The following is a 124,038-nucleotide window of genomic DNA, read 5'->3' as shown; positions in this document are numbered from 1 at the left end:
GGGGGGGAAGAGAAGGGAGTAGAAGATGCATAAGATGCCAACATTGAAGGAATCCAGAGCTCTCTGAGGGTTGTAGGGCTGGAGGAACTTATAGAGATAAGGAGGGGGTGAGGCCATGGTGACTGATGCGGGGAATAGAAGAGTCACACACAGGTATTGTAAGACGTTGATCTGAAGGTACATTGGGAGAAGTCTGGGGGACAAAGAACTCCCATCTGTTCCCACTGTCCCTCTCCCCTCAGGGTGATGTGCATTTCCATGGTCATAAGGCACACAAACCAGTCCATCCTGAATGTATTCTTCACTTCGAGAAAGGGTACATTGAAACTACAATTAAAACCCCTCCCTCCAACAGGCAGGCTGTCACAGATTTCAGCTATCATTCTTTAGTGTCATGCTATGGGATTGTTACGCAGAAGTCAAAGCAGGATCACACAAGAATTAGAAGTATGTCAATATTTTCCTGCTTTAAAATGATCAAAGACAATGAATTGTTGCTCCAGAATGCTACCGGGGCTCCAAGGGTTAAATTATGAGGAGAGCATATAACACTAGACTTGCAGTCCCTGGAATGTAGAAGGTTTAAGGGGTGATTTGAGGTTTTTAGGATTTTTAAAGGAATTGAAAGAGAAACTTATTCAGTTAGTGGGGGGAGTCTGAGACAAGGGGTAATAACCTTAAAATCAGAGCCAGGCCATTCAGGAGAGAAATTAGGAAACTTCTTCACACAAAGGGTGGTAGAAGTGTGGAACTCTCTTCCACAAAAGCAGTAGATGCTAGCTCAATTAAAAATCTTAAATCTGAGAGCGATAGATTTTTGCTAGCCAAGGGTATTAAGGGATATGGAGCCAATGCGTGTGGATGGAGTTAGGGTACAGATCAGCCATTTTTTCATTGAATGGCAGGAGGGGCTGAATGGACTACTCATGTTCCTATGTTATTAAACACTGACATCCTTCACGTGCAGTCTCATCAGCAACTCCCAGCACAAGGATAAAATTGGTACGATAGATCAAAGCACCGTGGTTACTTCCACACTTCTTCCCTCCCCTTTGAAGGCACTGATTCCTGCAGTGGGAAGTGTTTCACTGGTGCTAGCAGTACTTCAGCACATATTGGTCGGTGGCAGGGGCGGGGGGGAATTCCCGTCGGAGGCTTCCTTCGGACAAACACCTCCAACTGAAAAGTTTTTGCGAAAATACCTGGTGGTCCCGCAGGCGCCTTCGATTCCGGTCGGAGGCCTTCATTCGATGCGCAGCGTACAGAGAGATGACTTACCTGTATGTACGAAAATGTTGGAATCACGTAGGCTTGAGCCACCAATCACTGTCTAGTATTCTCATTGATAATAAATGGAACTCTGTTTTTATGAGTTCCCATTACTAACAATGAGAAAACCCTCCTAAAACAAGAAACACAACATAATAAATTAAAAAACACCTTATATTTAAAATTAATTGAAATTAAAGTTAAATAAATGTTTTAGAAAAAAAAAGTATTTTTTGGAATTTTTTTTAATATGTTTTAATAGGGTTTAAAATAAACTTACTTTAATAGACAGGGTTTTTAACATAAAATGTATGATTACATTTAATTTCTATGTGTTTTAAAACTCTTATGCTGGTAAAAGTAAGCTATGCACCTGCTTTTATCAGGCGTAAAAGTTTGAAGGACATTCACTGGCAAGAGATGGGAAAATAGCCAAATCTCTCCTGCGTGAATGTCCTTCTCCTGGGGGTGTGGAGGATCTGTCAAGAGAAATCATGACAGATCGGAAAAGCTGGTTTTCAGCGCATGCACATTGCGCCCCAAATACTGTCTTTTGCGAGGCCTCACCAGGTCCGTGCGCACTTCATACTGCCGGAATTTTTGGCACACCCTTTCATGACAGATGAGCCTGAACAGCAAGTTTTGGCAAGATCCAGTCCTCATAACATTGCAACGTATGTCAGCATGAAGTCAGAGCTGGAACCCTAGCTGATTTCTAACCCCCTCTCCTCATTCCACCCCGTCACATCCATAGCCCCCCGGCTCAAATGAAATGCAACATCCCAACTGCTACCTGAAGAGTGAGCAGCTGGTGTTTCACCAGACCCAGGATTTTGGTCTTTCCAGCTTAGTGCTGCACTAGCTGTTACATTCAGAGCAACTGCAGGCCCACAGTCCCACTTTCTACATCAGCCCTGGTGTCCTCGAGAATGGACATCCCTGAGTTAGTACAAACATGGCCCACAGCACATGTTGCTGGAGACTCAACCCACAAGGACTAGTTCAAAACTAGCCCAAACTTATGTCTTAAGAACTTTGATGAAGAACTTGGCTGTAAAAATACTTCACTATCATATTATGTTTGTTTCATTGCTCTGTAGTTTCTTTTTATTCAACCTGATAGTCTGCATTGTCAAATGTCATTGATACACGTTTGGATGACTGGTTTCAATGTTCTTTATTGTGGAATCGAGAGTGGCGAAGGGAGTACGAGAGCGAATGCAGGGGAGCTTCTTGTCAATTTTCAGGCAAATGGATCTAACAAGTCATTAAAAGTGCTGCTCCATTGTATATGTTCTTATGTTCCTATCAACTGCTTCCTGGTTCCAGCTGCCCCATCTCCTTGTGATTCTTCCTCACCTTTATTCAATTCTTCCTCGTCTAATATCTCTTGTTGCTGTACCTCCTCCAGCTCCAATCCTTTTTGCATTTATTGGTTGTGCAGAATGCAGCAAACTATAATGATATGACCCACTTTTTGTGGACCAAATTGTAGGGAGCATCAAGAGTGATCTTAGCTTGGAAATACCAATAGTGTGCTCTATTATGTTTCCATGACGCTGATTGAACCGGAGCTGCTCAGGCATGGTGTGGTTGTAGAGGGGTGTGAGGAGTCTTATCTCCCAGCAGCCATCCTGACATTCCTGGATAGGTGGAAATGTGTTTGTGTAGGGGGGGGGAAGAGGGGTCGATGAGGGTTGCAGGTTGAAGGTGTTGCTGGCACACACTTGCGTTATGCTTCTGCGGTTTATCATGCACCAGTTGAACACTGATGGAATGGAAGCCCTTCCTGTTCACATAAGCTCCTGGCTCATCTTCTGGTCGATTATCCTCTGGACAGGAGGGATGGCGGCCACTTTTGCAAATCCCAGAGTGCTCTCATTCTGGCAGTTGCTAAACATTGATCAGGTAAAGTACTGGTTTGTTCTGGCAAGGAGGACCTTGGTGGCCTGATTGATGCAGTGTACACTGCAGACTAGATGATATGGGTGATGCCCTTTGTAGCAGCCTGGAAGGAGCCTGAGGTGAAAAATCTGTGCCTGATGCTTTGTCTGTTCGATTGCATGCTTCGTGTAGGACGGGAATTTTGAATCAACAAAAGACAAGTGGGCCACTGACTGGCAAATTCTGGCACTGAATCCACCACTATTTCCCTTGCCTCGGTCAACGTGGGCTCACTGCTGCTACTTATCAGCCAGCAGCTTCCTAGTTCTTTGCAGCCAGTTAAATCAGCTTATTCAAATTTCCTGTAGCCCAGGCAGCGGCCATCATAAGGGTTCCTAGAATGCAGGAAATTTGAATGAACTGATTTAACTGAGGAATAAACAGGATGGCAGTGTCATGTTCCCAGCATCAAGCCCACCCAACCCAAGTTTCTGCCTGTGGCCACAGATAGTGGGCAGCCTGGGGCCTGGAGCTGGTGCTGGGTGCACTGAACTGGTTCTTGGGACCAGCCTAGATCTCAGAATGGGGACTGAAAGGCTTTAACTTTACCCCTTTATTGGAATGGGTGTACACTCTTCCCTTGGAACAGTGCAAGCAATGTATGTCTTCGGGGATGAGGGAGGGAGATAATTGAAAAGAAAGACTTGCATTTATATAACGCCTTTCATCACCACCGGACATCTCAAAGCGCTTTACAGCCAATAAATTCCTTTTAGAGTGTAGTCACTGTTGTAATGTGGGAAATGCGACAGCCAACTTGTGCACAGCAAGCTCCCACAAACAGCAATGTGTTAATAATCAGATAATGTGCTTTTGTTATGTTGATTGAGGGGTAAATATTGTCGAGGACACCAAGGTTAACTCCCCTGCTCTTCTTCAAAATAGTGCCATGGGATCTTTTACGTCCACCTGAGAGTGCAGACATCAGTTTAACGTCTCATCCAAATGACACAAGGAGCAAAATGTCAGTGTGTGTAAATTAAAGACCATCAATATCAGAGTCAGATCGTGAAACCAGAACTTGGCAGGATCAGAGGAAGTCCTGAGAGAGAATTGAAATGAGCTAGAAACATTTCCACACAGCACTCAAAGCAGAAATGAGAGAACAATAAACCATCATTAATTTATTTATACTGAGAAATTTACCCTAAAGAGTAGATAAGTCAAAATATCTCATGTCATTGGCTGCCCTCATTTCATTTTACCATTTGTACAGGGTTTTCTTAAATTATCAAGTCTGTATAGGGAGTTGCAAGCTGACTGCCTTCATCTATAGGATTTGAGTTTCAACCCAGCTCAGGATAAGTAGAATGAACATCTCTTCTCTTTGCCACTGTAACTTATCCTTGAAATGGTTTTGGGGTAGTCTGAATAAATTTTACAAGCACAAGTATACATTGTAAAGCTGTCCAAAAAGCATTGAATTATTATTAAATTCAGTATTTAACTCCTCTGTACTTTATCTGATGTGGGAGTGTTTTACACTGCACTGTGGGGATGGGGACAAGTTGGTGGAAATTTTCCATTTTTCACTGTTGGTATTTCATGATGGAATAAGAATAGCAAATTGGAAACATACAAAAACTTGGCTGTCTTGAAACAAGGGCCTATTATCTCAAATAAAGTGTGATATATGTTACAGACTAATGCGATTGGGGGTTGTGGTTCTGATGAGATGATGTAATGTGACAGCAACGCTCTATCGTAACCACTTGTAATCTTGTAGAATCCTCTTAACCCCCACCCCCAACATTTTTTTACAATCTTCTCCAGAGCTACCATTTTTTTCTTCGATGTTACAACAGAGATTAAAAATCAGCCCCAGGGAAACATGAATAGAATTTACAACCATTTCTTGGTAAAGTCTGATGTGAAAATGGTCTATTCAAAGAGTTTTATTTACCCTGTGTTAAAATAGAGTCTCCTTATGAATTTCCTCAGTGTTCACATCCACTCTCTCCTCATCAGGGGGTTTGGGCTTTGGGCAGAAGGGGATGTATCTCCTCCAGACGCCAGTGCAGCACTTTGTGCCAATACCGAAAGGTAAATCATAGCAGCCACTGTCATTTGTTCCTCTGTCGTCATCCTCAAGGATAGCTTCCTTCCATGTGATTATTCCTCGTTCTTTCTCTGTACCTGAAAAATAATCAGTAATCACTCCTGACACGCGGTCTCTGCATGTGGATGAATTGTCTTATCATCTCTTTGAAATGTCACCCATCTACTGCCGGGTTTACACACTTCGCAGTGACTGCATTGCACAAAGTAAATCATTGAATGCAACGCATTTTGGGACATCCTCAGAGAGGTAATAAAGCACTGCATAAATGTGCGTTCTTTCTCTTCTTTGGAATGGTACCTAGGGTTTCCAATCCTACTGGATTGCACAGGAGTCTCCCGGAGTGGATCGCCCGGGCATTGCTGGAAGCAGCATGGGAGGTCTTTGCGCTTTAAATTTTATGCCGCAGTAGCACCACCCCCCTGCTCCATGATGTCACCCAATCCGTGAAGACAACCCTTCCACTCTGTGACATCACAGCCCCCCTGCTCTTTCATGTCACCCCCTACGCTGTGAAATCACTCCCGCTCCATGATGTCACCACTATCTCCGTTTTGTAATGTCACCCCCTACACCATGACGTCATCACCACCCTCCCCCCACCCCCCATTCTGACATCACCCCCAACCCTCCTCCCCCCCCCTGCAGCCACTGTGCGCCTGGACTGGCTGGTGTGCCAGGAACGTTCTGTAGTCAAACAGGAGTCAGGTGGGAGTCGGGGGAGAGGGGTGGGTGCTTGTAAGGCAGGAGTGTGAGAGTGAGACTGGTGAATGGAGGGGTCAGGGGAAAGAGAGAGGAATGGAGAGTGGGAATGTGGGTTGGGAGATGTGAATTGGGTCAGGGGAGAGAGGAAGGAAGGGGAGAAATGGAATTGGGGAAGAGGAGCATTGGAAACTGAGAATTGGGTCAGAGGATGAAAGGGGATGGGAGATGGGGGAATGGAATAGGGGCTCGTGGGTGGGGCGGGGGGAGAAAGGGAGACTGGGCAATGGAGTGTCAGGAGAGATTGGTATAAATGTTTGGGGGAGAGAGGGGGAATGATGCCTCTAAGCAGACAGAATGAATGGAGGACAGGGGATGGGGGTCAGGGAAGAGAGGAAGACTGAGGACTATTAGACCATGAGATGCTTCACCATAAGTAGCTATTGAGGTAGAGACTAGAGCATCTAGGCTGACACTCCAGTGCAGTACTGAGGGAGTGCTGCACCGTCGGAGTTGCCGTCTTTCAGATGAGACGTTAAACTGAAGCCCTGTCTGCTATCTCAGGTGGGTGTAAAAGATCCTATGGCATTATTTCGAAGAAGAGCAGGGTAGTTATCCTGGTGCCCTGGCCAATATTTATCCCTCAACCAACATCACTAAAAGATTATCTGGTCATTATCACATTGCTGTTTGTGGGAGCTTGCTGTGCGCAAATTGGCTGCCACATTTCCTGCAATACAATAATGACTACACTTCAAAAGTACTTAATTGGCTGTAAAATGCTTTGGGCTGTCCGGTGGTTGTGACAGGCGCTATATAAATGTAAGTCTTTTTTTATTGTTGGATCTCTGATTATGAAATGGCAGGATATCAGTACTGCACCTGCTTTTATTTAAACCAGGAATATTACTGCTTGGACATTCGGTTATATACCAGGAATGGAACCGAGAATCGGGTGGAGCGTATAGCAGGACGGCTGATGTGATGCCACCTGTTTTGTGTCTCCGTCATGTCCAATTCCGCGCGCCCCCCCCCTCCCCCCCCGATTTTAGCATCATGTGTCTAACAGTGTTACAAGACAATTCATTGCTTACAAAATAGCAGGATGGTAGGAGGTGAAGGAAGCTTACCTGGTATAGTGTTATCCAGAAAAAATCCCCAGAATCCCCCAACAAACATACTGGTGGTTAAAAGGACACGGATGACTTGATCTAGTGGAAGTACTCCTGGGAAGCAGAACATTTGTTCAATTTCCTGTCAATGTTACAATTTTCATTGAACCCTGACTGAGAACAAGTAGAATTACTGTAGATTCTAGACTGTATACAACCACAATGTTAAAATTCCACATTGCTTTGGTATTGACAGGAAAAGTGTTGGAGAAGATACAGAGAGGCAAGAGACAGGATTCTGCTTTGCACTTGACCACAAGATAGCCACATGGTCGAGCTATCAGAGGGACGAGTGAAGCCAATGAAGCCAAGTGCCTCTTAAGTCTGTGGTTAAGAATTGGTAATAATTCCACCCGAATGGCAAAGTGCTAAGAGCACTCAAATTTCTTCAGTTGATCAGTTTGCATATTTATTCATAGATCTAGGTGCAGATTTGGGCAGGTGTATATTTGTAATAAGAGGAACGTTTCCTTACCTGTTTGGATAGCAGACGGGTGCTTATTCATCCAGTTGGGTATAACCATTCCAGAAAACATGGAAAATCCAAAAATAAAGATATTTCTTGAAGAATTCATATCAACAAACTGAAAGGGAATAAATATAAAAACAATCAGAAAGAGAAAATGGGAACAGGTTACTTGGCCCTTCACATCTGCGCTGTTCAATAGATATTCATAATATGCAGTTGTGAATTTGCCCTGACATTTAATCACCACAAATATGGTGAACAATTATAGGGAAAACTTCAAATGAAGAGAAAACTCTTGTCTTCCCTGCCCATACATGTAATGGAGCAGAAATATCAAGACATCAATGTAATAAGCATTACTTAACATACAGCTTTGTGATCTATAGGCCTAGAAATTCGGCTGCACAGCACCCATTTTCCAGGTGCTAAACGGCCTAAACCTCCAATATAGTGGGCAGGAATTGTACGATTATGCGTCAGAAGTGCACTGCCCGCCACATTGGTAAAGGCCAAATGGCATGCAGTGCCCATACCTGAAACAGGTGTTAGGCACTTTGCTTATGCAAATAAGGGGTCTAACTCCTGTCTGATTGTAAGATTGCTTTGCCCTGAGGCAGCTGGCAGGAAAACTAGGTTTGCATGCAGCCTAACAGGCAGTCCTTAAAGGCATTGCCTGGTAGGTCTCAACCAACAAGATAAGATTTTAAAACATACTAGCTTGAATGGGAAGCAAGAGAGCTCCTCTAGACCCCACATTCAAAGTACACGGGCTGCTCTCTGCAAACCTCCCCCCCCCGCCCCCCCACCACCGACCCGATCGTCACCGCTACCTCCTCCCCTCCCTCAATCGCTGTCACTCCTCCGACTTTCCTGCCCTGTCTGCAGCTCGTCCGCATGATGGAAATTAGGTTTGAGGCCCAATATCGGGTGCATTTCAGATCTCACTATTCAGGCGTGACCAAATTTCTAGGCCAATGGATCTAAATGTGCTCTTGTAAAACACAGTGGGGTAGAATTTGCAGATGGAGGCTTCCCGCGGGCAGATGCCTCTGACCTGCAAAAAATGTACGAACTTACCTAGTGGTCCGGGAGGTTCGGCGACTTGCAGTTCTGGGCCTCTAATCATAGGTCTGCGTAGAGGCCCACGTATCCCAGGAGCACAGGCAGTTTGCAAGTGCCCCTGGTGTCACGTGATGATGAGTTCTGTTTTTACGGAGCTGCTATAAGTTTGAATGGGAATACCCAAAAAAATTCACAAACACATGAAATAAATTTTAAAAACTCGTTACATATTTAAAATTAATTAAAATAACATTTAATTAAATATTTTAATATATTTTTTAAAACTTTTTTTAATGTTTTAATTGGGCTAAAAATAAACTTACCTTAATGGACAGGGATTTTAATATATAAATGAGTGAAAAAATATATTTTTCTATTATTTTAAACTCTTCTGCTGGTAAAAGCAGGCCTTACAGCACTTCACAGACAATTAATACTTTTGAAGTTTAGTCACTGTTGTAATGTAGGATTGTCTTAAAAACCCATCGAGTTTACTAATGTCTTAAAAACCTATCAGGTACACTAATGTCCTTTAGAGAAGGAAATCTGCTCTCTGTGACTCCAGGCTCCAGCAATGTGGTTGACTCTTAACTGCCCTCTGAAATGGCCTAGCAAGCCAACAGTTGTATTCAAGAAGGTGGCTTATCATCACCTTTGAGGGTAATTAGGGATGGGCAATAAATGCCGGCCTTGTCAGCAACGCCCACATTCCGTGAATGAATTTAAAAAAATACATAGTAGCCAATTTTCAGGCAACCATCACCAGATTTGGTTGGATGACATGAAGCATTATTGAGCCAAAACTGCTCACTACTCCAGGATCATCCTGGAAAGCAAAGATAACTTTTGGCTTCTTTTTTCTACTACCAATTTGCCAAGTGGACTACTGTGGTAATACAACTGCTGATGTATAATAATAAAAGGGCCATGTGACCAGGTCACCTAAATAATTCGGCTAAACCCATTGTTGTACCCAAGTCTGATGGTAAGGTACGGTTGTGTGGTGATTATAAAGTAACCGTAAACCAAGATCTAGAAGGTAATCTTTCCAATACATTGCCAAATGTAGAAGATTTGTTCGCAATGCTGACTGACAGGTGATCAGATCTTCTCAAAGTTGGATCTTACAAATGCCTACTTACAACTTGAACTAGATGAGGAATCCAAGTCATGCTTGACTATAAATATTCATTTAGGCCTATATCAATTTAATAGGCTATCATTTAGAGTGTCTTCCGCCCCAGTCATATTCCAAGGGGTGATGAACCAGATTTTGCAAGGCATTGGAGGGATAGTATGTTATTTAGAAGACATTTCAGCACCAAACAGGCAAATCCATAATAACATATTGCATGAAGTGCTCAAATAACTAGAGAAGCACAGGGTACGAGTGACTTCTCACAAGTGTGAGTTATTTCAAAACTCAGTGGAGCACTTAGGGCACAGAGTAAACAAAGATGGTTTACATCCAACCAAGGGAAAGCTGGATGCAATCAGAAATGCACCCACTCCTAAAAATGTCACTAAACTTAGATCATTTTGGGGGCTTTTGAACTATTATGGAAAGTTTCTACCAAATTTGGCTACAGTGTGACATCCACTGACTGAACTATTGAAAAAACAGGTCCATTGGAAGTGGTCAGAGAAATGTGACGCAGGATTCAAGAAGTTTAAAAGCCAGTTGGCAGAGAGTACCACGTTAGTTCACTATGACGTATCTAAGAAGCTCAAGCTAGCGTGTGACGCCTCCCCGACCTGTGAGAAAACAGCATTGTAGGAGCGCTAGCCACTGCAGGGAGCGGTGAGAGCTGACTCAGGAGTGCGACCACTTCTAGAAGGGCGACTGGACTGACGTCACTGGAGCCCAGGCAGCCCATTAGAGCGGTGTCCAAGCCCGGGAGGGGGCTGAGATCCAGGCCTAGCAGGTCTGGAAGTCAAGCCCAGCGAGGGGCAGCGTTCGAGTGCAGCAAGGGGCGGTGGTCGAGCCCAGCGAGGGGCGGAGGTCAAGCCCAGCGGGGGCTGAGATCCAGGCCTAGCAGGTGTGGAAGACAAGCTCAGCGAGAGGCGCGTTCGAGTCATAGAAACATAGAAACATGGAAAATAGGTGCAGGAGTGGGCCATTCAGCCCTTCGAGCCTGCACCACCATTCAATGAGTTCATGGCTGAACATGCAACTTCAGTACCCCATTCCTGCTTTCTCGCCATACCCCTTGATCCCCCTAGTAGTAAGGACTTCATCTAACTCCTTTTTGAATATATTTAGTGAATTGGCCTCAACAACTTTCTGTGGCAGAGAATTCCACAGGTTCACCACTCTCTGGGTGAAGAAGTCTCTCCTCATCTCGGTCCTAAATGGCTTACCCCCCATCCTTAGACAGTGACCCCTGGTTCTGGACTTCCCCAACATTAATAAGAACATAAGAATATAAGAACATAAGAATTAGGTTCAGGAGTAGGCCATCTAGCCCCTCGAGCCTGCTCCGCCATTCAACAAGATCATGGCTGATCTGGCCGTGGACTCAGCTCCACTTACCCGCCCGCTCCCCATAACCCTTAATTCCCTTATTGGTTAAAAATCTATCTATCTGTGATTTGAATACATTCAATGAGCTAGCCTCAACAGCTTCCTTGGGCAGAGAATTCCACAGATTCACAACCCTCTGGGAGAAGAGTCCAGCGAGGGGTGAAGGTACAGCCCAGCGAGGGACAGCGTTCAAGCCCAGCGAGGGGCTAAGATCCGGGCCTAGTAGGTATGGAGGTCATGCCCAGCGAGGGGCGGAGGTCGAGCCCAGCGAGGGGCGGAGGTCGAGCCCAGCGAGGGGCAGCGTTCGAGTCCAGCGAGGGGGGGAGGTCGAGCCCAGCGAGGGGCTAAGATCCGGGCCTAGCAGGTATGGAGGTCATGCCCAGCGAGGGGCGGAGGTCGAGCCCAGCGAGGGGCGGAGGTCGAGCCCAGCGAGGAGCGGCGCAGCATTTAATATCGGCGGGGTCATGGCCCAGGAGCAGCGCAGCATTTAACAGCAGCGGGTTCGGTGCTCAGGGGAGGCGCAACAGAGCTTGGTCTCCGTAGTCTTGGTCAAACCTCGCCACTGGACCAAGACCTAGCTCTGTCAAGCCCGTATGGTGGCTGGTGTGCAACGGTCACCACACGTTAAAAAAATCCACGCACAGACATCTTCCACCTTTTAAGATGTAACTCATTGTAACACCTGCGAGCCCATCTTTTTTTGGTGTGAAGAGCATCATCCTCATCACGAGGGACTGCCAATACTACTATGGAGTTGGAGCAGTGATCTCCCATGTACTAGTCAGTGGGGAGGAGAGACCAATTGCTTTTGCTTCACGTACTCTCAGTGCCGGTGAGCGTAATTATGCGCAGATCGAAAGGGAAGCTTTGGCATTGATTTTTGGGGTCAAGAAGTTCCACAAATTCTTGTATGGTCGTAAGTTTACCCTCGTTACTGACCATAAGCCCCTGACAGCAATCCTCCATCCAAAGTTCCCAGTTCCAACTTTAGTTGCAACCCAAATGCAGAGATTTGCTTTGATTTTATCAGCATACAGGTGCAACCTCCCAAATCCGGAGTTCCAAAAACCGTAATGTTCCGAAATCTGGACATCTCGCTGATCAGTGGAGGTGTCATCTGAAATCCAGAAATATATTCTGAAATCCGGACAATTTTTTTAACGGTGCCTCTCTATATAATCAGTCCACACCGATATAGCCAAATTCCTCTCTATCAAATGAAACTCACTTCAACTCAACTAGAACTCTACAAATAATGTACAATTACTGTCCCCATTTTCCCCCCACCACCCCAAATCTTTTTCCATCCTCCTAAAAAGAAAGAACGATTTGCATTTATATTGCGGCTTTCACGATCTCAAGACGTCTAAAAGTACTGATCTTTCCTGAAGCATGGTTCTAGAGGTGTTGAGGAGCTGGTCATTGGCCAGAAACACATGATACTGTCACTAGAAGTGAGACGGTAGTCCACCTATTTTTAACCTAATCTAGAGGTGTTTCAACTGGTCAGTCCCCTACACAAAAAAAGGAACTTGACTCGATAATCTCAGGGCAGAAGTGCCCATCAGTGAAGTTTGCATGCAAGCACAAATTGCACTCCTTTGGGCTGGAAATTCGTTTTTTGGTGATAGCAGTATTTTTTTTGGCATTTTTCACCAAAAATACCGCTAATCACTCCGCTATTTTTTAAAGGCCTAAGTTTCAGTAGAAAATGCGCCCAGCAGTAAAAATCAGTGTTGCACGAGGACTTGCGGCGGAAACCGCGGCCCTCACCAACTTTAGTCCGAGGCCGATTATCGCTGTGAGAGAGGCCTTGGGAGGCTGGAAAACACAAAAAACAGCAAAAAATAAATATCATAAAACATTTACAAGACACTTAACTACTGAATCGCTGAAAAAGAATTAAAAAATAAAAACTTTAACTTACCTTTTTTGCAGGTCTTCACACTTACCGCTGCCTATTGGGGCTGCAACACAGGTTTTTCTTGGGCGGATTTTTTCCGCCCAGAATACAGGTGTGCCAAAAGTCAAAATTAAAGTGAAAGTGCTGTTTCCAGTTTTGCATGCCAGCGGACCACTTTAAAAACCGCTGTATTTAAAAACCGCTGGCGCAAGACTTCGGCAAAACTAGCAGTTCACCGTTTTTCGCCAAAAATGGCGAAATATCGGCAAAGAAAACGGTGCAAGTTTGGTGAATTTCCAGCCCATAGTATCGATCATAAGTATCCATTGTTAATGCAAAATCAATCTTTCTCCTTCCCAACCCTTCCCACTTCAACCTTTTTATTGCCTCATACTTGGCCCAGGGGTTTCCAGATTCAGGACATCGGATTTCTGTTCCAAAATCCGGGAAAAAATGAAATGGCCTCAGTGGGGAGGTTTGTGGATTTCGGAGGTTGTACCATATATGTTTGACATCGAGTACAGACGATTTAGCTTATCACAGTAATGCTGATGCTATGTCTAGGTTGCCATCCCCATCACAAGTTACACCCAATAAGAAAGAAGTGTTCTATTTTTCATACATTGATGAGCTGCCAGTCACAGCTGAAGAGATTGGTAGAGCAACCAAATGTGACAAAGGTGTATGATTACATTGCAAATGACTGGCCAAACCAGGTATCAGAGAAATATATTCATCCATACTTTGTTCATTGGAATGAATTATCAGTGGATAAAGATTGTATCTTGTGGGGTGCAAGAGTAATTATTCCAAAATAGTTATTCCAAATTAGTTATTCCAAATAAGTTCAGGTCCAAATTATTAGGAGATCTTCATGGCCAGCACCTGGGAATATGCTTGACCAAGAGTTTTGCACGAGTTACTTATGGTGGCCAGGTAGAGATAAAGAGAGAGAGTACATTGTTAGTCAGTGTACAACATGTCAATCGGTAAGCAAGAAACTACCATCAGTACCATTACAGCCATGGAAATGGCCTCCCAGGGTGTGGCAAAGGTTACATATAGATTTTGCTGAGCTAGAAGGACAACAATTGTTAATTGTGATTGATAGCCATTCGAAGTGGGTAGAGGTGTTTCCGATGCGAAACACTAGAGAATTTTCAAAGATTTTTTTCTTCCTTTGGTCTCCCAGAAGAAATTGTTTCTGCTAATGGGCCACAATTTTGTTCAGAAGAATTTGCACAGTTCATGAGCAGAAACCATGTGAAACATACCCAAGGTTCCACTGCACCACCCTGCTTCAAATGGTGCAGCAGAGCACAAGGTACAATTTGTAAAACGTGCCCTCATCAAGAATCCAAAGAAATGGCAGTTATCGTTGGACCACAAATTGGCAAATTTTCTAATTACTTATCATAATACTCCTCATACAATTATTGGTAGAACACCAGCCATGAACCAGATTCTCGTTCTTAAAGCCAAACTTGACAGTGGCAGAGAAACACTGAAGACAGAAAGAGAATCATGATAGAGGTAGAGTAAGAGAGAGAAGTGTGATATTGAATCAGGTTAGAGTGAAGAACCATCACTATAAATGGTTAAAGTGGTTACCAGGAAGAGTAGTGAAGATATGTGGTCCTTGCACATATTTGATCAAGATGTTTGATCATGGAAAGATTAGGTTTGTTCAGATTGATCATATTTTACCTACAAATGTGGAAAAAGTTGAAAGTTGAAATGATTTGATTATTTCTGATGAGTCTGATAGTCTTGTTACAAGTAGAGTGCCGGTAGCAAATTCTACATCAGATGTACTAGAAACAAGTTCAGGAGAAAGTCAGAATTTAAATCTGAGTCCGAGTCAGACAGACAAACAGTCTGAAGTTGTAGAGAGTCAAAATGTAGATCAAAGGCTTCCCTTGGAGAAAAATTCTCCTCGGGATCAGCATAGAATGAGGCTAAGTTTGACACCATGTTTGGAAAGTTCTGTTCAAGAGCGAAGATATCCTCTTCGAAGCAGAAAACAAGTGGTTAAGTTTGATTTGTAAATATGGCAAATAAATCCATCTCTTTTGTTGTGTATAACCATGCAAGTTATGTATGATGATTATTTTGTTATGATTACTTCTTCATTAAGGAGGAAGGAGTGTAATATAGCTCCACCTAGTGGACTACTGCTGCACCCAATGGCCTATTGTGGTAATGCAACTGCAGATGTATAATAATAAAAGGGTCATGTGATCCGGTCACCTGGCAAGTTTTCTACAGAGCCATCTTGTAGTCTGTGTGTTTATGATGCCGTAAAGAAGATATTATTGTGTTCATACTCTTATTTATTTGTTACAGCTCACTAGACGGGCATTAGGACCCTGTGGGAACTATTCACAGTTGCTGTACTCATGCTGATTCATGTCGGTTTGGGACTCCATTTTGGGTTGTATAAAAGTACAGTTAATTTAAGTTACTTTTCTCCTGGCTCAGTTTGTCAGTTATTTATGCGTACACAACATCTATCACACATTTGTCTCCTTAAACCCCTCGCCACCATCATCTCCAACAAGCGTGAGGAACTTACAGACTTCTTTGCCTCCCCTTTCCCTTTCCCACCAAGCCACACCTTCCCCAAGGTTGCCCTTTACCTTTGTCCTGAGCCTGTGTCTTTCTCTAGTTTATCTCATATCTCAGGTTATGCCCTTTCATTTTGTCCAGGAGACCCACCTCATAGAATAGAATCACAGAATCTTGCAGCTCAGAAGGTCATGCCTCTTTGGAAGAGCTGTCCAATTTAGTCCCACACCCCATATTTTCACCCATAACCCTGCAAATTAGTTCTCTTCAATTGCCTTTTGAAAGTTCCTTTGGAATCTGCTTCCACCAATCTTTCAGGTAGTGGTTCCAGATCTTAGCAATCCTCTGTGAAAAAATGTCTTCCCACTTTACATCTAGTTCTTTTGCCAGTTATTTTATATAAGAACATAAGAAATAGGAACAGGAGTAGGCCATACGGCCCCTTGAGCCTGTTCTGCCATTCAATAAGATCATGGCTGATCTGATCATGGACTCAGCTCCACTTCCCCACCCGCTCCCCATAACCCTTTATCGTTTAAGAAACTGTCTATTTCTGTCTTAAATTCAATGTCCCACCTTCCACAGCTCTCTGAGGCAGCAAATTCCACAGATTTACAACCCTGAGAAGAAATTTCTCCTCATTTCTGTTTTAAACGAGCGGCCCACTATTCTAAGATCATGCCCTCTAGTTCTAGTCTCCCCCATCAGTGGAAACATCCTCTCTGCATCCACCTTGTCAAACCCCTCATAATCTTATATGTTTCGATAAGATCATCTCTCATTCTTCTGAATTCCAATGAGTAGAGGCCCAACCTACTCAACCTTTCCTCATAAGTCAACCCCCTCATCCCCGGAATCAACCTAGTGAACCTTCTCTGAACTGCCTCCAAAGCAAGTATATCCTTTCGTAAATATGGAAACCAAAACTGCACGCAGTATTCCAGGTGTGGCCTCACCAATACCTATGACCATTGGTTACCGACCCACTTATTAGAGGAAACAGTTTCGCCCTACTTGCTCTATCAAAACCCCTCATTATTTTGAATGCCTCCATTAAGTCTGCCCTTAATTTTCTTGGCTCTAAGGATAACAATCCCAGCTTCTCCAATCTCTCCACATAACTGAAGTCCCTCATCCCTGGTATCATCCCGGTAAACCTCCTATGCACCCTCTCCAAGGCCTTGACATCTTTCCTAAAGTGTGGTGCCTAGAATTGTACACAATACTCTAGCTGAGGCCAAACCAAAGATTTGTAATGGATTTGCACGACTTCCTTGTTTTTGTATTCAATTGTATTTATAAAGCCAAGTATCCCATACGCTTTCTTAATATCTTAACGGCAACTTGCCCTGCCATCATCAAGGATTTGTGAATATGCACCCCTAGGTCCCTCGTCTCTTGCAACTCCCTCAAAATTGTACCATTTATATTATACATAGAAAATAGGTGCAGGAGTAGGCCATTCGGCCCTTTGAGCCTGCACCACCATTCAAAAAGATCATGGCTGATCATTTACCTCAGTACCCCTTTCTTGCTTTCTCTCCATACCCCTTGATCCCTTTAGCCGTAAGGGCCATATCTAACTCCCTCTTGAATATATCCAATAAACTGGGATCAACAACTCTCTGTGGCAGTGAATTCCACAGTTTAACAAATCTCTGAGTGAAGAAGTTTCTACTCACCTCAGTCCTAAATGGCCTACCCCTTATCCTAAGACTATCCCGTCAAAATCATATACGTTTCTATGAGATCCCCTCTCATCCTTCTAAACTCCAGTGTATAAAGACCCAGTTGATCCAGTCTCTCCTCATATAGGTCAGTCCTGCCATCCCAGGAATCAGTCTGGTGAACCTTCGCTGCACTCCCTCAATAGCAAGAACCTCCTTCCTCAGATTAGGAGACCAAAACTGAACACAATATTCCAGGTGAGGTCTCATCAAGGCCCTGTACAACTGCAGTAAGACCTCCTTGCTCCTATACTCAAATCCCCTAGCTATGAAGGCCAACATGCCATTTGCCTTCTTCACCGCCTGCTCTACCTGCATGCCAACTTTCAATGACTGATGAACCATGACGCCCAGGTCTCGTTGCACCTCCCCTTTTCCTAATCTGCCACCATTCAGATAATATTCTGCCTTCATGTTTTTGCCACCAAAGTGGATAACCTCACATTTATCCACATTATACTGCATCTGCCATGCATTTGCCCACTCACCTAACCTGTCCAAATCACCCTGCAGCCTCTTAGCATCCTCCTCACAGCTCACACCACCACCCAGTTTAGTGTCATCTGCAAACTTGGAGATATTACACTCAATTCCTTCATCTAAATCATTAATATATATTGTAAAGTACTGGTGTCCCAGCACTGAGCCCTGCGGCACTCCACTAGCCACTGCCTCCTAGTCCAAAAAAGACCCCTTTATCCCAACTCTCTGCTTCCTGTCTGCCAACCAATTCTCTATCCACACCAGTACATTACCCCCAATACCATGTGCTTTGATTTTGCTTAACAATCTCTTATGTGGGACCTTGTCAAAGGCCTTTTGAAAGTCCAAATACACCACATCCAATGGTTCTCCCATGTACACTCTACTGGTTACATCCTCAAAAAATGCCAGAAGATTTGTCAAGCATGATTTCTCTTTCATAAATCCATGCTGACTTGGACCGATCCTGTCACTGCTTTTCAAATGCGCTGCTATTTCATCCTTAATAATTGATTCCAACATTTTCCCCACTACTGATGTCAGGCTAACCGGTCTACAATTACCCGTTTTCTCTCTTCCTCCTTTTTAAAAAAGTGCTGTTACATTAGCTACCCTACAGTCCAAAGGAACTGATCCAGAGTTGCTAGACTGTTGGAAAGTGATCACCAATGCATCCACTATTTCTAGGGCCACTTCCTTAAGTACTCTGGGATGCAGACTATCAGGCCCCGGGGATTTATCGGCCTTCAATCCCATCAATTTCCCCAACACAATTTCCCGCCGAATAAAGATATCCTTCAGTTCCTCCTTCTCAGTAGACCCTCGGTCCCCTAGTACATCCGGAAGGTTATTTGTGTCTTCCTTCGTGAAGACAGAACCAAAGTCTTTGTTCAATTGGTCTGCCATTTCTTTGTTCCCCATTATAAATTCATCTGAGTCCGACTGCAAGGGACCTACGTTTGTCTTCACTAATCTTTTTCTCTTCACATATCTAGAGAAGCTTTTGCAGTCAGTTTTTATGTTCCCGGCAAGCTTGCTCTCTTACTCTATTTTCCCCCTCCTAATTAAACCCTTTGTCCTCCTCTGCTGAATTCTAAATTTCTCCCAGTCCTCAGGTTTGCTGCTTTTTCTGGCCAATGTATATGCCTCTTCCTTGTATCTAACGCTATCCTTAATTTCCCTTGTTAGCCACAGTTGAGCCACCTTCCCCGTTTTATTTTTACTCCAGACAGGGATGTACAATTGTTGAAGTTCATCCATGTGATCCTTAAATGTTTGCCATTGCCTATTCACCGTCAATCCTTTAAGTATCATTTGCCAGTCTGTTCTAGCCAATTCACGCCTCATGCCGTCGAAGTTAGCTTTCCTTAAGTTCAGAACCCTAGTTTCTGAATTAACTGTGTCACTCTCCATCTTAATAAAGAATTTTACCATATTATGGTCACTCTTCCCCAAGGGGCCTCGCACAACAAGATTGCTAATTAGTCCCTTCTCATTACACATCACCCAGTCTAGGATGGCCAGTCCTCTAGTTGGTTCCTCGACATATGGGTCAAGAAAACCATCCCTAATACATTCCAGGAAATCCTCCTCCACCGCATCGCTACCAGTTTGGTTAGCCTAATCTATATGTAAATTAAAGTCGTCCATGATAACTGCTGTACCTTTATTGCACACATCCCTTATTTTTTGTTTGATGCTGTCCCCAACCTCACTACTACTGTTTGGTGGCCTGTACACAACTCCCACCAGCGTTTTCTGCCCTTTGGTATTCCGTAGCTCCACCCATACCGATTCCACTTCATCCAAGCCAATGTCCTTCCTTACTATTGCATTAATTTCCTCTTTAACCAGCAACGCCACCCCGCCTCCGTTTCCTTTCTGTCTATCCTTCCTAAATGTTGAATACCCCTGGATGTTGAGTTCCCAGCCTTGGTCACCCTGGAGCCATGTCTCTGTGATGCCAATTACATCATATCCGTTAACTGATCTCTGCGCAGTTAATTCGTCCACCTTATTCCGAATACTCCTCGCATTGAGGCACAGAGCCTTCAGGCTTGTCTTTTTAACACACTTTGCCCCTTTAGAATTTTGCTGTAATGTGGCCCTTTTTGTTTTTTGCCTTGGGTTTCTCTGCCCTCCACTTTTACTATTCTCCTTTCTATCTTTTGCCTCTGTCTCCCTTTTATTTCCCTCTGCCTCCATGCATAGGTTCCCATCCCCCTGCCATATTAGTTTAACTCCTCCCTAACAGCACTAGCAAACATTACCCCTAGGACACTGGTTCCGGTCCTGCCCAGGTGCAGACTGTCCGGTTTGTACTGGTCCCACCTCCCCCAGAACTGGTTCCAATGCCCCAAAAATTTGAATCCCTCCCTCCTGCACCACTCCTCAAGCCACGTATTCATCTGAGCTAGCCTGCAATTCCTACTGTGACTAGCACGTGGCACTGGTAGCAATCTTGAGATTACTACTTTTGAGGTCCTACTTTTTAATTTAGCTCCTAGCTCCCTAAATTCGTCTTGTAGGACCTCATCCCGTTTTTTACCTATATCGTTGGTACCTATATGCACCATGACAACCGACTGTTCACCCTCCCCTTTCAGAATGTCCTGCACCCGCTCCGAGACATCCTTGACCCTTGAACCAGGGAGGCAACATACCATCCTGGAGTCTCGGTTGCGGCCGCAGAAACGCCTATCTGTTCCCCTTACAATTGAATGCCCTATCACTATCACTCTCCCACTCTTTTTCCTGCCCTCCTGTGCAGCAGAGCCACCCACAGTGCCATGAACTTGGCTGCTCCTGCTGCCTTCCCCTGATGAGTCATCCCCCTCAACAGTACCCAAAGCGGTGTATCTGTTTTGCAGGGGGATGACCACAGGGGATCCCTGCACTACCTTCCTTGCAGTGCACTTCCTGTTGGTCACCCATTCCCTATCTGGCTGTGTACCCTTTACCTGCGGTGTGACCAACTCGCTAAACGTGCTATTCGCGTCATTCTCAGCATCGTGGATGCTCCAGAGTTGATCCACCCACAGCTCCAGTGCCGCAATGAGGTCTGTCAGGATCTGCAGGCGGATGCACTTCCCACACATGTAGTCGTCAGGGACACCGGAAGCGTCCCTGAGTTCCCACATAGTACAGGAGGAGCATAACATGTGTCCGAGCTCTCCTGCCATGACTTAACCCTTGGATTAACTTAATTGGGCAACAACAATGTTAAAAGGTTGCTTACTGATAAAGAAAGAAAAAGAAAAACTACTTACCAATCACCAGCCAATCACTTACACCCTTGGCTGTGCCGTCACCTTTCGATTTCTTTCTACTTCTTTCTTGCCTTCTCCCTGTAGCTGCACCCGCTGGCCTCCGACTCACCATGAACTCCCGAGCCTCAGCGACACGTTAGGCCTTTTTATCGGTCTCTCCGACGCACCTCCCGAGCCTCTCCGACTCACCATGAACTCCCGAGCCTCAGCGACACGTTAGGCCTTTTTATCGGTCTCTCCGACGCACCTCCCGAGCCTCTCCGACTCACCACATACTGCCTCCATATTGTTTCTCCCAAAGTGCATCACTTCACACTTATCTGCCTTAAATTGCATCTACCATGTGTCTGCCCATTTCACCAGTCTATCTATGTCCCCTGAAATCTGCTACTATCCTCATTATTTACTACATTGCGATATATTGCATCATCCACAAACTTCAAAATTGTACTCCTATATCCAAGTCCAGGTCACTTATATATAAAACAAGAAAAGCAATGGTCCAAATACCGACCCCTGGGGGACCCATTTTATACTGACGTTAAGCTGACTAGCTTGTAATTGCCAGGTGTATCCCTCTCCCATTTTCTGAATAGGACATGACATTTGAAATCCTCCAGTCCTTTGGCACCGCTCTCATATCTAAGGATATTTGAAAGATTATGGTCAGAGCTTCTGTCAGCTTCCCTCAGCAATCTAGGACGCATCCCACCTGGACTGGGTGACTTGTTAATGTTAAGTGATGCCAACCTATTTAGCACCATGTTATAAAAACCCCTCTGGTTCACTAATGTCCTTTAGGTAAGAAAATCTGCCGTCCTTACCTGGTCTGGCCTATATGTGACTCCAGACCCATAGCAATGTGGTTGACTGTCCTCTGAAATGGCCTAGCTAGGCATTCAATTTGCTAAACGACTAAAACAAAGTATAATAAGAATGAAAAAAACGGATGGACCACCCAGCACTGACCTAGTGTTCTCCTCACTAACATCTGGGGACTTGTGCCAAAATTGGGAGAGCTGACCCACAGACTAGTCAAGCAACAACCTGACCTCACAGAATCATACCTTTCAGCCAATGTCCCAGATTCTTCCATCACCATCACTATTCCTATGTCCTGTCCCACTAGCAGGACAGACTCACCAAAGGTGGCGGAACAATGGTATATAGTCGGGAGGGAGTGGCCCTGAGATTCCTCGACATTGACTCCGGACCCCATGAAGTTGCATGGCATCAGGTCAAGCATGGGCAAGGAAACCTCTTGTTGATTACAACCTACCGCCCACCCTCAGCTGATGAATCAGTACTCCTCCATGTTGGAAGAAGCACTGAAGGTAGCAAGGGCACAGAATGTACGCTGGGTGGGGGGCTTCAAAGTCCATCACCAAGGGTAGCTCAGTGGTACCACGACTGACCGAGCTGGCCAAGTCCTAAAGGAAATAGCTGCCAGATTGGGCTTGTGGCAGGTGGTGACAGGATCAACAAAGGGAAAAACCAACTTGACCTCATCCTCACCAATCTACCTATCACAGATGCATCTGTCCATGACAGCATTGGTAAGAGCGACCACCATACAGTCCTTGTGGAGATGAAGTCACTGAGGACACCCTCCATCGTGTTGTGTGGCACAACCACCATGCAAAATGAGATAGATTCAGAACAGCTCTCGCAGCTCAAAACTGGGCCTCAATGAGGCGCTGTGGGCCATCAGCAGCAGCAGAATTGTATTCTACCACAATCTGTAACCTCATGGCCCGGCATATACATTACTCTACCATTACCATCAAACCAGGGGACCAAGCCTGGTTTAATGAGGAGTGTAAAAGAGCATGCTAGGAACAGCACCAAGCATACCTAAAAATGAAGTGCCAACCTCAGTAAGCTAAAACACAGGACTACATGCTTGGTAAACAGTGGAAGCAACATGCTATAGACAGAGCTTAGCAATTCCACAACCAACGGATCAGATCAAAACTCTGCAGTCCTGCCACCAATTGTGAATGGTGGTGGACAATTAAACAACTAATGGGAGGGTGAAGCCCCATGAACATTCCCATCTTCAATGATGGCGGAGCCCAGCACGTGAGTGCAAAAGAAAAGGCTGAAGCATTTTCAACCATTTTTGGTCAGAAGTGCTGAATGGATGATCCATATCGGCCTCCTCCTGACGTCCCCACTATCACAGAAGCCAGTCTTCAGCCAATTCGATTCACTCCACGTGGTATCAAGAAATGGCTGAGCGCATCGGATACAGCTAGGGTTAGGGGCCCTGACAACATCCCGTCTGAAGACTTGTGCTCCAGAACTAGCCACGTCTCTAGCCAAGCTGCTCCAGTACAGCTATGGCACTGGCATCTATCTGACCAGGTGGAAAATTGCCCAGGTATGTACTGTCCCCAAAAAGGACAGATCCAATCCGGCCAATTACTGCCCCATCAGCCTACTCTCAATCATCAGGGGTCATTGAGAGAGCTATCAAGTGGCATTTACTCACCAATAATCTGCTCACTGATGCTCGGTTTGGGTTCCACCAGGACCACTTGGCTCCAGACATCATTACACTTGGTCCAAACATGGAAAAAAGAGCTGAATTCCAGAGGTGAGATGAGAGTGACTGCCCTTGACATCAAGGCTGCATTTCATTTATCTCCATTTCAAACACTTAGGCCACAAAATTTGGCTCTGTAGCGCCCATTGTTTGGGCATTACGGGTACTGTTTTGGTTCCAAAATGGCATCCGTGGCGTGCACGCACACTTCTGCTGCGAGCTGTGCTGGACGCCATCTTGGGTAGGGCATTAGCATGGGTGAAGGAAGTATGCAAAGTAGGCAGATTGTGACATCAATCAGCGTGCAATGCTGATTTGAGGCCAGCACTGCTATTTTGGAGCTCAACGCTCCCACCCACGCAATTTAAAGAACTATTTGCAGGTTAGTTTCTACTGGCTGTAGCTGAGTTTGTAGAAGTGTTTGGAGGTTCGTACAGTTATTTAAAGCTGCTAAATTCCACAGGGAGTGGTGTGGCAGCTGCTGAAGGACTTTGTCCATTTATTCCGACTCTCTGCTTCTTGCCTGATAGAGAACTGGTTGGCAGACAAGAAGCAGAGAGTCGGAATAAACGGGTCCTTTTCAGAATGGCAGGCAGTGACCAGTGCGGTGCCGCAGGGGTCAGTGCTGGGACCCCAGCTATTTACAATATACATCAATGATTTAGACGAAGGAATTGAGAGTAATATCTCCAAGTTTGCAGATGACACTAAGCTGGGTGGCGGTGTGAGCTGTGAGGAGGATGCTAAGAGGCTGCAGGGTGACTTGGACAGGTTAGGTGAGTGGGCAAATGCATGGCAGATGCAGTATAATGTGGATAAATGTGAGGTTATCCACTTTGGGGGCAAAAACAGGAAGACAGGATATTATCTGAATGGTGACAGATAAGGAAAAGGGGAGGTGTAACGAGACCTGGATGTCATGGTACATCAGTCACTGAAGGTTGGCATGCAGGTACAGCAGGCGATGAAGAAGGCAAATGGCATGTTGGCCTTCATAGCTAGAGGATTTGAGTATAGGAGCAGGGAGGTCTTACTGCAGTTGTACAGAGCCTTGGTGAGGCCACACCTGGAATATTGTGTTCAGTTTTGGTCTCCTAATCTGAGGAAGAATGTTCTTGCTATTGAGGGAATACAGTGAAGGTTCACCAGATTGATTCCTGGGATGGCAGGACTGACATATGAGGAGAGACTGGATCAACTGGGCTTGTATCCACTGGCGTTTAGAAGAATGAGAGGGGATCTCATAGAAACATATAAAATTCTGACGGGATTGGACAGGTTAGAGGCAGGAAAAATGTTCCCGTTGCTGGGGAGTTCCAGAACCAGGGGTCACAGTCTAAGAATAACGGGTAAGCCATTTAGGGCCGAGATGAGGAGAAACTTTTTTACTCAGAAAGTGGTTAACCTGTGGAATTCTCTGCCGCAGAAAGTTGTTGAGGCCAGTTCATTAGATATATTCAAAAGGGAGTTAGATATGGCCCTTACAGCCAAAGGCGTTAAGGGGTATGGAGAGAAAGCAGGAAAGGGGTACTGAGGTTGAATGATCAGCTATGATCTTATTGAATGGCGGTGCAGGCTCGAAGGACCGAATGGCCTGATCCTGCACCTAATTTCTATGTTTCTATGTTTCAAGGATTCTGCACAGACCACCTGTTCCCAGACATGGGTACAGTAGTTTGTATCCCCCTTGGCCTGCAGCATGGCAGGGAAAATAAGTAGAGGCGATAGAGAGCAAGACAAGCTGATGGACGAGGGAGGATGGGGAGAAGGACTCTCAGCAGGAGGCCATATCTGCCCAGAGTGTTCAGGGAGCAATTCTCCGACCTGAACCGCAGCAAGGAACAATGTGTCAGATGTCTGCGCTTCACCAAAGATGTCCTCATTGAAATCTGCCACTTGATGCAGCCACAACCTCAGAGCAGGGCAAGGACCGCTTTGCCAGTATTTGTGAAGGTCATGGTGACCATGAATTTTCATGCGTTAGGCTCCTTCCAGGCTGGAGCAGGAGATATTTGCAACATCTCCCATTTTGCTGTGAATTGTTGCATAAGAGAGGTAACTGAGGCTCTGTATTCCAAGAGAGTTGAATACATTTCCTTCATTGTAACCAGAGAGCAGTAGGTGGAGCGAGCACATGGTTTTGCTCGGATTGCAGGCTGCCCCATGTTGCAGGGTGCCTTCAACTGCATGTCACTAGGTATGTGGTGTGCCGGGCTGCACCATCGCGGCATGGACCCCGCAGAAAAAATAACAGAAGGCCAGCTTCCGGAAGGAAGAACTGGTCAGTCACCCGAGAGGATAAAATGGCACCGTGCACCGTCCCTTTAAATTTTGCCCCGTGACAGAGTGCAGCCCGGTTTGCGACCTGTGAGGCTGGTGCTGACATCGCCCGCTGTGGCCTTACGGGGTGCTGCCCAATTTCCACCACGGGGCAAAAACGGATTTCTGCGCATGGCGATGATGTCACGCCAGAGGCATAGCAGCCCGGAGCACTACCAGTTGTGTGCCTTTACTAACTCCCATGCAACTTCATGGGAGCTGGTCACGCCTACCATCACCACCGACCCCCCCACTCTGGGTGAGAAATTGTTTGCGCAGGGACGCTAACAGGGTGTCACGATCCATGTGAATTTCTTCCCCATAGAGTTGTTTGGTGAATTGGAAAAACTGAAGGAAATTGGCACAGCATCAACATACCTGCAAATTTGAAATTCCGACGGCTGTAATGACTCCAAACATCACCATCAACATTCCGCCAATTACTGGCTGTGGGATGGTGCTGAAAATTGCTCCAATCTTTACAAATATCCCCATGAGGAGCAATAGAATTCCACAGGTGATTATAACTGTGCGGCTCCCCACCTAAAATCAAACAGAGAGAGAGAGTATAACATTTCCATTTTCTACACCAGCCATTCTTTCCTGAGTAAGGCGGCCAATTTACTGTCAATTAGTTGTGAGTTTTGTGCAGTGGTCTTATTGCACATTATGAACTGGGTTGAAACTGCTCCAAACTCATTTTATTTAGGAGTTTTACTGGGGCTGAAGATCTTCATCCCACTGGGTTGTAACCCACTGTGCCACAGCGTCTCCCATGCAATTCACTCTTTACCCTGGAAAAACTGGATTGAATGCCAATGCTGATTAGGATAGTATTGGGAGAGAGCAGATGCAGGCCTCCTGTGGCCTGTGAAAGGTCGGGAGAAGTTCATGTTACTATAATTACAATTGGATGCTGATGGAATGGGCCTCATTTTCTAGCTGCAAAGTTTTCTTATGTTGGCCAGAGACAGTTGCCTGGTGCACCTAAAACTGAAATAGATACAGTAGAAGCAGTGCCTTCACACTGGACATTAGAGTGCTGATCTAATATCTCCTTCTTTGGCTTGGTGTCAATTGTTTTCCCCTTACATCTCTGTGAAGCACCTTGGGACCTTTTTTCTACGTCAATAGTGCTATACAAATGCAAGTTGTTGCTGTGCTTAGTTTTTTAAGTCACTTTAATGGTGGGTTCCTGACAAAGCCCCTGGACACGGCGTTCCCGGGCAGAACCATGCCATGATGAAGAGATACTGAGCAGAATCAAGAAAGCAGTTAGCCTCCTGGACTATACCTTCTACCTTCAACCAGTTGATTTCAGGAGTGTCAATGCTACATAATCGAGATGAATTCAGGTTCAAGTCTGATTTTACTCCATTCCTGTTTTGAGCTACATCAAATGCTAAGTGTAGAAGAGGGGAATTTCCCAGCCCTGGCCAGTTGTTTGATGCCTCCTGTACAAGAAGCCTGGGAGCAGGCTACACGTCCGTGTTCTCTGTTCCACGAGTCAGGTCAGGGGGTAAAAACACAAAATCCTCAAAATAAATACAGTACCTTTTTAAGGAACAATTTCTCAGTTCTGCAGATAATATCTTTTACAGACAAACAATCATTAGTAAGCTGCTGAGCTGGGTAAAGCCAGTAATTATACATCACCAGGATGAAAGCACAGTGTACTAGCACTGTAATGAGCTGCATTATGGTTCATTATGGATTCATACCTAATTCCCCACTGTTTGATTAAGAATCTACGGTTGACAATGCGTGACACCGCTGGGGTTGAAAATAGTAAGAGGGAAGACCAGGCAAATCAGGAGTTAATGAGTAGCTGGTCCAACACTTATGTTTTAAAAAAAGATGAGTTACACAATACTGTAGTCCTTGAAAAAAACTGAGTTAAAGTGGGAAATGCCTCTCCATATATTCAAGTCTAGAACTGATTTTCTAGAGAGTTAACGTTGCTGAGTGTAAAAGAAGAATTTGGCACAAGAAAGGAAACCAAGCTTTTGGGATACAGCTTTGGCGAGAAAGCGAGAGAGAGAAATTCAATGCATTTGTGCCTCCCATTAGAGCCCCTGGAGCAGACAGGGCAGGCACGCGCTGACAACGACTCCTGCCATATTGGGCCCAGGGATCGTGATACCATCGCTGTGTGCATCGCCCCGTTAGCACCCCAGCCCCAAAATTCACTTTTGCCCCCTGCAACAGCGCTGGGCAAAACACCGGGAGCTGCAGGAGGCGCAGATCAGGCGGCAGGACACGACTGGGGCTAAAATTAAAGGCGAGGTGGCCGATGGAAAATTAAAAAAAACACTTACCTTGTTTTTCTCTGTTTTCTTCGAGGGTCCTGGCCTCGATCGCTCAGTCCGGCTCTCTGCTCGAGTCCGCTGGGCTGATAGCATGGCACCACCACTCCTTGATGGTCCAGGAAGGTCCCTTTTTAATTCGCAGAGCCTGCAGCGTGGGCCTTTCCCTGTAAGTGAGGGAAGGAAGGACCCCTTGGATGCGGTAGTGCTGCTTGGCCCAGTGTGCAGCTGCTGAGGCGTCCATCCCGTTAGTGCTTCAAGAAGGAAGTGGAGCGCTTGATTTAGCTCTCCAGCTCCTTCCAGGGGTGGTAACCCAAATTCTTTGAGGGGGGCGGAAACTTCAGCACCTGGCACTAACTTTCACGCCTCCCAATTGTTACCGCCTCCAAATGGGGCGATAATGAATTTCACCCCCAAAGAAAGTTAAGAAGTGGTTGGTATTTGCCAGAGATACAAAGGTATTGGCCTGAAAACCCCTAGGTTCAGCCCCACAATGTAGCTCTGAGGAGCAGGGCTTCCATCTGCTGGCCATACGTACCCCAACCCCAACCAAATCCCACGGTCAGGGATATTTGCGTAAAATGGGTGCGTGTGCCAGTCGTGGCACAGTCAGAGTCCCTGCTAGGTGGGGGAATAAGGAAATTAGCAGCAGAGGGCAGGCGCTGGAGCAGAGTGCTGACAAGAGCAGGTGAAGATGCTTTTTGCTTAAGAAGAAAGCTGTCCCGTTTCCTAAAGGAAACAGGTTCTGTGAGAAAACTGGCCGTACAAAATGTAGTGCGGGCCACTTCTGCCAGGATGAGGCCCTTGCAGGTGATGTACTTTTGTCATCAGGAAACGGGCTGGACACAAGATTGCCCACCTTCGACCTCTCAGGAAACCTTTGCGGAGTCCAAAGGCATGGAAAACTGGCATAACTGAGCTGCAGCCCTGCCTGCCCCAATTGAGCTCAGGATCCACCAGAAAAGTCACAGATTTTCAGGACTTACATCTCTGACGAGGTAGCAAATTTGCAAAGGGTATGGAGCAGATTAAGATACAAGTGATTCAACCACTAGGCTGCCAGATTACTGGATGTTGCAAACACTGAAGGAACTTGCTTAATGTAGAGTGGCACCATCAGTAGTAGAGTGGAGAGGGTTGGATGAGTGAAGATCGTCACTGATATAAAGAAGGAACAACATTGCAAGAGGACGGAGCATTGTGGAATCTCTGAGCTAATGGAAAATCAGTTTGAGGATGAGCCATCAACTACAGCACAGATAGAGCAATTTAAAAGGGAACAAGTTAGTATTGACACTCCTTCCAGATGAAACAGCGATTTACTTGTATTTCTTTCAATTTAGTATACTGCTCATGATGCGCCCCTCTACACTGGGGAGACCAAATACTGAGTGGGTGATCGCTTCGTTGAACACCTCCTTTCAGTCCGCAAGTGTCACCCTGAGCTTCCGGTCACTTGCTGTTTTAATTCTCCATCTCACTCCCACTCTGATCTCTCCGTTCTCAGCCCCCTACACTGTTCAAATAAAGCTCAACGTAAGCTCGAGGAACTGCACCTCATCTTTTGATTAGGAATTTTACAACCTCAACACTGAATTCGACAATTTCACATCATTACCAATGCTCCCATTTTTTTGGACAGCAGGTGCTGTTGATGATTCTGCTTTTGCCATTTACCCCTCCTCCAGACCCATCTTTTGTTTCTTTGCTTGTCCCATTACCATCTCCTTTTGCCTCGCACCATCATCCCTTTTGTCATTTAATCTCTCCTGCCTTCCACCCCATAACAGACCTTCCATTTTATTCTCTGGTCCACTCACCCCTTTCCCTGCCTCTATTTTTGCTTAAAACCAGTTACATCTCTAACCTTTTCTAGTTCTGATGAATGGTCATTGACCTAAAACGTTAACTGTTTTTCTCTCTCCACAGATGCTGCCTGACCTGCTGAGTATTTCCTGCATTTTCTGTATCTAGTATTAATGACTTTGGTAGGAGATAATTTGTTGGTAACTTGTTGTAATTGTGCATGGTGCCAGACCCTGTCAAAGGCTGACAACCCGTTACCCAGCTGAGTTCTTCCATCTTAGGTGTCACGTGGAAGTGTGGAAGGGAAAGCTGCAGTCGCTGGTTATGTTCGTGCATTTGCTCCCAGCTGATTATGGAGCAGCACAATGGGTATAGTTAGTGATGAAAACATACGAATAGTGAATACAGTGATTACCTTTCAAATAATATTAAAATAAATATAAACCTCTTTTTTAATTATTTACAGATTGTTAACAGACATATTTGAGGGAACCTGTCTTCCATTTGTGTCTTCAGTTTATACCTTTGTGATACCCAGAGCACCAACATTCTCGCTGTAAGAGGTGGTCCCATTGCCTGTGCCCCATGCTCCAGCGAGGAGACAACCGATTCCTTCAATGCCAATCCCTCGATTAATGGCTTCTTTTGGAGGAGGAGGAGCACCACAGAGTCGAGCACAGGCATGATAGTCTCCGACAGACTCAATCATTGAAGAGATCACTCCAGCCAGAATCCCAAAAATACCAGCAAGGCTGACTGTTGGTAATCCCCACTGCCCTGAGCACAGAAAGACAAAGTCTTATTACATATTACATTCTCCAGTATTGGACGGTGTGACATTTCACTGTGTCATCTCACAGTCTGTGATAGTAAGTACATTGTTGTGTAACAGTGCGAGATACTAAAGCCCGATTTTAGCTTGAGACGGTAGTTGTGTGGACGGCAAACTGTCCCGACCTCGGTAGTGTGAGGCCTGGGAGACTTTAACTCCCGGGCTTGATCTGCATAGTCTCAGTCTCCCATCCCAAACCGGCGGGAAAGGGCAGCTGGCTGACAGGCGGGAGCAGAAAGTCAGGTGACAGAAGGCCTCTGCCGATGACTGAAGCAATGGTGCCTGGCACTCAGATAAGGCACCAGAGAAGGGTTTGGGAGTCCTAAACCTTCCTTGTGGAGCCCGGAACAGAACTCATGTTTGTCCTGACCCCACAAGGAAAGTAAATAAAAGTAAAATGATTTAGCTTTATGAATCTCTTTTAGCCATGAATCCTCTTCCTGCTAAGTCAGTCTGGCAGGAAAGCCTTAACAGCTTGCCCATGCAGGCCATTGGATAAAATAGCAGTCGACCCAAGTGACATCATTGGTGCTCGATCTGCATATTTAAAGAAGGACCTTGCCGGTTTTCAGAAGAGCAGGTTAAAATCTGAACCTTTGAGGAGGGAGCGGCTCCTTGGTGGGTAAGTCTCACGGGTGACCTTAACTGCCGCCCAGTTTCTGCAAGGCTTAAGCCTCTGGTGTTATATGCGGGATTACTAAGCGATATTATAGCCTGACAGTTGAGTCAGGTGATTCAGTGCATGGTAGGGTACCATGTGATATTACAGATTGTGGTGTTATAGTCTGTGATATTAGTCTCAGCAGCAGGACGACTCAAACAGGAAAGTCTCATCTTCAGGACACTTCAACAAATCCGCTTTTCAAAGGACAAACTTTTGGGACTTTTCATGATTTAAAAAAATAGTTTTATTTAACTAGTTAATTACAATCACAGGCAATAGTTGGAAGGAGTTATTGATCCCAACAGCTTAGTGAGCTGAATGAATATTGTTGGAGGAACTGGCGAAGGTATGTCACTGACCCCAACAGTGTGAGGAGCTGAATGAAGAAGGAGTTACTTAGTCTGAGAGTATGAAGGAACTAAATAATGATATCAGGGCAGTTGTGAGGGATGATATTGGCTCCAATGAACAAAATGTTGAATCATTGTGGGTGGAGATTAGAGATAGTAAGGGGAAAAAGTCACTGATCGGCGTAGTTTATAGGCCCCCAAATAATAACTTCATGGTGGGGCGGGCAATAATCAAGGGAATAATGGAGGCATGTGAAAAAGGAACAGCAGTAGTTATGGGGGATTTTAACCTACATATCGATTGGTCAAATCAAATCGCAGGGGGTAACATGGAGGAGGAATTCATAGAATGCATATGGGATTGTTTCTTAGAACAGTATGTAACAGAGCCTACAAGGGAGCAAGCCATTTTGGATCTGGTCCTGTGTAACGAGACAGGAAAAATAAACGATCTCCTCGTAAAAGATCCTCTCGGAATGAGTGATCACAATATGGTTGAATTTGTAATACAGATTGAGGATGAGGAAGTTGTGTCAGAAACGAGAGTACTATGCTTAAACAAAGGGGACTACAGTGGGATGAGGGCAGAGTTGGCTAAAGTAGACTGGAAACAAGGACTAAACGGTGGCACAATTGAGGAACAGTGGAGGACTTTTAAGGAGCTCTTTCATAATGCGCGACAAAAATATATTCCAGTGAAAAAGAAGGGCGGCAAGAGAAGAGATAACCAGCCGTGGATAACCAAGGAAATAAAGGAAAGTATCAAATCAAAGACCAATGCATATAAGGTGGCCAAGGTTAGTGGGAAACTAGAGGATTGGGAAGATTTTAAGCAACAGCAAAGAATGACTAAAAAAGCAATAAAGAAAGGGAAGATAGATTACGAAGGTAAACTTGCGCAAAACATAAAAACAGATAGTAAAAACTTTTACAGATATATAAAACGGAAAAGAGTGACTAAAGTAAATGTTGGTCCCTTAGAAGATGAAAAGGGGGATTTAATAATGGGAAATGTGGAAATGGCTGAGACCTTAAACAACTATTTTGCTTCCGTCTTCACAGTGGAAGACACAAAAACCATGCCAAAAATTGCTGGTCATAGGAATGTGAGAAGGGAGGACCTTGAGATGATCACTATCACTAGGGAGGTAGTGCTGGACAGACTAATGGGATTGAAGGTAGACAAGTCCCCTGGTCCTGATGAAATGCATCCCAGGGTATTAAAAGAGATGGTGGAAGTTATAGCAGATGCATTCGTTATAATCTACCAAAATTCTCTGGACTCTGGGGAGGTACCAGCGGATTGGAGAGCAGCTAATGTAACGCCTGTTTAAAAAAGGGGGCAGACAAAAGGCAGGTAACTATAGGCCGGTTAGTTTAACATCTGTAGTGGGGAAAATGCTTGAAACTATCATTAAGGAAGAAATAGCGGGACATCTGGATAGGAATAGTGCAATCAAGCAGACGCAGCATGAATTCATGAAAGGGAAATCATGTTTAACTAACTTTCTGGAATTCTTTGAGGATATAACGAGCATGGTGGATAGAGGTGTACCGATGGATGTGGTGTATTTAGATTTCCAAAAGGCATTCGATAAGGTGCCACACAAAAGGTTACTGCAGAAGATAAAGGTACGCGGAGTCAGAGGAAATGTATCAGCATGGATAGAAAATTGGCTGGCGAACAGAAAGCAGAGAGTCGGGGTAAATGGGTCCTTTTCCGGTTGGAAATCAGTGGTTAGTGGTGTGCCACAGGGATCAGTGCTGGGACCACAACTGTTTACAATATACATAGATGACCTAGAGGAGGGGACAGAGTGTAGTGCAACAAAATTTGCAGATGACACTAAGATTAGTGGGAAAGCGGGTTGTGTAGAGGACTCAGAGAGGCTGCAAGGAGATTCGGATAGGTTAAGCAAATGGGCTAAGGTTTGGCAGATGGAATACAATGTCGGAAAGTGTGAGGTCATCCACCTTGGGAAAAAAAACAGTAAAAGGGAATATTATTTGAATGGGGAGAAATTACAACATGTTGTGGTGCAGAGGGACCTGGGGGTCCTTGTGCATGAATCCCAAAAGGTTAGTTTGCAGGTGCAGCAGGTAATCAGGAAGGCAAATGGAATGTTGGCCTTCATTGCGAAAGGGATGGAGTACAAAAGCAGGGAGGTCTTGCTGCAACTGTATAAGGTATTGGTAAGGCCGCACCTGGAGTACTGCGTGCAGTTTTGGTCACCTTACTTAAGGAAGGATATACTAGCTTTGGAAGGGGTACAGAGACGATTCACTAGGCTGATTCGAGAAATGAGGGGGTTAACTTATGATGATAGATTGAGTAGACTGGGTCTTTACTCCTTGGAGTTCAGAAGGATGAGGGGTGATCTTATAGAAACATTTAAAATCATGAAAGGGATAGACAAGATAGAGGCAGAGAGGTTGTTTCCATTGGTGGGGGAGACTAGAACTAGGGGGCACAGCCTCAAAATACGGAGAAGCCAATTTAAAACCGAGTTGAGAAAGAATTTCTTCTCCCAGAGGGTTGTGAATCTGTGGAATTCTCTGCCCAAGGAAGCAGTTGAGGCTGGCTCATTGAATGTTTTCAAGTCAAAGATAGATAGATTTTTAAGCAATAAGGAAATTAAGGGTTACGGGGAGAGGGCGGGTAAGTGGAGCTGAGTCCACGACCAGATCAGCCATGATCTTATTGAATGGCGGAGCAGGCTCGAGGGGCTAGATGGCCTACTCCTGTTCCTAATTCTTATGTTCTTATGTTCTTAAATTAACAACATTTGGCTGGGAGGAGTTACTGAGGCTGACAGGAGCATTAGCTTGCATGGCTGAAGTTACACAATTCTTGTTTTGTTGCTGATGTTAATTCAGCTCGTTGACCCGGTCAGGCTAAGTAACTGTGCTTACCAATAATCTCATAAGCACGCGCTATTTAAAAATTTAGTTCTTTCCTTTGTAAGGAAGGAAAACATTTGTGAAAACCTGAACATAGTTGAAGATGGTATTGTAAAATAATGCTACATCTTAGATTTCTAAAAAGAAAATGGAGTCTGTCAAAATCCAACCTTTTTTCCCCACTCCCTGCATCTGGCTGCAGTGTGTACCATCTATAAGATGCACTGCAGCAGGTCACAAAGGCTTCTTTGGCAGCACCTCCCAAACCCACAACCTCCACCATCTAGAAGGGCAGCAAGCACATGGGAACAGCACCACCTCCAGGTTCCCCTCCAAGTCACACACCAGCCTGACTTGGAAATGTATCGCTGTTCTCTCATCATCACTGGCTTAAAATTCTGGAACCCCCTCCCTAACAGCATCATGAGAGTACCTTCACCACACGGACTGTAGCGGCTCAAGAAGAAGGCAGCCCACCATGACCTCCTCAACGGCAACTAAGAATGGGCAATAAATGCTCGCGATGCCCATATCCCAAGAATGAAACAAAGAATAAGTATTGTAGAAACATGAATAACAGTACAACATTTTACTTACCAGGGTATGGGATACGAAACCAATCAGCACGCCTGATAACGTCACTCTTTATATCTGTTCTTGCATGATATCCATAAGAATCAGGATCATCAGGAAAGATGTTAAAATACGTCAGTAGAAGACAAATGGTCCATGAAACGACAATCCCAAGAAGCACCTGCATATAAAATAAAATAAAAACACATACTTAGAATTCTCAGGCTGTTTTGAAATAGTTGCAAACCCCTGATTACTGGCAAACAGACAGTGGCCAGAGAACCAGCCCTCTCTAACTCTCCATGACAAGTTCTCACCACTGTCACTTGACAATATGTGCTGGGAACCTAAGAACAAGAAGAGGAAAATCAACCCATTACAATTTGGGGTTTGGATTTTCAACCAGCAATTTTACATTTTGGTTCACAGGAAAGAGATAGGCCTCGAAATTGGATCGCATGCAAATCGGAGTTCGATCCAGACACATCACATGCTGCCCGCACCTAAAGACTCCACTGGCAGGGCCCACGACAGGTTAGTCCGCCGGTCTTCGTACAGTGCCGGTGAGGTTTGGGTGCCAGTCAGGGCCCCCCACCCCGGAGGCAGCTCGCTGGTCGCGGGGTGGTTGCTGGGAAGGTAGCTCCAGGGGTAAGTCCAGGAATGGTGTCAATCGGGGTGCGGGGTGGGGGTTTGGGGGTGAGCACGGGCCAGCAGTGGCCCACAGTTTTAATATGGAGCCAAGATGAGCACTCCTGCTCCTACTGGCTCTACAGTCTGGTAAGTAAAATGTTTGACAGTGTCAGCTGTGGCTCAGTGGGTAGCACTCTGGCCTCTGCATCAGAAGGTTGTGGGTTCAAGTCCCACTCCAGTGCAGTACGGAGGTGCTGCCTTTCGGATGAGACATTAAACTGAAGCCTTGTTTGCTCTCTCAGGTGGCGTAAAAGATCCCATGGCACTATTTCAAAGACAAACAGGGGTATTATCCCTGGTGTCCTGGCCAATATTTATTCCTCAATCAACATCACCAAAACAGATTATCTGATCATTATCACATTGCTGATTGTGGGAGTTTGCTGTGTGCACATTGGCTGCTGTGTTTCCTACATTACAACAGTGACTATACTCCAAAAGTACTTCATTGGCTGTAGAAGCGCTTTGAGATGTCTGGTGGTCGTGAAAGGTGCTATATAAGTCTTTCTTTTAGCAGGCAGCCTCCAGCAGCTTCTTTAAAGACCGTTGGTTTGGATTCTTTTCACCTGACAAAACTGACTGCATAGCATATGCTGCAGTTAGTAAGGAAACATTTTTGCAAAGGTGCCTGGAATAGCCATTAGACCCCTAATTTTCACAGGCAATGGTTCTAATGGCAGTTTCAGGCAGGTGCCTGGGCACAAAGCGTTTTAACCAATATGTCATGCAGCGCATACCTGTTGTGGATTGAGCGTGCACATCACACCCCATATTGGACCTTCCATCGCCTGCTTTGTGCCTGAAAAACGTGCTCTGCACAATCTAATTTCTAGACCACAGTTTCTATAAACAGACCAATTTTCTTTTGAACAACAACCTATGTCTTCTGAGTAACATGCATGAGAAAATGGACTACAAATTGGTTTGCTCCCGGAAATGGGTGCGGGGATCGTGATACGTGATTAACCTGTGCCCGTTTGAAAAACTGCAGGCAGCATGCGAACTTCATGCTGCCTGCTCATTTCCATGATTGTGGCGTTCAGCCCAGCACTGAATGTGCTGCTGAGTGGCTGAACGCTCAGCAGGGGACTCAAGTTCTTGCGAGGCTAGCTCCAATTAAATCTAGCCTCCACGTCTTAAAGACAGTCTGCACATCTTAAAGGAGAGGTGCATTCTGCCTGCAGTAGACCTTCGAACTAGCTGGGAAAGACAGTGGAAAAGAACAATTAATGATGGCACAACAGGAGAGAGAGGATGCACCAAGTTTCTCCGATGCAGCATTGGCAGCCCTGGTGTAGGAGGTCAATAGTAGGAGACAGATCCTCTGTCCACAGGGGTCCAGGAAGCCCTCCAGACAACAGAGCAAAATGCAGTGGGAGCAGATAGCCACTGTGGTGAATGCTGGCAGTATAATCCCGAGGACCTGGGCTCAATGTCATTGCACAGAGCATGGAGCCCATGCTTTCCAGCATGGAAAGGGTGGGCAGATCCATTAGCGCACTTGTGGACCCAACCATTAAACAACGTCTGATGGCTGATGTCTCAGCTTCCACTGAAGCTCGAGCACAAGCCATCCAATGTCTGAGGAAGCTCAGACTTCCGTCATGCAAGGTCAGACTGCTCCTATCGTGGATGGGTTTACCAGTGTTCAAAGGGCTTGCAGGGTATCACAGCAGTCCAGCAATCTGTGCTCCAACAGATGGCTAGGAATGCTGAGGTGCCGCCCCGTGGGAGTGGCAGTGGCTCCGTGGAGCGCGAACCTGCTGTCTTCTCTCAGGATGACAGCATTCGTCCTCCACTACTACCACTCCGCCAGTGTGCCTGCTGTTGCCTGTCAGCCAGTCAGCCCAGACTGCTGCGGCCCATGCTGAAATGGTGCAGTCTAAAGCCAGACCTACTAACCCCAGAGCTCTCGAAGTCATCCTACAAGGCCATCTGCAGTGTCCCCGATGGAAAGTCAGCAATCTTCCACCAGCCATGCTGCAGCCACTGGGCTAGCACTGTGTGGGAGCACTAGGACAGACAACGGCACATGGAAGACAGGCACTAAGGGAATGCACAAGGGTGATTAGCTATTTTGTTATGTAATGTTGGATGCATTGATGGATACATTTGGATTGAAATGTTTCTTTTGAGGTGGCTTTTATTTCAGCATTGTGGCCAAGAGAACGCTGTGCTGGTCAGTAACAGAGGGAACGTAAAGTGTGGGACAGATCCCGGCAGCAAAAGGCTGTCTGGGTTGCCTCCTCCCAACTGCTTCCTCCTCTTCTTTATCCTCCTCATTTGTCATGTATCTTACATTATTATATATAACTGTATCCTAACATGCTATACATGACTGTAATAACATATGACCTGTAACCACCAGCATACCTTACCACCAGGGGTGCACTTGCAAGAGATAGGTATATAAGGACAGGTCTCAGGCAAGTGCAGCATTCCAGAGCTGTGAAATAAAGGTGCAGGTCCAGAGTGACCTTGACTTCACTACATGCCTCGTGTGACTCTGTACTGAGGGGACAGGACTTTACAGTGGCGACAAGTTACGGGATTACAGAATCCACAGAATGGCGAACAACGGATCAGATGAAAAGCACAATGCGGGAGACAATTGGGAGGACTTTATAGAAAGGCTCCAGCAAAGCTTTGTAACCAAAAACTGGTTAGGCGACGATAAGGCAGACAAGAGAAGAGCCCATCTCTTGACCAGCTGTGGCTCGAAAACATACACTTTAATGAAGGATCTGTTGGCACCCGAGAAACCAGCAAGCAAGTCGTTTGAAGAATTGAGCACACTGGTAAGAGACCACCTGAAGCCAGCGAGCAGCCTACACATGGCCAGACACAGGTTCTACAACTACAGACACTGTGTGGGCCAGAGCATACCCGACTTCGTGGCGGAACTTCGGAGGTTGGCTAGTTTATGTGAGTTCTCTGATGAACTGAGGAGAGAATTGCTGAGAGACTTTTTCATTGAAGGAATAGGCCACGCAGGCATATTCCAAAAGCTCATAGAGACCAAGAACCTGACCTTAGAGGCAGCAGCACTGGTTGCACAGACATTCTTGGTAGGGGAAGAAGAAACGAGGTTGATTTACAATGCAGGTACGACAACTAACAAAATATCGGAACAAGAAGTTCACAGCACTAAACAAGCTGCTACCCCCACACACAGACAAAACCAGGAAAACAGGCTCTCGACAGCATGCAGAAGCCATCAAGGGCCACAGGAATGGCCGTTCACACCTCATCAACCCACAATGCGAGCAATCAACTACAAACTGAGAGAAGCTCAAGAGAGATCAGCCAGACGCAGCTCATTCTTTGGGAACACTTTGAACAATGGAACAGGTCTGTGCTGGAGGTGTGGGGGTGGGCACTCGTCAAGGGGATGTCGATTTCAGCAGGCTGTTTGCAGAAATTGTGAATATACAGGGCATTTGGCCCACATGTGCAAAGAAATGACAGCTTGGCTGGTATACGAATCGGATGGGTCGGAAAGTGGACCAGAAGATGGTGGGGACAGTACCCGGGACACCGATGTACAGCGGGTCAACATGATCAATGGCCGCTGCTCCTACAACAGGACGCCTCCTATAATGATGAGGGTCCTACTCCATGTCAACATGGAGCTGGATACGGGAATGAGTCAATCTCTCATGGGCGCTCAACAATTTGAACAACTATGGCTGCATAAAAGAGACAGACCAAAACTCACAAGGGTCGACACCAGACTAAGGACCTATACCAAAGAAATCGTACCAGTCCTCGGCAGCGCCATGCTCTCTGTCACACACAAAGGGACTTCCTCTGTGGATTGTCCCCGGAGACCCCCCAGCACTGCTGGGGAGAAGCTGGCTGGCAAAACTAAACTGGAAATGGGATGATAGCCATGCCATGTCATTAGAGGAACGGACCTCCTGCTCAACAGTTATAAAGCAATTTGAACATCTCTTTCAGCCAGGTGTGGGCACTTTCAAAGGGGTTAAAGTCAAAATCTACATCACACAGCATGCTAGACCGGTCCATCACAAGGCCAGAGCTGTACCCTATGTGATGAGGGAAAAAATTGAACACGAACTAGACAGGCTTCTGCGGGAAGGCATTATATCACCTGTGGAATTTAGCGACTGGGCAAGTCCCATCGTCCCAGTCATGAAGCCTGATGGATCTGTACAAATCTGTGGGGACTACAAATCTGCCATAAACAGAGTCTTCCTACAGGACCAGTACCCACTGCCCAGAGCGGAGGACTTATTTGCCACATTGGCTGGAGGTAAACTTTTCTCAAAATTAGACCTCACATCTGCGTATATGACGCAAGAATTGACCGAGGAATCCAAGCTACTCACCACCATCAACACACATCGAGGCCTTTTCATGTACAATCGATGCCCGTTCGGCAGCTGCCATATTCCAGCGCAACATGGAGAGTCTGCTCAAGTCCATCCCGGGGACGGTTGTATTTCAAGACGACATACTTATCACGGGCAGGTAAGTACTAAAGCGGTTGGATCGGGTAGGCCTACGAGTCAAGAAATCCAAGTGCCTGTTTCTCGCACCCGAGGTTGCATTTTTGGGCAGAAGGATTGCCGCTGATGGAATCCGCCCAACAGAGTCCAAAACAGAAGCAATTCGCCTGGCAGCCAGACCCCGGAATGTCTCAGAACTGCGTGCCTTTCTCGGGCTACTCAATTACTTTGGGAACTTTATGCAGAACTTAAGCACGCTGCTGGAGCCTCTCCACATGCTACTCAGGAAGAGGTGCGATTGGTTTTGGGTGGACGTCCAGGAACGCGCCTTCAATAAGGCACGCAACCTTCTGTGTTCCAACAGTGTTTTGACTTTCTTTGACCCAGGTAAAAAGCTAGTTCTCACATGCGATGTGTCAGCGTATGGGGTCGGGTGCGTTTTGCAACATGTCAATAGTGCGGGCAAATTACAACCCATAGCTTATGCCTCCAGGTCATTTTCACGGGCGAAGCACGGGTACGGAATGGTAGAGAAGGAGGCGCTCGCGTGCGTGTGCGGTGTCAAAAAGATGCACCAATACCTTTTCGGGGCCAAGTTCACATTAGAAACCGACCACAAGCCCCTCACGTCCCTCCTATCCGAGAGCAAGGCAATAAGCGCCAACGCCTCGGCGAGAATTCAATGGTGGGCACTCATGTTGGCGTCCTACGACTATACCATAAGGCACAGACCAGGCACAGACAACTGTGCCGACACACTCAGCGGGCTACCCCTGGCGACCACGGAAGGGTCTGACGAACAGGACTGTGAGATAGTCATGGCAATCAATGCCTTTGAGTCCACAGGTTCGCCCATGATGGCTTGCCAAATCAGAGCCTGGACGGCCAGCGACACCGCGTTATCCTTAGTAAAAAGATGTGTCCTAACCAGTGACTGGGCAGAGGCTCGCGATGCCTGCCCCGAGGAATTAAAACCCTTTCACAGGCGCATGCATGAGCTATCACTACAAGCAGACTGCCTGATGTTGGGCAGCCGAGTAGTCATGCCTCTGCGAGGCAGAGAGGCATTTGTCCGGGAGCTCCACCATGAGCACCCAGGGATCGTTCTCATGCAGGCCATAGCAAGATCTCACATCTGGTGGCCTGGTATTGACGCGGACTTGGAGCTCTGCGTCCGAAGGTGCACCATTTGTGCCCAACTCAGCAATGCTCCCAGGGAGGCTCCACTGAGCCCCTTCCCTGGCCTACTAAACCGTGGTCGCAGGTGCACGTAGACTATGTGGGCCCATTCATGGGCAAAATGTTCCTCGTAGTTGTAGATGCATTTTCAAAATGGATCGAATGCACCATTTTAAACTCGAGCACAACCTCCACCACTGTGGAGAGCCTCGCAACCATGTTTGCAACGCACGGAATCCCTGACATATTGTTCAGTGACAATGGTCCGTGCTTCACCAGCGCAGAATTCCAAGACTTTATAATTGACCACGGCATAAATCACGTCAAGACGGCATCGTTCAAGCCGGCCTCCAACGGCCAGGCGGAGAGAGCAGTGCAAATCATTAAACAAGGCATGCTTAAAATCCAAGGTCCCATGCTGCAGGGTCGCCTGTCGCGACTGCTGCTGGCATACAGATCTTGTCCGCACTCACTGACTGGGATCCCCCCCGCGCAACTGTTGATGAAAAGGACTTTAAAAACAAGGCTCTCATTGATCCTCCCAGACATGCACGAAATCGTTGAGGCAAAGCGCCGTAAGCTGACTGAGTACCATGACAGAAATTCGAGGGGGAGATGGAATGTGATAGGGGACAAAGTGTTTGTACTAAACTAAGGCAGCGGTCCCAAATGGCTTGCAGGGACAGTAACGGGCAAGGAAGGAAACAGGCTACTGGTAGTACAAATGGACAATGGCAAAACCTGTCGGAGGCATGTAGACCAAGTCAAAAGCAGACTTACCAACAACACTGCGGAACCAGAGGCAGACTACAATGTGGAACTCGCACCACACCTGGTGGACAGACAGAGGGAACAACCTGAGGAAAGGGCAATCCCAACAGACAGCCCAGGCGAGTCAACAACAATCACACCAATTGAAACAGACAGCCCAGGCGAGATACCAGCAACCACACCCAAAGAAAAACAGACACCAAGGCAAACAACTGAACCACAACTCAGACGCTCCACGCGAGAGCTTGGACCACCTGAGAGACTGAACCTATAAAGACAATAAGACCTTGGGGGAGGGTGATGTCATGTATCTTACATTATTATATATAACTGTATCCTAACGTGCTATACATGACTGTAATAAGATATGACCTGTAACCACCAGCAATCCTTACCTCCAGGGGTGCACTTGCAAGAGACAGGTATATAAGGACAGGTCTCAGGCAAGTGCAGCATTCCAGAGCTGTGAAATAAAGGTGCAGGTCCAGAGTGACCTTGACTTCACTACATGCCTCGTGTGAACCTGTACTGAGGGGTCAGGACTTTACATCATTCTCCTCAGCTGGTCGCCGTACGCCTGGTAGCAAGGGCTGTGCCCTCATGGGGGCCAGGTTGTGGAGCAGGCTGCAGACCATGACGAATTTTGAGACGCACTCTGGTGACTGCTGCAGAGCTCCTTCAGAGCAGCCCAGGCAGTGGAAGCATTGTTCAACGACCCCAATGGTCTGCTGTATCAGGTTCCATGTGGCAGCATTGCTCTCATGCTGCCCACGTGCGGTTGAGTTGCGGAGCGGAGTAATGAGCCAGGTGGTTAGCGGATAGCCCTTGTCGCCAAGTAGCCACCCTCTGGTTTGTCTTGGTGGCTCAAAGATTGAGGGAACAGCAGACTGGCTCAAAATAAAAGCATCAATACTACTGCCAGGATACCGGGCATTCACTATTATGTGCTGACCATGGGCACACACCAACTGCACCTTCAGCGAGTGATAACCTTTGTAGTTGCAGTAAGTCTCAGCATTTATATGTGACGCCCTGCACCATGGGGTTGCCCGCTATCCTGGCAAAGTCATGTACATGCTCTGCCTGCTTCTCTCTGGTCAGAGAGAAGACATGAACTCCCCTGACCTGGCATAAAAAGCGTCACCTCTCTCATGCAGCAGTGGACGACAAAATGGGAGCTAATAAAAATGTTGCCTGCTCCAGCCTGGAAAAATCCTGATGCGAAGAAATTCAGGGCCACGGCCACCTTCACAGCTTCTGGTAGTGCTGTCCCAGCCCAGGAGTGAGCCGAGGAGTCTGGTTGCAAGAAGTGGCAGATTTCTGTGAGCACCTCCTTTGTAAAGCGTAGATGTCTCAACACTGCTCCTGGCTCAGGCTGAGGTAAGAGAATTGCTCTTAGAAGATCTTTGGTGGATAAGGACTCCTGCTGAGAGCCCTTCGCCCCCTCCTCCCTCTGTGAGCAGCTTAGCCTCTATTTTGCTGCCTCTGCTCCATCTCCCTGCCAAGCTGCAGACCAAAGGGGGATAACAACAACAGTACCTGTGACAGGGAGCAAGTAGTCTGACCAGAACCCTTGAAGTCAGAAGTAAGGCCTTCTCCACTTGCAGTACCACTCCCTGTCATCTTACCAACTTTAAACAACTCTGAAAAGTTCCTAACACTTCCACAAACATACACAGAGCTGGTAGAAATTAATCAGCAACTCACCTGAAAGTGGTTGCTGATTCCTTTAAATATCGCTGGTAGGGGGTCCTTGAAGCTGCTGATCAAATGTTCAGCTGTGCGAGGTTAAGACAGGGTGTTAGTTCGAGTGTTGAGGGCGAAAATGGCAGCGCTGGCATCAAATCAGTGCTGCACGCTGATTGACAGCACAATCTGCCTACTCTACATACTTCTGATGCATGATCCCAGCAGATTGGAAAACTGCAAATGTAACGCCCATATTTAAAAAAGCAGGAAACTATAGACCAATAGCCTAACATCTGTCGTTGGGAAAATGTTGGAGTCCATTATTAAGGAAGCAGTAGCAGGACATTTGGAAAAGCATAATTCAATCAAGCAGAGTCAGCATGGTTTTATGAAAGGGAAATCATGTTTGACAAATTTGCTGGAGTTCTTTGAGGATGTAACGAGCAGGGTGGATAAGAGGGAAACCAGTGGATATGGTGTATTTGGATTTCCAGAAGGCATTCGATAAGGTGCCACATAAAAGGTTACTGCACAAGATAAAAGTTCACGGGGTTGGGGTAATATATTAGCATGGATAGAGGATTGGCTAACTACAGAAAACAGAGAGTCGGGATGAATGGGTCATTTTCCAATTGGCAAACAGTGACTAGTGGGGTGCCGCAGGGATCGGTGCTGGGGCCTCAACTATTTACAATCTATATTAATGACTTGGATGAAGGAACCGAGTGTAATATAGCCGAGTTTGCTGATGCTACAAAGATGGGTGGGAAAGCAAATTGTGACAAGGACACAAAAAATCTGCAAAAGGATATAGACAAGTTAAGTGAGTGGGCAAAAATTTGGTAGATGGAGTATAATGTAGGCAAATGTGAGGTAATCCACTTTGGCAGAAATAATAGAAAAGCAAATTATAATTTAAATGGAGAAAAATTGCCAAGTGCTGCAGTACAGAGGGACATGAGGGTCCCTGTGCATGAAACACAAAAAGTTAGTATGCAGGTACAGCAAGTAATCAGGAAGGCAAATGAAATGTTGGCCTTTATTGCAAGGGGGATAAAGTATAAAAGCAGATAAGTCCTGCTGCAACTGTACAGGGTATTGGTGAGGCCACATCTAGAGTACTGCGTGCAGTTTTGGTCTCTGTATTTCAGGAAGGGTACACTGTACTTGCATTGGAGGCTGTTCAGAGAAGGTTTGCTAGATTGATTCCAGAGATGAGGGGGTTGACTTATGAAGATAGGTTGTGTAGGTTGGGCCTATACACAGAAGAATGAGAGGTAATCTTATCAAAACATATAAGATAATGAGGGGGCTCGACAAGGTGGATGCAGAGAGGATATTTCCGTTCATAGGGGAAACTAAAACTAGGGGACATAGTCTCAGAGTAAGGGGCCGCCCATTTAAAACTGAGATGAAGAGGAATTTCTTCCCTCAGAGGGTTGTAAATCTATGGAATTCTCTGCCCCAGAGAGCTGTGGAGGCTGAGCTATTGAATATATTTAAGGCAGAGATAGACAGATTTTTGAGCGATAAGGAAGTAAAGGCTTATGGGAAGCGGGTAGGGAAGTGGAGCTGAGTCCATGATCAGATCAGCCATGATCTTATTGAATGGCGGAGCAGGCTCGAGGGGGCAAATGACCTACTCCTGCTCCTATTCCTTGTGCTCTTATGTTCTTATGATCCTAGTGCCGATGCTAATGCCCTCACCAAGGTGGCGTCTGGAACGGCCTGCATCAGAAGTGTCTATACCATTTTTGACTCAAAGCGGCATCCGTAGTGCCCAAACAATAGGTGCTACACAATTGAATTTGTAGCCCTTAACTACAGTATATCATGCCAGAAACCATGTGGAATATACTGCAGTTAAGGAGTCATTTATAATCCATTTCACACTGCCCATACATTGTACTTCAAAAGACAGTAACTACTATACTGTTCATCATCATCATCATAGGCAGTCCCTCGGAATCGAGGAAAACTTGCTTCACTCCGGAGTTCTTTGGTGGCTGAGCAGTCCAATACGAGAGCCACAGACTCTGTCACAGGTGGGACAGATAGTCGTTGAAGGAAGGGGTGGGTGGGACTGGTTTGTCGCACGCTCTTTCCGCTGCCTGCGCTTGATTTCTGCATGCTCTCGGCGTTGTGACTCAAGTTGCTCAGTGCCCTCTCAGATGCACTTCCTCTACTTAGGGCGGTCTTGGGCAAGGGACTCCCAGGTGGCAGTGAAGATGTCGTACTTTATCAAGGAGGCTTTGAGGGTGTCCTTGTAGCGTTTCCACTGCCCACCTTTGGCTCCTTTGCCATGAAGGAGCTTCGAATGGAGCACTTGCTTTGGAAGTCTCGTGTCTGGCCTGCGAACTATGTGGTCTGCCCAGCGGAGCTGATCGAGTGTGGTCAGTGCTTCAACGCTGGGGATGTTGGCCTGGATGAGGACGCTGATGTTGATGCGCCTGTCCTCCCAGGGGATTTATAGGATCTTGCGGAGACATTGTTGGTGATATTTCTCCAGCAACCTGAGGTGTCTACTGTATATGGTCCATGTCTCTGAGCCATACAGGAGGGCGGGTATTACTGCAGCCCTGTAGACCATGAGCTTGGTGGCAATTTTGAGGGCCTGGTCTTCAAACACTCTTTTCCTCAGGCGGCCGAAGGCTGCACTGGCGCACTGGAGGCGGTGTTGGATCTCGTCGTCGATGCCTGCTCTTGTTGATAGGAGGCTCCCGAGATATGGGAAGTGGTCCATGGTGTCCAGGGCCACGCCGTGGATAGTGATGACTGGGGGGGCAGTGCTTTGCGGTGAGGAAAGGCTGGTGGAGGACCTTTGTCTTACGGATGTTTAGAGTAAGGCCCATGCTTTCGTATGCCTCAGTAAATACATCGACTATGTCCTGAAGTTCAGCCTCTATGTGCGCAGACGCAGGCGTCGTCCGCGTACTGTAGCTCGACGACAGAGGTTGGGGTGGTCTTGGATCTGACCTGGAGACGGCGCAGGTTGAACAGGTTCCCACTGGTTCGGTAGTCTATTTCCACTCCAGCGGGGAGCTTGTTGACTGTGAGGTGGAGCATGGCGGCGAGAAAGATTGGGAAGAGGGTTGGGGCGATGACGCAGCCCTGTTTGACCCCGGTCCGGACGTGGATTGGGTCTGCGGTGGATCTGTTGGTAAGGATCACGGCCTGCATGCTGTCGTGGAGCAGGTGGAGGATGGTGACGAACTTTTGGGGGCATCCAAAACGGAGGAGGACGTTCCATAGACACTCGTGGTTGACAGTGTCAAAGGCCTTTGTAAGGTCGAAGAAGGCCATGTATAAGGGCTGGTGCTGTTCCCTGCATTTTCCCTGTAGCTGTCGCGCTGCAAAAATCATGTCCGTTGTGCCCCGTAGGGGACGAAATCCGCACTGTGACTTCGGGAGGAGCTTCTCGGCCACGGGAAGAAGACGGTTAGAGTATTACAGTCAGCCTAAAACTTACTGATTTATTTACACATAAGATATTACACAGACACAGCAAACACAGCAAGAAACCTGCAGTACAATACTTGACTTACACGATATATAAAACAATTTCAAAACAAGAGTCCAAATCTTTATAATTCTCTGATGGAAAATTACATGTGACAAAACTCCACCAAGCCCATCTCAGGTGATCTACATACCACAGGGTAGACCAGGAATTATATTGGCTATGCTTTCATTGAAGTAAAGGCATTAAAATCTGTTTGCTACAAAAGCAAAATACTGCGGATGCTGGAATCTGAAATACAAACAGAAAATGCTGGAAATACTCAGCAGTTCAGGCAGCATCTGTGGAGAGAGAAACAGAGTTAATGTTTCAGGTTGATGACCCTTCGTCAGAACTGGAAAACGTTAGAGATGTAACAGGTTTTTAAGCAAGTGTAGGCACAGGGAAAAAGGGGAAGGGAGGAGAGGAAAGAACCAAAGGGAAGGTCTGTGATAGGATGGAAGGCAGAAGAGATTAAGTGACAAAAGGAATGATGGTGCAAGGCAAAAGGAGATGATAATTGGACATGAAGAAACAAAAGATTAGGGTGTTAATGGAAATGGCAGAATCATCAACAGTTGCTGTGGGAGAGAAAAACAAAGAAAAAAAGGAAAACAAATAGGGGCAGAGGTTATGGTTTGAAATTGTTGAACTCGTGTTCAGTCCAGAAGGCTGTAAAGTACCTAAACGAAAGATAAGGTGCTGTTCCTCGAGCTTGCGTTGAGCTTCACTGGAACAGTGTCAAGGGCGAGGACGGAGAGGTCAGAGTGGGAGTGGAGCGGAGAATTAAAGTGACAGGCGACCGGAAGCTCGGGGTCACACTTGCAGACTGAACGGAGGTGGTGGGCAAAGTGATCGCCCAATCTGCGTTTGATCTCCCCAATGTAGAGAAGACCACGTCATGAGCAGCGAATGCAGTATACTAAATTGAAAGAAGTACAAGTAAATCGCTGTTTCACCGGGAAGGGAGGAGGTAAAAGGACAGGTGTTGCCTCTCCTGCGCTTGCACGGGAAGGTGCCGTAGGAAGGGGAGGCGGTGCTGGGGTGACTGTGGAATGGACCAGTGTGTCGCGGAGAGAACGGTCCCTTCGGAATGCTGAGAGGGGGGAGGGGAAGATGTGTTTGGTGGTGGGATCACACTTGAGGTGGCGGAAATGGCGGACTATGATCCACTGAACGAAGAGGCTGGTGGGGGTGAAAGGTGAGGCCAAGGGGAACCGTTTCATGGTTTTGTGAGAGAGGGGAAGGGGTGAGAGCAGAAGTGCGGGAAATAGAATGGACACGATCGAGGGTCATGTCAACCACAGTAGAGGGGAATCCTTGGTTGAGGAAAAAGGAAGACATATTGGAAGCACTAGTGTGGAAGGTGTCGTTGTCAGAACAGATGCGACGGAGATGGAGAAACTGGGAGAAAGGAATAGAGTCCTTACAGAAAGAGGGAGGAAGTGTAGTCCAGGTAGTTGTGGGAGTCAGTGGGTTTATAGTGAATGTTTGTCATTAGCCTATCCCTAGAAATGGAGACAGAGAAATCGAGGAAGGGAAGGGAAGGGAAGAGTTAGAGATGGACCATGTGAAGGTGAGGGAAGGGTGGAAATTGGATGCAAAATGAATGAAATTTTCTCGTTCAGGGCAAGAGCAGGAAACGGCACCAATACAGTCATCAATATACCGGAAAAAGAGATGGAGGATGGGATCTCCACAAGGTAGAGGTCGGTTCATCAAACAACAACAGCGCCACCCTTATCAGCAGGTTTACTGACAGGTTGGGGTTGGATCTGACAGAGCGGGGAATGCTACAAGTTCAGAGGAAGGTAGGTTGGAGTGAGGGGAGCAGAGAAATTGAGACGGCCGATGTCACGCCGGCAGTTCACAATGAAAAGATCGAGAGAGAGTAAGAGGCCAGAGGGAGTGGTCCAGGTAGAGCGACAATTCTGAAAACGGGAGAGGGGGGGGGGGGGGGGAAGGGGAGGGGTAGACTCCTGGCCAAAGAGGTGGGAAAGGAAGGTGACGGAAAAAGAGCTCAGTGTCATGGCGAGCTCGAAATTCATTGAGGGGATGAAGCTCAGCCCTTTGCTGAGGACTGATCGCTCAGGGTCAGATGAGAAATTCAGAGAGGATAGTGAAAACACGGCAGGGGGTGAGATTGGAAGAAGGGATGGGATCAGAGGAAAGTGAAGGAGAAGATGGCTCTGGAGGGCGTTGGTGTCCAAGAGTTATTGAAGCTTACGATCCTTGACGCCTGAAAGGAAGGGATAACGTTTTTTGTGAAAGCGCCGGATGAGGCGAAGGATGAAATGGAACTGCGGACCAGGACAGCTTAGAGATAGAGTGAGTCGGTGCCGCTGAAGAGAGAGGTCGAGAGCGTGCATGTAGTGGTGCCTGGCGTTGAGCGTGGATCCCAGGATAGAAACATAGAAAATAGGTGCAGGAGCAAGCCATTCGGCCCTTCGAGCCTGCACCACCATTCAATATGATCATGGCCGATCATGCAACTTCAGTACCCCACTCCTGCCTTCTCTCCATACCCCCTGATCCCTTAAGCTGAAAGGGCCACATCTAACTCCCTTTTGAATATATCCAAGAACTGGACTCAACAACTTTCTGTTGTAGAGAATTCAACAGGTTCACAATTCTCGGTGAAAAAGTTTCTCCTCATCTTGGTCCTATATGGCTTACCCCTTATCCTTAGACTGTGACCCCTGGTTCTGGACTTCCCCAACATCGGGAACATTCTTCCTGCATCTAACCTGTCCAATCCCGTCAGAATGTTATATGTTTCTATGAGATCCTCTCTCATTCTTCTAAATTCCAGTGAATATAAGCCTAGTCGATCCAGTCTTTCTTCATATGTCAGTCCTGCCATCCCAGGAATCAGTCTGGTGAACCTTCGCTGCACTCCCTCAATATGTGGTGAGAGCAGTGGTTTGAGGAACGCTGAACTTCTCAGAGATATCTGTAATCCTGGGTGGATCCAGACCATGAAGTTGGAATATCGGTTGGAATCCACGTGGATTAAGTTGGAGTCGGAATCAGTTGCTGAGGAAAGAGATGTGGCTGTGAAAGCGAGTTTTGATAGATACTTGATCAAACAGGAGAAGGGAAGCAGAAAGCAATGAAGATGAACAAGGTAAAAAAGACAAACGGAAATCCCACCTGAGGGAAGAACAGAACTTCTTCAAGTTGAGCATTCCTAGAAGAGAAGTGGCTGTGAATTAACCACTAAATCAAAAGCAAAATACTGCGGATGCTGGAATCTGAAATAAAAACAGAAAAAGCTGGAAATACTCAGCAGGGCAGGCAGCATCTGTGGAGAGAGAAACTGAGTTAACATTTCAAGTCAATGACCCTTCATCAGAACTGGAAAAAGTTAGAGATTAAAATCTGTTTGTTGTTGACACTGGCTGACCATTAAAATCCCATTTTGTCCAGCTTTATGAATAGCTATCACTGCTTTCCACAATATATCCAAACTCCACTTACAACAAAGCTCCGTTGAAAGGTCATCGACCTGAAACGTTAACTTTGTTTCTCTCTCCACAGATACTGCCTGGCCTGCTGAGTAGTTCCAGCGTTTTCTGTTTCCCTTGATGCTTCGGTCATCTTTCTGTAAGCTTGGAGACTTTCACACTTGCCAGTAATTGTCTGATTGTCAAAAATTGAAGTCGAGGGCCTCGGAATTGTGATCAGCGCCAGGGCAGAAGTCAAGCAAATCATCCAACAGGTAATAGAATTTGGGGTAGAGCCTGGTTCTGCCCTGATGCTACCCGGCATAAGAAGCCCAAGAAATTGTGGGGGTGAGTGGTGAGTCCCGTGTCTGCCCACCCGATGTGTTTCTGGGGAGTTCCCAGTCTACTCTGGGAATTCTTCAGTTATGTCCCTTGTGCCAAATGGAACTCTTGTTTAGCTTAGAGCTGGTGAGTGTTCAGTTGGGAGCTTAGTAAAGGTCCCAGAACTGCACGGGGGAGAGGAAATCATTCCAAAAATAGCTGTCTTTGGAGAATGTAAAAAATGTAACCAAGGTTCCTCTTCAGATTTCCCGGGTCTCAGGTCTGCTGTCGGAGTGACATAACGCTGCTCTGATTTTCCCGGCTGCTGTTAAGGTGAGCATCTCTGGTGTGCACTCCAGGTGCAGGCAGCTTGTCCGAGTATTTAAATGAGTCCATGCCCACAAATTGCGAAAGTGTCCGAGTCTTTATCAATAAGCGGCCGGGTATTCTGCTTCCCCAGACATCATCTAACAGAACAGGACTCCTGGAATTTCGGGGTCTCGATATAAGATATCAATTGCCCTTGAAAGGACTAATATTTTGATGAGCACCTAGAACCATTGTTCTGCTTCTTGTCTGATTTACACATTAAATCGGCAGACCTGCGTTTTGCAGACACCCTGGCCCGATATTTACCTGGCTGTGCTTTTGGAGCGGGGCGGGGGCGGAGTTATGGACAGGAAACCTGGCACTATGGGCTTCCCAAATGTCCTGCAGTTTTTACATTTTATATCCCTGCCTGCCGCAGAAAGACGCAACGGAGCAAAAAAGCAGATATGGAGGCAAAGAGAAAATACGGGGGGGGTGGGGGGGAGATCTAGTTTGCTGGAGAGAGATCGATGGGGGGAGGCGGGGGGCGGATGGTGATCAGAGGGAAAAGGTGATCGGGGGGGGAGAGGGTGGTCGGGGGGAGAGGGGGAGGTGGGAGATGGTGATCGAGGGGAGAGGGTGGTCGGGGGGAGATGGTGATCGAGGGGAGATGGTGGTCGGGGGGAGAGGGTGATCGAGGGGAGATGGTGGTCGGGGGGAGAGGGTGATCGAGGGGAGATGGTGGTCGGGGGGAGATGGTGATCGAGGGGAGAGGGTGGTCGGGGGGAGATGGTGATCGAGGGGAGATGGTGGTCGGGGGGAGATGGTGATCGAGGGGAGATGGTGGTCGGGGGGAGATGGTGGTCGGGGGGAAATGGTGATCGAGGGGAGAGGGTGGTCGGGGGGAGATGGTGATCGAGGGGAGAGGGTGGTCGGGGGGAGAGGGTGATCGAGGGGAGAGGGTGGTCGGGGGGAGAGGGTGATCGAGGGGAGAGGGTGGTCGGGGGGAGAGGGTGGTGGTCGGAGGGAGATGGTGATCGAGGGGAGAGGGTGGTCGGGGGGAGATGGTGGTCGGGGGGAGAGGGTGGTCGGGGGGAGAGGGTGGTCGGGGGGAGATGGTGGTCGGGGGAAGATGGTGGTCGGGGGAGATGGTGGTCGGGGGGAGAGGGTGGTCGGGGGGAGATGGTGATCGAGGGGAGAAGGTGGTCGGGGGGAGAGGGTGGTGGTCGGGGGGAGAGGGTGATCGAGGGGAGATGGTGGTCGGGGGGAGATGGTGATCGAGGGGAGAGGGTGATCGAGGGGAGAGGGTGGTCGGGGGGAGAGGGTGATCGAGGGGAGATGGTGGTCGGGGGGAGAGGGTGGTCAGAGGGAGAGGGTGATCGAGGGGAGAGGGGGAGGTGGGAGATGGTGGTCGGGGGGAGAGGGGGAGGTGGGAGATGGTGGTCGAAGGGAGATGGTGATCGAGGGGAGATGGTGGTCGGGGGGAGAGGGGGAGGTGGGAGATGGTGATCGGGGGGAGATGGTGGTCGAGGGGAGATGGTGGTCGAGGAGAGATGGTGATCGAGGGGAGATGGTGATCGAGGGGAGATGGTGGTCGGGGGGAGAGGGTGGTCGAGGGGAGATGGTGATCGAGGGGAGATGGTGGTCGGGGGGAGAGGGTGGTCGAGGGGAGATGGTGGTCGAGGGGAGAGGGTGGTCGGGGGGAGAGGGTGGTCGGGGGGAGAGGGTGGTCGGGGGGAAATGGTGGTCAGGGGGAGATGGTGATCGGGGGGAGAGGGTGGTCGGGGAGAGATGGTGATCGAGGGGAAATGGTGGTCAGGGGGAGAGGGTGGTTGGGGGGAGAGGGTGGTCAATGGGAAGTGATCGATGGGAGATGGTGGTCAGGGGGAGAGGGTGGTTGGGGGGAGAGGGTGATCGAGGGGAAATGGTGGTCAGGGGGAGAGGGTGGTTGGGGGGAGAGGGTGGTCGATGGGAGGTGATCGATGGGAGATGGTGGTTGGGGGAGTTGGTGGTTGGGGGGAGGGGGAGATGGTGATCGAGGGGAGGGGGAGATGGTGATCGAGGGGAGATGGTGGTCGGGGGGAGATGGTGTTCGGGGGGAGGGGGAGATGGTGATCGAGGGGAGGGGGAGATGGTGATCGAGGGGAGGGGGAGATGGTGATCGAGGGGAGATGGTGGTCGGGGGGAGATGGTGTTCGGGGGGAGGGGGAGATGGTGATCGAGGGGAGATGGTGGTCGGGGGGAGATGGTGATCGAGGGGAAATGTTGGTCGGGGGGAGAGGGTGGTCATGGGGAGATGGTGGTCGGGGGGACGGGGGAGGTGGGAGATGGTGGTCAGGGGGAGAGGGGGAGGTGGGAGATGGTGGTCGAGGGGAGATGGTGGTCGGGGGGAGAGGGTGATCGGGGGGAGATGGTGGTCGGGGGGAGATGGTGGTCAGGGGGAGAGGGTGGTCGGGGGGAGATGGTGGTCAGGGGGAGAGGGTGATCGAGGGGAGAGGGGAGGTGGGAGATGGTGGTTGGGGGGAGAGGGTGATCGAGGGGAGAGGGGAGGTGGGAGATGGTGGTTGGGGGGAGATGGTGGTCGGGGGGAGATGGTGGTCGGGGGGAGATGGTGGTCGGGGGAGATGGTGGTCGGGGGGAGAGGGTGATCGAGGGGAATGGTGATCGAGGGGAGAGGGGGAGTTGGGAGATGGTGGTCGAAGGGAGATGGTGGTCGGGGGGAGATGGTGGTCGGGGGGAGATGGTGATCGAGGGGAGATGGTGGTCGGGGGGAGATGGTGATCGAGGGGAAATGGTGGTCGGGGGGAGAGGGGGAGGTGGGAGATGGTGATCGGGGGGAGATGGTGGTCGAGGGGAAATGGTGGTCGGGGGAGAGGGGGAGGTGGGAGATGGTGATCGAGGGGAGATGGTGGTCGAGGGGAAATGGTGGTCGGGGGGAGATGGTGATCGGGGGGAGATGGTGATCGAGGGGAGATGGTGGTCGAGGGGAAATGGTGGTCGGGGGGAGAGGGGGAGGTGGGAGATGGTGATCGGGGGGAGATGGTGATCGAGGGGAGAGGGTGATCGAGGGGAGAGGGTGGTCGGGGGGAGAGGGTGATGGTCGGGGGGAGATGGTGATCGAGGGGAGAGGGTGGTCGGGGGGAGATGGTGATCGAGGGGAGAGGGTGATCGGGGGGAGAGGGTGATCGGGGGAAAATGATGGTCGGGGGGAGAGGGGGAGGTGGGAGATGGTGATCGGGGGGAGATGGTGATCGAGGGGAGAGGGTGATCGAGGGGAGAGGGTGGTCGGGGGGAGAGGGTGATGGTCGGGGGGAGATGGTGATCGAGGGGAGAGGGTGGTCGGGGGGAGAGGGTGATCGAGGGGAGAGGGTGGTCGGGGGGAGAGGGTGGTGGTCGGGGGGAGATGGTGATCGAGGGGAGAGGGTGGTCGGGGGGAGATGGTGATCGAGGGGAGATGGTGGTCGGGGGGAGAGGGGGAGGTGGGAGATGGTGGTCGGGGCGGAGATGGTGGTCGGGGGGAGATGGTGGTCGGGGGAGATGGTGGTCGGGGGGAGATGGTGGTCGGGGGGAGATGGTGGTCGGGGGGAGATGGTGATCGAGGGGAGATGGTGGTCGAGGGGAAATGGTGGTCGGGGGGAGAGGGGGAGGTGGGAGATGGTGATCGGGGGGAGATGGTGATCGAGGGGAGAGGGTGATCGAGGGGAGAGGGTGGTCGGGGGGAGAGGGTGATGGTCGGGGGGAGATGGTGATCGAGGGGAGAGGGTGGTCGGGGGGAGATGGTGATCGAGGGGAGAGGGTGGTCGGGGGGAGAGGGGGAGGTGGGAGATGGTGATCGGGGGGAGATGGTGATCGAGGGGAGAGGGTGATCGAGGGGAGAGGGTGGTCGGGGGGAGAGGGTGGTGGTCGGGGGGAGATGGTGATCGAGGGGAGAGGGTGGTCGGGGGGAGATGGTGATCGAGGGGAGAGGGTGGTCGGGGGGAGATGGTGATCGGGGGGAAATGGTGATCGGGGGGAAATGGTGATCGAGGGGAGAGGGTGATCGAGGGGAGAGGGTGATCGGGGGGAGAGGGAGAGGTGGGAGATGGTGGTCGGGGGAAGATGGTGGTCGGGGGGAGAGGGTGATCGAGGGGAGAGGGTGATCGAGGGAGAGGGTGATCGAGGGGAGAGGGTGGTGGTCGGGGGGAGAGGGAGAGGTGGGAGATGGTGGTCGGGGGAAGATGGTGGTCGGGGGGAGATGGTGGTCGGGGGGAGAGGGTGATCGAGGGGAGATGGTGGTCGGGGGGAGAGGGAGGTCGGAGGGAGAGGGTGATCGAGGGGAGAGGGGGAGGTGGGAGATGGTGGTTGGGGGGAGATGGTGGTCGGGGGAGAGGATGATCGAGGGGAGATGGTGGTCGGGGGAGATGGTGGTCGGGGGGAGATGGTGGTCGGGGGGAGATGGTGGTCGGGGGGAGAGGGGGAGGTGGGAGATGGTGGTCGAAGGGAGATGGTGATCGAGGGGAGATGGTGATCGAGGGGAGATGGTGGTCGGGGGGAGAGGGGGAGGTGGGAGATGGTGATCGGGGGGAGATGGTGATCGAGGGGAGATGGTGATTGGGGGGAGATGGTAGTCGGGGGAGATGGTGATCGGGGGGAGATGGTGGTCGGGGGGAGATGGTGATCGAGGGGAGATGGTGGTCGGGGGGAGAGGGGGAGGTGGGAGATGGTGATCGGGGGGAGATGGTGACCGAGGGGAGATGGTGATCGGGGGGAGATGGTGATCGAGGGGAGATGGTGATCGAGGGGAGATGGTGATCGGGGGGAGATGGTGGTCGGGGGGAGAGGGGGAGGTGGGAGATGGTGATCGAGGGGAAATGGTGGTCGGGGGGAGAGGGGGAGGTGGGAGATGGTGATCGAGGGGAAATGGTGGTCGGGGGGAGATGGTGATAGGGGGGAGATGGTGGTCGGGGCGAGGTGGGAGATGGTGGTCGGGGAAGATGGTGATCGAGGGAAGATGGTGATCGAGGGGAGATGGTGGTCGGGGGGAGAGGGTGGTCGGGGGGAGAGGGTGGTCGAGGGGAGATGGTGGTCGAGGGGAGATGGTGGTCGAGGGGAGATGGTGGTCGGGGGGAGAGGGTGGTCGGGGGGAGATGGTGGTCGAGGGGAGAGGGTGGTCGGGGGGAGAGGGTGGTCGGGGGGAGAGGGTGGTCGGGGGGAGAGGGTGGTCGGAGGGAAATGGTGGTCAGGGGGAGATGGTGATCGGGGGGAGAGGGTGGTCGGGGAGAGATGGTGATCGAGGGGAAATGGTGGTCAGGGGGAGAGGGTGGTTGGGGGGAAGAGGGTGGTCGATGGGAGGTGATCGATGGGAGATGGTGGTCGGGGGAGTTGGTGGTTGGGGGAGAGGGGGAGGTGGGAGATGGTGGTCGGGGGAGATGGTGGTCGATGGGAGATGTTAGTCGGGGGGAGAGGGTGGTCATGGGGAGATGGTGGTCGGGGGGAGATGGTGATCGAGGGGAGATGGTGGTCGGGGGGAGATGGTGTTCGGGGGGAGGGGGAGATGGTGATCGAGGGGAGATGGTGGTCGGGGGGAGATGGTGATCGAGGGGAAATGTTGGTCGGGGGGAGAGGGTGGTCATGGGCAGATGGTGGTCGGGGGGACGGGGGAGATGGTGGTCGGGAGAGATGGTGATCGAGGGGAGATGGTGGTCGGGGGGAGATGGTGGTCGAGGGGAGATGGTGATCAGGGGGAAATGTTGGTCGGGGGGAGAGGGGGAGGTGGGAGATGGTGGTCAGGGGGAGAGGGGGAGGTGGGAGATGGTGGTCGGGGGGAGGGGGAAGGTGGGAGATGGTGGTCGAGGGGAGATGGTGGTCGGGGGGAGAGGGTGATCGGGGGGAGATGGTGGTCGAGGGGAGATGGTGGTCGGGGGGAGATGGTGGTCGGGGGGAGAGGATGGTCGGGGGGAGATGGTGGTCGGGGGGAGATGGTGGTCGGGGGAGATGGTGGTCGGGGGGAGAGGGTGATCGAGGGGAGATGGTGGTCGAGGGGAGATGGTGGTCGGGGGGAGATGGTGGTCGGGGGGAGAAGGTGATCGAGGGGAGAGGGGGAGGTGGGAGATGGTGATCGAGGGGAAATGGTGGTCGGGGGGAGATGGTGGTCGGGGGGAGATGGTGATCGAGGGGAGATGGTGATCGAGGGGAGATGGTGATCGGGGGGAGATGGTGGTCGGGGGGAGAGGGGGAGGTGGGAGATGGTGATCGAGGGGAAATGGTGGTCGGGGGGAGAGGGGGAGGTGGGAGATGGTGATCGAGGGGAAATGGTGGTCGGGGGGAGATGGTGATAGGGGGGAGATGGTGGTCGGGGCGAGGTGGGAGATGGTGGTCGGGGAAGATGGTGATCGAGGGAAGATGGTGATCGAGGGGAGATGGTGGTCGGGGGGAGAGGGTGGTCGGGGGGAGAGGGTGGTCGAGGGGAGATGGTGGTCGAGGGGAGATGGTGGTCGAGGGGAGATGGTGGTCGGGGGGAGAGGGTGGTCGGGGGGAGATGGTGGTCGAGGGGAGAGGGTGGTCGGGGGGAGAGGGTGGTCGGGGGGAGAGGGTGGTCGGGGGGAGAGGGTGGTCGGAGGGAAATGGTGGTCAGGGGGAGATGGTGATCGGGGGGAGAGGGTGGTCGGGGAGAGATGGTGATCGAGGGGAAATGGTGGTCAGGGGGAGAGGGTGGTTGGGGGGAAGAGGGTGGTCGATGGGAGGTGATCGATGGGAGATGGTGGTCGGGGGAGTTGGTGGTTGGGGGAGAGGGGGAGGTGGGAGATGGTGGTCGGGGGAGATGGTGGTCGATGGGAGATGTTAGTCGGGGGGAGAGGGTGGTCATGGGGAGATGGTGGTCGGGGGGAGATGGTGATCGAGGGGAGATGGTGGTCGGGGGGAGATGGTGTTCGGGGGGAGGGGGAGATGGTGATCGAGGGGAGATGGTGGTCGGGGGGAGATGGTGATCGAGGGGAAATGTTGGTCGGGGGGAGAGGGTGGTCATGGGCAGATGGTGGTCGGGGGGACGGGGGAGATGGTGGTCGGGAGAGATGGTGATCGAGGGGAGATGGTGGTCGGGGGGAGATGGTGGTCGAGGGGAGATGGTGATCAGGGGGAAATGTTGGTCGGGGGGAGAGGGGGAGGTGGGAGATGGTGGTCAGGGGGAGAGGGGGAGGTGGGAGATGGTGGTCGGGGGGAGGGGGAAGGTGGGAGATGGTGGTCGAGGGGAGATGGTGGTCGGGGGGAGAGGGTGATCGGGGGGAGATGGTGGTCGAGGGGAGATGGTGGTCGGGGGGAGATGGTGGTCGGGGGGAGAGGATGGTCGGGGGGAGATGGTGGTCGGGGGGAGATGGTGGTCGGGGGAGATGGTGGTCGGGGGGAGAGGGTGATCGAGGGGAGATGGTGGTCGAGGGGAGATGGTGGTCGGGGGGAGATGGTGGTCGGGGGGAGAAGGTGATCGAGGGGAGAGGGGGAGGTGGGAGATGGTGATCGAGGGGAAATGGTGGTCGGGGGGAGATGGTGATAGGGGGGAGATGGTGGTCGGGGGGAGGTGGGAGATGGTGATCGAGGGAAGATGGTGATCGAGGGAAGATGGTGATCGAGGGGAGATGGTGGTCGGGGGGAGAGGGTGGTCGGGGGGAGAGGGTGGTCGAGGGGAGATGGTGGTCGAGGGGAGATGGTGGTCGGGGGGAGAGGGTGGTCGGGGGGAGATGGTGGTCGAGGGGAGAGGGTGGTCGGGGGGAGAGGGTGGTCGGGGGGAGAGGGTGGTCGGGGGGAGAGGGTGGTCGGAGGGAAATGGTGGTCAGGGGGAGATGGTGATCGGGGGGAGAGGGTGGTCGGGGAGAGATGGTGATCGAGGGGAAATGGTGGTCAGGGGGAGAGGGTGGTTGGGGGGAAGAGGGTGGTCGATGGGAGGTGATCGATGGGAGATGGTGGTCGGGGGAGTTGGTGGTTGGGGGAGAGGGGGAGGTGGGAGATGGTGGTCGGGGGAGATGGTGGTCGATGGGAGATGTTAGTCGGGGGGAGAGGGTGGTCATGGGGAGATGGTGGTCGGGGGGAGATGGTGATCGAGGGGAGATGGTGGTCGGGGGGAGATGGTGTTCGGGGGGAGGGGGAGATGGTGATCGAGGGGAGATGGTGGTCGGGGGGAGATGGTGATCGAGGGGAAATGTTGGTCGGGGGGAGAGGGTGGTCATGGGCAGATGGTGGTCGGGGGGACGGGGGAGATGGTGGTCGGGAGAGATGGTGATCGAGGGGAGATGGTGGTCGGGGGGAGATGGTGGTCGAGGGGAGATGGTGATCAGGGGGAAATGTTGGTCGGGGGGAGAGGGGGAGGTGGGAGATGGTGGTCAGGGGGAGAGGGGGAGGTGGGAGATGGTGGTCGGGGGGAGGGGGAAGGTGGGAGATGGTGGTCGAGGGGAGATGGTGGTCGGGGGGAGAGGGTGATCGGGGGGAGATGGTGGTCGAGGGGAGATGGTGGTCGGGGGGAGATGGTGGTCGGGGGGAGAGGATGGTCGGGGGAGATGGTGGTCGGGGGGAGAGGGTGATCGAGGGGAATGGTGATCGAGGGGAGAAGGTGATCGAGGGGAGAGGGGGAGTTGGGAGATGGTGGTCGAAGGGAGATGGTGGTCGGGGGGAGATGGTGGTCGGGGGGAGATGGTGGTCGGGGGGAGAGGGTGGTCGGGGGGAGATGGTGGTCGGGGGAGATGGTGGTCGGGGGGAGAGGGTGATCGAGGGGAATGGTGATCGAGGGGAGAAGGTGATCGAGGGGAGAGGGGGAGTTGGGAGATGGTGGTCGAAGGGAGATGGTGGTCGGGGGGAGATGGTGGTCGGGGGAGATGGTGGTCGGGGGGAGAGGGTGATCGAGGGGAATGGTGATCGAGGGGAGAAGGTGATCGAGGGGAGAGGGGGAGTTGGGAGATGGTGGTCGAAGGGAGATGGTGGTCGGGGGGAGATGGTGGTCGGGGGGAGATGGTGGTCGGGGGGAGATGGTGGTCGGGGGGAGATGGTGGTCGGTGGGAGATGGTGATCGAGGGGAGATGGTGATCGAGGGGAAATGGTGGTCGAGGGGAAATGGTGGTCGGGGGGAGAGGGGGAGGTGGGAGATGGTGGTCGGGGGGAGAGGGTGGTCGGGGGGAGATGGTGGTCGAAGGGAGATGGTGATCGAGGGGAGATGGTGGTCGGGGGGAGATGGTGATCGAGGGGAGATGGTGATCGAGGGGAGATGGTGATCGGGGGGAGATGGTGGTCGGGGGAGATGGTGATCGAGGGGAAATGGTGGTCGGGGGGAGAGGGGGAGGTGGGAGATGGTGATCGAGGGGAAATGGTGGTCGGGGGGAGATGGTGATAGGGGGTAGATGGTGGTCGGGGGGAGATGGTGGTCGGGGGAGATGGTGATCGAGGGGAAATGGTGGTCGGGGGGAGAGGGGGAGGTGGGAGATGGTGATCGAGGGGAAATGGTGGTCGGGGGGAGATGGTGATAGGGGGGAGAGGGTGGTCGGGGGGAGAGGGTGGTCGGGGGGAGAGGGTGATCGAGGGGAGATGGTGGTCGGGAGGGGAGATGGTGATCGAGGGGAGATGGTGGTCGGGGGGAGATGGTGATCGAGGGGAAATGTTGGTCGGGGGGAGAGGGTGGTCATGGGGAGATGGTGGTCGGGGGGACGGGGGAGATGGTGGTCGGGAGAGATGGTGATCGAGGGGAGGGGGAGATGGTGATCGAGGGGAGATGGTGATCGAGGGGAAATGTTGGTCGGGGGGAGAGGGGGAGGTGGGAGATGGTGGTCGGGGGGAGGGGGAAGGTGGGAGATGGTGGTCGGGGGGAGATGGTGGTCGGGGGGAGATGGTGGACGGGGGGAGATGGTGGTCAGGGGGAGATGGTGATCGAGGGGAAATGTTGGTCGGGGGGAGAGGGGGAGGTAGGAGATGGTGGTCGAGGGGAGATGGTGGTCGAGGAGAGATGGTGGTCGAGGGGAGAGGGTGGTCGAGGGGAGAGGGTGGTCGAGGGGAGATGGTGGTCGAGGGGAGATGGTGGTCGAGGGGAGATGGTGGTCGGGGTGAGAGGGGGAGGTGGGAGATGGTGGTCGAGGGGAGATGGTGGTCGGGGGGAGATGGTGGTCGGGGGGAGATGGTGGACGGGGGGAGATGGTGGTCAGGGGGAGAGGGTGATTGAAGAGAGAGGGTGGTCGGGGGGAGATGGTGATCGGGGGGAAATGGTGGTCGGGGGGAGATGGATCGAGGGGAGAGGGGGAGGGGGCAGATGGTGGTCGGGGGGAGATGGTGGTCGGGGGGAGAGGGCGTTCGGGGGGAGATGGTGGTCGGGGGGAGAGGGTGGTCGAGAGGAGATGGTGGTCGGGGGAGATGGTGGTCGGGGGGAGAGGGTGATCGGGGGAGAGGGGAGGTGGGAGATGGTGGTTGGGGGGAGATGGTGATCGAGGGGAGATGGTGGTCGGGGGAGATGGTGGTCGGGGGGAGAGGGTGATCGAGGGGAGATGGTGGTCGGGGGAGATGGTGGTCGGGGGGAGATGGTGGTCGGGGGGAGATGGTGATCGAGGGGAGAAGGTGATCGAGGGGAGAGGGGGAGTTGGGAGATGGTGATCGGGGGGAGATGGTGATCGAGGGGAGATGGTGATCGGGGGGAGATGGTGATCGAGGGGAGATGGTGATCGGGGGGAGACGGTGGTCGGGGGAGATGGTGATCGAGGGGAAATGGTGGTCGGGGGGAGAGGGGGAGGTGGGAGATGGTGATCGGGGGGAGATGGTGATCGAGGGGAGATGGTGATCGGGGGGAGATGGTGGTCGGGGGGAGAGGGGGAGGTGGGAGATGGTGATCGAGGGGAAATGGTGGTCGGGGGGAGATGGTGATAGGGGGGAGATGGTGGTCGGGGGGAGAGGGTGGTCAGGGGGAGATGGTGGTCGGGGGGAGAGGGTGGTCGGGAGGAAATGGTGGTCGGGGGGAGAGGGTGGTCGGGTGGAGAGGGTGGTCGGGGGGAAATGGTGGTCAGGGGGAGATGGTGATCGGGGGGAGAGGGTGGTCGGGGAGAGATGGTGATCGAGGGGAAATGGTGGTCAGGGGGAGAGGGTGGTTGGGGGGAGAGGGTGGTCGATGGGAGGTGATCGATGGGAGATGATGGTCGGGAGGAGATGGTGGTTGGGGGAGAGGGGGAGTTGGGAGATGGTGGTCGGGGGGAGATGTTGGTCGGGGGGAGAGGGTGGTCGGGTGGAGATGTTGGTCGGGGGAGAGGGTGGTCATGGGGAGATGGTGGTCGGGGGGACGGGGGAGATGGTGGTCGGGAGAGATGGTGATCGAGGGGAGGGGGAGATGGTGATCGGGGGGAGATGGTGATCGAGGGGAAATGTTGGTCGGGAGGGGAAATGTTGGTCGGGGGCAGATGGTGGTCGGGGGGAGGGGGAGATGGTGATCGAAGGGAGATGGTGGTCGGGGGGAGATGGTGATCGAGGGGAAATGTTGGTCGGGGGGAGAGGGTGGTCATGGGGAGATGGTGATCGAGGGGAAATGTTGGTCGGGGGGAGAGGGGGAGGTGGGAGATGGTGGTCAGGGGGACGGGGGAGATGGTGGTCGGGGGGAGATGGTGGTCGGGGGGAGATGGTGATCGAGGGGAAATGTTGGTCGGGGGGAGAGGGGGAGGTGGGAGATGGTGGTCAGGGGGAGAGGGGGAGGTGGGAGATGGTGGTCGGGCGGAGGGGGAAGGTGGGAGATGGTGGTCGAGGGGAGATGGTGGTCGAGGGGAGATGGTGGTCGAGGGGAGATGGTGATCGGGGGGAGATGGTGGTCGGGGGTAGATGGTGGTCAAGGGGAGATGGTGGTCGAGGGGAGATGGTGGTCGGTGGGAGATGGTGATCGGGGGGAGAGGGGGAGGTGGGAGAGGGTGTTCGAGGGGAGATGGTGGTCGAGGGGAGATGGTGGTCGAGGGGAGATGGTGATCGGGGGGAAATGGTGATCGAGGGGAGATGGTGGTCGGGGGGAGATGGTGGTCGGAGGGAGATGGTGGTCGGGGGGAGATGGTGGTCGGGGGGAGAGGGTGATCGAGGGCAGATGGTGGTCGGAGGGAGATGGTGGTCGGGGGGAGAGGGTGATCGAGGGGAGATGGTGGTCGGAGGGAGATGATGGTCGGGGGGAGATGGTGGTCGGGGGGAGAGGGCGATCGAGGGGAGATGTTGGTCGGGGGGAGATGGTGGTCGGGGGGAGATGGTGATCGGGGGGAGAGGGTGGTCGAGGGGAGATGGTGATCGGGGGGAGAGGGTGGTCGAGGGGAGAGGGGGAGGTGGGAGATGGTGGTCGTGGGGAGATGCTGGTCAGGGGGAGATGGTGATCGAGGGGAGATGGTGATCGGGGGGAGAGGGTGGTCGAGGGGAGACGGTGATCGGGGGGAGAGGGTGGTCGGGGAGAGATGGTGATCGAGGGGAAATGGTGGTCAGGGGGAGAGGGTGGTTGGGGGGAGAGGGTGGTCGATGGGAGGTGATCGATGGGAGATGGTGGTCGGGGGGAGATGGTGGTTGGGGGAGAGGGGGAGGTGGGAGATGGTGGTCGGGGGGAGATGGATCGAGGGGAGAGGGGGAGGGGGGAGATGGTGATCGAGGGGAGATGGTGATCGAGGGGAGAGCGTGATCGGGGGTGATGGTGGTCGGGGGGAGATGGTGATCGGGGGGAGAGGAGGAGGTGGGAGATGGTGGTCGGGAGGAGATGGTGGTCGGGGGGAGATGGTGGTCGGGGGGAGATGGTGATCGAGGGGAGAGCGTGATCGGGGGTGATGGTGATCGGGGGGAGATGGTGATCGGGGGGAGATGGTGATCGGGGGGAGAGGAGGAGGTGGGAGATGGTGGTCGGGGGGAGATGGTGGTCGGGGGGAGATGGTGGTCGGGGGGAGAGGGTGGTCAGGGGGAGAGGGTGGTCGGGGGAGAAGGAGAGGTGGGGGATGGTGGTCGGGGGGAGATGGTGATCGAGGGGAGATGGTGATCGGGGGTGATGGTGATCGGGGGGAGATGGTGGTCGGGGGGAGATGGTGGTCGGGGGGAGATGGTGGTCGAGGGGAGATGGTGGTCGGGGGGAGAGGAGGAGGTGGAAGAGGGTGATCGGGTGGAGATGGTGATCGAGGGGAGATGGTGATCGGGGGTGATGGTGATCGGGGGGAGATGGTGGTCGGGGGGAGATGGTGGTCGGGGGGAGATGGTGGTCGAGGGGAGATGGTGGTCGGGGGGAGATGGTGATCGGGGGGAGAGGAGGAGGTGGGAGATGGTGGTCGGGGGGAGATGGTGATCGGGGGGAGAGTGGGAGGTGGGAGATGGTGATCGAGGGGAGATGGTGGTCGGGGGGAGATGGTGATCGAGGAGAGAGGGGGAGGTGGAAGAGGGTGATCGGGTGGAGATGGTGATCGGGGGGAGAGGGGGAGGTGGGAGATGGTGATCGGGGGGAGATGGTGATCGGGGGGAGATGGTGGTCGGGGGGAGATGGTGGTCGGGGGGAGATGGTGGTCGGGGGGAGATGGTGATCGAGGCGAGGGGAGATGGTGATCGAGGGGAGATGATGGTCGGGGGGAGATGGTGATCGAGGGGAGATGGTGGTCGGGGGGAGATGGTGGTTGGGGGAGAGGGGGAGGTGGGAGATGGTGGTTGGGGGGAGGGGGAGATGGTGATCGAGGGGAGATGGTGGTCGGGGGGAGATGGTGATCGAGGGGAAATGTTGGTCGGGGGGAGAGGGTGGACATGGGGAGATGGTGGTCGGGGGGACGGGGGAGATGGTGGTCGGGAGAGATGGTGATCGAGGGGAGATGGTGGTCGGGGGGAGATGGTGGTCGAGGGGAGATGGTGATCGAGGGGCGATGGTGATCAGGGGGAAATGTTGGTCGGGGGGAGAGGGGGAGGTGGGAGATGGTGGTCAGGGGGAGAGGGGGAGGTGGGAGATGGTGGTCGGGGGGAGGGGGAAGGTGGGAGATGGTGGTCGAGGGGAGAAGGTGGTCGGGGGGAGAGGGTGATCGGGGGGAGATGGTGGTCGAGGGGAGATGGTGGTCGGGGGGAGATGGTGGTCGGGGGAGATGGTGGTCGGGGGGAGATGGTGGTCGGGGGGAGAGGGTGGTCAGGGGGAGATGGTGGTCGGGGGGAGAGGGGGAGGTGGGAGATGGTGGTCGGGGCGGAGATGGTGGTCGGGGGGAGATGGTGGTCGGGGGGAGATGGTGATCGAGGGGAGATGGTGATCGAGGGGAAATGGTGGTCGAGGGGAAATGGTGGTCGGGGGGAGAGGGGGAGGTGGGAGATGGTGGTCGAAGGGAGATGGTGATCGAGGGGAGATGGTGGTCGGGGGGAGATGGTGATCGAGGGGAGATGGTGATCGGGGGGAGATGGTGATCGAGGGGAGATGGTGATCGGGGGGAGATGGTGGTCGGGGGAGATGGTGATCGAGGGGAAATGGTGGTCGGGGGGAGAGGGGGAGGTGGGAGATGGTGATCGAGGGGAAATGGTGGTCGGGGGGAGATGGTGATAGGGGGGAGAGGGTGGTCGGGGGGAGAGGGTGGTCGGGGGGAGAGGGTGGTCGGGGGGAGAGGGTGATCGAGGGGAGATGGTGGTCGGGAGGGGAGATGGTGATCGAGGGGAGATGGTGGTCGGGGGGAGATGGTGATCGAGGGGAAATGTTGGTCGGGGGGAGAGGGTGGTCATGGGGAGATGGTGGTCGGGGGGACGGGGGAGATGGTGGTCGGGCGAGATGGTGATCGAGGGGAGGGGGAGATGGTGATCGGGGGGAGATGGTGATCGAAGGGAAATGTTGGTCGGGGGGAGAGGGGGAGGTGGGAGATGGTGGTCGGGGGGAGGGGGAAGGTGGGAGATGGTGGTCGAGGGGAGATGGTGGTCGGGGAGAGATGGTGGTCGAGGGGAGATGGTGGTCGAGGGGAGATGGTGGTCGAGGGGAGATGGTGGTCGAGGGGAGATGGTGGTCGAGGGGAGATGGTGGTCGGGGAGAGATGGTGGTCGAGGGGAGATGGTGGTCGAAGGGAGATGGTGGTCGAGGGGAGATGGTGGTCGAGGGGAGAGGGTGGTCGAGGGGAGATGGTGGTCGAGGGGAGATGGTGATCGGGGGGAGATGGTGGTCGGGGTGAGAGGGGGAGGTGGGAGATGGTGGTCGAGGGGAGATGGTGGTCGGGGGGAGATGGTGGTCGGGGGGAGATGGTGGTCGGGGGGAGATGGTGGACAGGGGGAGATGGTGGTCAGGGGGAGATGGTGGTCGGGGGGAGATGGTGGACGGGGGGAGATGGTGGTCAGGGGGAGAGGGTGATTGAAGAGAGAGGGTGGTCGGGGGGAGATGGTGATCGGGGGGAGATGGTGGTCGGGGGGAGATGGTGATCGAGGGGAGATGGTGATCGAGGGGAAATGGTGGTCGAGGGGAAATGGTGGTCGGGGGGAGAGGGGGAGGTGGGAGATGGTGGTCGAGGGGAAATGGTGGTCGGGGGGAGATGGTGATCGAGGGGAGATGGTGATCGAGGGGAGATGGTGATCGGGGGGAGAGGGGGAGGTGGGAGATGGTGATCGGGGGGAGATGGTGGTCGGGGGGAGATGGTGATCGAGGGGAGATGGTGATCGGGGGGAGAGGGGGAGGTGGGAGATGGTGATCGGGGGGAGATGGTGGTCGGGGGAGATGGTGATCGAGGGGAAATGGTGGTCGGGGGGAGAGGGGGAGGTGGGAGATGGTGATCGAGGGGAAATGGTGGTCGGGGGGAGAGGGGGAGGTGGGAGATGGTGATCGAGGGGAGATGGTGGTCGGGGGGAGATGGTGGTCGGGGGAGATGGTGATCGAGGGGAAATGGTGGTCGGGGGGAGAGGGGGAGGTGGGAGATGGTGATCGAGGGGAAATGGTGGTCGGAGGGAGATGGTGATAGGGGGGAGAGGGTGGTCGGGGGGAGAGGGTGGTCGGGGGGAGAGGGTGATCGAGGGGAGATGGTGGTCGGGAGGGGAGATGGTGATCGAGGGGAGATGGTGGTCGGGGGGAGATGGTGATTGAGGGGAAATGTTGGTCGGGGGGAGAGGGTGGTCATGGGGAGATGGTGGTCGGGGGGACGGGGGAGATGGTGGTCGGGAGAGATGGTGATCGAGGGGAGGGGGAGATGGTGATCGGGGGGAGATGGTGATCGAGGGGAAATGTTGGTCGGGGGGAGAGGGGGAGGTGGGAGATGGTGGTTGGGGGGAGATGGTGGTCAGGGGGAGATGGTGGTCGAGGGGAGATGGTGGTCGAGGGGAGATGGTGGTCGAGGGGAGATGGTGGTCGAGGGGAGATGGTGGTCGAGGGGAGAGGGTGGTCGAGGGGAGATGGTGGTCGAGGGTAGATGGTGGTCGAGGGGAGATGGTGATCGGGGGGAGATGGTGGTCGGGGTGAGAGGGGGAGGTGGGAGATGGTGGTCGAGGGGAGATGGTGGTCGGGGGGAGATGGTGGACGGGGGGAGATGGTGGTCAGGGGGAGAGGGTGATTGAAGAGAGAGGGTGGTCGGGGGGAGATGGTGATCGGGGGGAAATGGTGGTCGGGGGGAGATGGATCGAGGGGAGAGGGGGAGGGGGCAGATGGTGGTCGGGGGGAGATGGTGGTCGGGGGGAGATGGTGGTCGGGGGGAGAGGGGGAGGTGGGAGATGGTGGTCGGGGGGAGATGGTGGTTGGGGGGAGATGGTGGTCGGGGTGAGATGGTGGTCGGGGGAAGAGGGTGGTCGGGGGGAGATGGTGGTCGGGGGGAGAGGGTGATCAAGGGGAGATGGTGGTCGGGGGGAGATGGTGGTCGGGGGGAGAGGGTGATCGGGGGGAGATGGTGGTCGGGGGGAGAGGGTGGTCGGGGGGAGATGGTGGTCGGGGGGAGAGGGTGGTCGGGGGGAGATGGTGGTCGGGGGGAGAGGGTGGTCGGGGGTAGAGGGTGATCGGGGGAGAGGGGAGGTGGGAGATGGTGGTTGGGGGGAGATGGTGGTCGGGGGGAGATGGTGGTCGGGGGGAGAGGGTGATCGAGGGGAGATGGTGGTCGGGGGGAGATGGTGGACGGGGGGAGATGGTGGTCAGGGGGAGATGGTGGTCGAGGGGAGATGGTGGTCGAGGGGAGATGGTGGTCGAGGGGAGATGGTGGTCGAGGGGAGATGGTGGTCGAGGGGAGATGGTGGTCGAGGGGAGAGGGTGGTCGAGGGGAGATGGTGGTCGAGGGCAGATGGTGGTCGAGGGGAGATGGTGGTCGAGGGGAGATGGTGGTCGAGGGGAGATGGTGATCGGGGGGAGATGGTGGTCGGGGTGAGAGGGGGAGGTGGGAGATGGTGGTCGGGGGGAGATGGTGGTCGGGGGGAGATGGTGGACGGGGGGAGATGGTGGTCAGGGGGAGAGGGTGATTGAAGAGAGAGGGTGGTCGGGGGGAGATGGTGATCGGGGGGAAATGGTGGTCGGGGGGAGATGGATCGAGGGGAGAGGGGGAGGGGGCAGATGGTGGTCGGGGGGAGATGGTGGTCGGGGGGAGATGGTGGTCGGGGGGAGAGGGGGAGGTGGGAGATGGTGGTCGGGGTGAGATGGTGGTCGGGGGGAGATGGTGGTCGGGGGGAGATGGTGGTCGGGGGAAGAGGGTGGTCGGGGGGAGATGGTGATCGGGGGGAGATGGTGGTCGGGGGGAGATGGTGATCGAGGGGAGATGGTGATCGGGGGGAGAGGGGGAGGTGGGAGATGGTGATCGGGGGGAGATGGTGGTCGGGGGGAGATGGTGATCGAGGGGAGATGGTGATCGGGGGGAGAGGGGGAGGTGGGAGATGGTGATCGGGGGGAGATGGTGGTCGGGGGAGATGGTGATCGAGGGGAAATGGTGGTCGGGGGGAGAGGGGGAGGTGGGAGATGGTGATCGAGGGGAAATGGTGGTCGGGGGGAGAGGGGGAGGTGGGAGATGGTGATCGAGGGGAGATGGTGGTCGGGGGGAGATGGTGGTCGGGGGAGATGGTGATCGAGGGGAAATGGTGGTCGGGGGGAGAGGGGGAGGTGGGAGATGGTGATCGAGGGGAAATGGTGGTCGGAGGGAGATGGTGATAGGGGGGAGAGGGTGGTCGGGGGGAGAGGGTGATCGAGGGGAGATGGTGGTCGGGAGGGGAGATGGTGATCGAGGGGAGATGGTGGTCGGGGGGAGATGGTGATCGAGGGGAAATGTTGGTCGGGGGGAGAGGGTGGTCATGGGGAGATGGTGGTCGGGGGGACGGGGGAGATGGTGGTCGGGAGAGATGGTGATCGAGGGGAGGGGGAGATGGTGATCGGGGGGAGATGGTGATCGAGGGGAAATGTTGGTCGGGGGGAGAGGGGGAGGTGGGAGATGGTGGTCGGGGGGAGGGCGAAGGTGGGAGATGGTGGTCGGGGGGAGATGGTGGTCGGGGGGAGATGGTGGACGGGGGGAGATGGTGGTCAGGGGGAGATGGTGGTCGAGGGGAGATGGTGGTCGAGGGGAGATGGTGGTCGAGGGGAGATGGTGGTCGAGGGGAGATGGTGGTCGAGGGGAGAGGGTGGTCGAGGGGAGATGGTGGTCGAGGGTAGATGGTGGTCGAGGGGAGATGGTGATCGGGGGGAGATGGTGGTCGGGGTGAGAGGGGGAGGTGGGAGATGGTGGTCGAGGGGAGATGGTGGTCGGGGGGAGATGGTGGACGGGTGGAGATGGTGGTCAGGGGGAGAGGGTGATTGAAGAGAGAGGGTGGTCGGGGGGAGATGGTGATCGGGGGGAAATGGTGGTCGGGGGGAGATGGTGGTCGGGGGGAGATGGTGGTCGGGGGGAGAGGGGGAGGTGGGAGATGGTGGTCGGGGGGAGATGGTGGTTGGGGGGAGATGGTGGTCGGGGTGAGATGGTGGTCGGGGGAAGAGGGTGGTCGGGGGGAGATGGTGGTCGGGGGGAGAGGGTGATCAAGGGGAGATGGTGGTCGGGGGGAGATGGTGGTCGGGGGGAGAGGGTGATCGGGGGGAGATGGTGGTCGGGGGGAGAGGGTGGTCGGGGGGAGATGGTGGTCGGGGGGAGAGGGTGGTCGGGGGGAGATGGTGGTCGGGGGGAGAGGGTGGTCGGGGGGAGAGGGTGATCGGGGGAGAGGGGAGGTGGGAGATGGTGGTTGGGGGGAGATGGTGGTCGGGGGGAGATGGTGGTCGGGGGGAGAGGGTGATCGAGGGGAGATGGTGGTCGGGGGGAGATGGTGGACGGGGGGAGATGGTGGTCAGGGGGAGATGGTGGTCGAGGGGAGATGGTGGTCGAGGGGAGATGGTGGTCGAGGGGAGATGGTGGTCGAGGGGAGATGGTGGTCGAGGGGAGATGGTGGTCGAGGGGAGAGGGTGGTCGAGGGGAGATGGTGGTCGAGGGGAGATGGTGGTCGAGGGGAGATGGTGATCGGGGGGAGATGGTGGTCGGGGTGAGAGGGGGAGGTGGGAGATGGTGGTCGGGGGGAGATGGTGGTCGGGGGGAGATGGTGGACGGGGGGAGATGGTGGTCAGGGGGAGAGGGTGATTGAAGAGAGAGGGTGGTCGGGGGGAGATGGTGATCGGGGGGAAATGGTGGTCGGGGGGAGATGGATCGAGGGGAGAGGGGGAGGGGGCAGATGGTGGTCGGGGGGAGATGGTGGTCGGGGGGAGATGGTGGTCGGGGGGAGAGGGAGAGGTGGGAGATGGTGGTCGGGGTGAGATGGTGGTCGGGGGGAGATGGTGGTCGGGGGGAGATGGTGGTCGGGGGAAGAGGGTGGTCGGGGGGAGATGGTGGTCGGGGGGAGAGGGTGATCAAGGGGAGATGGTGGTCGGGGGGAGATGGTGGTCGGGGGGAGAGGGTGATCGGGGGGAGATGGTGGTCGGGGGGAGAGGGTGGTCGGGGGGAGAGGGTGATCGGGGGAGAGGGGAGGTGGGAGATGGTGGTTGGGGGGAGATGGTGGTCGGGGGGAGAGGGTGGTCGGGGGGAGATGGTGGTCGGGGGGAGAGGGTGGTCGGGGGGAGAGGGTGATCGGGGGAGAGGGGAGGTGGGAGATGGTGGTTGGGGGGAGATGGTGGTCGGGGGGAGATGGTGGTCGGGGGGAGATGGTGGTCGGGGGGAGAGGGTGATCGAGGAGAGATGGTGGTCGGGGGGAGAGGATGGTCGGGGGGAGATGGTGATCGAGGGGAGATGGTGGTCGGGGGAGATGGTGGTCGGGGGGAGATGGTGGTCGGGGGGAGATGGTGATCGAGGGGAGAAGGTGATCGAGGGGAGAGGGGGAGTTGGGAGATGGTGGTCGAAGGGAGATGGTGGTCGGGGGGAGATGGTGGTCGGGGGGAGAGGGGGAGGTGGGAGATGGTGGTCAGGGGGGAGATGGTGGTCGGGGGGAGATGGTGGTCGGGGGGAGATGGTGATCGAGGGGAGATGGTGATCGGGGGGAGAGGGTGGTCGGGTGGAGATGTTGGTCGGGGGAGAGGGTGGTCATGGGGAGATGGTGGTCGGGGGGACGGGGGAGATGGTGGTCGGGAGAGATGGTGATCGAGGGGAGGGGGAGATGGTGATCGGGGGGAGATGGTGATCAAAGGGAAATGTTGGTCAGGAGGGGAAGTGTTGATTGGGGGCAGATGGTGGTCGGGGGGAGGGGGAGATGGTGATCGAAGGGAGATGGTGGTCGGGGGGAGATGGTGGTCGAGGGGAAATGTTGGTCGGGGGGAGATGGTGGTCGGGGGGAGATGGTGGTCGGGGGGAGATGGTGGTCGGGGGGAGAGGGGGAGGTGGGAGATGGTGGTCAGGGGGAGAGGGGGAGGTGGGAGATGGTGGTCGGGGGGAGGGGGAAGGTGGGAGATGGTGGTCGAGGGGAGATGGTGGTCGAGGGGAGATGGTGATCGGGGGGAGATGGTGATCGGGGGGAGATGGTGGTCGGTGGGAGATGGTGATCGGGGGGAGATGGTGGTCGGAGGGAGAGGGGGAGGTGGGAGAGGGTGTTCGAGGGGGAGATGGATCGAGGGGAGAGGGGGAGGGGGGAGATGGTGATCGAGGGGAGATGGTGATCGAGGGGAGAGCGTGATCGGGGGTGATGGTGGTCGGGGGGAGATGGTGATCGGGGGGAGAGGAGGAGGTGTGAGATGGTGGTCGGGGGGAGATGGTGGTCGGGGGGAGATGGTGGTCGGGGGGAGAGGGTGGTCGGGGGGAGAGGGTGGTCGGGGGAGAAGGAGAGGTGGGGGATGGTGGTCGGGGGGAGATGGTGATCGAGGGGAGATGGTGATCGGGGGTGATGGTGATCGGGGGGAGATGGTGGTCGGGGGGAGATGGTGGTCGTGGGGAGATGGTGGTCGAGGGGAGATGGTGGTCGGGGGGAGATGGTGATCGGGGGGAGAGGAGGAGGTGGGAGATGGTGGTCGGGGGGAGATGGTGATCGGGGGGAGAGTGGGAGGTGGGAGATGGTGATCGAGGGGAGATGGTGGTCGGGGGGAGATGGTGATCGAGGAGAGAGGGGGAGGTGGAAGAGGGTGATCGGGGGGAGATGGTGGTCGGGGGGAGATGGTGATCGGGGGGAGAGGGGGAGGTGGGAGATGGTGATCGGGGGGAGATGGTGGTCGGGGGGAGATGGTGATCGGGGGGAGATGGTGGTCGGGGGGAGATGGTGGTCGGGGGGAGATGGTGATCGAGGCGAGGGGAGATGGTGATCGAGGGGAGATGATGGTCGGGGGAGATGGTGATCGAGGGGAGATGATGGTCGGGGGGAGATGATGGTCGGGGGGAGATGGTGATCGAGGGGAGATGGTGGTCGGGGGGAGAGGGGGAGGTGGGAGATGGTGGTCGGGGGGAGAGGGGGAGGTGGGAGATGGTGGTTGGGGGGAGAGGGTGGTCGGGGGGAGAGGGTGATCAAGGGGAGATGGTGATGGAGGGGAGATGGTGATCGGGGGGAGAGGTGGAGGTGGGAGATGGTGGTCGAGGGGAGATGGTGATCGAGGGGAGATGGTGATCGAGGGGAAATGTTGGTCGGGGGGAGATGGTGGTCGGGGGGAGATGGTGGTCGGGGGGAGATGGTGGTCGGGGGGAGAGGGTGATCGAGGGGAGATGGTGGTCGGAGGGAGATGGTGGTCGGGGGGAGATGGTGGTCGGGGGGAGATGGTGGTCGGGGGGAGAGGGGGAGGTGGGAGATGGTGATCGAGGGGAGATGGTGGTTGGGGGGAGATGGTGGTCGGGGGGAGATGGTGGTCGGGGGGAGATGGTGATCGAGGGGAGATGGTGGTCGAGGGGAGATGGTGGTCGGGGGGAGATGGTGGTCGGGGGGAGATGGTGGTCGGGGGGAGATGGTGATCGAGGCGAGGGGAGATGGTGATCGAGGGGAGATGGTGGTCGGGGGGAGATGGTGGTCGGGGGGAGATGGTGGTCGGGGGGAGATGGTGGTCGGGGGGAGATGGTGATCGAGGCGAGGGGAGATGGTGATCGAGGGGAGATGATGGTCGGGGGGAGATGGTGGTCGGGGGGAGGGGAGATGGTGATCGGGGGGAGATGGTGGTCGGGGGGAGATGGTGGTCGGGGGGAGATGGTGGTCGGGGGGAGATGGTGGTCGGGGGGAGATGGTGGTCGGGGGGAGATGATGGTCGAGGCGAGGGGAGATGGTGATCGAGGGGAGATGATGGTCGGGGGGAGATGATGGTCGGGGGGAGATGGTGATCGAGGGGAGATGGTGGTCGGGGGGAGAGGGGGAGGTGGGAGATGGTGGTCGGGGGGAGAGGGGGAGGTGGGAGATGGTGGTTGGGGGGAGAGGGTGGTCGGGGAGAGAGGGTGATCAAGGGGAGATGGTGATGGAGGGGAGATGGTGATCGGGGGGAGAGGTGGAGGTGGGGGATGGTGGTCGAGGGGAGATGGTGATCGAGGGGAGATGGTGATCGAGGGGAAATGTTGGTCGGGGGAGATGGTGGTCGGGGGGAGATGGTGGTCGGGGGGAGAGGGTGGTCGAGGGGAGAGGGTGGTCGAGGGGAGATGGTGGTCGGAGGGAGATGGTGGTCGGGGGGAGATGGTGGTCGGGGGTAGATGGTGGTCGGGGGGCGAGGGTGATCGAGGGGAGATGGTGGTCGGGGGGAGATGGTGGTCGGGGGGAGAGGGTGGTTGGGGGGAGAGGGTGGTCGATGGGAGGTGATCGATGGGAGATGGTGGTCGGGGGGAGATGGATCGAGGGGAGAGGGGGAGGGGGGAGATGGTGATCGAGGGGAGATGGTGATCGAGGGGAGAGCGTGATCGGGGGTGATGGTGGTCGGGGGGAGATGGTGATCGGGGGGAGAGGGTGGTCGGGGGAGAAGGAGAGGTGGGGGATGGTGGTCGGGGGGAGATGGTGATCGAGGGGAGATGGTGATCGGGGGTGATGGTGGTCGGGGGGAGATGGTGGTCGGGGGGAGATGGTGGTCGAGGGGAGATGGTGGTCGGGGGGAGATGGTGATCGGGGGGAGAGTGGGAGGTGGGAGATGGTGATCGAGGGGAGATGGTGGTCGGGGGGAGATGGTGATCGAGGAGAGAGGGGGAGGTGGAAGAGGGTGATCGGGTGGAGATGGTGATCGGGGGGAGAGGGGGAGGTGGGAGATGGTGATCGGGAGGAGATGGTGGTCGGGGGGAGATGGTGATCGGGGGGAGATGGTGGTCGGAGGAGATGGTGATCGGGGGGAGATGGTGGTCGGGGGGAGATGGTGATCGAGGCGAGGGGAGATGGTGATCGAGGGGAGATGATGGTCGGGGGGAGATGATGGTCGGGGGGAGATGGTGATCGAGGGGAGATGGTGGTCGGGGCGAGAGGGGGAGGTGGGAGATGGTGGTCGGGGGGAGAGGGGGAGGTGGGAGATGGTGGTTGGGGGGAGAAGGGTGGTCGGGGGTAGAGGGTGATCAAGGGGAGATGGTGATGGAGGGGAGATGGTGATCGGGGGGAGAGGGGGAGGTGGGAGATGGTGGTTGGGGGGAGAGGGTGGTCGGGGGGAGAGGGTGATCGAGGGGAAATGTTGGTCGGGGGGAGAGGGTGGTCGGGGGGAGATGGTGGACGGAAGGAGATGGTGGTCAGGGGGAGATGGTGATCGAGGGGAAATGTTGGTCGGGGGGAGAGGGGGAGGTGGGAGATGGTGGTCGAGGGGAGATGGTGGTCGAGGGGAGATGGTGGTCGAGGGGAGATGGTGGTCGAGGGGAGATGGTGGTCGAGGGGAGAGGGTGGTCGAGGGGAGATGGTGGTCGAGGGGAGATGGTGGTCGAGGGGAGAGGGTGGTCGAGGGGAGATGGTGGTCGAGGGGAGATGGTGATCGGGGGGAGATGGTGGTCGGGGTGAGAGGGGGAGGTGGGAGATGGTGGTCGAGGGGAGATGGTGGTCGGGGGGAGATGGTGGTCGGGGGGAGATGGTGGACCGGGGAAGATGGTGGTCAGGGGGAGAGGGTGATTGAAGAGAGAGGGTGGTCGGGGGGAGATGGTGATCGGGGGGAAATGGTGGTCGGGGGGAGATGGATCGAGGGGAGAGGGGGAGGGGGCAGATGGTGGTCGGGGGGAGATGGTGATCGGGGGGAAATGGTGGTCGGGGGGAGAGGGGGAGGTGGGAGATGGTGATCGAGGGGAGATGGTGGTTGGGGGGAGATGGTGGTCGGGGGGAGATGGTGGTCGGGGGGAGATGGTGATCGAGGGGAGATGGTGGTCGAGGGGAGATGGTGGTCGGGGGGAGATGGTGGTCGGGGGGAGATGGTGGTCGGGGGGAGATGGTGATCGAGGCGAGGGGAGATGGTGATCGAGGGGAGATGATGGTCGGGGGGAGATGGTGGTCGGGGGGAGGGGAGATGGTGATCGGGGGGAGATGGTGGTCGGGGGGAGATGGTGGTCGGGGGGAGATGGTGGTCGGGGGGAGATGGTGGTCGGGGGGAGATGGTGGTCGGGGGGAGATGATGGTCGGGGGGAGATGATGGTCGGGGGGAGATGGTGATCGAGGGGAGATGGTGGTCGGGGGGAGAGGGGGAGGTGGGAGATGGTGGTCGGGGGGAGAGGGGGAGGTGGGAGATGGTGGTTGGGGGGAGAGGGTGGTCGGGGAGAGAGGGTGATCAAGGGGAGATGGTGATGGAGGGGAGATGGTGATCGGGGGGAGAGGTGGAGGTGGGGGATGGTGGTCGAGGGGAGATGGTGATCGAGGGGAGATGGTGATCGAGGGGAAATGTTGGTCGGGGGGAGATGGTGGTCGGGGGGAGATGGTGGTCGGGGGGAGAGGGTGGTCGAGGGGAGAGGGTGGTCGAGGGGAGATGGTGGTCGGAGGGAGATGGTGGTCGGGGGGAGATGGTGGTCGGGGGTAGATGGTGGTCGGGGGGAGAGGGTGATCGAGGGGAGATGGTGGTCGGAGGGAGATGGTGGTCGGGGGGAGATGGTGGTCGGGGGGCGAGGGTGATCGAGGGGAGATGGTGGTCGGGGGGAGATGGTGGTCGGGTGGAGAGGGTGGTTGGGGGGAGAGGGTGGTCGATGGGAGGTGATCGATGGGAGATGGTGGTCGGGGGGAGATGGTGGTTGGGGGAGAGAGGGAGGTGGGAGATGGTGGTCGGGGGGAGATGGATCGAGGGGAGAGGGGGAGGGGGGAGATGGTGATCGAGGGGAGATGGTGATCGAGGGGAGAGCGTGATCGGGGGTGATGGTGGTCGGGGGGAGATGGTGATCGGGGGGAGAGGAGGAGGTGGGAGATGGTGGTCGGGGGGAGATGGTGGTCGGGGGGAGATGGTGGTCGGGGGGAGAGGGTGGTCGGGGGAGAAGGAGAGGTGGGGGATGGTGGTCGGGGGGAGATGGTGATCGAGGGGAGATGGTGATCGGGGGTGATGGTGGTCGGGGGGAGATGGTGGTCGGGGGGAGATGGTGGTCGAGGGGAGATGGTGGTCGGGGGGAGATGGTGATCGGGGGGAGAGTGGGAGGTGGGAGATGGTGATCGAGGGGAGATGGTGGTCGGGGGGAGATGGTGATCGAGGAGAGAGGGGGAGGTGGAAGAGGGTGATCGGGTGGAGATGGTGATCGGGGGGAGAGGGGGAGGTGGGAGATGGTGATCGGGGGGAAATGGTGGTCGGGGGGAGATGGTGATCGGGGGGAGATGGTGGTCGGAGGAGATGGTGATCGGGGGGAGATGGTGGTCGGGGGGAGATGGTGATCGAGGCGAGGGGAGATGGTGATCGAGGGGAGATGATGGTCGGGGGGAGATGATGGTCGGGGGGAGATGGTGATCAAGGGGAGATGGTGGTCGGGGCGAGAGGGGGAGGTGGGAGATGGTGGTCGGGGGGAGAGGGGGAGGTGGGAGATGGTGGTTGGGGGGAGAGGGTGGTCGGGGGTAGAGGGTGATCAAGGGGAGATGGTGATGGAGGGGAGATGGTGATCGGGGGGAGAGGGGGAGGTGGGAGATGGTGGTTGGGGGGAGAGGGTGGTCGGGGGGAGAGGGTGATCGAGGGGAAATGTTGGTCGGGGGGAGAGGGTGGTCGGGGGGAGATGGTGGACGGAAGGAGATGGTGGTCAGGGGGAGATGGTGATCGAGGGGAAATGTTGGTCGGGGGGAGAGGGGGAGGTGGGAGATGGTGGTCGAGGGGAGATGGTGGTCGAGGGGAGATGGTGGTCGAGGGGAGATGGTGGTCGAGGGGAGATGGTGGTCGAGGGGAGAGGGTGGTCGAGGGGAGAGGGTGGTCGAGGGGAGATGGTGGTCGAGGGGAGAGGGTGGTCGAGGGGAGATGGTGGTCGAGGGGAGAGGGTGGTCGAGGGGAGATGGTGGTCGAGGGGAGATGGTGGTCGAGGGGAGATGGTGATCGGGGGGAGATGGTGGTCGGGGTGAGAGGGGGAGGTGGGAGATGGTGGTCGAGGGGAGATGGTGGTCGGGGGGAGATGGTGGTCGGGGGGAGATGGTGGACGGGGGGAGATGGTGGTCAGGGGGAGAGGGTGATTGAAGAGAGAGGGTGGTCGGGGGGAGATGGTGATCGGGGGGAAATGGTGGTCGGGGGGAGATGGATCGAGGGGAGAGGGGGAGGGGGCAGATGGTGGTCGGGGGGAGATGGTGATCGGGGGGAAATGGTGGTCGGGGGGAGAGGGTGGTCGGGGGGAGAGGGGGAGGTGGGAGATGGTGATCGAGGGGAGATGGTGGTCGGGGGGAGATGGTGGTCGGGGGGAGATGGTGGTCGGGGGGAGAGGGTGGTCGGGAGGAAATGGTGGTCGGGGGGAGAGGGTGATCGGGGGGAGATGGTGGTCGGGGGGAGAGGGTGGTCGGGGGGAGATGGTGGTCGGGGGGAGAGGGTGGTCGGGGGGAGATGGTGGTCGGGGGGAGATGGTGGTCGGGGGGAGAGGGTGGTCGGGGGGAGAGGGTGATCGGGGGAGAGGGGAGGTGGGAGATGGTGGTTGGGGGGAGATGGTGGTCGGGGGGAGATGGTGGTCGGGGGGAGATGGTGGTCGGGGGAGATGGTGGTCGGGGGGAGATGGTGGTCGGGGGGAGAAGGTGATCGAGGGGAGAGGGGGAGTTGGGAGATGGTGGTCGAAGGGAGATGGTGGTCGGGGGGAGATGGTGGTCGGGGGGAGAGGGGGAGGTGGGAGATGGTGGTCAGGGGGGAGATGGTGGTCGGGGGGAGATGGTGGTCGGGGGGAGATGGTGATCGAGGGGAAATGGTGGTCGGGGGGAGACGGTGGTCGGGGGAGATGGTGATCGAGGGTAGATGGTGATCGGGGGGAGATGGTGGTCGGGGGAGATGGTGATCGAGGGGAAATGGTGGTCGGGGGGAGAGGGGGAGGTGGGAGATGGTGATCGAGGGGAAATGCTGGTCGGGGGGAGATGGTGATAGGGGGGAGATGGTGGTCGGGGGGAGAGGGTGGTCGGGGGGTGATGGTGGTCGGGGGGAGATGGTGGTCGGGGGGAGATGTTGGTCGGGGGGAGAGGGTGGTCGGGAGGAAATGGTGGTCGGGGGGAGAGGGTGGTCGGGTGGAGAGGGTGGTCGGGGGGAAATGGTGGTCAGGGGGAGATGGTGATCGGGGGGAGAGGGTGGTCGGGGAGAGATGGTGATCGAGGGGAAATGGTGGTCAGGGGGAGAGGGTGGTTGGGGGGAGAGGGTGGTCGATGGGAGGTGATCGATGGGAGATGGTGGTCGGGAGGAGATGGTGGTTGGGGGAGAGGGGGAGGTGGGAGATGGTGGTCGGGGGGAGATGTTGGTCGGGGGGAGAGGGTGGTCGGGTGGAGATGTTGGTCGGGGGAGAGGGTGGTCATGGGGAGATGGTGGTCGGGGGGACGGGAGAGATGGTGATCGAGGGGAGGGGGAGATGGTGATCGGGGGGAGATGGTGATCGAGGGGAAATGTTGGTCGGGAGGGGAAATGTTGGTCGGGGGCAGATGGTGGTCGGGGGGAGGGGGAGATGGTGATCGAAGGGAGATGGTGGTCGGGGGGAGATGGTGATCGAGGGGAAATGTTGGTCGGGGGGAGAGGGGGAGGTGGGAGATGGTGGTCAGGGGGACGGGGGAGATGGTGGTCGGGGGGAGATGGTGGTCGGGGGAGATGGTGATCGAGGGGAAATGTTGGTCGGGGGGAGAGGGGGAGGTGGGAGATGGTGGTCAGGGGGAGAGGGGGAGGTGGGAGATGGTGGTCGGGGGGAGGGGGAAGGTGGGAGATGGTGGTCGAGGGGAGATGGTGGTCGAGGGGAGATGGTGATCGGGGGGAGATGGTGGTCGAGGGGAGATGGTGGTCGGGGGGAGATGGTGGTCGGGGGGAGATGGTGGTCGAGGGGAGATGGTGGTCGAGGGGAGATGGTGGTCGAGGGGAGATGGTGGTCGAGGGGAGATGGTGATCGAGGGGAGATGGTGGTCGGGGGGAGATGGTGGTCGGGGGGAGATGGTGATCGGGGGGAGAGTGGGAGGTGGGAGATGGTGATCGAGGGGAGATGGTGGTCGGGGGGAGATGGTGATCGAGGAGAGAGGGGGAGGTGGAAGAGGGTGATCGGGTGGAGATGGTGATCGGGGGGAGAGGGGGAGGTGGGAGATGGTGATCGGGGGGAGATGGTGGTCGGGGGGAGATGGTGATCGGGGGGAGATGATGGTCGGGGGGAGATGGTGGTCGGGGGGAGATGGTGGTCGGGGGGAGATGGTGATCGAGGCGAGGGGAGATGGTGATCGAGGGGAGATGATGGTCGGAGGGAGATGATGGTCGGGGGGAGATGGTGATCGAGGGGAGATGGTGGTCGGGGGGAGAGGGGGAGGTGGGAGATGGTGGTCGGGGGGAGAGGGGGAGGTGGGAGATGGTGGTTGGGGGGAGAGGGTGGTCGGGGGGAGAGGGTGATCAAGGGGAGATGGTGATGGAGGGGAGATGGTGATCGGGGGGAGAGGTGGAGGTGGGAGATGGTGGTCGAGGGGAGATGGTGATCGAGGGGAGATGGTGATCGAGGGGAAATGTTGGTCGGGGGGAGATGGTGGTCGGGGGGAGATGGTGGTCGGGGGAGATGGTGGTCGGGGGGAGAGGGTGATCGAGGGGAGATGGTGGTCGGAGGGAGATGGTGGTCGGGGGGAGATGGTGGTCGGGGGGAGATGGTGGTCGGGGGGAGAGGGTGATCGAGGGGAGATGGTGGTCGGAGGGAGATGGTGGTCGGGGGGAGATGGTGGTCGGGGGCGAGGGTGATCGAGGGGAGATGGTGGTCGGGGGGAGATGGTGGTCGGGGGGAGAGGGTGGTCGGGGGGAGAGGGTGGTCGAGGGGAGAGGGGGAGGTGGGAGATGGTGGTCGTGGGGAGATGGTGGTCGGGGGGAGATGGTGATCGAGGGGAAATGGTGGTCAGGTGGAGATGGTGGTCGGGGGGAGAGGGTGATCGAGGGGAGATGGTGATCGGGGGGGAGAGGGTGGTCGGGGAGAGATGGTGATCGAGGGGAAATGGTGGTCAGGGGGAGAGGGTGGTTGGGGGGAGAGGGTGGTCGATGGGAGGTGATCGATGGGAGATGGTGGTCGGGGGGAGATGGTGGTTGGGGGAGAGGGGGAGGTGGGAGATGGTGGTCGGGGGGAGATGGATCGAGGGGAGAGGGGGAGGGGGAGATGGTGATCGAGGGGAGATGGTGATCGAGGGGAGAGCGTGATCGGGGGTGATGGTGGTCGGGGGGAGATGGTGATCTGGGGGGCGGGAGGAGGTGGGAGATGGTGGTCGGGGGGAGATGGTGGTCGGGGGGAGATGGTAGTCGGGGGGAGAGGGTGGTCGGGGGGAGAGGGTGGTCGGGGGAGAAGGAGAGGTGGGGGATGGTGGACGGGGGGAGATGGTGATCGGGGGTGATGGTGATCGGGGGGAGATGGTGGTCGGGGGGAGATGGTGGTCGGGGGGAGATGGTGGTCGGATGGAGATGGTGGTCGGGGGGAGATGGTGGTCGAGGGGAGATGGTGGTCGGGGGAGATGGTGATCGGGGGGAGAGGAGGAGGTGGGAGATGGTGGTCGGGGGGAGATGGTGATCGGGGGGAGAGTGGGAGGTGGGAGATGGTGATCGAGGGGAGATGGTGGTCGGGGGGAGATGGTGATCGAGGAGAGAGGGGGAGGTGGAAGAGGGTGATCGGGTGGAGATGGTGATCGGGGGGAGAGGGGGAGGTGGGAGATGGTGATCGGGGGGAGATGGTGGTCGGGGGGAGATGGTGATCGGGGGGAGATGGTGGTCGGGGGGAGATGGTGGTCGGGGGGAGATGGTGGTCGGGGGGAGATGGTGATCGAGGCGAGGGGAGATGGTGATCGAGGGGAGATGATGGTCGGGGGGAGATGATGGTCGGGGGGAGATGGTGATCGAGGGGAGATGGTGGTCGGGGGGAGAGGGGGAGGTGGGAGATGGTGGTCGGGGGGAGAGGGGGAGGTGGGAGATGGTGGTTGGGGGGAGAGGGTGGTCGGGGGGAGAGGGTGATCAAGGGGAGATGGTGATGGATTGGAGATGGTGATCGGGGGGAGAGGGGGAGGTGGGAGATGGTGGTTGGGGGGAGAGGGTGGTCGGGGGGAGAGGGTGATCGAGGGGAAATGTTGGTCGAGGGGAGAGGGTGGTCGGGGGGAGAGGGTGATCGAGGGGAAATGTTGGTCGGGGGGAGAGGGTGGTCGGGTGGAGATGGTGGTCGGGGGGAGAGGTGGAGGTGGGAGATGGTGGTCGAGGGGAGATGGTGATCGAGGGGAGATGGTGATCGAGGGGAAATGTTGGTCGGGGGGAGAGGGTGGTCGGGGGGAGATGGTGATCGGGGGGAGAGGGTGGTCGGGGGGAGAGGGTGGTCGGGGGGAGAGGGTGATCGGGGGGAGATGGTGATCGAGGGGAGATGGTGGTCGGGGGGCGATGGTGATCGGGGGGAGATGGTGCTTGGGGGGAGATGGTGGTCGGGGGAGAGGGGGAGGTGGGAGATGGTGGTCGCGGGGAGATGGTGATCGGGGGGAGATGGTGGTCGGGGGGAGATGGTGGTCGGGGGAGAGGGGGAGGTGGGAGATTGTGGTCGGGGGGAGATGGTGGTCGGGGGGAGAGGGTGGTCGGGGGGAGAGGGTGGTCGGGGGGAGATGGTGGTCGGGGGGAGATGGTGGTCGGGGGGAGATGGTGATCGAGGGGAGAGGGTGATCGGGGGTGATGGTGATCGGGAGGAGATGGTGGTCGGGGGGAGAGGGTGGTCGGGGGGAGAGGGTGGTCGGGGGGAGGGGCGGGTGGGAGATGCTGATCGAGGGGAGATGGTGATCGAGGGGAGATGGTGGTCAGGGGGAGATGGTGATCGGGGGTAGAGGGGGAGGTGGAAGAGGGTGATCGGGTGGAGATGGTGATCGGGTGGAGAGGGGGAGGTGGGAGATGGTGGTCGAGGGGAGATGGTGGTCGGGGGGAGATGGTGATCGGGTGGAGAGGGGGAGGTGGGAGATGGTGGTCGAGGGGAGATGGTGGTCGGGGGGAGATGGTGATTGGGGGGAGATGGTGGTTGGGTTGAGATGGTGGTCGGGGGGAGAGGGGGAGGTGGGAGATGGTGGTCGGGGAGAGATGGTGATCGGGGGGAGAGGGGGATGTGGGAGATGGTGGTCGGGGGGAGAGGGTGGTCGGGGGGAGATGGTGATCGGGGGGAGAGTGTGATCGAGGGGAGATGGTGGTCGGAGGGAATGGTGATCGAGGGGAGAGGGTCGTCGGGGGGAGGGGCGGGTCTGAGATGGTGATCGAGGGGAGAGGGTGATTGAGGGGAGAGCGTGGTTCGGGGGAGTGGTGGTCAGGGGGAGATGGTGGTCGGAGGGAATGGTGATCAAGGGGAGAGGGTGATCAGGGGGAGAGGGTGATCGAGGGGAGATGGTGGTCGGAGGGAATGGTGATCGAGGGGAGAGGGTGATCGAGGGGAGAGGGTCGTTCGGGGGAGATGGTGGTCGGGCGGAGATGGTGATCGGGGGTAGAGGGTGGTCGGGGGGAGGGGCGGCTGGGAGATGGTGATCGGGGGGAGAGGGTGATCGAGGGGAGATGGTGGTCGGGGAGGGGGGGAACAAACACTCCTGCTTCTCCTAGCCCACAAGCAGCGCTGTAAAGGCACTTAACCTTATGGATCCAGCACTTCTGGCCTCATTTTACCTGAGGCCCAGGGAACCCGGCCAGCATGGGTTAAAATAGAAACACTGTTTAAATGAATTCCAGACCCAGCTCCCGCACCGTCTCGGTTAAAACCAGAAATGGGGAGGGGCAGGGTGGGGTTTTGAGGTGGGTTGGGTACCTGTTTCAGATTTTTTACTTTTTAACCTCCTACCCCACCCAAGTCCATCTGTTTTTGTGGGTTAAAATTACCCCTCTGTTTCCAGTCAAAGAAACATAGCTTCCATCAAAACAACATAACAAAACATACATAAATTTTCCCTAGTGAGAAACAGAGTTAATGTTTCAGCTCGCTGACTTTGCGTCCGAATGTTCTGATGACAGGTCGTCGACCTGAAACGTTAACTGTTTCTCTCTCCACAGATGCTGCCTGCCCTGTTGAGTGTTTCCAGCATTTTCTGTTTTTATTTCAGATTTTCAGCATCCGCAGTATTTTGCTTTTGCATAATTTTTATCTATTTGACATCAGTCAAATAGTCTCCCTTCAGTACACACTTCAATGCAGTTTGCTCTACCAATGAACAATTACAACACTTAATTTCTCCAACCCCACACCCCTCTATTCTATAACCTGTTTCCCCGACCCTTCTTTTGAAGTAAATTTAATGGGCTTCTCATGCTGCCTGTGCTCAGAACGTCAGGTTCATCAGATTCAACCATACCTCGACAGGCCAAGGTTGGCATGTAAAGATCAGTGCTGGACCATATCAAACATGAAGGAATCTTTGCAGGGGACCATTTCAGATTATTATCACTCATTGTTCTTATTGCTATGCTATTTTTCATTTCTGGCAAAATGGACCCCATTAAATACAAAACTCCCTGAAAGTGCAAGTGCAAGTAGATTAAGCCACAAAAACCATTAGCACTTTGGATTTATAAATAGGCACATTGAGGACAAGATTAAAGAAGCAATGATAAAATTATACAAAACAGTCATTAGGATATAGATAGAATGCAGTTTTGGGTGCCCCATTATAGATAAGACATTAAAGACACTGAGAGCATTCAGTGTAGATTCACCAGCATAATGTTAGAGATTGAAATCTAGTAATGAGGAAACACGTGAAATATTTCCACTGGAGCAGAGAAGGTCAAGAGGAGATTTCATTGAGATTTTTAAAATAATGAGGATTTTAATAGCATAAATAGGGAACAACTAAATTCCTCTGATTGGGGAATCAATGATGAGGCATCCATAATTTAAAATTGCCACTAAGAAAATGAGGAAAGAATTTAGGAAATGTCATTATACAACGGGTTGTTGGAGCATCGAATTTTTTGAAAAGGCAGAGGTCATTGCATCTTTTGTGGGAAACTTGGATAAACATTCGAAGCAGAGGAAGATACAAGGCAATGGGGAGAGCGCAATCATGTGCCTCTGTTGGAGACTGGAAGAGTCCTATGTGAAATGAGTTGGACTAGTGTCAATTTAGTTCGTAGTGGAATTGGGCCCACAGGATTTAATTGCTGTAATGTAATGCTCAGAGACACTAAACTGCGAATCTCATTCAGAGATTACGGGGAAAGGGCAGGGGAGTGGGTCTAGCTGAGAGTTGGCATGGGCTCGATGGGCCGAATGGCCTTCTTCTGAGTTGTAACCATTCTATGGTTCTATTATTCCTAGTGAGAGAAATGGAAGATTATCACACTGGCGAAGATGGGGATGCTTTTCTGAGGTTGAAGCTGTGCGGCATCAACCAGTCCGAATTTGTCCGCACCTATGTTCTTCCTCAGTATCCACTGAGACTCGTGCTCCTGGGCCTTTACGCAAAGACACGCATAAAGGCCCACGTACCCGAGGGGTGCAGGTGGTTCGCAAGTGCCCCTGTGATCATGTGGGCCAGCCCAACCAATGAAAGGGGATTCCCATTCATGCTTATGGGAATTCCATTTTCGTAAACATAAACACATTTATATACCAAATAAATTTAAAAAATTACATATTTTAAACTAATTAAAATGCAGTTAATTAAATATTTAAAACAAAAATATAATTTTTTGGAAAATAAATTTAAATGTTTTAAAGGGGCTAAAAATAACCTGAACTTATTTTACAAGTTTTTTATGTTTAAATAATTTTTTAAAAGGTATTTTTATGTTCATTTAAACTCTTACGCTGCTTTTACCAGGTGTAAGAATTTCACGGACATTCATGGGTCCAACTCTCCGCCCACGAATACCTTTTTCCCGGAATGTGGATGATCTGTCAAGAAGATTCGTACACACCCGTAGGCCCTGGAAAATCCGTGCCAATATTTGGGCAGGGTAGAAGGAGCCTTGCTTTGCATCTAACTGTGCTATACCTGATCTGAGAGTGCTTACTGTTGATACGGATGCCTGAATAGGAAAGTATTCCATTTTCCAGCACCAATATCCCTCAATTATGAGCACAAAATTCATCAAAAAAGTAAGGATGATGATAGTGTTCCTTACATACGTTATCAGTTGCAGGATGTTCATGACGATGGTATTTGTTGTTTTATTCTAACATTTATAAGAACTAAAGTTATAATTGTAACTATTATTGATACATACCGGGAATATCTGGAATATGTTCATCCAATAAATATGACACTTTTTGCTCCTGCTAAAAGCAGGAAAAGGTACTGGCACACTCCGCAGATATTGGGAGAATATTATAATGAAGCCTGTAGTCCTGAAATACAATTTAAGTAACAAGGAATGTTAGAATTCGTATGGATTTGAAACATTTCCTAAAGCAGCTCCATTAATCCTGGTCTGAGTAACTGGAAATGAGTTGCTCGAGTTTGACAGGAGGTTGCCCAATACCCAGCATTCAGTCTAGGGTGGATATTGCCACACTGAGATCTTCATAAATGACAGATTCAACACTTTGTTATCTTGCTTAGTTGATAGTTACAGCCCCTCGAATGAGTATTGATTTTGATGAGTTACAGACATCCTACATAGTGTTAAATTTAAGTACTTAGTTACAACCCTTCTATTTAGTGGTAGTTTTGAGTACTTACAACTCTTTTAAAGGAGACAAATAAACATTAAGTCAAGTGACCTCCGATCTGGGGGACACTCCAAACATTTCGCAAGGCCCTTTTTTTTTTGTTTTTTTTATATTTTTGTAGATTTTTTATTGTTTTTTTTGGACTCTAAAAACATAATTTACAAGTGCCCCCTATAAAAGGAGAGGGGGACACTATTGAGTACTTACATGCCTGACACACCCCAGTGGGTCCCTGCATCATTCCCAGCTGAATCAAACAAGGCTAGTCCAATCAGAGAGATGGTCGGAGCAATGGTTAAAGGACCAATGTACCGCATTAAAAATCCAATCAAACCAGAAAATCCCACAACTATTTGAAAACAGGCTGCCACCATAATTGCTCCTTGGATCTGCAAAGAATGAGATTATCCGGTTACCATGACTAGATTTGTCTTGTACAGTATTATGAAAGCAAGGAGGAAAATACAGCAAAAAATAGAATTCCAGCATTCTGAGAATGGTTCATTAACTCTTCATTAACTGTAAAAATGGAAATGGGAAATATGCTTTCTACTCTATCATTCACATCTCCAGGCTCAGAATGGAAAACAAAGTCTGGGATTGTGTCATGAAAACCTTCAGTACGGATTCAGAGAAAAATGTAATGCTTTAGAGTTAAATCAACCAAGCCATCGCATTGCTCAGTCATTGTAAAAATATGATGCACAATAGGTGAACACTTTCACAAGTGAAATTCATGGAGTAAATGAATATAAGCATATGGGTTGGGCCCCTGTGTAAGATAAAAGAACAGTATGTCATTCCATTGTGTAACAAGTTCCTTCTCCCCCTCATCAACATCACAGAATCCTACAGCGCAGGAGGCCATTCGGCCATTGTGTCTGTGCCGGTTCTTTGAAAGAGTACTAAATAAAAATAAGTTTCTTCTAATATTTTTGCTGAAATATTTGCTGAGTGATGTCAACACTGTGAAATTGAACATTTTCTCACTTCAGGCACACAGTTAGAACGAAGTGCTCCCAGATCAAGTAAGGCATGATTAGATGCAGAGTAAAGCTCCCTTTACACTATCTCAGTAGAATATCCCCTTTCTACACGAATATGATATCCTGTTTCCCACATCAGCCAGTGAGTGAAATTACCAATTTAATGTCATATTCGAAGCTAAGACCATTTGGAACCAGGTTAAATCTGCCAACCCCCTTGCACACGGAACCCTTAAAGCAACCATACAGAGGAAACATTCAGCTCACCAGTCTGGACTAGATTCAAGCCCAGGCTCTCGAGGTGAAAGGTCACTAATCCACTGTGCCAACCAGTCTCCCCAAAAATAAGTTTCTATTTTCTGAAGTACCTCTCGTAAGCGTGTCTGCCAGACTTCAATGAAGATAGAATCATTGGTATGGACTAGTGTTTTGTTGTAGGTCCATTCTGGGCATTTATATTGGGGCAAGGACAGCATGGCCATGGTAGGAGTTAGGAAAGCAAATGTCCCTCCTTGAAGAATCGGCAACCTGAAACAAACACAGCACATTGGTTAACTCTCTTTGTTACAGCAGATATGACAAGTTAATGCCATTTTTAGGGAATGTTATTTTATACAGTGGGCCTGAAACGTTTCAATCCTGGCATAAGTGACCTTTGCTGCTGATCCCACCAGACTATCCCAGATTGAGAAAGGTTCCCTATTTTATTTATAATGATGCAAGCGCATGAAACACCATTGGCACATCCCTTATGCCCACCGGAACTGGAGATCGCGGGTATTGAGAGGCCCTCTGATGTAACAGAGGCCCGCTGCTTTAATAGGTCCCGGCAGCCCAACCCCAGTGGTCTTTTGGTGGGATCATCCAGTCACCTGATAATGGGGGTCAATTTCTAAATTCTGCCTGCCTTTAACTTTGGGAGGTCTAGGCTAAGACTCAGGCCTGGACTCCTAGGTAGGTCCCAATTCCACCAGCCGGCGGGCTGGTGTGTCTGCTTTTACCTGGCTGCCCAACAGATCCCAGGCTTTAGAGCATAGGGTAAAATCCCCAAAAGAGCGAACCGTTTACAATGTCAGCTATTGACCCCATTTGGAGCCAGATAAAGGCAATCAAAATGACCCTGAGATGCCAAAACAGATGGGTCTAGGGAAGACTCCACTGGTAGGAGAGACAAATTGTGCATGTCAAATTTAAGAGGATGGGAACAATTAAAGGGAGGGGGACAAACTGCTGGTGAGTGTTAAAAGGCCTTTAATCCTTTACAAAGCTGAAAGGGGCAGGGATTAAGAAGGGGCAGGTTAAGATAAAGGGAACGGAACTGTAGAGAACTGACAGAGCAATCTCCTCTCTGATGACTACTGAAGTCAAAGTAGTGCTGCATGAGATTTCCCTCTTTTCCTATGCACAGCATCATCCCATAAATCAGCACTGCACATAAGCTCAAGAAGAGGCAGCCAAGTTTGAGGCTGTGGCTGATCATTACTGTCACCATATATGTGCAAATTTTATGCTGAATGATAGTCACATGCCCTTACAGCAAATGGCATTGCTCGGTGTAATGTATTTGCTTCATGGGTTCTTTGCTCCAGAATTCATATCACACATTGCTATTAATAACTAGTTGGTTTATTAACAAAGGTTTAACAATCACACTATACATTACCAGTTCATCCACTAGGCTCACAACTGCATACCTCATCGTGGATGATCTCGACCCAACTGACAGGGGTTTTATTGAGTCTTGTGAACATCACATGACTGGCTAAGCCACTCACAATGCAACAGCTCAACAAACCTGTGAGCATACTCACAGGTGCAAACATTACATTTGGTATCTGCCCCTCTGCTGGCCCAGACCCTGAGAAGCAGGTTCCCCTGCTCGTAGCAAGGAAGGTATGCCAAGACCTGCAGAAATGGTTAGTTGCATCTTGGCTGATGCGGCCAAACAGGCAACGTTGTCGCCTGATTACACTGGCATGACTTCTTTCATGCTGTACCATGATATGCTGTGATTGTGGTGCTTCTGGAGAACCATCCAACAGAAGGGTTAGTCAGGCATCACATCTCAAGGTGATGCCAGCAGGGCTCTCCTGGTGCATTGGGAAGACAAGTGTACACCAGCACAATGACTGCCAAGGTAAGGTTTTTTGTGTGTTTGTTCTCAGGATGTGAGCAATGCTAGCAACGCTGCATTTACTGCCCATCCCTAGCTGCCTTGAGAAGGTGGCGATAGGCCTTCTTTAACTGTGTGTGAACATCCTTTCTTCTATGGCTCACAACAACCTGCTTCGAGTAAGCATGAGACCCTTGATGGTGGAGTATACGTAACAGACTTTATTCATATACAACACTGATAATCAATTTATCTATACACAGAGAGTGGCTTTCAGTTTCTGGTTCCATCTTTCGACCCCTCCGACGAATTGTTGAAAACCATGCTCCTTTATACACCTTATTTTGCCTAAATCAAAGATACATGTCATAGATAAAACCTCATGATGTATCTGTTCCTGAATCCTTTGAAGACAGTCATAGTTGTTTACTTCAAAGATACTTTTCTCAAACAAGTCTTCCTGACTTAACTGTTCTCGTATCCTTTGCAGAGCAGATTTATTAGCCACACCTGGAGTATTGTGTACAGTTTTGGTCTCCTAACTTGAGGAAGGACATCCTTGCTATTGAGGGAGTGCAGCGAAGATTCACCAGACTGATTCCCGGGATGGTGGGACTGACCTATCAAGAAAGACTGGATCAACTGGGCTTGTATTCGCTGGAGTTCAGAAGAATGAGAGGGGACCTCATAGAAACGTTTAAAATTCTGACGGGTTTAGACAGGTTAGATGCAGGAAGAATGTTCCCAATGTTGGGGAAGTCCAGAACCAGGGGTCACAGTCTTAGGATAAGGGGTAAGCCATTTAGGACCGAGATGAGGAGAAACTTCTTCACCCAGAGAGTGGTGAACCTGTGGAATTCTCTGCCACAGGAAGTTGTTGAGGCCAATTCACTAAATATATTCAAAAGGGAGTTAGATGAAGTCCTTACTACTAGGGGGATCAAGGGTTATGGCGAGAAAGCAGGAAGGGGGTACTGAAGTTGCATGTTCAGCCATGAACTCATTGAATGGCAGTGCAGGCTAGAAGGGCCGAATGGCCTACTCCTGCACCTATTTTCTATGTTTCTATGTTTCCTTTCTATACTCTAGTTAATGGAGCACTCTGCCTATGTCTATTACACTAGCCACTAAAGTTATACTTAAATAACTCATGGTTGATGTCTTTACCAGCACTTACTTCCTTGCACAGCACTTCACGTATATAACACTAAAAGCAGAAGATAAGCCACATTTTCTGCTCATGGCACTTAAAGTCATCCTGTTTATTTTGTAAAATCAATTGCTTCAAGATACAAACAAGTTTGATTATTAATCCTTAAATATCCAAGAGGTCCAGGATCGAGATTGGGAGGAACGGGGCCTGGGAGAGGTGTAGCCCAGGAGCGAGGTCGGGGCCCAGGAGTGAGGTCGGGGCCCAGGAGCGAGGACGGGGCCCAGGAGCGAGGTCGGGGCCCAGGAGTGGCACAGCATGGACCAGCAGCGAGGTCGGGAGGCCTACACTGTCTGAAACCCAGGACCTGTGGGAAGGAGGGAGGGGCGCAGTAGGAATACGTTTGTGTGTGTGTGCTAGGCCCATGCAGCAGAGCCTGGTCTCCAATCATCTTGGATCCCCTTGCCATTGGACCAAGACCTTGCTCTGTCAAGCCCGTGTGGTAGCTGGTGTGCAACGGCCACCCCACGTTAAAATAATTAATGTACAGGCATCTTCCACCCTTTAAAATGAAGTTCGGGACCTGGAACATCAGGACCCTCATGGACAACCCCAACAGCGACAGCAACGCTGTACTACAATCATTGCCCGGGAACTCAGACGATTTGACATAGACATCGCCACCCTAAGCGAGACCCGGCAGGCAAGGGAAAGCCAGCTCAAGGAACAAGATGGTGGTTACACCTTCTTCTGGAAAGGCAAACCAGAAGAAGAATGCTGGCTCCATGGGATAGGCTTCGCCATAAAAAATGAGCTAGTTCAGCATCTCAGAGACTTCCCTTGCGGGATAAATGAATGCCTCATGACCCTTCAGCTCACCCTAGCCCGGAACCAGTGCGCTATGGTCATCAGTGCGTACGCCCCAACCCTGGAAGCTACAGACGAGATCAGGGAGGAATTCTACTTCAGCCTCGAACAGTCCCTGTCCCGAGTCCAAACAGGCAACAAGTTGATCTTCCTTGGCGATTTTAACGCCAGAGTTGGAAAGGACACAGACCTTTCAAGAGGTGTGATTGGCAGAGAGGTGGTAGGGAAAACCAACTCCAATGGTACACTCCTCCTGACTAAATGCTTAGAACATGGTCTTGTCATAACCAACACCTTGTTTCATCAGAGACACAAATACAAGGTCTCATGGCAGCACCTTCGCTCCAAGCACTGGTATCTGCTAGACTACATCATTGTCCGAGCGAGGGGCCGCAAGGACGTCCGCATCACCCGCGCCATGACAAGAGCTGATGACTGCTGGATTGACCACCGCCTAATCCGTGCTGTTATTTCCATCAGTGTAGCCCCAAAACAGCGGCGGCAACAGAAACGCTGGAGCACTCAAAGACCCTACTAAGAAAGCCCTATTCAGGCAGCGTCTCACAACCAACCTGATGACTTCCAGTGATCCAGAGATGCAGAGTGTCCACAGTGCCTGGTCTGCCCTCAAGGACTCTATAATTGGCACCTGTGAGGAGATGCTTAGTCACTCCACCAGGAAACATCAAGACTGATTCGATGAGAATGACCAGGTGATCCAGGAATAATAAGCCGCAAACGCAAGGCATTCTTGAACTGGAAGCAACATCACAACTCGAGAGCAAGAAATCAGCTCTATAGACGTCTGAAGGCCGAGGTCCAACATAAAACTCGCGACCTAAAGAACAGATGGTGGGTGGAAAAAGCACAGGAGATCGAGCAACTAGCTGACAACCTTGACATGCGTGGATTCTTTAGCGCAGTCAAGACCACCTACGGCACAAGCAGCCAAGGTCCTACCCCACTGCGCGCCAAGAATGGAGAGGTACTCATTAAGGACAGAGAGGCAGTCAGGGCCTGCTGGAATGAGCACTTCTAAGATCTCCTTAACCGAGACAGTCTTCAACATGAGTATCCTCGACTCCATCCCGCAGCATGCTACCCACCACCACCTCGGCACAACCCCAGCCTGGCATGAGGTTGCAAAGGCCATCTGACAACTGAAGAACAAGGCCTCGGGAGCAGATGGAATCCCTGCCGAAGTACTAAAGCATGGCGGAGAAGTACAATTGGCGCGAATCCATGAACTAATTTTTCTTATTTGGAAGGAGGAGAGCATGCCAGGGGATCTGAGACGTTGTAATCGTGACCATCTTCAAGAAAGGTGACAAGTCCGATAGCGGTAATTACAGAGGAGTTTCCCGGCTGTCTGCCACAGGGAAAGTCATCGCAAGAATTCTCCTCAATCGCCTTCTCCCAGTGGCTGAGGAGCTCCTCCCAGAGTCGCAATGCGGATTCCACCCACTAAGGGGCACAATGGACATGATCTTCACTGCGTGTCAAATTCAACAGAAATGCAGGGAGCAGCATCAACTTCTGACAATGGCCTTCTTTGACCTCACAAAGGCCTTCGACGCTGTCAACCGTGAGGGATTATGGAGTCTCCTCAAATTCAGCTGCCCTCAAATATTTGTCACCATCCTCCGCCTGCTTCACGATGACATGCAAGCCGTGATCCTGACCAACGGATCCACCACAGACCCAATACACGTGTGGGACCGGGGTCACGCAAGGCTGTGTCATCGTACCAGCACTCTTTTCGATCTTCCTTGCTGCAATGCTCCATCTCACCCTCAATAAGCTCCCCACTAGAGTGGAGCTAATCTACAGAACAAATGGGAAATTGTTCAACCTCCGTTGCCTCCAGTCCAGATCCAAGGTCATCCCATCCTCTGACATTGAATTACAGTATGCAGACAACACATGCGTTTGCGCACACTCAGAAGTCGAACTCCAAACTGTTGTGTATGAAGAAAGAGTCAGGCTGAACACTGTGAGTTCAAAGTAAAGTGTGACCTTAGTCCTTTATTGCAGGTCTCCAGATTGCCTCTCCAACCTGTGAAGCCTCCTTAAATACCTGTGCTCCCAAGTGATTTTGGGATCCCTTGGGACTCCAGGCGATGAACCCTCTGGTGGCTGTACAGAGTAAATACAAGTCCACATATATAACACAAACCATCGTCAACACCTTCACCAAAGCGTACGAGAGTATGGGCTTTACATTAAACATCTGTAAGACAAAGGTTCTCTACCAACCTGCCCCCGCCACACAGTACTGCCCCCCGATTATCAAGATCCATGACGTGGACCACTTTCCATATCTTGGGAGCCTACTGTCAACAAGGGCAGACGTTGATGACGAAGTGCAACACTGCCTTCAGTGTGCCAGTGCAGCCTTCGATCGCCTGAGGAACAGAGTGTTTGAAGACCAGGACCTCAAACCCGGCATCAAGCACATGGTCTGCAGAACAGTAGTGATACCTGCCCTCCTATATGCTTCAGAGACATGGGGCCAACTTTCGTCGCTATCTCGCCCGCAGTCACCAAGTTCCCGCCGGAAATGGTCGTTTTCTGGGCGATTCCTCCAGAACCACCCATCTGCCGTCGTGGTTCCGCCCGGTGGGAATTCGGTGTGGAAGGGTTCTACCCACATCACATTGTCCTGCCCGCCCATGCCAGATGTCTGTAAACGGCCATTTTGATGCTTTTTCCTGGCCTCCCATCGACCTGCTGCCCGCCAGAAGAACCGCTCTGGAAAAGCAGATCTGAGCTGGGCGGCAGTCGGCCAGCAATCACAGATCGGGTGGAAGGGAGGGAGAGAGAGAGATGGAGTGCATTGGGGCAGCTCCGGCATATCAGCTGGGAGGGAGTGTTGGTGGCCATCACATCACGGCAGCCAGTCGGATTCTGCACCATATCAGTGGGACTGCAGGAAAGAAGTTAGGTCAATGTTGCATTACTTTATTGCTGATGGTGAGGTTTAAATTGGATGACATAAAACCGACTGAAATGTCTCTAAGCTGATGGAGGCTTTTTTGTTGCACCTTCCTGAAAGTCCTTCATTGAGGAGGCCAATGGTGAAGGGAAAATTATTAAGGTGACTGAAAAGTGTTCAGCATCTCACATTTTGTGCATCCAAGCTGATTCATTAATTGTCTCACACAATGTACTGCCATGTAACTGATGACCATGTCATCTCGGGGGTGGAACTCCTCCATCTTTGGCCTCGCAAAAAGAGGGTTGAAGTGCAAGCCTTAAGGTCTGCCCTGCAACTTGGTAAACTAGAGTAATTGAGTGGCAGCCTTCCTGCATTCATTGTCATCTTGCGATGGCCTGGTGACAGGACCCATTATACACTGCAATCAGATGTGGATGGGAAGATATTACTGATAAAGCAGATGACCCGAGGGACAGATGTGTGTTTCGCGCAACACACCGCACATGACGTTAAAATGACACACGCACAAATAGAGGGTCAACAATGTGAGTGTATTTACAAGTGCACAATGACAAACGTTAGATAACATTATGACATTTACACGAGAAAGCAACACCCACCCCTCTACCCGGCACCACCACCTCTCTTCCTCCTTTGCAGCGATGCCCGAGTTCCTCTTCTTCCCCACGCTTACACGATGGAGTGGCCCTCCCCTGCCCCTCACTGCCTCTGGTTCAGGAGGTTGTGCAGGTGGGCAGTGGGATATGTGCAGACGTGTGTGTATTGGTGAGAAAGTAGGGCGCGGGACCAAAGGCGCTGGGATCTCCTGCTCCTCCGCATCTGTCTGCCTTGACGGTGTGGGGTCGGGGGTTTGCACCACGCGTGCAGAAGTCACCTCCTGCCTCATGGCCTCGACACTTTCTGTTGCATGCTCCAACACTGTGAGGAGGTGCTCCATCCTTTGATCATGCTGCTGGATGAATGTGACGATGCTGGCAGCTATCCCAGTAAGGTCTGCTGCATCTCGCGACCTACCTCCACACCGGTAGTTGAGAGTTGGACCATCTGGCTCAATAGAGCGAGCAATCCTGCATCCACAGGTGGTTGCTCACTGCTGTTGGGGCTTTGCGCCACGGACTCTGCGCTTGCTTGAGCTTGCTTCAGTTGAGTCTGTTGGAAACTCCAGGAAATCTGAGCCTGACGTCAAGATTCTATGGACACTTGGCTGACATGGCAGGTGGCTGATGTCAGCCGCTTCTGGCTCTTCCAGGTGAAGGGGCACAAATCTGGGCCCTTCTCCCTCCTCTCTCTCCTCTTCTTCCTGGCCCTGGGTGGTGGTAGTGGGAGCGGTGGATATGGGTGATGTAGGTTGGGGGTGCAGGAAGGATCCTGTGTCCTTGAGTGAGGAGAATGTTGGGGTGGGAGATGCTGGGCTGTGACGGCTTCTGTGAAGGCCGGAGGTCGATGGTCTCTCCGGATCCGTGGTGTCCGACTCAGCATCTGCAAATAGAGGACAAAATTTCCGTCTGTAGGTGGGAGGGGGGGGGGGGGGTGGGGGTTGGTGAAAGTGAGATGTGAGCCGTTCCATCTCACATTATGCCAGCAAGGAGTTCCATCCCTACATGTCCACACCAATAATGGGCGACAAAGTGTGCGTTCAGCCGTGAGTGCCTTAACATTGCAAGTACTTTCATGCCGTGGTTATTGCTGACACCAGAGATGAGTGTGGCCTTACCCTGCGGTAGCACCGGATCTGCAGAAACATTTGTGCTTGGAATGCGGCGATATCCCACCAATGCTAACGCACGCTCCTCCAGCCTGGTGAATTGGGCCACATCTTCTGGGCCCCCTCCAGTCGCACATAGGCTTGCCTGTTTGGCTGCTTGTTTTTGCTGCACAAAGAAATGTTGCAGCCTTTACCTCCTTTGCTGATGCCCCCCCCCCCCCCACACACACACACACTCACATCTGACGCACAACCTTTCTGACCTTGGATGGGAGGAGGCCAATAAATTTGTGCTCACTTTAGCTGCCGCCACCAAATCATTCCAACGGTTACGGCATTGATCCCCATCCCACTCCACGTTGCCCATTGCACTGACTATCTGACCCATGTCCATCCAAAGACAGCGGTATTAGGCTGGTGGAGGCTTGCCACGCCCATCCTGGGTGAGTTCGCTGTACCTGCGCTCCACCTCTGTCATGAGCTCCTCCAACTCCTGCTCATTGAACCACAGAGCTCTGGGCCTGGTTTTGCCAATCTTCATTAACGCTTTCTGGCCACTCATCCTTTATGATGACAGGAATGGCTGCTCAAGAGTCTGGGTATAAATTCGTCACACTGTCCCCTCTGCAACTCAGACTGCCCCCTCTCCAATGCCATCTCTGCTCTCTAACCTCCAACTCTTTCCTCCTCTCCTCTCTCCTCTCTGCTCTCCTCGCAGATGCAATGAAGTGATCTCCTTTTATGGCCATGAGCACTTCCTCAATTAGCCTGCAAGGGCCACAAAAGGACTACAGGTCCCATCAAAAAACTACAAAAAAAAAGGATGAAATCCTGTGCATGCGCAGTGGAGGCCCTCCGAAAATACCTGAGTGGAGAGGCCTCCACCTACTGCACTCTAATGACGTTTGCCACTGAGTCCCGCTCCCACCCGCTGACTGCCACTGACTGATGTCGACTGCTGCTGACTGCTGCCCACAGAACAGCGACGAAATCGGCTCCTGGCGGCAGCGGGCGCCAAAAGCGGACCTCCCGCCCGGTGACCGCCGAGAAATGGGCTGTCACCAAAGTCGGCCCCATGGACTATGTACAGCAGGCACCTCAAAGCACTGGAGAAGTACCACCAATGCTGCCTCCGCAAGATCCTGAAATTCCATTGGCAGGATAGGCACACCAACGTCAATGTCCTTTCTCGGGCCAACATTCCCAGCATCGAAGTATTGACCAACCTCGATCAGCTCCGATGGACAGGCCACCTCATCCGCATGCCTGATACTAGACTCCCAAAACAAGCACTCTACTCAGAGCTCCAACACAGCAAGTGAGTCCAGGTGGGCAGAGGAAACGCTTCAAGAACACCCTCAAAGCCTCCTTGATAAAGTGCAACATCCCCACCGACACCTGAGAATCCCTGGCCAATACTGCCCAAAGTGGAGGCGAAGCATCCGGGAAGGTGTCAAACACTTCGAGTCTCTTCACTGGGAGCACGCGGAAGCCATTCACAAACAGCAGAAGGAGCGCACGACAGCCCAAGCACCCCACCCACCCATCCCTTCAACCACCACCTGCCTCACCTGTGACAGAGACTGTAGATCCCACACTGGTCTCATCAGTCACCTGAGAACTCATATTAGTGTGGAAGCAAGACATCCTTGACTCCGAGGGACTGCCTAAGAGATCCAAGATGTCTACCATACAACTCTCCAACAAACCTCTAATGTTTTTGGTGATGGTGTTAGGTGGAGAATTTCAGGATATTAACCGAGCGACGATAATAAAATAGCAATATACATTCAAGTCAGGATGGTTTGTGACTTGGTAGGAAATTTGGAGATGATGGTGTTCCCATGGCATTAGTGCTCTTGGCAACTCTCTGTAGATGTGGGGGATGTGGATGCTGGCGGGAGGGCACAGAGCAACTCTTAGGCAGCCCAACCTATTTGGCATCCTTCCGCAGGTGATCTTTCTCTGAACACATTAGTTCGAGGATCTCAAATGGTAAGCTCTCTGGTAAAAGAGAAAAGAGAGCCAAAAAAATAGATAAATAAAAACAACTGGCATTGTTTTTAAACCAGAAGCCTCATGAATACCTAATTGCCAGCTGAAATTTTAAAAACTCAATTACAAGAAGGGTCCTAAAAGGCCCAAAACACTTTCCAAGGATGCCTGCAGGCATGGTGAGGAGACAAAATCAGCCCCATTGCATTTTGCATAGTATAATGTTGCTTCCGTTCTGCAACATCACATTCTCTGACTTACCATAAGCAATCTACCACAAGAGATTCACAAATCTCAAAATAATGTCTAGCAGCAATAAAATTCCCAAAGTGAAGCATGGCAAGCACAGATTTAAATGTACTATAACCATTCCCAGGTCAAAGGGGTACGGTAGCATAGTGGTAATATTACTGGACTAGTAATCCACAGGCTTTGATTAATGATCCAGGGGCTTGAGTTCAAATTCCGCATCCCGGGGAATTTAAATTCAATTAAATAAATCTGGACTAAAAAGCTAGTATCGGTAATGATGACCATGAAACCACTGGATTGTCGTAAAGTCCCATCTGGTTCACTAATGCCCTTTAGGGAAGGAAATCTGCAGTCCTTACCTCGTCTGGTCTATATGTGACACCAGGCCTACAGCAATGTGGTTGACTCTTAACTGCCCTTTGCGGTTCAAGAAGGGGTCACCTTCTCAAGGGAAATTAGGGATGGGCAATAAATGCTGGACTTTGACGGCCACATGCCATGAACACATCAAACATTGGGTTAGGTGCAAAGTAAAGCTACTTCTGTATCTTGTTGCACTGTGTCTGACTGGAAATTATTGATGTTGATGTTGCAAGCCAAAATTATTGAGCACTGACAGAAAAAATGATAATTTGTTTGACACTGTATATTTTTAAAAGTGTTCTCAACCAATCTTGATAAGCAATGTAGGAACATATGAACAGGAGTAGGCCATTCAGCCCCTCGAGCTTGTTTCACAATTCAATGAGATCATGGCTGATTTGTATCTTAAATCCATCCACTCCATCCATATCTTGGCTCCATATCCTTTTATACTCTTGTCTAGCAAATAGATTTCAAATCTATTTGAAATTTGCTGAAATTTTAAAAAATCAGCTTTTTGTGGGAGAGAGTTCCACACTTCTACCACTCTTTACATAAAGGAGCATTTCCTAACTTCTCTCCTGAATGGCCTGGCTCTGATTTTAAGGTTATATCCCCTTGTCCTAGATTCCCCCACTAGCGGAAAAAGATTCTCTCTCTCTACCCTATCAATTCCTTTCAAAATCCTAAAAACCTCAATCAAATCATCCCTTAACCTTTTATATTTCAAGGAAATCTCTCCTCTCATAATCTAACCCTTGGATCCCTGGTAACATTCTGGTGAATCTGCACTGCATTCCTTCCAAGGCCAATGTATCCTTTCCAAGGTGAGGTGCCCAGAACTGTACACAGTACTCATGATGTGGTCTAACCAGGGCTTTATATAGTTGTAGCAAAACCTCCTGCCCTTTATATTCTAGCCCTCTGGTTCTAAAGGCTAACATTCCTAAGTCTGATTGGCACTCTGCCATTTATTCTGGAAGCTGTGCTGAGGAATTAGGCAAAGGTTATTTTTGATTATTTGGCACAGGTTGAAGATTAAAATATATTGCTGTCTTACCTGACTCCAAAAAGAACTTGAAGTAACGTGCAGATTCCCGACACAAAGAATATGGTGCTGATAAGGTAGCTTTGGGTGATGTGGTCATGTTGTAAGCAGAGCTCCCGAGACAGAAGGAGGGGGATGGCTACAGTCCCGCCCAAAGCAGTCAGAAAATGCTGGAGAAAATGTCATTACAAACAGAATTTTAATCAGGCTCGTTTGCCAGTTTCTTAAAAATTCTAATGATGTGTGATTTTCTGCTCTTTCTTTCCTTCTTTCTAATATTGGAGGAGCAATGTTGCCTGTAAGATTTGTAAGGCAAATCTTTATTTGCTCTATTTGTCGTTATACATTGTAAAATGTCACTGTATCACTTGTGGACACATGGCTTTTCTTTCCTTCTGTCCCTCCTCAAAAATACTAGCAGAGAGAGGGGAGATTTAGCACATGTAGCTGCTCCTGGTTACTGTCAGCTGTGGCTTAGTGGGTAGCACACTCACCTGTGAGTCAGAAGGCTGTGGGTTCAAGTCTCCCCCACTCCAAGGACTTGAGCATATATCTAGGCTGACACTCCAGTGCAGTGCTGCACTGTCAGAGCTGCTGTCTTTCAGATGAGACATTAAACTGAGGCCCTGTCTGCTCCACCTCACGTGGATGTAAACAATCCCATGGTGCTATTTTGAAGAAGAGCAGGGGAGTTACCCCGGTGTCCTGGCCAACATTAATCTCTCAATCAACATAACAAAAACAATTTATCTGGTCATCACATTGCTGTTTTTGGGAGTTGCTGTGCACATATTGGTTGCCACATTACAACAGTGACTACACTCCAAAAGTATTTCATTCTCTGTAAAGCGCTTTGAAATGTCCGTTGGTCGTGAAAGACATTATATAAATGTAAGTCTTTCGTTCTTTCTATCCACTAACACCTGCTGCAAAATTTGTTTAAGGGAGAATTTTCATGAGGTTATCCTAATGTCCAACCCTCCTCACCAATATGTCGAGGAACCAACTAGGGGGGAGGCCATCTTAGACTGGGTGTTATGTAATGAGAAAGGATTCATTAGCAATCTCGTTGTGCGAGGCCCCTTGGGGAAGAGTGACCATAATATGGTGGAATTCTGCATTAGGATGGAGAATGAAACAGTTAATTCAGAGACCATGGTCCAGAACTTAAAGAAGGCTAACTTTGAAGGTATGAGGCGTGAATTGGCTGAGATGGATTGGCGAATGATACTTAAGGGGTTGACTGTGGATGGGCAATGGCAGACATTTAGAGACCGCATGGATGAACTACAACAATTGTACATTCCTGTCTGGCATAGAAATAAAAAAGGGAAGGTGGCTCAACCGTGGCTATCAAGGGAAATCAGGGATAGTATTAAAGCCAAGGAAGTGGCATACAAATTGGCCAGAAATAGCAGCGAACCTGGGGACTGGGAGAAATTTAGAACTCAGCAGAGGAGGACAAAGGGTTTGATTAGGGCAGGGAAAATGGAGTATGAGAAGAAGCTTGCAGGGAACATTAAGACGGATTGCAAAAGTTTCTATAGATATGTAAAGAGAAAAAGGTTAGTAAAGACAAATGTAGGTCCCCTGCAGTCAGAATCAGGGGAAGTCATAACGGGGAACAAAGAAATGGCGGACCAATTGAACAAGTACTTTGGTTCGGTATTCACGAAGGAGGACACGAACAACCTTCCGGTTATAAAAGGGGTCGGGGGGTCTAGTAAGGAGGAGGAACTGAGGGAAATCCTTATTAGCCGGGAAATTGTGTTGGGGAAATTGATGGGATTGAAGGCCGATAAATCCCCAGGGCCTGATGGACTGCATCCCAGAGTACTTAAGGAGGTGGCCTTGGAAATAGTGGATGCGTTGACAGTCATTTTCCAACATTCCATTGACTCTGGATCAGTTCCTATGGAGTGGAGGGTAGCCAATGTGACCCCACTTTTTAAAAAAGGAGGGAGAGAGAAAACAGTGAATTATAGACCGGTCAGCCTGACATCGGTAGTGGGTAAAATGATGGAATCAATTATTAAGGATGTCATAGCAGTGCATTTGGAAAGAGGTGACATGATAGGTCCAAGTCAGCATGGATTTGTGAAAGGGAAATCATGCTTGACAAATCTTCTGGAATTTTTTGAGGATGTTTCCAGTAGAGTGGATAAGGGAGAACCAGTTGATGTGGTATATTTGGACTTTCAGAAGGCGTTCGACAAGGTCCCACACAAGAGATTGATGTGCAAAGTTAGAGCACATGGGATTGGGGGTAGTGTACTGACATGGATTGAGAACTGGTTGTCAGACAGGAAGCAAAGAGTAGGAGTAAATGGGTACTTTTCAGAATGGCAGGCAGTGACTAGTGGGGTACCGCAAGGTTCTGTGCTGGGGCCCCAGCTGTTTACACTGTACATTAATGATTTAGATGAGGGGATTAAATGTAGTATCTCCAAATTTGCGGATGACACTAAGTTGGGTGGCAGTGTGAGCTGCGAGGAGGATGCTGTGAGGCTGCAGAGCGACTTGGATAGGTTAGGTGAGTGGGCAAATGCATGGCAGATGAAGTATAATGTGGATAAATGTGAGGTTATCCACTTTGGTGGTAAAAACAGAGAGACAGACTATTATCTGAATGGTGACAGATTAGGAAAAGGGGAGGTGCAAAGAGACCTGGGTGTCATGGTACATCAGTCATTGAAGGTTGGCATGCAGGTGCAGCAGGCGGTTAAGAAAGCAAATGGCATGTTGGCCTTCATAGCAAGGGGATTTGAGTACAGGGGCAGGGAGGTGTTGCTACAGTTGTACAGGGCATTGGTGAGGCCACACCTGGAGTATTGTGTACAGTTTTGGTCTCCTAACCTGAGGAAGGACATTCTTGCTATTGAGGGAGTGCAGCGAAGGTTCACCAGACTGATTCCCGGGATGGCGGGACTGACCTATCAAGAAAGACTGGATCAACTGGGCTTGTATTCACTGGAGTTCAGAAGAATGAGAGGGGACCTCATAGAAACATATAAAATTCTGACGGGGTTAGACAGGTTAGATGCAGGAAGAATGTTCCCAATGTTGGGGAAGTCCAGAACCAGGGGTCACAGTCTAAGGATAAGGGGTAAGCCATTTAGGACCGAGATGCGGAGGAACTTTTTCACCCAGAGAGTGGTGAACCTGTGGAATTCTCTACCACAGAAAGTTGTTGAGGCCAATTCACTAAATATATTCAAAAAGGAGTTAGATGAGGTCCTTACTGCTAGGGGGATCAAGGGGTATGGCGAGAAAGCAGGAATGGGGTACTGAAGTTGAATGTTCAGCCATGAACTCATTGAATGGCGGTGCAGGCTAGAAGGGCCGAATGGCCTACTCCTGCACCTATTTTCTATGTTTCTATGTTTCTATAACCATCATCTTCATCATAGGCAGTCCCTCGAATCGAGGATGACTTGCTTCCACATCAAAAAGTTCACAGGTGTTTCAATGAAGGACCTAATATTCCAGGTCTCAAACTAAATCTTGAAGGGTGGAAGATGCCTGTGCTTGGATTTTTTTAACGTGTGGTGACCGTTGCACACCAGCCACCACACGGGCTTGACAGAGCTAGGTCTGGGTCCAGTGGCCAGGATTACCCAAGACGACTGGAGACCAGCTCTGCAGCACTGACCTAGTGCGCACACATATCGCCATGTGGGCTGGCCCATGCCCGTAACAGACTGGTTCAATACAACAGCTGGTATAACTTCCATGAATGACTGGGGGAAACCTTGGGGAAACAGTAGTTAATGGTATTTTTGCACAGTTTCCACTAATATTCTGCCAAAGTTATGTGATGAGATTGGCAGAAGCCTCACAGAAATTCTAGGCGGTGTGTTTAAATATTTGGTGAGGGCAGATTAGACTTGGCTGTGATGCACCTATGATTGAACAGTCGGCTGACATTGTCTCTCCTCTGCATTTTTCTTTACTGTTCCCTTTCTTTATTTTCCTCTGTCTGGTTTATTCTCTTTCAGTATCCCACCATGGACGTGAGTATATAATTAAGGCTAGCACTTCAGTGCAGCATTGATTGGAGGATGTTTAAATGGGTATGAAAGATTCCGTGACATTAGAACAGAGGAGTTTTTCGGGTTCCTAGCCAACAGTTATTCCTTAACCAAAAACACCAAAAACATTAACTGATCATTGTTCCATATGCTATTTGTTGGATTTAGATGTGCGTAAATAGGCTGCCACATAACAACAGTGACTAGACTTCAAAAGTAATTCATTGGTTTTGAAGTACTTTGGGACATCCTTTTTTAAAATGAATTCTTGGGATGTGGATGTCACTGGCAAGGCTGGCATTAATTGCCAATCCCTAGTTGCCCTGAGAAGGTGGTGATGGGCCTTCTTCTTGAACCGCTGCAGTCGTGTGGTGAAGATAGTAGCCACAATGCTGTTGGGTAGGGAGTTCCAGAATTTTGGCCAAGCGACAATGATGGAATGGTGATATATGCCCAAGTTAGGAACTTGGAGGTGATGGTGTTTCCATACACCTGCTGCTCTTATCCTTCCAGGTGGCCGAGGTCACGGGTTTGGGAGATGCTGCTGGAGAAATTGCTGCAGTGCACCCTGTAGATGGTACACACTGCAGCCATGGTGCGCCTAAGGATATGGAAGGTACAATATAAATGCACATGCATTTTCTTTGGTTTGTCTCTTACCTGAGTGCCAAGAAGTAGGCATAAGTACCAGGGGGGGACATCAGTGACACAATATGCCATCTTATTTACATCTTTTTTCGGTGAAGCAAGTCCACGGTCCTTCTCTGGTGTGCTGGTGTACTGAATGCTTCCATCTTCATTCTAAATTATAAAAAAATGAATATCCCTGAATGCAGAGCAACTGAATTATTTTAAGAGTACTTTATGTTACATTTTTGGACACTAAGGGATATGGGGATCGGGCGGGAAAGTGGAGTTGAGGTAGAAGATCAGCCATGATATTGAATGGTGGAGCATTCTCACAGTGCCTACTCCTGCTCCTATTTCTTATGTTGTTATGTTACAATACTTCTTTCACTTTCCTTTTGATCAGTATTAAATCTGCTGCTATTTATTTTAGGCAGAAAATAAATTGAGCAACATGCAAAAGATTTAATCAGCTGAATAAGATAATTAGTTACTGGGTGTGTCAGAATTTGGTTCGGGGCACAGATCGACTGTAGAAATATCAAGTACTTATTTTTTAAATTTAATTCAGTTATTGCTGCACACCTTATTTATGTGGCACAGACATGGCCCTTTAATAGTCTGCTGCCGAATTGAAATAGCAAAGTAAAATCATTTCAGGGAATGTCTCCCTCCAATTTTCTTCCCTCCCTTTCTGAAGGCGTCGAGCCACACTGGGATACAGTTTCATTCTTGATAGGAACTGCATTTACTCCCGGTGTAAATTTTCCCCCAACATTTAATTGAGGAGTAAAGTAAAAAAACAATCTTCTCTTGTGTGCCTGTAGCTGCCAGACGACATTAAGCAAAGGCCTATAACTTGACTGCTGTGATGTGAACAATGTACTCATGTGGCTGGATTCAACTAAGAGTATCCAACACTTTATTTTATAAGTTTATTAGGAGTTGGGTTGGCAGACCGATGGTTTGGTACGTAACAGATATCCTTTCTGCCTTCTTAAACATGCATAGTGTATGGGATGGGATCACTGAGAAAAGGTCAAAGCAAAAATATTTTAAATGGACAGACTCTCACACTATAAGAAAAAGAAAGTGGGCTGAATAACCCTAGAAGCCAGCAAATAAATTATTTTTCAGGAGTACAAGTCAGCCACGAGTGCACATTGCTTCAGTTAGTACATAGATTTTTGTTAATATTTAATGCAACTTCATTGTATTAACAATATAAAAAAGCAACTCATTATCTCAGAAAACAAATTGATACTTACTACATAGCCATAATTATCCAACCCGTTGAGTTCTTTCTCTGAAGACATAGCAATTCAGGGCACAGCTGTACAATAGAATACACTCACGAGCAATTCTTTCAGAAGGACAGGCAGCAAGCATTTAATCCCAGATAATTACAAGGAGTCACATAGGGCTGGATTGAAATTTCTGTGCAAAAACATTAAAAAATATATTCTTCCACCTCAGGAGCTACCTGCTCACAAAGGGTTTACTCGATAAATGAAGACCATCATTCCAGTGAGTGGCAGGAAAGTGAGAGGACTGGTAGATTCGCAGTAATAGCCTAAGTACTGCCCGAACAGAGCAAATAGTAGCTGTATAGTCCTATTAATCATTGAATCTCGCTGATTTGAACAGTACTGCAGTTCATAAGTACCCAGCCCATTGTAATAGATTAAACCTGCTGTACAACCACACACACATGTACCATATAAGCCACTCCCATCCTTTCATAATACAACATAAAAATGAAATGCTTACTTCACAGGGCTGTAATGTGACATTACTGCAATCATAAAAGTAGACTGCTACACCCAGTTTGGTGGTTTCTATCCTGGGCGACGGATCCACAATACCAGCTTTACATCTGTTGAACATTGAAAGTTGAAAATCTACCCCACTATATCAGGAATGTACCTACCAGCATGAAACTTGTACACCACCCCACCACCTTTACTACCTCCTTTCTGGTCATGTATCGGTGGAACTCGAGCACGGGAACAAGCTGACCTGGTCATATATGGTTCTCTACGTCAGCTAGCCAATTTGGTGATGAAATAATGCTTCGCAGCCATGTCTGCCACTGAAATAAACAAAATTACCACATTCCTTAATTAAACAAAATATCACATGGACATTCCTACACTACTTTGCTAACCTGGGAAGATGCCAGCTTCTGAGGCTTTGAATCACAAGTGATTCTGACTTGTAAACAGCTTTTACATTAAAACAGAATAATGGCAGACCATCCCAACCTCTGTCATCGAGTACGCGGACGACACCTGCGTCTGTGCACATACAGAGGCTGAATTCCAAGTCATAGTCAACGTATTCACTGAGGTGTACGAAAGCATGGGCCTTACACTAAACATCTGTAAGACAAAGGTCCTCCACCAACCTGTCCCCACCGGACAGCACTGCCCCCCAGTCATCAAGATCCACGGCACAGCCCTGGACAATGTAGAGCATATCCCATAACTCGGGAGCCTCTTATCAACAAGAGCAGACATTGATGACAAAATTCAACACTGCTTCTAGTGCGCCAGTGCAGCCTTCGGCCGCCTGAGGGAAAGCGTGTTCGAAGACCAGGCCCTCAAATCTGCCACCAAGATCATGGTCTATAGGGCTGTAGTAATACCCGCCCTCCTGTATGGCTCAGAGACATGGATCATGTACAGTAGACACCTCAAGTCATTGAAGAAATACCATCAACGATGTCTCTGCAAGATCCTACAAATCCCCTGGGAGGACAGATGCACAAACGTTAGCGACCTCGACCAGGCCAACATCCCCAGCATTGAAGCACTGACCACACTTGATCAGCTCCACATGCCAAACACTAGACTCCCAAAGCAAGCGCTTTTCTCAGAACTCCTTCACGGCAAACGAGCCAAAGGTGGGCAGAGGAAACGTTACAAGGACACCCTCAAAGCCTCCCTGATAAAGTGCAATATCCCCACCAACACCTGAGAGTCCCTGGCCAAAGACCACCCTAAGTGAAGGAAGTGCATCTGGGAGGGCGCTGAGCACCTTGAGTTTCATCGGCAAGAGCATGCAGAAATCAGGCAGTGGAAAGAGCGAGCGGCAAACCAGTCCCACCCACCCCTTCCCTCAACGACTATCTGTCCCACCTGTGACAGGGACTGTGGCTCTCGTATTGGACTGTTCAGTCACCTAAGGACTCATTTTTAGAGTGGAAGCAAGTCTTCCTCGATTCCAAGGGACTGCCTATGATGATGATGTTTCTGACTGAAACTTGGAACTGATTCTGTGCTAAGCCAAAGAGAAGTTGACTCTGTGAAGGTTTTTTTTCCCTGTAACCAGCTTTTACATTAAAACAGAATAATGGCAGATAATGGTAGGGTTCTGGACCTAACTGTTCACCCACCTTCAGTGGTGACAGAGCATGCTGAAGAGCTCTCTCAGGATTCAGAAGCCCTGAGACACTACAGTACAGCCAAGGTGGTCTCTGGCCCTCTGATGTCACCTTGCAGCAGTTCCGGGATAAATTTAAGAACAGCATAGAAAGGTACCAGGGGTAGACACAGTGATAATAAGAAGCACTTACTATAAATATATTTGTGCACAGAAGAACCATTTTTTGATATGAAGTCCAATGTTGTGAAGGAAATCCGTTCCTTGCGCTGGATTTTCGTTATTTTTTTTCGATCATTTAGCACCCATTTACCACCAAAAATACCACCAGTGGTAAATTCATCGCAGATTAACACCGATTTCATAATTTAGCACCAAAATACCACCGGCGTTAAATTCATCAGTGATTTACCACCGGTGGTAAAAAAATACCACCAATCTTTTTTTTTCTGTTTTTATGACATCATCAAGTGTGCAACACTGAAATACCACTGAAAATTACCACCAGAGGTGAACTCATCAATACCACCATTTTTACCACTGGCCTAAATTACCACCGAGAAAAGTGCAGTCTTATCTGATCTTATGTGATTGAACCCAGTGCTACGGATGCCATTTTTAAAAACGGAGCTGCAGTCCAGTCCACATGAGAGAAGGCTGAGTTTTATACAGACATCTTTATGTGAGATTTTAAGGTTATTTGAGGCTTTTAGTGAATTATTGAGTAAATTGGAGGACATTTTGAGGATATTTAAGAAATTTGGAGGACATTTGAGGACATTTCAAGGAATGGAACCTAAAATATCGCTGCTGATATTGCTGACTACTGATATGATGTAGAATAGAGCTAGAAAAAGGTTTATTCAAGAGCATGACCCTACAGTGTCCCATATCCCCATGCCCTATTCCTCACAGTGTCCCCATATCCCCACAGTGTCCCCGTGTCCCCACAGAGTCCCCATATCCCCACAGTGTCCCCATATCCCCACAGTGTCCCCATATCCTCACAGTGTCCCCATATCCCCACAGTGCCCCCATATCCTCACAGTGTCCCATATCCTCACAGTGTCCCCATATCCCCACAGTGTCCCCATATCCCCACAGTGTCCCCATATCCTCACAGTGTCCCCATATCCCCACAGTGTCCCCACAGTGTCCACATATCCCCACAGTGTCCCCATATCCCCACAGTGTCCCCGTGTCCCCACAGTGTCCCCATATCCCCACAGTGTCCCCACATCCCCACAGTGTCCCCATATCCCCACAGTGTCCCCACATCCCCACAGTGTCCCCACATCCCCACAGTGTCCCCATATCCCCACAGTGTCCCCATATCCCCACAGTGTTCCCATATCCCAACAGTGTCCCCATATCCCCACAGTGTCCCATATCCCCACAGTGGCCCATATCCCCACAGTGTCCCTATATCCTCACAGTGTCCCATATCCCACAGTGTCCCCATATCCTCACAGCGTCCCCTTGTCCCCACAGTGTCCCCATATCCCCACAGTGTCCCCATATCCTCACAGTGTCCCCATATCCCCACAGTGTCCCTATATCCTCACAGTGTCCCCATATCCTCACAGTGTCCCCATATCCCCACAGTGTCCCCATATCCCCACAGTGTCCCTATATCCCCACAGTGTCCCCATATCCCCACAGTGTCCCCATATCCTCACAGTGTCCCATATCCTCACAGTGTCCCCATATCCCCACAGTGTCCCATATCCCCACAGTGTCCCCATATCCTCACAGTGTCCCCATATCCCCACAGTGTCCCCATATCCCCACAGTGTCCCCGTATCCTCACATTGTCCCCATATCCTCACAGTGTCCCCATATCCCCACAGTGTCCCCGTATCCTCACAGTGTCCCCATATCCTCACAGTGTCCCCGTGTCCCCACAGTGTCCCCATATCCCCACAGTGTCCCCATATCCCCACAGTGTCCCCACAGTGTCCACATATCCCCACAGTGTCCCCATATCCGCACAGTGTCCCCGTGTCCCCACAGTGTCCCCATATCCCCACAGTGTCCCCACATCCCCACAGTGTCCCCATATCCCCACAGTGTCCCCACATCCCCACAGTGTCCCCACATCCCCACAGTGTCTCCATATCCCCACAGTGTCCCCATATCCCCACAGTGTCCCCATATCCTCACAGTGTCCCCATATCCCCACAGTGTCCCCATATCCCCACAGTGTCCCCATATCCCCACAGTGTCCCCATATCCTCACAGTGTCTCCATATCTCCACAGTGTCCCCGTGTCCCCATATCCCCACAGTGTCCCCATATCGCCACAGTGTCCCCATATCCTCACAGTGTCCCCATATCCCCACAGTGTCCCCATATCCCCACAGTGTCCCCATATCCCCACAGTGTCCCCGTGTCCCCATATCCCCACAGTGTCCCCATATCTCCACAGTGTCCCCGTGTCCCCATATCCCCACAGTGTCCCCATATCCCCACAATGTCCCCATATCCTCACAGTGTCCCCATATCCCCACAGTGTCCCCATTTCCCCACAGTGTCCCCATATCCTCACAGTGTCCCCATATCCCCACAGTGTCCCCATATCCTCACAGTGTCCCCATATCCTCACAGTGTCCCCATATCCCCACAGTGTCCCCATATCCTCACAGTGTCCCCATATCCTCACAGTGTCCCCATATCCCCACAGTGTCCCCATATCCCCACAGTGTCCCCATATTCTCACAGTGTCCCCATATCCTCACAGTGTCCCCATATCCCCACAGTGCCCCCATATCCTCACAGTGTCCCCATATCCCACAGTGTCCCCGTATCCTCACAGTGTCCCCATATCCCCACAGTGTCCCCGTATCCTCACAGTGTCCCCATATCCCCACAGTGTCCCTATATCCCCACAGTGTCCCCATATCCCCACAGTGTCTCCGTAGCCTCACAGTGTCCCCATATCCTCACAGTGTCCCCATATCCTCACAATGTCCCCGTATCCTCACAGTGTCACAGTGTCCCCATATCCCCACAGTGTCCCCGTATCCTGACAGTGTCTCCATATCCCCACAGTGTCCCCATATCCCCACAGTGTCCCCATATCCCCACAGTGTCCCCGTGTCCCCACAGTGTCCCCATATCCCCACAGTGTCCCAATATTCCCACAGTGTCCCATATATCCTCACAGTGTCCCCGTGTCCCCACAGTGTCCCCATATCCCCAGTGTCCCATATCCCCACAGTGTCCCCATATCCCCACAGTGTCCCCATATCCCCACAGTATCCCCATATCCTCACAGTGTCCCCATATCCCCACAGTGTCCCCATATCCCCACAGTGTCCCCATGTCCCCACAGTGTTCCCGTATCCTCACAGTGTCCCCGTGTCCCCACAGTGTCCCCTTATCCACATAGTGTCCCCGTGTCCCCATATCTCCACAGTGTCCCCATATCCCCACAGTGTCCCATATATCCTCACAGTGTCCCCGTGTCCCCACAGTGTCCCCATATCCCCACAGTGTCCCCATATCCCCACAGTGTCCCCATATCCTCACAGTGTCCCCATGTCCCCACAGTGTCCCCATATCCTCACAGTGTCCCCATATCCCCACAGTGTCCCCGTGTCCCCACAGTGTCCCCATATCCCCACAGTGTCCCCATGTCCCCACAGTGTCCCCATGTCCCCATATCCCCACAGTGTCCCCATATCCCCACAGTGTCCCCATATCCCCACAGTGTCCCCATATCCTCACAGTGTCCCCACAGTGTCCCCATATCCCCACAGTGTCCCCATATCCCCACAGTGTCCCCATATCCTCACAGTCTTCCCGTGTCCCCACAGTGTCCCCATATCCCCACAGTGTCCCCATATCCCCACAGTGTCCCCATATCCCCACAGTGTCCCCATATCCTCACAGTGTCCCCATATCCCCACAGTGTCCCATATACCCACAGTGTCCCCATATCCCCACAGTGTCCCCATATCCTCACAGTGTCCCTATATCCTCACAGTGTCCCCGTGTCCCCACAGAGTCCCCGTATCCTCACAGTGTCCCCATATCCTCACAGTGTCCCCATATCCCCACAGTGTCCCCATATCCTCAGTGTCCCTATATCCTCACAGTGTCCCCGTGTCCCCACAGAGTCCCCGTATCCCCACAGTGTCCCCATATCCCCACAGTGTCCCCATATCCTCACAGTGTCCCCATATCCCCACAGTGTCCCTATATCCTCACAGTGTCCCCATATCCTCACAGTGTCCCCATATCCCCACAGTGTCCCCATATCCCCACAGTGTCCCTATATCCCCACAGTGTCCCCATATCCCCACAGTGTCCCCATATCCTCACAGTGTCCCATATCCTCACAGTGTCCCCATATCCCCACAGTGTCCCATATCCCCACAGTGTCCCCATATCCTCACAGTGTCCCCATATCCCCACAGTGTCCCCATATCCCCACAGTGTCCCCGTATCCTCACATTGTCCCCATATCCTCACAGTGTCCCCATATCCCCACAGTGTCCCCCTATCCCCAGAGTGTCATCATATCCCCACAGTGTCCCCATATCCCCACAGTGTCCCCATATCCCCACAGTGTCCCCATATCCTCACAGTGTCCCCATATCCCCACAGTGTCCCCATATCCCCACAGTGTCCCCATATCGCCACAGTGTCCCCATATCCTGACAGTGTCCCCATATCCCCACAGTGTCCCCGTATCCTCACAGTGTCCCCATATCCTCACAGTTTCCCCGTGTCCCCACAGTGTCCCCATATCCCCACAGTGTCCCCATATCCCCACAGTGTCCCCACAGTGTCCCCATATCCCCACAGTGTCCCCATATCCCCACAGTGTCCCCGTGTCCCCACAGTGTCCCCATATCCCCACAGTGTCCCCATATCCCCACAGTGTCCCCATATCCCCACAGTGTCTCCGTAGCCTCACAGTGTCCCCATATCCTCACAGTGTCCCCTTATCCTCACAATGTCCCCATATCCTAACAGTGTCCCCATATCCTCACAGTGTCCCCGTATCCTCACAGTGTCACAGTGTCCCCATATCCCCACAGTGTCCCCGTATCTCACAGTGTCTCCATATCCCCACAGTGTCCCCATATCCCCACAGTGTCCCCATATCCCCACAGTGTCCCCGTGTCCCCACAGTGTCCCCATATCCCCACAGTGTCCCAGTATCCCCACAGTGTCCCATATATCCTCACAGTGTCCCCGTGTCCCCACAGTGTTCCCATATCCCCAGTGTCCCATATCCCCACAATGTCCCCATATCCCCACAGTGTCCCCAAATCCCCACAGTGTCCCCATATCCTCACAGTGTCCACATATCCCCACAGTGTCCCCATGTCCCCACAGTGTTCCCGTATCCTCACAGTGTCCCCGTGTCCCCACAGTGTCCCCGTCTCCTCATAGTGTCCCCGTGTCCCCACAGTGTCCCCATATCCTCACAGTGTCCCCGTGTCCCCACAGTGTTCCCATATCCTCACAGTGTCCCCATATCCCCACAGTGTCCCCATATCCCCACAGTGTCTCCGTAGCCTCACAGTGTCCCCATATCCTCACAGTGTCCCCTTATCCTCACAATGTCCCCATATCCTAACAGTGTCCCCATATCCTCACAGTGTCCCCGTGTCCCCACAGTGTCCCCATATCCCCACAGTGTCCCAGTATCCCCACAGTGTCCCATATATCCTCACAGTGTCCCCATATCCCCACAGTGTCCCCATATCCCCACAGTGTCCCTATATCCCCACAGTGTCCCCATATCCCCACAGTGTCTCCATATCCTCACAGTGTCCCATATCCTCACAGTGTCCCCATATCCCCACAGTGTCCCATATCCCCACAGTGTCCCCATATCCTCACAGTGTCCCCATATCCCCACAGTGTCCCCATATCCCCACAGTGTCCCCGTATCCTCACAGTGTCCCCATATCCTCACAGTGTCCCCATATCCCCACAGTGTCCCCCTATCCCCACAGTGTCATCATATCCCCACAGTGTCCCCATATCCCCACAGTGTCCCCATATCCCACAGTGTCCCCATATCCCCACAGTGTCCCCATATCCCCACAATGTCCCCATATCCTGACAGTGTCCCCATATCCCCACAGTGTCCCCGTATCCTCACAGTGTCCCCATATCCTCACAGTGTCCCCGTGTCCCCACAGTGTCCCCATATCCCCACAGTGTCCCCATATCCCCACAGTGTCCCCACAGTGTCCACATATCCCCACAGTGTCCCCATATCCGCACAGTGTCCCCGTGTCCCCACAGTGTCCCCATATCCCCACAGTGTCCCCACATCCCCACAGTGTCCCCATATCCCCACAGTGTCCCCACATCCCCACAGTGTCCCCACATCCCCACAGTGTCTCCATATCCCCACAGTGTCCCCATATCCCCACAGTGTCCCCATATCCTCACAGTGTCCCCATATCCCCACAGTGTCCCCATATCCTCACAGTGTCCCCATATCCCCACAGTGTCCCCATATCCTCACAGTGTCCCCATAACCCCACAGTGTCCCCATATCCCCACAGTGTCCCCATATCCCCACAGTGTCCCTATAACCCCACAATGTCCCCGTGTCCCCACAGTGTCCCCATATCCCCACAGTGTCCCCATATCCTCACAGTGTCCCATATCCTCACAGTGTCCCCATATCCCCACAGTGTCCCCATATCCCCACAGTGTCCCCCTATCCCCACAGTGTCCCCATATCCCCACAGTGTCCCCATATCCCCACAGTGTCCCCATATCGTCACATTGTCCCCATATCCCCACAGTATCCCCATATCCTCACAGTGTCCCCATATCCCCACAGTGTCCCCATATCCCCACAGTGTCCCCATATCCCCACAGTGTCCCCATATCCTCACAGTGTCCCCATATCCCCACAGTGTCCCCATATCCTCACAGTGTCCCCATATCCTCACAGTGTCCCCGTGTCCCCACAGTGTCCCCATGTCCCCCACAGTGTCCCCATATCCCCACAGTGTCCCCAGATCCCCACAGTGTCCCTATATCCCCACAGTGTCCCCATATCCCCACAGTGTCCCCATATCCTCACAGTGTCCCATATCCTCACAGTGTCCCCATATCCCCACAGTGTCCCATATCCCCACAGTGTCCCCATATCCTCACAGTGTCCCCATATCCCCACAGTGTCCCCATATCCCCACAGTGTCCCCGTGTCCCCACAGAATCCCCATATCCCCACAGTGTCCCCATATCCTCACAGTGTCCCCATATCCCCACAGTGCCCCCATATCCTCACAGTGTCCCCATATCCTCACAGTGTCCCCATATCCTCACAGTGTCCCCATATCCCCACAGTGTCCCTATATCCCCACAGTGTCCCCATATCCCCACAGTGTCCCCATATCCTCACAGTGTCCCATATCCTCACAGTGTCCCCATATCCCCACAGTGTCCCATATCCCCACAGTGTCCCCATATCCTCACAGTGTCCCCATATCCCCACAGTGTCCCCATATCCCCACAGTGTCCCCATATCCTCACAGTGTCCCCATATCCCCACAGTGCCCCCATATCCTCACAGTGTCCCCATATCCTCACAGTGTCCCCATATCCCCACAGTTTCCCCATATCCCCACAGTGTCCCTATATCCCCACAGTGTCCCCATATCCCCACAGTGTCCCCGTATCCTCACAGTGTCCCCATATCCTCACAGTGTCCCCGTGTCCCCACAGTGTCCCCATATCCCCACAGTGTCCCCACAGTGTCCACATATCCCCACAGTGTCCCCATATCCCCACAGTGTCCCCGTGTCCCCACAGTGTCCCCATATCCCCACAGTGTCCCCACATCCCCAGTGTCCCCATATCCCCACAGTGTCCCCACATCCCCACAGTGTCCCCACATCCCCACAGTGTCCCCATATCCCCACAGTGTCCCCATATCCCCACAGTGTCCCCGTATCCCCACAGTGTCCCCATATCCTCACAGTGTCCCACATCCCCACAGTGTCCCCATATCCCCACAGTGTCCCTATATCCTCACAGTGTCCCATATCCCCACAGTGTCCCCATATCCTCACAGTGTCCCCGTGTCCCCACAGTGTCCCCATATCCTCACAGTGCCCCATATCCCCACAGTGTCCCCGTATCCTCACAGTGTCCCCATATCCTCACAGTGTCCCCATATCCCCAGTGTCCCCATATCCCCACAGTGTCCCCATATCCCCACAGTGTCCCCATATCCTCACAGTGTCCCCGTATCCTCACAGTGTCCCATATCCCAACAGTGTCCCATATCCCCACAGTGTCCCATATCCTCACAGTGTCCCCATATCCCCACAGTGTCCCATATCCCCACAGTGTCCCCATATCCCCAAAGTGTCCCTATATCCCCACAGTGTCCCATATCCCCACAGTGTCCCCATATCCCCACAGTGTCCCATATCCCCACAGTGTCCCATATCCTCACAGTGTCCCCATATCTGCAGTGTCCCCATATCCCCACAGTGTCCCCATATCCCCAGTGTCCCATATACCCAGTGTCCCCATATCCCCACAATGTCCCCATATCGCCACAGTGTCCCCATATCTGCACAGTGTCCCCATATCCCCACAGTGTCCCCATATCCCCACAGTGTCCCATATACCCAGTGTCCCCATATCCTCACAGTGTCCCCATATCCCCACAGTGTCCCCATATCCCCACAGTGTCCCCATATCCCCACAGTGTCCCCATATCCCCACAGTGTCCCCATATCCTCACAGTGTCCCCATATCCCCACAGTGTCCCCATATCCCCACAGTGTCCCCATATCCCCACAGTGTCCCCATATCCTCACAGTGTCTCCATATCTCCACAGTGTCCCCGTGTCCCCATATCCCCACAGTGTCCCCATATCGCCACAGTGTCCCCATATCCTCACAGTTTCCCCATATCCCCACAGTGTCCCCATATCCCCACAGTGTCCCCATATCCCCACAGTGTCCCCGTGTCCCCATATCCCCACAGTGTCCCCATATCTCCACAGTGTCCCCGTGTCCCCATATCCCCACAGTGTCCCCATATCCCCACAGTGTCCCCATATCCTCACAGTGTCCCCATATCCCCACAGTGTCCCCATTTCCCCACAGTGTCCCCATATCCTCACAGTGTCCCCATATCCTCACAGTGTCCCCATATCCCCACAGTGTCCCCATATCCTCACAGTGTCCCCATATCCTCACAGTGTCCCCATATCCTCACAGTGTCCCCATATCCCCACAGTGTCCCCATATCCTCACAGTGTCCCCATATCCTCACAGTGTCCCCATATCCCCACAGTGTCCCCATATCCCCACAGTGTCCCCATATCCTCACAGTGTCCCCATATCCTCACAGTGTCCCCATATCCTCACAGTGTCCCCATATCCTCACAGTGTCCCCATATCCCCACAGTGTCCCCATATCCCCACAGTGTCCCCATATCCTCACAGTGTCCCCATATCCTCACAGTGTCCCCATATCCCCACAGTGCCCCCATATCCCCACAGTGTCCCCATATCCTCACAGTGTCCCCATATCCTCACAGTGTCCCCATATCCTCACAGTGTCCCCATATCCCCACAGTGTCCCCATATCCTCACAGTGTCCCCATATCCTCACAGTGTCCCCATATCCCCACAGTGTCCCCATATCCCCACAGTGTCCCCATATCCTCACAGTGTCCCCATATCCTCACAGTGTCCCCATATCCCCACAGTGCCCCCATATCCTCACAGTGTCCCCATATCCCACAGTGTCCCCGTATCCTCACAGTGTCCCCATATCCCCACAGTGTCCCCGTATCCTCACAGTGTCCCCATATCCCCACAGTGTCCCCATATCCCCACAGTGTCCCCATATCCCCACAGTGTCTCCGTAGCCTCACAGTGTCCCCATATCCTCACAGTGTCCCCATATCCTCACAATGTCCCCGTATCCTCACAGTGTCCCCATATCCCCACAGTGTCCCCGTATCCTGACAGTGTCTCCATATCCCCACAGTGTCCCCATATCCCCACAGTGTCCCCATATCCCCACAGTGTCCCCGTGTCCCCACAGTGTCCCCATATCCCCACAGTGTCCCAATATCCCCACAGTGTCCCATATATCCTCACAGTGTCCCCGTGTCCCCACAGTGTCCCCATATCCCCAGTGTCCCATATCCCCACAGTGTCCCCATATCCCCACAGTGTCCCCATATCCCCACAGTATCCCCATATCCTCACAGTGTCCCCATATCCCCACAGTGTCCCCATATCCCCACAGTGTCCCCATGTCCCCACAGTGTTCCCGTATCCTCACAGTGTCCCCGTGTCCCCACAGTGTCCCCGTATCCACATAGTGTCCCCGTGTCCCCATATCTCCACAGTGTCCCCATATCCCCACAGTGTCCCAGATATCCTCACAGTGTCCCCGTGTCCCCACAGTGTCCCCATATCCCCACAGTGTCCCCATATCCCCACAGTGTCCCCACATCCTCACAGTGTCCCCATGTCCCCACAGTGTCCCCATATCCTCACAGTGTCCCCATATCCCCACAGTGTCCCCGTGTCCCCACAGTGTCCCCATATCCCCACAGTGTCCCCATGTCCCCACAGTGTCCCCATGTCCCCATATCCCCACAGTGTCCCCATATCCCCACAGTGTCCCCATATCCTCACAGTGTCCCCACAGTGTCCCCATATCCCCACAGTGTCCCCATATCCCCACAGTGTCCCCATATCCTCACAGTCTTCCCGTGTCCCCACAGTGTCCCCATATCCCCACAGTGTCCCCATATCCCCACAGTGTCACCATATCCCCACAGTGTCCCCATATCCTCACAATATCCCCATATCCCCACAGTGTCCCATATACCCACAGTGTCCCCATATCCCCACAGTGTCCCCATATCCTCACAGTGTCCCTATATCCTCACAGTGTCCCCGTGTCCCCACAGAGTCCCCGTATCCTCACAGTGTCCCCATATCCTCACAGTGTCCCCATATCCCCACAGTGTCCCCATATCCTCACAGTGTCCCCATGTCCCCACAGTGTCCCCATATCCTCACAGTGTCCCCATATCCCCACAGTGTCCCCGTGTCCCCACAGTGTCCCCATATCCCCACAGTGTCCCCATGTCCCCACAGTGTCCCCATGTCCCCATATCCCCACAGTGTCCCCATATCCCCACAGTGTCCCCATATCCCCACAGTGTCCCCATATCCTCACAGTGTCCCCACAGTGTCCCCATATCCCCACAGTGTCCCCATATCCCCACAGTGTCCCCATATCCTCACAGTCTTCCCGTGTCCCCACAGTGTCCCCATATCCCCACAGTGTCCCCATATCCCCACAGTGTCACCATATCCTCACAGTGTCCCCATATCCTCACAGTGTCCCCATATCCCCACAGTGTCCCCATATCCTCAGTGTCCCTATATCCTCACAGTGTCCCCGTGTCCCCACAGAGTCCCCATGTCCCCACAGTGTCCCCATATCCCCACAGTGTCCCCATATCCTCACAGTGTCCCCATATCCCCACAGTGTCCCTATATCCTCACAGTGTCCCCATATCCTCACAGTGTCCCCATATCCTCACAGTGTCCCCATATCCCCACAGTGTCCCCATATCCCCACAGTGTCCCTATATCCCCACAGTGTCCCCATATCCCCACAGTGTCCCCATATCCTCACAGTGTCCCATATCCTCACAGTGTCCCCATATCCCCACAGTGTCCCATATCCCCACAGTGTCCCCATATCCTCACAGTGTCCCCATATCCCCACAGTGTCCCCATATCCCCACAGTGTCCCCGTATCCTCACAGTGTCCCCATATCCTCACAGTGTCCCCATATCCCCACAGTGTCCCCCTATCCCCACAGTGTCATCATATCCCCACAGTGTCCCCATATCCCCACAGTGTCCCCATATCCCCACAGTGTCCCCATATCCTCACAGTGTCCCCATATCCCCACAGTGTCCCCATATCCCCACAGTGTCCCCATATCGCCACAGTGTCCCTATATCCTGACAGTGTCCCCATATCCCCACAGTGTCCCCGTATCCTCACAGTGTCCCCATATCCTCACAGTGTCCCCGTGTCCCCACAGTGTCCCCATATCCCCACAGTGTCCCCATATCCCCACAGTGTCCCCACAGTGTCCCCATATCCCCACAGTGTCCCCATATGCCCACAGTGTCCCCGTGTCCCCACAGTGTCCCCATATCCCCACAGTGTCCCCATATCCCCACAGTGTCCCCATATCCCCACAGTGTCTCCGTAGCCTCACAGTGTCCCCATATCCTCACAGTGTCCCCTTATCCTCACAATGTCCCCATATCCTAACAGTGTCCCCATATCCTCACAGTGTCCCCGTATCCTCACAGTGTCACAGTGTCCCCATATCCCCACAGTGTCCCCGTATCTCACAGTGTCTCCATATCCCCACAGTGTCCCCATATCCCCACAGTGTCCCCATATCCCCACAGTGTCCCCGTGTCCCCACAGTGTCCCCATATCCCCACAGTGTCCCAGTATCCCCACAGTGTCCCATATATCCTCACAGTGTCCCCGTGTCCCCACAGTGTCCCCATATCCCCAGTGTCCCATATCCCCACAATGTCCCCATATCCCCACAGTGTCCCCAAATCCCCACAGTGTCCCCATATCCTCACAGTGTCCCCATATCCCCACAGTGTCCCCATGTCCCCACAGTGTTCCCGTATCCTCACAGTGTCCCCGTGTCCCCACAGTGTCCCCGTATCCTCATAGTGTCCCCGTGTCCCCACAGTGTCCCCATATCCTCACAGTGTCCCCGTGTCCCCACAGTGTTCCCATATCCTCACAGTGTCCCCATATCCCCACAGTGTCCCCACAGTGTCCCCATATCCCCACAGAGTCCCCATGTCCCCACAGTGTCCCCGTGTCCACATATCCCCACAGTGTCCCCATATCCCCACAGTGTCCCCATATCCCCACAGTGTCCCCATATCCTCACAGTGTCCCCACAGTGTCCCCATATCCCCACAGTGTCCCCATATCCCCACAGTGTCCCCATATCCCCACAGTGTCCCCATATCCCCACAGTGTCCCCGTGTCCCCAGTGTCCCCATATCCCCACAGTGTCCCAGTATCCCCACAGTGTCCCATATATCCTCACAGTGTCCCCGTGTCCCCACAGTGTCCCCATATCCCCAGTGTCCCATATCCCCACAATGTCCCCATATCCCCACAGTGTCCCCAAATCCCCACAGTGTCCCCATATCCTCACAGTGTCCCCATATCCCCACTGTGTCCCCATGTCCCCACAGTGTTCCCGTATCCTCACAGTGTCCCCGTGTCCCCACAGTGTCCCCGTATCCTCATAGTGTCCCCGTGTCCCCACAGTGTCCCCATATCCTCACAGTGTCCCCGTGTCCCCACAGTGTTCCCATATCCTCACAGTGTCCCCATATCCCCACAGTGTCCCCGTGTCCCCACAGTGTCCCCATATCCCCACAGAGTCCCCATGTCCCCACAGTGTCCCCGTGTCCCCATATCCCCACAGTGTCCCCATATCCCCACAGTGTCCCCATATCCCCACAGTGTCCCCATATCCTCACAGTGTCCCCACAGTGTCCCCATATCCCCACAGTGTCCCCATATCCCCACAGTGTCCCCATATCCTCACAGTCTTCCCGTGTCCCCACAGTGTCCCCATATCCCCACAGTGTCCCCATATCCCCACAGTGTCCCCATATCCCCACAGTGTCCCCATATCCTCACAGTGTCCCCATATCCCCACAGAGTCCCATATCCCCACAGTGTCCCCATATCCTCACAGTGTCCCTATATCCTCACAGTGTCCCCGTGTCCCCACAGAGTCCCCAAATCCCCACAGTGTCCCCATATCCCCACAGTGTCCCCATATCCTCACAGTGTCCCCATATCCCCACAGTGCCCCCATATCCTCACAGTGTCCCCATATCCTCACAGTGTCCCCATATCCCCACAGTGTCCCCATATCCCCACAGTGTCTCTATATCCCCACAGTGTCCCCATATCCCCACAGTGTCCCCATATCCTCACAGTGTCCCATATCCTCACAGTGTCCCCATATCCCCACAGTGTCCCATATCCCCACAGTGTCCCCATATCCTCACAGTGTCCCCATATCCCCACAGTGTCCCCATATCCCCACAGTGTCCCCGTATCCTCACAGTGTCCCCATATCCTCACAGTGTCCCCATATCCCCACAGTGTCCCCCTATCCCCACAGTGTCATCATATCCCCACAGTGTCCCCATATCCCCACAGTGTCCCCATATCCCACAGTGTCCCCATATCCCCACAGTGTCCCCATATCCCCACAATGTCCCCATATCCTGACAGTGTCCCCATATCCCCACAGTGTCCCCGTATCCTCACAGTGTCCCCATATCCTCACAGTGTCCCCGTGTCCCCACAGTGTCCCCATATCCCCACAGTGTCCCCATATCCCCACAGTGTCCCCACAGTGTCCACATATCCCCACAGTGTCCCCATATCCCCACAGTGTCCCCGTGTCCCCACAGTGTCCCCATATCCCCACAGTGTCCCCACATCCCCACAGTGTCCCCATATCCCCACAGTGTCCCCACATCCCCACAGTGTCCCCACATCCCCACAGTGTCCCCATATCCCCACAGTGTCCCCATATCCCCACAGTGTCCCCATATCCCCACAGTGTCCCCGTATCCCCACAGTGTCCCCATATCCTCACAGTGTCCCACATCCCCACAGTGTCCCCATATCCCCACAGTGTCCCCATATCCTCACAGTGTCCCCATATCCCCACAGTGTCCCCATATCCTCACAGTGTCCCCATAACCCCACAGTGTCCCATATCCCCACAGTGTCCCCATATCCCCACAGTGTCCCTATAACCCCACAATGTCCCCGTGTCCCCACAGTGTCCCCATATCCCCACAGTGTCCCCATATCCTCACAGTGTCCCATATCCTCACAGTGTCCCCATATCCCCACAGTGTCCCCGCATCCCCACAGTGTCCCCATATCCTCACAGTGTCCCCATATCCCCACAGTGTCCCCATATCCCCACAGTGTCCCCCTATCCCCAATGTGTCCCCATATCCCCACAGTGTCCCCATATCCCCACAGTGTCCCCATATCGTCACATTGTCCCCATATCCCCACAGTATCCCCATATCCCCACAGTGTCCCCATATCCCCACAGTGTCCCAATATCCTCACAGTGTCCCTATATCCTCACAGTGTCCCCGTGTCCCCACAGAGTCCCCATA

At 52.5% G+C, this 124,038-nt stretch overlaps 1 protein-coding gene across 1 annotated transcript; it reads right to left on the bottom strand.

Moving 5' to 3' along the window:
* Window positions 1–4,395: 4,395 nt before the first annotated feature.
* On the bottom strand, window positions 4,396–106,706 carry slc23a4 (solute carrier family 23 member 4). Its single transcript, XM_070901656.1, has 12 exons — window positions 106,659–106,706; window positions 105,424–105,564; window positions 100,745–100,902; window positions 88,649–88,808; window positions 87,502–87,683; window positions 86,850–86,970; window positions 35,475–35,631; window positions 30,654–30,907; window positions 26,397–26,561; window positions 7,622–7,730; window positions 7,105–7,200; window positions 4,396–5,349 (listed from the first exon to the last, which is right to left on the bottom strand). The coding sequence occupies exons 1-12, from the start codon at window positions 106,704–106,706 to the stop codon at window positions 5,123–5,125; spliced, it is 1,818 nt and encodes a 605-aa protein (XP_070757757.1). The 3' UTR covers window positions 4,396–5,122.
* Between the last annotated feature and the right edge of the window lie 17,332 nt (window positions 106,707–124,038).

Source organism: Pristiophorus japonicus, chromosome 15, assembly GCF_044704955.1.
Source record: "Pristiophorus japonicus isolate sPriJap1 chromosome 15, sPriJap1.hap1, whole genome shotgun sequence".
Taxonomy (NCBI): domain Eukaryota; kingdom Metazoa; phylum Chordata; class Chondrichthyes; family Pristiophoridae; genus Pristiophorus; species Pristiophorus japonicus.
The sequence above is the reverse complement of the archived record's forward strand: the minus strand, read 5'-3'. Positions and strand labels throughout refer to the sequence as shown.

What these genes read in the sequence shown, in the direction of transcription:
- slc23a4 (XM_070901656.1), bottom strand. Translation starts at nt 106,706, where the DNA reads ATGTCTTCAGAGAAAGAACTCAACGGGTTGGATAATTATGGCTATGTA. An exon ending in GCCTACTTCTTGGCACTCAG is followed by an intron (nt 100,903 to 105,423) that starts GTAAGAGACAAA and finishes CATTTTCTCCAG; the next exon opens with CATTTTCTGACTGCTTTGGG. An exon ending in ACATATTCCAGATATTCCCG is followed by an intron (nt 35,632 to 86,849) that starts GTATGTATCAAT and finishes TTTTATATGCAG; the next exon opens with GTGCTTCTTGGGATTGTCGT.